This window comes from Cricetulus griseus (assembly GCF_003668045.3).
Source record: "Cricetulus griseus strain 17A/GY chromosome 1 unlocalized genomic scaffold, alternate assembly CriGri-PICRH-1.0 chr1_1, whole genome shotgun sequence".
Lineage (NCBI taxonomy): Eukaryota > Metazoa > Chordata > Mammalia > Rodentia > Cricetidae > Cricetulus > Cricetulus griseus.
Window position 1 is genome coordinate 86,203,961 of NW_023276807.1, and position 144,179 is coordinate 86,348,139.

The following is a 144,179-nucleotide window of genomic DNA, read 5'->3' on the forward strand; positions in this document are numbered from 1 at the left end:
ACCTCCCTGGGTTTTACTGTCGCAGTTTCTAGCTGCGTGCATGGGACCGTCTCCGACTGTGGCCTACCTGCGCCCAGAGGCCTCCTGCCCTTGAGCCGAGTAGGCCTCTGGAGTAGACCTCGGCTTTCAACAGGGTCTGTGGCTTCCCTTGGCCGCAGTGGCCATAAAGCCACAAGCTTTTCAGTGGTTTCGGCCACAAGGCTGTACATTTCCTGCTAAAGCACAGACGCCTGTGTGACCTCAGCTCCACTGCCGCTGCCACCATCTTGCCTAACTAACCTCTGCTAAAGGCCTGGGGACTAACTGTACACCTGTGCCACCTGCTGGTCAAAGATATTTACTGCATCTTGAGTAGAAATCAGGTAAAATCATGGCTGAATATTTATCAAATACTAAAATTAGTAATATTTTTGCTTATTACATGAATTCAATGTTTGAGGAGGACGCTGATCTGCCTATTACTGGCCTATATGCAGTACTGGCAGTTAGCTTGCTGGTACAAATAACATTACTAGCCAGATACCTCAGGAACAGGGACAAAGATAACTTCACCACCTGCTTACAGGAAATAACAGCTTTACGCAATGAGGTTTTGGAGAACAGATTTGGTCAGGGCACAATTGTGCAGCAAATGGAACAGAAATTGGGTGATAAGCTTGGCTCTGTGTCCAATATGCTAAAGACAGAGATGTCTGTTACCCAAAATGAGATGCAGTGTATTTATGATAAGATAAACACAGAGAGATCCTCCATGTCTGAGGCATTAGAGGCTAGGCTGTCAGAGGACCATGACGAACAAAAGAATATCTGTAGCCAGCTAGAAACTCAGATAGGCTCTGTGACCCAGAAACTAGATGCAAAGGTACAAAATACCCAGGATAGGGTTGAAGAATTGGACAATGCCATTCAATCAATTATTGAAGCATCTAAGGTAGCAGATCACAAATTTGAATCTAGGTTTGAATGTTTGGAAGATAATCCACAGAACGGGGCTGACAGATTAGATATGTCCATACAGTCAATTGCTGAGAACTCAAAATCAGCAAATCATTACCTCGAATCTAGAGTCCAATACCTAGAAGGCAGTTTCCATGCCATCCAGATGTCCATATTAAAGACCTAGAAAAACGTGTAGAGGAGCAGTTAAAGCAATTTACAGATTCACTAACATGCTTAGAATCTTTTATGATGCAGGAAATTGAAACTTTCATGAGAATATCATTGCTAGGCTTAAAGATCATTAGGATGCCTCAGAGACAGTATCATTCCAATCTGAGGCACCTACTCCATCCACGTATCATGACTATTCCTCTAAGGTCGTTACTCATACACCATTAGTCTACCCAGCTACCATGGTAGAAAAGCCACCTTCTAAGAAACACCCTCAGGGACAGAAAGCTTATGTATGGCAACCTATACTGCTGAAGGATCTTAAGAATATTAAAGAATCAGTTGTCTCATATGGTCTCCATAGCACATATGTAAAACAGCTATTACATTCATGGGCAACCTTTAACAGGGTGACACCCACAGATTGGGAACGATTGGTGGCAGCTGCACTTGAGAATTCATGCCAAATCCAATGGAGGGTGTTGGTCAGGTAGGAAGAGAAGCTCCTTGAGCATCAAGGCATAAAGGGAGGTTATAAAGCCCTCCTAGATAAGATTCTTGGTGAGGGTATTTATGCTAACCCACAGGTTCAGGCTGAACATGACGACCATATACTGTCCCTATGCAGGAAAGCAGCATTAAATGCCTGGGATAAGGTTTGTGAGCCAGAATGCCTAGAAGCTTATACCAGAATAGAACAGGGACCCACAGAACAGTTCCAGGACTTCTTACAAAGGTTAACTAGGGCAGTAGAATTACAGGTCGAGAAACAAGACAATCAGTTATATATACACTAACTTATGAAATATATACAATATATACAATAACTTATGAAAATGCAAACCCAATATGTAAAAGAATACTTTTGCCTTTAAAGATCAGATCAGCTCAGCTAGAAGAATGGGTTTTGCATGCAGCCAACATTGACTATAATGTGCAACATACTGGAGCTTGGGTAAGAGAAGCCATCTCGAAAGGTTTAAAAAGGCAACAGGAGGTTAAAACTTCTAGAGGTGAGGACGCAAGGGCTTGGCAAGGAGAAGCACCTTACAGAGGTCAATATAGGTACAAAGAGGCCATAGGTTATTACTACTATGAACCAGAACCTTGGGTAGGATGAGCCTTCCCCAGGAGACCATGAAGGCACCAGTAACCTAGATGTTTCAGCTGTGGTAGAATGGGACATATCAAGAGAAATTGTAGACAAAGGAATTCTAACAATGCCTCATACAGAAGGCCACTGCCTTCTGGATTGTGTAGAAGTTGTGGTAAGGGCAGACACTGGACCAATGAATGTAGATCGACCAGGGACATGCAAGGAAATCTGTTAAGGCCGGGAAACCCTGAGGGGGGACTCAAGAAGTCCCCCACATTGAGAAAGGTCCAGTCGTCCCCAGTAGCAGCGGAAGACAATCTCTCACAGGACAAATAGATAGTTCTTTGCCTTTTGTGAAAAATAATACTGTTCTAGATGGTAGTTTGGCTAGCGATGAATAATCAAATGTGAGTGGACAAAATGAGAAACACATATTTTGGCAAACTTCTATTAATAATAAAAGGCCTCAGTTGAAAGTGAAAATTAATAATAAAGTTATTACTGGCTTAGTAGACACTGGGACAGATGTGACTATTATTACCCAAAAGTCTTGGCCTCAGAAATGCCGTCTTAGAGAGGCAAATGTACAATTTTTAGGAATTGGAACTCTATCTAGAGTTCGACAGAATGTCCACTCGGTGGTCTGCCTTGGACCGGAAAAACAGAAAGGAAGACTGAAGCCATACATGGCAGATATAGCTACAAATCTCTGAGGTCGTTATCTCTTACAGCAATGAAATACTCAGATTAATATTTCTCCAGTGTTGGATACAAATTTGTACAATCTTTAGATAGTAGAAAAGATCTGGTAAGACCTTATGGGAAACAGTTACAAACCATCCAGGCTGTACTAAAACTAGGTACAAATGATAGACCTTCAGAGGAGCCAAAGGCCCTACCATTGAAGTGGCTTACAGATGAACCTGTTTGGGTAGGACAATGACCTATGACCTCTGAGAAGCTAGAGGCTTTGGAAAGACTAGTTCAGAAACAGCTAGATGCTGGACATATAGAGGAATCTACCAGCCCTTGGAATTCTCCTGTATTTATTATCAAAAAGAAATCAGGGAAATGGAGAATAGTTACAGACCTGAGAGCCATTAATAAAGTCATTCAACCTATGGGCTCTCTACAGTGTGGAATGCCGTTGCCTTCCTTGATACCTAAAGGATAGCCAATCATAGACATCGATCTGAAAGGCTGGTTTTTCACAATACCATTACAAGAAAATGATAGAGAAAAATTCACATTTACTGTACCAGCTCTCAATAATTCACAGCCAGTTAGGAGATATCAGTGGAGGGTTTTGCCACAAGGAATGCTAAATAGTCCTACTTTGTGTCAGCACTTTGTACAGCAACCTTTGGAAATAATTTGTAAGAAATTTTCACAATCTCTTGTTTATCATTACATGAATGATATTCTTTTATCAGATTCTAATAAGGAAACTCTGGAACGTATGTTTGAAATGGTGAAGGAAGGTCTGCCTCACTGGGGGTTACAGGTTGCCCCAGAAAAGATACAAAGAGGAGATTCTATCAACTATTTAGGTTGCAAGATAGACTTACAAAGAATCAGGCCATAGAAGGTACAAATTAGGAGAGATTGTTATCAAACTCTTGATTCTCTTCAGAAATTATTAGGGGAAATTTCTCAACTACAGACGATTATTGGTGTGGAAAGACATGACTTAAAGCATTTAAAAATGGCCCTTAAAGGTGATAAGGACCTCAACAGTCCTCGAATATTACCTGCTGAGGCAGAAAAAGAATTACAATGAGTAGAAAACAGAATATTGGATGTGCATGTAGATCAGATAAACCTTGATTTAGACTGTATTCTTTATCTTGCCATCCGGAGAATACAATTCTGGGATTCTGATGCAGAGGGAAGACACCATATTGGAGTGGATATTTCTGCCACATAAACAGAATAAAAAGTTAAAGACTTATATAGAAAAGATTTCTGATTTGAGTCTAAAGGGTAAATTAAGACTGTCAGCTGACTGGAAAAGATCCAGCAGAAATTATAGTACCTTTAACTAATGAGGAAATTTCCTCCTTGTGGGAGGATAATGAATATTGGCAAATAGCTCTTACTGACATTTTGGGAACAATTAGCAACAATTATCCCAAAACTGACAGAATTAAATTCATTTTAAAAAAAAAGACAATCTGGATTCTTCCACATATTGTAAGACAAACTCCCATTTCTGGAGTTCTTATCTTTTACACTGCCAAAACATCAGGTAAGGCAGGTTATAAATCAGGAGAAGTAAGTAAAGTAGTTCAAAGTCCATATACATCTGTACAGAAGGCAGAATTATATGCAATTCTCATGTTACTCATGGATTTTCAGAGCCTCTTAATATAGTTACTGATTCTCAATATGCAGAGAGAGTCATGTTACACATTGAGACTGCAGAATTTGTTCCTGATAATACAGAATTAACTTCACTGTTTATACATTTACAGGAAACAATCATAAACAGAATTAATCCTATATATATTACACATATCAGATCCCATATGGGTCTGCCAGGCCCACTATCACAAGACAATGATGAGATTGATTGTTTATTAATTGGAAGTGTGCTAGAAGCCTCAGAATTTCATAAGAAACACCATGTAAATAGCAAAGGTTTGAAAAAGGACGTCTCCATCACTTGGCAACAAGCCAAGGAGATAGTGAGAAACTGTCTTACTTGTTCCTTTTAAACCAAACTGTATTGCCAGCAGGCTGTAATCCTAAGGGCATTGAGAGAAATGAAGTTTGGCAGATGGATGTCTTTCACTTTGCAGAATTTGGAATTCAAAATATGTGCATCATACTATAGACACATTCTCAGGGTTCCAATGGGCTACTGCTTTTAACTCTGAAAAAGCTGATTCTGTTATTACACACCTGCTAGAGGTGATGGCAGTTATGGGTATACCTGCACAAATAAAAACTGACAATGCTCCAACATATGTCTCCACTAAATTGGAACATTTTTTCAAATATTATAACATAAAGCACCAGTATACCACACAATCCTACAGGATAAGCAGTGGTTGAGATATCTAGTAGAACACTTAAGGAGATGCTCCATAAACAGGTTGGGAAAACAAAACCCCCCAAACATAGGTTGCATAATGCTTTATTAAACTAAATTTTCTTAATGCCAATGAGAAAGGACAAACAGCTGCAGAAAGACACTGGACTACGGAAAAAAACTGCTGAACTGAATCAGCCGTACTTCAAAGATGTACTAACCTCTGTATGGAAACCAGGACATGTGTTACGATGGGAAAGGGGTTTTGCATTGGTTTCCATAGGTGAAGAAAAACTCTGGATACCATCAAAGTTGATCAAGATTCGAGTTGAAAAGGAAAAACCTCTTGACGGGGAGAAATGACAGGTATTCTACTAAGGTATATCTCATAAACTAAATAGAAACTTCCCAAAGGAAAGGCAAGTGTTTTGCTTTTATCTTCACAGGAAAACTCATCTCCAGAAGGCAAAGGACACTGCATGGGTAGATACTTAAGAAGAGAAGATATCTATAACCATCAAACAAAAGTAACATGCCTAACGGTAAACTTTACAGCTGGCTCTCAGAGAACTCTATTTCTCTTTATTCCCTAGTCCCTATTCAATTAAACCAATGCTGGCTTTAGAGGTGGATTTGGCTTTCCTCCTCTAAAATCCAAGCACATTGTTTAACTAAACTTCAGAGTTTCTATATTTTATCAAGAAGCCAATTGATGTCATACAGAATAAGAGAAGAATTTGGGGACTGTCTTTGTCTTTCCTTGGCTCTTTCTCTCAAGGTGTACACCCTCTCATAATTGTTATTCTCCCATGGTTGCCTTTCCCAGTATGTGTACATACACAACCAGACATTTCTCTGCTAACTGTTTATGTTTGAGTCCCATACAGTGTCGTGACCTGGCACTTCTCAGCTCCAAGCCACGACAGCCATGAGGTTCTGCCTAAGTAGGAGATCGTGGGCTTGGAACCTCCTAGCAACCCAGCGGCAATAAAGACCAAACATAGGCATCTTGTCACCTTTAGAGAGCTCTCAGTTCCATGTTGTAAAACTAGAGTCTTTCCTTTATTTACCATCTTTTCAACTGTTTCTTAACCATGCTTCCATGACCATGAGGAGATCACTTCTCTCTTTCTCTTCTCCTCTCTGCTAGATGGCTCCTAACTCTCCATCCTCACATGTTACTTATACTCCTAGCACCTCCGCCCCGGTGCAGGCCTATTCAGATGCTTAGACCCATAGAGATGCAAACTAGAAGGTATTCCATACTGAGGCTATGCTAAACAATAGCAGACTTGCTCGAATTAGCAATACAATAGTGGGTCGGAGCACCAGGTTGTTCCTGTTTAGTGAAACCGGAGGCTGGACCTCAAAACATTCCATAACGGAACTATTTTGGTCTCCCACAATTCAACCAATGAAGACCTGCCTGACAGCAATCCCTGGATGCCCTGAAAAGAAAATGGGCCACACCTCCTGGACTACACTGGATCCAACTTGCTCCATTTCAACTGACACTCCAGCCAGGGGTTCGGGTACTGACTTCAATCAAGTTGAGGATTTCAATCGAGATCTACAATCAAGCAAATCCCATCTAACATGTTCTAGATACAATCCATTCAAGACTTTCACTATACTGTAGGTCACTTCCTACAGGACCCCGCGAGGCTATCGCCGTCCCATTTCAGCAGGAATTAGCTTGGAGGATGCAACACTCCCTTTCCCCCATTGTTGTCAGTAAGGATAATGTACACCTAGTTAGGGATAGCTTCCTATTGTTTATGGTTGATTGGAAGGAGGTGTTCAGGCTTGGACACCTCTTTCAGATGGCTTTAGGGTTTAGTTAAAATAGACATAGTTAGGATGTGACATAAGCAGATTATTGTATCTTCTTATATTTCACCTTTATGATTGTTAATTTTGGATACTTTACACTGTTAAGTTTTAATCCTCTTTTAAACTAAAAGGGGAATTGTAGGGGACACCGTAACCATGCCTGTTAAGGGCTGGCTACAGAGATGCCTGACCATGCCTGCGAGGGCATGGTCAGGGTGATGTAGGGAAGGTTTAAGAGTGAGGAGCATGCACAGGGAGCCCCTTCTTCCGTTTCATTTTCGGCTTGCTGTACTTACTGCTTCCCTGCTGGCTCTTCCCTAATAAATACCCTTATATTTTTACCTGACTCTGTATTGGTAATTCCCACTTTAGGAAACAAATTAGAAAGTCACCTGCAGAGGTCAAGTCTGATTAAGGCACCTTCTGTCTGGACACACAGGAGAGGTCAGATGCAGCAGCTGATCCAGTGTCTGGGATCCACGTGAGACACCCGTGGATCCCTTTGTCTGTCCAACACTGACCAAGGAGACTTTTTTGTTTTTGTTTTTGTTTTTTGAGATTGGGTTTCTCTGTGTAGCGCTGGCTGTCCTGGATCTCACTTTTTAGAGCTGGCCTCGAATGTTGGGCCCAAAAGGGGGACCAACTTCGGGAGACGCACCCCACAGAGTCACTCACAGGACACAAATTCGATGCAAAAGCAAAAGGATTTTATTCCAACAAGTTGCGGTCTTGTATTTATTTTCAAAACTTGGGTGCTCTGGAGCAAGGTAACACACAACAATTTTTAGAAACCTCAACAACTGTTGAGGATAATAACATTTCTTGGAAACTAGTAATAATAGCAATTTCCAGAGACTGGTCATGATGACTGACCATTTCATGTGTTCCTTTTCCTAGAGCTGTGTGTGTGTGGCCAGGGTGATTTTCTAATACATGCTGTTGGGTATCAGGCTGGGTTTGAGTTGGGGTCTTTCATGAACTCACAGAGATCTGCCTGCCTCTGCCTCCCAAGTACTGGCTGTGCTGGCCGATAGGTCCTTTTTAAACGATTAAAGATGGCCAACTGCTAAAAAGATTTCCTTTGCCACCCAGCCAGCCCCAGATATTAGGAAAAGTTATAAAGGTTTAAAAAATTAAAGGTAAAGTGTCAGGGTCCCTGTTCAGGTCCAGCCGGTCACTTCCTGGGACTTCCTGTGGCTGGGATGGTGAGTGGTCACTTCCCAGGGCTGAGCAGGAGCCCCCTCCTAGTCACCGGAGAGAACCAGACTGAGGAGAGAACCACACTGAGTCATAGAGGCCTGTCAAAGCAGAGTCTTGCTTTATTGTAACAGACATGTGCTTATATAGATTTGAGAAAGTGGGTGAGGGCCTCAGGATGGGGTGAGGTGTAAGGACCAATATCTCACCACAGCAGTAGCTAGGCAGAGGCAGTTTTGCTGAGTCAGGCCGCCAAACTCTAGCCAGGCTCAGGAAATTCCACTAGGCCTTATGTCTGGGCCTTTATAGGCCCAACAGTAAAGTATGTCCCAGATGTTGGAGGTAGTTTAAAAGTGTTTAACAACAGAGAACTGCTTGGGACAAGACCTTTTATGTAAACCAAAAGTCACCATCACCTTCTCTGATAATGGGATGCAGTTAGACTTACAGATAGCCAAAAAAAAAAAAAAAAAAAAAATGTTGGTGTCTTGCCCTTTGTCAGTAGAATATCTCCTAGCTGAAAGTTCTGCCTCTAGTCAAAGGATAGAGTTGGCCTGTTCTCAGATTGACAACAAAGATTCCTGGAGATATGGGCAGAAACCAGCCTTCCAAAGGGTCTATAATTGTTCAACTAACCAACCAGTTCAGCTATCTCCATCCAGATTAAACAATACTCAGTGACCCTGGAAACAAAAAAGAAAATAGCAGTTCATATTGCCTGGCTTAAAGAGACAGGTATCCCGAGTGTTAGATTTTTGCTTAAATTAGAAATGAAAGAAGAGGAGGCACAAGATGAGACTATTAGACATATTAACCAGTTTATTATAGGCCCGGCAGAGTAGAGAGAGTAAGAAAGAAGAGAAGCAGGGTTAATGGCTGACCACCATGGCCGGTCACCATAGAAAGAGAGAGCACATAGGTGGGAGAAGAGAAGAGCAGAGAAGGAGAAAGTAGAGAGAGTGTAAATGGGCAGGGGTCTGTCTTTTAAAGGGGTCCTTTGCATCTGCATGCAAACTTAGTTCCCATGGAACCCTGGGCTGACCCGGGTACTGCCTGAGCGGATTCCGCCAGGTAACAGAGGCAGGCCAGCATAATGCCTGAACCTTTCACCAGGTCCTTGTGTCACCCTGGAATACGCCTTTCCTGTTGTGGGATAATCTTTTTGTACACTGCGAAGATGTGTCTCTGTCTAAGACACCTTCTGATTGGTTTAATAAATAGCTGAATGTCCAATAGGTAGGCAATAGAGAATAGGCAGGACTTCAGGGCAGAGAGAGGATCTCGGGATGAATCTAGGCTCAGGAGAGAGACAACAAGACGCTGAAGAAGGTGGACACATATGGTACAGAGGAGAGGTAACCAAGCCATGTGGCAGAACATAGATTAATAAAAACAGGTTAATTTAAATTATAAGAGCTAGTTGGGGAAAAGTCTAAGCTAAGGCCAAACTTTCATAATTAATAATAAGTCTCCGAGTAGTTATTTGTGAGCTGACAACCCAAAAAAGTCCGACTACACTCTCCTGCTTAGGAAGAAACCTGGGACCTGGATTCTCATGAGTCTGACTCTTCCAGAGAAACAGGTGTAAAGATGCCCACATTCCCCAGTCTCCTATTGGCAGAGGTCAGCCAACCCATATTTGTTTTGTTTTGTTTTGTTTTGTTTTCCAACAGAGTTTCTCTGGGTAGTCTCAGCTGTCCAGAAACTTCCTTTGTAGACCATGCTGGCCTTGAACTCATAGAGATCCTCCTGTCTCCCAAGTGCTTGGATTAAAGGTGTGTGCCACCACTGCCAGGTTCATCTTTGCTTTCAAATGGACCCAGTGGGAAGTTACAGCAGGCAACATACCTGGACCAGGTTGCCCCAGAATTTAAAGACAATAAAGGCAGACTTCCTTCCCTTCCATCAGAGGTTTCTGGGATAATAAATTGTAAAAGGGCCACTGAGGGACTGCTGCAGAGTTACAGACCTTGAGCTACAAGATGTTGGCTAAGAAAGCCCAACTTTGTAGAAGGCTACTGATCTTGGTACCAGATGAAGGGAGGCAAAAGAAGTCTATCTCAGAGTAAGATTGCTGCATTCATCCTTAAGATCCCAATTGCACAGATTAAGAGACAGGTTCAAGAGTTCCTAGGTGCAGCTGGGTAGTGCTGCCTCTGGATACCAGAGTTTGGGAAAATAACAAGGCCTCTATACACCAGCACGAAAGGGGCACTAAGCCCCTATCTGGACTGAGACTAGACAAAAGGCATTACAAAAGGGATTTTAACCCAAACTTTGGGGTCATTGATATACTCTGTGACATACTCTTCCAAAGATTGGACCCTGTAGCCATAGGATGGCCCACCTATCTAAGAGCTCTGGCAGTTACTACTAGTTTAATGAAGAAGAAGAAAAAGCAAACAACTTTAAGATCATATACTTGTGGGGCCCAGGGTAACTTGGTATACACCTGCCACCTGGCTGCACTTCGGCCAGGCCAAGGCTCAGTGGATACCAACCAAAAAGTAGTCCTAAAGTTTCAGTTTACACTGGGACAACACTTGAATCCAGGAGAGGGGCCACCTGGGCACCACCCAGGATGGACCACCCAAGGGGAAAGTACCTAAAGTTCCAAAGTTCCTTTGGGGGGACTTCATGCTCTATGCATAGTACCCCACAGCATGGTTGAAGCCCACCTCTGAAGAACACCAGAGCACTGCTCTCTAATGTATGTGTGATCCAGTACCAGGCCCTACTCCTGGCTCACATTTAAGTCCCGTTTAAGAAACTCACTACAATCAATTCTGCTACCTCTCACCTGATGACACAGGTGCTCATCCATGACTGCCAGGAGATGAAAGATGAAACCAGGTACGTGGGAGCTGCAGTAATTACTTTAACCAAAATGATTTGGGCCCAAGCCAGCTACCTCAGCCTGGAGAGCAGAACTGATCTGACCCAGGCTCTCAGATGGGGAATCCACCAGAATATACATTGGCCATCAGTTGGTATGCTTTTTACTACCAGGCATGTCCATGGCATGATCTATAGAAAAAGAGGGTCTCTCATTGCTGGGGAAAAGGGCATTAAGAAACTCTGCCCTCCTAGAGGCTATTTGGCTTCCCCTAGAAATCACTGTTCTCCACTGCTGACCTGGCTGCCCAACAAATGTCCCTAAAAGCAGAAGGGCCTATTAATATTCTAATGACACACCATGACCCAAGACTCCCTGGTAAAGAAGAAATGGGCAGCTCAAACCCACAGGTTGATAGAGGACACCAGAGGTAAAGATCATTTCCCAAGAAACAACTGGCAGAATTCTGGTAACTGACCTCCAGACTTCTCATCTGGGGTCCACAAAACTATCTGAGTTGCTCAGACCAACATATGCTATACCTAGGCTGGACAATGTAGTGCAGGATATCTCAGCCTGATGCCAGGTTTGTGTTCAAGTGAATCTAAAACAGAGCCTTTGTCCAGGAAGGGGTCCAAATAAGAAACCAACACCCTGGTGAACTCTGGGAAAACTGTCTTTACCAAGATTCGGCCTGCTGGGGTAGGATAAAAGTACTTGCTAGTTTTTGTAGATAGCTTTTCCTGGTGGGTAGAAGCATTTTCCACCTGGACTGAAACTGCTTAAATAGCAGCTTAAAAGCTCCTCCTGGAACTAGTTCTCTGATTTGGCTGCCCTCTAGCAATGGGGTTGGACAAAGGACTGGCTTTCATAGCCAAAACCTGTCAATTAATAGCTAAAGTTTTAGACATAGATTTAAAAATTCACCAGGGCCAGGCAGTGGTGGTGCACACCTTTAATCCCAGCACTCAGGAGGCAGAGGCCAGCAGATCTCTGTGAGTTTGAGGCCAGCCTTGTCTACAGAGTGAGTTCCAGGACATAGAGAAACCATATCAAAAAGCAAACAAAAAAAAAACCCCAAAAAACAAAAACTTCATTATGCATATAGACCCCAGAGTTCTGGCCAGGTAAAAAGAATAAACAGGGAATTAAATAACAACAAAAACTCTAACAAAACTCATTACAGTCCAGCAGGATGGACAGACCTCCTTCTTTTGCTTTGCTTCTGCCTGCTGCACCCCATATAGGGAGGGAGTTACCCACTATGAGATAGTGTTTGGAAGACCTCCCCCACTGCTTCCAAGGCTCAGAGACCAGCAACTGGCAGAACTCTCTAACCATTCTTTTCTCAAGACACTACAGACCTCCATATGGACTATACATTGGACTATCCGAGAGAGCCAGCTAACCTCCAAGTCACCACCAGTTTCAGGTTGTTCAAGTCTGGTGATACTTTCTGGGTCAAGCAGGTAGTCAAAGGGGCACTGGGACCAACTTGGAAAGCCCCCTACATGGTGATTCTCTCCACACCTATGGCTGTGAAGGTGGCTGGCATCACAACATGGATCTACCACACCCAGGTCAAGAAAACAGAAGCCAAATGGACTGTCTCTGGACCACAGACCTATTGAAATTAAGATTTCACTGGGCTCCGGCCCCTTCCACTGCCCGAACCTCTGCCTCTTCCTGAGTCTTGTGTTTTGCTCAGGCCTGCACCAAAAACTGAGAAAGACGGAACAAAGGAAGGTATTAGCTAGTATGACTACAGATTAGCAACCATATTCCATCTTGACTTTTACTTTAAGTGTCTGGTTATATGAAAGAAAAAGATAGCAGAATGTATCTTTTTTAAAAAAAATATTTTATTTATTTATTATATATACAACATTCTGCCTCCACGTATGTCTGCATGACAGAAGAGGGCACCAGATCTCCTTACGGATGGTTGTGAGCCACCATGTGGTTGCTGGGAATTGAACTCAGGACCTCTGGAAGAGCAGCCAGTGCTCTTAAGCTCTGAGCCATCTCTCCAGCCCAGGAATGTATCTTTTGAAATAAAAATGCAAACTTTACAGCTGGACACCCTTGCCAGAAACAAGGGAGTTTCCATGACAAGAATTGGGGTTGTAAAACTGAGGTTTCCTGAAAAAGTCCTTTAAACGATTCTGGACTTTGGGAAACAAGAAAAACTTGGGGAATCAGACTCTATGCCACAGGCAGGGACCCTGGGGATAGAGTTAGTCACTCACAGCCAAAAATCAACCAAGATTGCTGATTATGCTTAGATACCTAGCCCCCACACTACATGGGGTAGGAACGAACCAGACTGGCAGCCCATTGAATGTCAAAACTCACTGTGACTGGGGGCATCCTAAATTAACATGAGAGGACTTACAAAGAGCTAAACCTTGTTTAATATCCAAAACCTTTAGCCGAGGCACTTCTCTTGGTGTGATGCCTGATATTCTGCCTATGTGCTAATTCATCTGGACAATAATATTACCGAGCTCCTGCGACTACTTGGTGGGCATGTATTAATGGTTTGACTAAACATGCCTCTTCTGATGTTCTCCAGACTAAGTCAGAACCCAGAGGTATTAAAAATGACAGGAAGTGTGTGATCCCCAGTAGTGAACGATTGCCCATACCCAGGATCAGAAATTTAGGGTCATCGTTGGCTGGATCTAGCGAGGAGAGCCCAGCAAAGTGGAGACAAGGTCAGCCCGCGCGGTCGCCTGGCAAAAAAAAAAAAGAAAGAAAGAAAGAAAAAAAAGCGCGTGGGGCGGGGCGTATGCAGATGAGTCTCAGCGCAGGGCCTGCCGGTCCCGCCGGGCTCGGAGGGCCGCGTCCCGCGTGTGAATACCCGTGTGTTATGCGTGTAATTTACATGAGAAACGTGGAGGATAACAGCGTTCTCGACGGCGTGAAAGTGAGGCGGTCTCTCAAGAGCGGTGACCGTGTGTTAGAAGTGAGTGCTCCGTGAAGGAGGCCGTAGGCGCAGCAACTGCAACTCATACTTACCTGGCAGGGGAGATACCATGATCATGAAGGTGGTTTTCCCAGGGCGAGGCTTATCCATTGCACTCCGGATGTGCTGACCCCTGCGATTTCCCCAAATGCGGGAAACTCGACTGCATAATTTGTGGTAGTGGGGGACTGCGTTCGCGCTCTCCCCTGACTTTAGCGGTTTAAAAATAGACGTTTCTCCTTTAGAGCCTCCAGTAGGCGCTGCGTAAGCGCTATATATTTGGTTTAGTATAGACATAAGTTGACTACTTTTTGTTTGTCAAGTCTCCAGTCCTGACTGCATGCACACGCTGTAAATGACGATAAACCTAAAGGTAACCTTGGGGTCTGTGGTCTTTTTTGTGTTTTCTTGGATGGAATTCTCAATTAGGGAAGCTGTTTCCAGAGTGTTTTCTCAGTGATCGGTGTCAGAGAACTCTGCCCGTTGTAATTGTGTAAGCTTTCTTTTGTGTCAGCTCCTACAGTGTACTCCGTTGGTGTTTCTGCTCTGATTTATTTTTTTTTTAAGTAGTGTAATACGAGGTGGAAATGTAGGTCAATTAAGCCTTTTTCTCCCCAACTTGCTTTTGACAATGTTTTACATCGCAGCAGTAAAAACCCTGAGACAGTATGGAAAAGGAAACAATACATCAATTGTCTGTGTATGGTGTTGCTGCAATGCTCTCAGGGGCCAGGAAGAGGGTAGAGTTTTGGAAATCAAACCCTGGCCCCCTACAAATAGCCAGTGCTCTTAGTAACTGACTCGTATATCCAGTACCTTCTCTACTTTAATGACTTATTTTGTTTGGGGTTTTCGCTTTTGCATTTGCTTACGATCTTGATAATGTAGACTAGTTGTTTTAGTAAGGGTTTCTTTTGCTGTGACCAAAGCAATGTGGGGAGGAAAGAGTTTATTCGGCTTATGCTTCCACCTCTAAGGAACTCAGGACAGGAACTCACGCAGGGCAAGAGCTGATGCACTGATGCGGAGGCCATGGAGGAGAGGGCTGGGCCCCTCATCGATCACTAATTAAGAAAATGGCTTACAGCCAGACGGTGGTGTCGCACACCTTTAATCCCAGCGCTCGGGAGGCAGAGGAATATGTACCTCTGTGAATCCAAGGCCAGTGGGTCTACAGAGCTCCAGGACAGCCAGCTAGGGATATACAGAGAAACTCTCTAGGAAAAGAAGGGAGGGAGGCTGGAAAGATGGTTCAGGGGTTAAGAGCGCTGGCTTCTCTTCCAGAGGTCTTGAGTTCAATTCCCTGCAACCACATGGTGGCTCATAACCATCTGTAATGAGATCTGTTGCCCTTTTCTGGCATGAAGGCAGAACACTGTACACGTAATAAATCTTAAAAAAAAAAAAAAGAAAGAAAATGCCTTATAGTGGGATCTAATAGAGGTATTTTCTCAAAGTTCCCTCACTTTTGGCGACTCTAGCTTGTGTCAAGCTGACTTAAATCTAGCCAGCACATCAGGCCAGCCTTGAACTCTTGGTGATCTCCCCGCAGCCCGGGGGTGCTGCTAGGATTAAAGCCAGCCAGCTTTATATCAACTTGACACAGTTTGTGTCATCTGAGAGGAGGGAACCTCGGTTGGAGAAACTGCTTCTATAAGATTGGTGGTCATCAGGGACGCCTGTAGGGCATTTTTAAAATCAGTGGTGAATGTGGGAAGGCCCAGCCACCAGGAGGCCAGTGGCACCCCTGGACTGGTGGTCCTAGGGCTATTAGAAGGTAGGTTAAGCAAACCAGGAGGGCCAAGCAAGCCAGTAAAAGCAGCACTTCTCCATGGCCTCTGTTTTGGCTTCTGCCTTGAGGCCTGACTTCCCTCAGTGAGGATGGACTGTGATGTAGAACTGTAGGCTGCAATAAACCCTTTCTTCCAACCCCTGTTCTCCCACACACACATATAGAGCCCCCTGCAGCAGTAGGGAGAGACGGCCCTCACCTGGGCAAAACAGTAGAACTGGCTCTGATGGTATGAGCGTGAGTGGGCCAGATCTGGAGACCTGAGAGCAGGAGAACCTGCTGCAGGCTGCATTGGGTGAGCTAGCTGAGACCGTGCTGGTAGTGATGATAAGGGAAAGCTGGCTGACCAACCCAGCTACCACTAAGGCCCAGAACCAGGCCCATGAGTGGGCCCACCCCAACATCCATGAACTATTGGAGCATGAGAGGGGATAAACCTACTACAGATTCAAAACTGCAGGATCTCCATGACACAGACAACAACAGGATATCCAAGAGGAGACCCAGAGAGAGACCATTATAGATGATAGTATAGCAGAAGCCAAAGGCCTTGAACCAGATCAATGACTCATAGCAAGTTAAGATGACTGGACTAAAGAGTAAACTGTGTGACTCAGTGGGCCACACTACAGCTTCTGTGATGAAATTCTTTTGTTGTTGTTGTTGTTTTGATTTTCCTTTTCACTTTTGTGGGGGAGGTTGCATGGACAGAGGGCAGAATCAAGGAATTGGGAGGTAAGTGGGATCAGATGTTCGAGATAAAATCCACAAAGAATAAAAGTTGAGAAAAAAAATAAGTTTCCCTTACAGGAATGATACTACAAATTTGGAGAAGCTTAGATGTACTTCTCTTGAGATAATAAAACAAAACAAATACATAAAAACCAACTTGTTGGCGAATACCTTTAATCCTGGCACTCTGGAGGCAGAGGCAGGCAGATCTGTGAATCCCAGGCCAACCTGATCTATAGAGCAAGGACCAGGACAGCCAATGCTACTCAGAGAAACTCTGTCTTGGAAAAAACAAACAAAAAACTATTTCTGGCTTTGGAGAAAACCTGTTGTTTCTATACTAATTGATCAAGAATATTTTTTAAAAACTTTTGCCATGGTTAGGAAAATAATTGGTACCAGTCTCTGTTCTCTGATCTCTCTGGCTAACTACTCTGTTACTCGCACTTACTAGGCCTTTGGTTCTCATTCTGAATAGAATAATATAAAACCCTGCATCTTAAACTAAAACGAGCCCGTGATTTGAAAAGTCATTCACAAAGACCATTGGGAAATGTAACAGGGCACCAGACCATCAGGGCTGTAAAAGTCAGTATGCAGACAGCATCACCAGCTTCTACAGAAGTTCTACTTCTTCTACAGTTCTACTTCTGGCTAACTGTTCTCGCTAACTGAAGTGTGTCAATCCTGAACATGGATTTTGTACTTAAAAGCTCACCCTGAGAAAGGCTCAGGGCTACACTGGGATCCCAAACACCCAGTGTAATTGCTGGCTTAAACCCATGTCTGAGCCGTCTTCTCTGGGGAATATCCCCACAACATTCTGGAAGGCTGAATGTAATGCAGAGAATCTCTGCGGCCCAGGTATTTTGCACTCCTGTACTGATAGGAGTTTCCTATGTAAGCTCTTTAGGGTATAATGGACTCCATCTTGTGGTCATATTGTAGGACTGCATCACTGCCTATTATGATCACATATCCCAAAGAGCAGCAGGTTCTAGATGCCCTATTTGCTAGTCCTTCAGACCTAAAAAGATAAAGCCTATTTCATGGGGTTACATGCACTTTCAACACAATTGACCCAGATCCAAATGTGTATACACGTAGATGGATGGATGGATGGATGGATGGATGGATGGACGGACGGTTGTGCTGTATATCCCAGGCTAGCCACAAATTCTTGGCAATCTTCATGCCTCAGCCTCCTTGGTGTAGGGATTATAGGCATCTACCCCATTCTAAGCTCTATACATCTTTTTTTAAATTTATTTTATGATGTTTATTTATTTATTATGTATACAGTCTTCTGCCTGCATGGCAGCAGATCTCATTCAAGGTGGTTGTGAGCCACTATGTGGTTGCCAGGAATTGAACTCAGGACCTCTGGAAGGGCAGTCAGTGCTCTTAACCACTGAGACACCTCTCCAGCCTGCTCTATACATCTTCTAATATTACATTTTCATTAATTTCTTCAACACCATATGGACCACTGCCTGTTAAGGCCCATATAGAGGGGTCCATTTCATCTTGCCTCAAGATCAGAGAGTTCAAAACTGTTCTTAGACCTAAAGGTCTAAACACTTGGCTAAGGCAGGATGTTTCTGCCTTGATGGCAGATATTTTATCTAAATAACAACAGACTTGGGCTCAAATGTGTTTACTCTTGACCTTGAAGGCTGGATGACAGGTGTGACTACCAAATACCTGGAGGATTAAGGGAAGTAAGTCATTTGCCCCTTATACATGGTAACAGAAGTCTTCTTCCATTGTCTCCACTTTTGTTTGTGTACTTAAGAATGTTAAATAATAAACTTGAGGTGTTCAATATTGAGTGGATTTGCCCTCCTGACTATCCTGTGTCTCTGTCTTTCTCTTAATGTCTTTACCTAGCCTTTCTCAACCCACAGTCCCCCTCTCAGGTACAAACTGGGCAAGTCGGCTGGCTCTGACTGCAGCCCCGCAAAGACAGCTTCCTACAACTGCCCTAGTTTGGTTCTCTGTTTCTGTGATAAACACCATGACCAAAAGCAACTTGTGAAGGTAAGGACTTGTCTGGGCTCATGGGCTACAGTCTATCTCTGAGGAAAGCCAGGACAAGAAACCTGGAGGTAGGAACAGAAGCAGGGGAGTTCTGTTTACTGGCTTGCTCAGAGACCTTTATTATACAACCAAGGACCACCTGACCAGAGGTGGCACTGCCCACAGTGGGCTGGACCTTCCTACAGTCAATTATTAATCAAGAAAATTCCCCATAGACATCTCCACAGGCCAGTCGGATGGAGGCAAGTCCCCCATACAAGTTCCTTCTTCCCAGATGACTCTAATTGGTGTCAAGTGCACCAAAGCCAACCAGCACAGCCAGTTTCTTAAACACATTTTCAACTTAATCCTATGTGTAACCAGATGGAGACATTACTATCCTTACTTCCGGAAAAAGGATGTGTGCACCCATCTCAGGGTTTTGGCATCAGGCTCACAGCCACAGGTCCATTTAGTGGGGAGGCTGCAATCCGAATATGGTCAGTATTTTTAAACTATATTCATTTATGTAGGAGGCGGGGCTACCTATTTGTGTGACGTGGTACTCATGTGGTAGTCAAGGACAACTTTGAGGAGTCTGTTCTCTCCTTCCACCATTTAAGTTCCTACAATAGAACTCAGGTCATCAGGCATGATATCAAGTGCCTTTACCTGCTGAGCCGTCTCACTGGCCCAAAGCTCTCTATCAATTAGAGCCATAAAATAGGCTCCACCAAACAACACTGCCTCTTAGTTAATAGGATTTTCTTCTACTCTGATTTACACATGGGAAATGCCTGTTTCATCCATCTGCAGAGAAAAATAGCTTCTTGGTGTCCTCTCCTGGAGGACAGAGGAATGTCCCTCTTCCCCCACAGCCATAATCCCACTTTGCCCCTGCCTCCTGTCTCATACAAAATGGGGGGGGGGTCGGTGTGAACTTTTTAATTTAAAAATTACATTAACTTTATTGTTTGTATTTGTGTATATGTGTGAGTATAGGCCAGAGGACAACTTGTGGGAAGTGAGTTCTCTAGCTCTCCCATGTGGTTCCTGGAGATTCTTGGGGTCAGTTTTAATGTCACTGGCCACAAATTAGAATCATGAATAGTGACTGTCACCTGAAGAACTGTCTGATTGCCTTAATTGACATAGGAAGACCCACCCTGTAGTGGGCAGCATGCCTGGATCAGAAGAGGGCATTTCAGAGAGAAGTTTATTCTCGACTTTTACTGGTTTGGTCTTTCTCCTGCTGCCTGATTCCATTCACCCTGTTGTCGATGCCACCACTGATCCCTGTGTTGACAGCAGAAGCAGCATTTCCAAGTTTTCATTGTGGAACAGGGAGCAGTTGCTCTCCAGGTGCTGTGTGGGATTTCAGCACCTGGTTGGGATTACTAAAGCCTTGTGGATTAAGTGACTCCTGGCTGTTGCCACTTGCTCCCCTGGACTACTCAGGAGTGTTGAGGCACCCAACCTCAAGAATTGAGTATCAGTTTCTCAGCATTCCAGGTGTGATTATGATTTTAAAGTTTTCTTTTTCTTTTTCCTTTTTTTTTTTTTTTTTTTTTTTTTTTTTTTTGGTTTTTCGAGACAGGGTTTCTCTGTAAAACAGTCCTGGCTGTTCTGGAACTCACTTTGTAGACCTGGATGGCCTTGAATTCAAGATATCCGACTGCCTCTGCTTCCTGATTAAAGCCTTGAGCCACCACTGCCCAGCTCTATTTTTAACTTCTTAAGAATGTAGGTTTGGCGGGGCATTGGTGGTGCACGCCTTTAATCCCAGCACTCGGGAGGCAGAGGCAGGCGGATCTCTGTGAGTTCGAGGCCAGCCTGGTCTCCAGAGCGAGTATCAGGATAGGCTCCAAAGCTACACAGAGAAACCCTATCTCGAAAAACCAAAAATAAATAAATAAATAAATAAATAAATAAAGAATGTAGGTTTGTGGGTTGTACTCAGGTCCTCATGTGTACACAGAATGCACTTTACTGAGCCTACACTGGTCAATCTTTATTATAAACCTGGCTGGCTTTAGAATCACAGACCTACCTCTAGGGGTGTCTGTGAGGGATTTCCCCAGGTGATTAACTGAGGGGAAAGACCCGCCCTGAATGTGGGTGGCACTGTCCCATGGGCTGGGGGCTCCTGCTGAATACAAGGGAGAAAGTAGAAAGCCACTGGGCACCACCATTCCCTTTCTTCTTCCTGGCTGCCAGGATGGCAGCTGTCCTGCTCTGACACGCCCTTCACACCATGGACTGACATTTCTAAAACCAAGAGCCAAAATAAACCAGAAAGGAAGGGAAGGAAGAAACAAAGGGAGGGAGGTGTTTTGCAGGTGCCCTTACCTTTTAGCTTACCATAAAGATCCCTCAAGGAAAGTAAAACAAACCTGCTACTGCTTGAGAAGAAGGAAGGGAGAAACTTCAGAATGGGAGAATTCCACATTTGTAGCTCAAAAACATCACCCAACCTCAAGAAGCTTAATAACATGGCACTGTGAAACATGGACGTTAAGGCATGTAGTCTGTGGCCTGTACATGAATTCCGGCAGCCTGACAGCACACACTTGGAAAAAAACCTATTTGTTCCAGACTTAAATTTCTCATTATTACTTTTAAAAAATGGTTGAATTCAATGGGTAAAGGTGCTTACTGTCTGATGACTGGAGTTCAGTCCTTGGATCCACATGATAAGAGGGAGCCAACTTTTTTTTTTTTTTTTTTTTTTTTTTATTATGTATACAGTCTTCTGCCTGCATGCCAGCAGAGGGCACCAGATCTATTCAAGGTGGTTGTGAGCCACCATGTGGTTGCAGGGAATTGAACTCAGGACCTCTGGAAGAGCAGTCAGTGCTCTTAACCGCTGAGCCATCTCTCCAGCCCCAGGAGCCAACTCTATACATGTCATGGCACAACTCTGTTTAGAATATTATTTTAAGGTGTGTTACATCTGTTTATGCTCTGGAAAATTTGTTTAATGATGTAAAGATGTGCTACCTTTTCCTTTTTTTTTTTTTTTTTGGTTTTTTGAGACAGGGTTTCTCTGTATTGCTTTGGAGGCTGTCTTGGAACTAGCTCCGTAGACCAGGCTGGCCTTGGACTCACAGAGATCCACCTGCCTATGCCTCCTGAGTGCCACTAATGCCCAGCGATATGCTCCTTTTTTTAATGCTGCATTTGTTTAACTCTGTGAAGCTGTGGTTCTTTGCCTGTCTAAAATACCTGATGGTCTAATAAAGAGCTGAACAGCCAAATAGTGAGGCAGGAGAAAGGATAGGCAGGGCTGGCAGGCAGAGAGAATAAATAGGAGAAATCTGAGGAGGGAGAAGGAGCAAGACAGAACAAGGAGAGGGGGATGACAGGGACCTGCCTCCCAGCCACCCATGGAGTAAGAATGAAAGATATCCAGAAGTAAGAAAAGGAAATAGTCTAGAGGTACTTGTAGTAATTAGTTAAGAAAACCTGGCAAGAAACAAGCCAAGCTAAAACCGGGCATAAATAAGAATAAGCATTTGGCCGGGCGTTGGTGGCGCAAGCCTTTAATCCCAGCACTTGGGAGGCAGAGGCAGGCGGATCTGTGAGTTTGAGGCCAGCCTGGTCTCCAGAGCTAGTGCCAGGATAGGCTCCAAAGCTACACAGAGAAACCCTGTCTCGAAAAACCAAAAAAAAAAAAAAAAAGAATAAAAAGTATAAGAATTTGTGTGGATTGATTTGGGAGCTGGATGGCAGGCCCCCCTAAAGAGCAAAGAGCCAGAAGAGTAAAAATACATCCAAACAACAGAACTCTCTCTCTTCCTCACACACACACACAGTAATATGTGATAAAATTTTAGAAAACAAGATGGCTGAACAGACATTACATACAGCACCTGCTCTTGGCTTTACATTCTTTTCTACACCTATAGAATCCCTTCCTGTCTACAGTTCTATGGTATGTATATGACAGACCACTCGATCTTCTAACTTCACCTTTGTGTGTAGAAGTCACAAGACAGTGCTGTCTGAGCATCTCACTGTCACTTTGTATCCTAAACCATCACTCACTCAGCTTTCTCCATGCACATTTCCTTGTCAGTGAGACAGCAGAGTGAAGTGCCTGCCAGTGTACTCCTCTACACTGTCCTCCTTTAGAGGCTTTGTGATATCTGCAAAAGTTCCTAACATGGGTTGCTTTGCAGAGGTTAAATCTATTGAAGAGAGCACTAATTCCAATGGTATCCAAGTTGATGGCCAACTTTCCAGGTTGGTGGAGGAGAAAGCATAGTGAATACAGATGTCTCTCTTTTCCTTCCCTTCTTTTTTTTATCTTTCATTTATTTACTTAGTTTGTGGGTGTTTTTCCCAGTGTTTGAAGAATGCCCCTGTTCGAGTGCAATGCCACTTCATGAATCTTGGCAGATTGCAGGGCCACAACTCCTATCGTGGAAGATCAGACGGCCAGGTACTTCATGTCTGTCTCCACACCCTGTAGGCTTGAGCACATGCTGATCTGAGAGTCAGAGTCAAGAAAGATGTCATTCACTCTGGCAGCATCGAATGTCGGCAGTGGCAGCACACAGTGTCCAGCACATGGTGCCAACAGCTGTGACAAGCCAGACAATCCCAAAGTAAGAAAAAAGCTGCAAATTTATGAGGTCAGTTCAACTTTAAGGAAGTAAGTGATTTTTCTAAAATTAGATTGGAATCAATGAAATAATACTTTATAAATAATTCTTAATTCTCTGACATTTCATTCACAAAGTTGCTGGAGTATGTGATTTAATACACATGTCCTGGTCAAATGATAAAATAACTGTCCAGTTTGGTATACAGTGAGTTCCAGCCAGCCAGGGCTACACAGTGAGACCCTGTCTCAACAACCAAACAACAAAGACAAACACAATTAAAAATAGTGATTGTGGGATTAAGACTTGGGAAGTTAGGACCAACAAGGTGGTTCAGAGAATGAAGGCCATTGCTCCAATCCTGGTGACGACCCACATGATGCCCTCTGACATCTACACTCACCCTGTGGTGTGTGTGCCCCCCCCCACAAATAAAACTTTAAAAGACTCAAAAAAAAATTAAAAGACTCATAAGATAATGCAAAATATCATTTGCACCTATGTTCAGAAAGTACCAATGAATAAATAGAAGAGATCAACACAAATGTAGCATAGGAATAAACATTTCACTAGAAATTGAGAATTTCTGTTTTGGAGAATGTTAAAATTTTCAATCATTGGCTCACTTTATTGTTTTGGTTGTGATCATCTGTAAATCCTGATAATTGTTAACACTCTCCACATTAATGTCTGAAAAGCTCAGAAAATCAACTTACCTGAGATTAAGACAACCAATGAAACTATAATAGGTTCTTTTTATACCAAGGATTAAAAAGAAGAGAGTCTGGTTGAGTACTTGCTGAGTATATATGAGGCCGTGGGCTCACTGCCCACCAGCACATCAACCAGGTGTGGTGGCACAAATCTCCAATCCCAGCACTGGGGACATAGTGGCAGGAGCTCAGAAACTCAATGTCATCCTTGGCTACAAAGTGATTCCAGATTAGCCTAGGATATATGAAACCTTGTCTCAATAATAATGAGGATAAGGAAGGAAGGAAGGGAGGGAGGGAGGGAGGGAGGGAGGGAGGGAGGGAGGGAGGGAGGGAGGGAGGGAGGAAGGAAGGAAGGAAGGAAGCATACTGGAGAGAAGATAAAAAGAAGGGCCATGGGCAAAGGAGGGAATAGAACACATCTGGTTGAAGCTATCCTGATGCTCAATCACATTTACTCTATTTACTGCTAAATGATTTCATAGGCCCTTTATTTATTTATTTATTTATTTATTTTAATTAGGGAAAGGGATCATAAAAAGGGAAAAGGGGAGGGGGGGAGACCAACCTCTGGAGACAGAAGCAGCAGGAGAGAGGAGAGAGGAAAGGAGAGGAGAGATGGGAGGCAGACGGGGCGGGGGGTGGGGTGGGGTGGAGAGAGAGTCCCTTTATTTTTTCCTTTAAATAAGTAGCTGGATACACGCTGTTAAATGCTAACTACCCATGACATATTTCTCTTCTGAATTCCTTTTCACTTTTTTTCATTCTGGGCTGAGGAGAGAACTCAAGGCCTTGCATATGGCAATGCACTTTTACTTTAAAACATCCAGTACTTGGGAGACAGACACAAAGGATCAGGAATTCAAAATCAGCCTGGGCCACAATAAAATTTAACTCTCACAAAAACCAAAGCCAATAAAAAGCTGGGTGTGCAGGAATGGGAAGTGGCATGAACTCCTGAGCTAATTGGGAGCATGAGGGTAGGGGAGAGGGAGCTGCCACAATAAGAGCATGAGGAGCAGAGAGGAAATGGAGGAGCAGAAATATTGAGTTGGGAGAAGAATAGAGGAGACAGCGCAGGATGAAAGATACCATATCAGAGGGAGCCATTATAGGTCCGAGAAGAGATCTGGAACTAGGGAGATCTCCAGAGACCTACAAGGATGACACGATCTGACAATCCAGGCAATGGTGGAGAGGATAACCTAAAAGCCCTTCCCCTAAAATGAGATTGATGACTTCTCTTTATGCCATCCTAGAGCCCTCATCCAGTGGCTGAAGGAAGCAGAGACAGACATCCACAGATATACACTGAGCTGAAATCTGGAATTTAGTTGAAGAGAGGAAGGAATGAAGATCGAAGGGGTCTGTACCAGGTTGGAGAAACCCACAGGAACAGTTGGCCTGAACAAGAAAGAGCACATCGACCCCAGATGCTGTCTGGGAGGCCAGTACAAGACTGATCCAGACCCCTGAACATGGATGTCAATAAGGAGGCCTCAGCCCTCCAAGGAGCCTCTGGTAGTGGATTAGTATTTTTCCCTGGTGCAAGAAGGGACTTTGAGAGCCCATCCCACATGAAGGGATACACTCTGGCCCTGGACACAAGGGGAAGGGCCCAGGCCCAGCAAAGGAAGATTTGATGGACTTTGCAGAGCCCCAATTGAGGGCCCTACCCTGCCTGGGGAGTGGTGGGTGGATGGGGTGGGGGGTAGGTTGGGTGTGGGGGAGAAGGGATGGGGTGAGGGGAGGGAGAGGGAGAAGGGACTTACATGTGAAACAAGCTTGTTCCCTAACTTGAACTAATAAAAAAAATTAAAAAAAAATAAAGAAGCTGGGTGTGATGGGAGCGTGCCTGTACTTCCAGTACTGGGGAGACTGAGGCAGGAGAAAATATTGTAAGTTCAAGGCCACCAAGCTGTCAAGTTTGTGACCCTTAGGTTGGACAAAGTCTCTGAGCTGTCATGGCAGGATAGGCCCGACTCCTTCTCTAACCGCACAAGTCCACGTGCCCTGCACAGACCCCTGTGCAGGACATCCACGGACCATTTTGGGAACCGGCAGGGCACTGTGGAAGCCGACCATGGAAGCTCTTCTCCAACCTCTGGTGTGACAGGCTGAGCCTCTCTCTAAGCCTCAGGGTGTCCGAACGACGGCAACTTGCAGCGGGACGCACGACTCACACCTCGTCCTCGACGGAATTCCGCACGCCGCTCCGGGGCCTCCGCCTCCCGCTCGGGCTGCGGCCACGCCCCCGCGGCTTCCTGGCGAAGGTAAGGGAGCACGAGGCCCGGCACCGCCCTCCCTGCCTTCGTGCGCACGTCGGTCCAAGCGCGCGACTGCACCCACGGCGCCCTCCGCGGCCCGCCGGCCACCCGCGTGGGTGCCGCGACCGCGAACCACCTCGCTGGCGCGAGCGTCGCAGCGGCGGCGAAAAAAGGTCCGACCTCCCATAGGCCAGGCCCACTCAGGGGGCGGGCTCTCGTAGCAGAAGCTGGCTGAGGATTGGTGGAGTCTCCTCGCCGACGGTTCGGATTGGCGGCGTCCCCCGCGGAGGGGCGGTGCGGGCGGAGGGCGTGGCGGGCGCTCGGTCCTCCCTCCCGCTAGAGTGCGGGCGCCCGCGGGAGGCTGGCAGTTGCCGCTTGGGACCCCGGCCCAGCTCCTCGGGCCGCTCGGGACGTGCGACGCTTCGGTTCGAAGTGAGGTAAATAGGCGGTAGCCGGCGCTAGTGTCGCGGCGCGGAGACCCGAGACCCAGGCAGTTCCCGCGTGCCTGGGACTCGGCGTGGGGCCTTGTGCGAGGCCCGCGGCCTGGAGGGCACAAAGGCTGGCCGGGGTGGGGGCGCCTCGTGCCCTCGCCTCCATCTTGCGGACGGTGCGGGGCGCAGGCGAGCGGCGGGGCAGGCAGTGGAGGGCCGGCGCGCCCTGCACACAGCGGGGCCGCACATCTGGCAGCCGCGCAGCTGTGCGCGCGTCGACCTTGGTGGCGGGGAATCGGCAGGTCACAGGCGCTCGCAGTCGGGCGGCCACTGCTTCCCTGGCACAGTGAATGCAGCCTAGGAGAAAAGCAAGGCGTCTACCCTTGTCAGTTGTCACCTGCAAACCAGTCTCTGCTGCCCGGGGGCACACGCTCCAAACCTAGTAGAAGCCTTTTATAATTATAAGCCCAGGTTTATTTAACTCAGTGTGTTGTTTATAATAAAAACGAGCGGAAAACGTCCAGTGTCAGAGTAGAGTAGACCTCACTGGGAATTGATGGGGTTGGAGACGCGAAAGAAGATAGCTCCTGACTGCTTGGGACACTTTGGTTCGGTTAAAATAAATACAAGTCACTTCTCATTTTATTCTTTCCAGTGGTCTGGGATAAATTCTGGATCACTTAGGTATAGTGGGAGGAATTCAGCTTCACATCAGATCTTTTAAAAAGTTTTTCCCTACCTTCACAACTAAAAGCATCCCTTTCTCTGGGCTGCCTAATGGGCTGCCTTTATGCGTCTCTGTTTCGACACATGGCATTGTATTGTGGTTACCCCAGGCCCTGGCAGGATGAAAGGTCTGTAAGGGAAGGAAGCCAAAAACAAAACAAACAAACAAACAAAAGGACAGCAAGTGAAGCCAAAAGTTGAGAAAACAGGAACTTTTTAAAGCCTTTAAGTTGTTGGATTATTTTACAGGTTAGGGAAGCAGTTGAGCTCCTTGAATCGAATCAGACTTCAATCCCTTCCTTGCTACTAATTCTGGAAAGGTTAACCTATCTGTTCCCTGGTTTCCTCATCTATAAAGTAGAATTCAGGCCCCAGCACGACCAAAAACAAAAAGGTAGGTAGAATAATAGTATCAATCCCATGGGTTATAAAATACTAACATAAATACTAAGATAGCCGGGCGTTGGTGGCACACGCCTTTAATCCCAGCACTTGGGAGGCAGAGGCAGGTGGATCTCTGTGAGTTCGAGGCCAGCCTGGTCTCTAGAGCGAGTGCCAGGACAGGCTCCAAAGCTACACAGAGAAACCCTGTCTCGAAACCCCCCCTCCAAAAAAAAAAAAAACCACTAAGATGAAAAGAGGTATTTGAAGAGAGTATCAAAGCACTCAGGAGGCAGAGGCAGTGAGTCTCTTGAGTTCGAGGCCAGCCTGGTATACATAGTGAGTCCAGGATAGCCAGGGCTACATAACACAGAGACCCTGTCTCAAAATTACAACCCCACCACCCAAAAAGTACCAACCTGCCAAAGTATTCATAGATTTATGCTTTTGAAGTCTTAACATCCATTCAGGATCAGTTAAGTGGGACAAAATTGGGTTAAATTTTACAGTAGTGTTATGAGAATCACTCAAAAAAATTTAGAAACAACATAGGAAATTGAGCTGTAGGTAGCTTCTTGCCTTAACATGTTCTTTTGGAGAAACTGCCGTATTGTCTTCAAAGTTTCTCACAGACAACATGACAAGTGGAGGAAACCTTTTTGCTTGCTAGGCACACAGATGTGGACCATCACCCCTGGGGAATACTGCCTCACTTTGGTTCTCTCGTGTCACAGGAAACAAACTAAAACATGTATTTCCCTCTAGTTGTAATTCCCTTTGGCATGCTTGTTTCTCTTTAAATTATCTTTCCCTTCCTTACTTGTAACTCAAAAGAAAAATTCAAGTATGCAATTCTGGTTTTTCTGTTCCAAAATTTATCTTGAATCCTTCTAAGGACTCTTACTCTTCTTTCTGGAGATTCCCTTTGACTTTGACATTCTGTGGTTAGCCATTAAGGGGTGCTTTTTCAGGTGTCTGTTGCACGGGGCATAAATATCTTTGTATGTTCTGTTCTGTGCTAGGAGTACAGTCAGCGGTCGTAAAGCCATTGTAGTTGATCCTTCCTAGAAGGCTGAAACAGTCCTACTCACTACCCTGGTGTTTGAGAAACAGCTGTGATTAGCAGTTTATCTGAAGACTCTGCTGTGTGGTTCTGAGTCCAGGCCCTGAGGACTTAAGACCATATTCTCAGTAAACTCTGAAGTGATGTGGATAACTGGTCCTAGATCACTCTTTTCGTTTTGTTTTTCTTTTTACAGCTGAGTCTGTCCTCAAACTCGCAGTGGTCCTCCTACCTCAGCCTTCAGATGCCAGAATTATAAACAGGAGCCACATGTCTGACTGTAGGTCACACTTGAACAGGAGATACTAACCTAAGGGTCTGCATTTGCTTTGTTTTATTTATTTATTTATTTATTTCATTTAAAGCCATGGATTGGTTTTATTTTACAATTCTGGGATTGAATAGTGCTTCATTCCATAAAATATATTCCTTTTGTGTGGCCAGTACTTTTACTTGCTGAGCTATTTCTCTGGCCTGTTAATGTATTTTTATTGTAATAAGACTCCTTTGTGTGTGTGTGTGTGTGTGTGTGTGTGTGTGTTCGCCTGTACGGACACTATGTGGGTTCAGGTGCCCACTGAGGTCACAGAGGGCATCAGATTCTCTGGAACTGGAATTACAAGTCACTATATGATGCCCAAGGTGGGTGCTGGAAACCAAACCAAGGTCCTCTTGAAAGAGCATCAAATTCTCTCAACAGCTGAGCCACCTCTCCAGATTCCATTTAGAAGATTTTATGTGTATAAGTGTTTTGCCTTCATGTTTGTAAGTTTGCCATGAATATACAGTGTGCCCATGGAGGCCAGAAGAGGGCATTGGATCTCCTGGAACTGGTTCCAGTCCACAATTGGATGGTTGTGAGCTAGTAGGTGCTGAGAACTGAACTGAGTTCTCAGAAAGGGAGGAAAGGGGTAATATAATCTCAAAAAATAAAAGAAATTTTAAAAGGAATTGGGACTAAAGAGATGACCCAGAGGTTAAGAGCACTGACTGTGCTAGAGGACCCAGATTCTGAGCACCCTTGGGTGCTCACACCATCTGTAACTCCAGTTCGAGTGCAGCTGATGCTCTCTTTTGACTATGTGGTACCACTTACACAGACATACATTCACGCAGAACACCAATATACTTAAAACGAAAACAAACCTTTAAAAAAAAATAGGAAGTGACTGCTGCTCAGGAGAAACAAGTGCTCCTGTTGACACTCTCTTGTAGAGTCTGCAAAACGGGATGTGAGATACTTGGTGTCATTTGGTGGTTTTGATTTTTTTTTTTAGGTTTTATTTTTGATGTTTTACCTGCATACTTATCTGTGTGAGGGTGCCAGATCCCTTGGAACTGGCTTTATAATCATGAGCTGCCATGTAGGTGCTGGGAATTAAACCCAGGTCCTCTGGAAGAGCAGCCAGTGCTCTAAACCGCTGAGCAATCTCTCTAGCCCATGAGTGCCTTTTTTTTTTTTTTACAGTTTTTCAAGACAGGGTTTCTCTGTGGCTTTGGAGGCTGTCCTGGAACTAGCTCTTGTAGACCAGGCTGGCCTCGAATTCACAGAGATCCATCCACCTGCCTCTGCCTCCTGAGTGCTGGCACTAAAGGCATGTGCCACCACCACCTGGCTGCCATTCTTAATAGTATTGCTTGAGAATTTTTATTTTTCTGCTTCAAAGGCATTTCTTAGATTTATTAGAAAGCGCATGCCTTTAATCCCAGCAGGCAGAGGCAGGTGGATCTCTATTCAAGACCAGCCTGATCTACATAGTGAGTTCTAGGCCATCTTAGGCTCTATAGTGAGACCCTGTCTTGAAAAACAAGGGGTGAGGGATAATGCCACTGAGTCAATATGAAAATTAAAAGCCCTATCCTTTTAATAACCTTTTTAAAAAGGAAAACTTTCAAAGGAGTCAAGTGAAAGGACATGGGAAGCCCTGCTTATGGTTAGGTCCTGCCACAGGGTCCCCAATATTGCTTCTACAATGAGATTGTTGTGGCAGGAGTTGTCCTGTGGGAGCCACTGGTCGCCTGGGTCAGGACCCTTCTGAATGTGCTCTGTTATCAGTTCTTGCATGCCCCAGATCTTGTCTAATAGGCCTAAATGAAAATGAAGGCCTCAGTAGGTTTTCAACAGCCACAGCTCCATGACCCTGGCAGACTATCACTCATCCACACCAGCCTCCAGCTCTAGGATATCCTCTCGTGGCAGTAGTAAGGGCATGAGAACTGTTGCAACCTTCAGTCCTGCAAACGCATACTTCTATAGTGATTGCACCTCATCATCACCTTCGCTTGCCATCTTACCCTGCACTTTCCTTGTATGTTGCCCAGGCCCTTTTTGGGGGCCCTCTGTTACAGCATGAAGAGGCTCTGAAAGTATGTACCAGGCCCTGCATCGCCACTACCTGCCCATGTATCAGGGCACCACCAATGCACCACCATCCACTCACAGAGTCACAGGTTGAAGCTTTTTTAAGTTTTCAATTTTTTGGAAATTTCATATAGGGGCTAGAGAGAGATGACTTAGTAGCTACATGCTCTGGCTGCTCTTCTAAAGGACCCAGGGTTAATTCCCAAAACCCACATGGTTTCTCACAACTGTCTACAGCTCCAGGCCCAGGGGATCCAACCCTCTTCTGGCTTCCGTAGGTAATACATACATGTGACGCATAGACATGCATGCCAGCAAATACTCATAAAACAAAAGTAAAACCTCTAAAGTAATTTTTTTTAGTTTTTTGAGACAGGGTTTCTCTGTGTAGCTTTGGAGCCTATCCTGGCACTCGCTCTGGAGAACAGGCTGGCCTCGAACTCACAGAGATCCGCTTGCCTCTGCCTCCTGAGTCCTGGGATTAAAGGCATGTGCCACCAACGCCCAGCTCTAAAGTAAATTTTAAAAAGGAAAATTTCATGTGTGTATACAATGTATGTTGATTATATTCATCCCTCACTCCAGCTCTCCCCAGGAATCACCATTACATCAACCATTTATTTTGTGTGGAGGTTGGAGTTGGCACACATGCATATGGTGGTAAGAGGACAAATTGTGAGAGCATTTCTCCTGCCATTTGGGTCCTGGGTACTGAACTTAGGTCATCAGGATTGGTGACAGGTGCCTTTACCAGTTGAATAATCCTGCCTCACCCTCTTTGCTGGCCTTTAACTTAGTGCTGTGATTACAGACCTGATGGGGTAGGAGCAGGTCCTGTGAAACTACAACCCCATGGCCTGTGGGAACAACTTCAGCTAACAGTAGAAGCAACTTGTTTTCTAGGACAGCAGTTTTTCTGCTCCGTTCCAGTGGCAGAACTTGTTGTTCAGATGGTTAGCCCTCACTATCCGTGTGTTTGAGCCTTGCTGGAAAGGGACAATTGTTGAGGCTGAAAAGTTTAGGCTTAAGGGGTAGTCCCGAGCTCAGCTAAGGTCCTTACAGATTGGCATTTTTATATCTCCAAATCCATCTGCTGAGTCCTAATAAGATAGGACAGTGGCCTTGCTATGCAACTCTTTGATTATTCTAGTCTGGCAGCCAACAGGCAAGTAAGTGTCTGAGAAAGTGAGGACAAGCACTCAAGTAACCTGACCCCTGGCCTCCCCACACAGTGATGTGGAGAGACCCAACAGGTTCCTCTAGGATGGAAACTCTTCAATTCCATCCTCTTTAATGAAAATGTAAAGATGCAGTTGCAGCAGGAAGAGGAAGGGTCCTGGAGAGGATGTGATCCATTGATATGCCACAGGAGTTGCCATAATCATGCTTTGAATTTATCTGCAGGGTCCCAGATCACTTACTCCTTGGGGAATGAGAGCCAACCTAGAGGCCTGGAAGTTCTAGGACCTGCAGCCAGGGAGGGAACAGCTGGAATAGCAACTGCTTTTGACCACTGGTCAACTGCCTCTCTTTTTTTTTTTTTTTTTTTTTTTTTTTTTTTTTTTTTTTAATTAAATCTGTGGTCACAATTTTCCTGGTATCCACCCTGCATGCAGCCAGCCTTGGGGCCACCTCAAGCCTGTCTACTGCTTTGTCATCTCAGATTTACCCTCTTTCATGTTGCCATCCTGCCTAGCTTGGCCTCTTATTTGACCCTTACAGAAATCTTGAAGCCGTGTACACTGCCAAGTTCAATTTTCCCACTTACTCCTTTCCTCTTTCTTGCTTGTTATAGATGGTTGGCAGATCAGTATTTGTGGCATTTCTCTCTATACCTGTGAGTCCTGTGAAATTTCATTGTTGAGGCCCCAGACTGAAAGGGGTGTGTGTGCTAGCACAGATGGCTGTCAGTGACTGTGTACAGGGACAGCACTTACCAGAATGGAACTGCTCACAGAATAAATGCAATTGTTTCCAAGGGAATTGTGATTTAAAGAATCATTGCAGGAAATTTTTTGTTGCCGTTGCTTAGAAAATTGCTCTTGGTGAATCATTCTATTTGAATGAGTCAGACAGAAGTGAAACAGTGCCCCTTCCCCCACTTGCCAGTTCTCTCCTATGTGCTCTAAACAGGAATTTGTGGGAAGAAGCCAGACAGCTGGGACAAGCTTGCTTGAGTATGATGCAACAGATACCAGGACCGATCAGGTGTCCCCTGGTGTCAACATGTATATGGTGCTGAACATAGTTTTACTGTGGGACAAGAGAAAGCCATTTGGTCACTCCTAATGATATCTGGTGGATCATATAGCCTCTGTAGGTTCTGGGAACTAATTGAGAGGTTTAATAGTGATTTATTTATTTATTTATTTATTTATTTATTTTGTGGACCCTGGAAGATTCTAAAGCATGGGTGGTCCTTCAGTTGACAGTTCTGTGTTATATAGCCCTTTCTCAGAAAGGGGCAGATTTTAGCCAGGCGATGGTGGCGCACTCCTTTAATCCCAGCACTTGGGAGGCAGAGGCAGGCGGATCTCTGTGAGTTCGAGGCCAGCCTGTTCTACAAGAGCTAATTCCAGGACAGCCTCCAAAGCCACAGAGAAACCCTGTCTCAAAAAGAAAGGAAGGAAGGAAGGAAGGAGGGGGGGGAGGGAGGGAGGGAGGCAGATTTCATTGGCCAAGATCATGGTACATCTGCAAAGGAAAGCTGCATGTATGAACTGGAGCCTGCTCAAGAGAGAGAGGCTGTGCGGGCATCTGGAGGGACAGAGCTACCCAAGCCATGGGTCCCAGATGCTAGCTCCCATGGAGCTGCAAGGGTTGGTGTTTGTCCTGCTGTGTTTGCTCTTGCTTTGATCTAATTCCTCTCTATCCCCCAAGGCTTCCCTTTGAGAATGGGAATACATATTCTGTATCATTGTACCTGGAAGTATATAACTTTGTTTTTTGTTGTACAGGAGCTCACAGTTGAGAGATTTGCTGAGTTTCAGAAGAGAATCAATGGTTACACATTTTTTTAATATGTGTGGGTGTTTTGCCTGCATAATGTCTGTGTACCACATGCATGTGTGATGCGTGTGGAGGCCAAAAGAGATAATCACATCCCTAGACTACAGATGGTTGTGAGCCATCATGTAGATGCTAGCGTCCTCAGGAAGAGTAGTCAGTGCTCTTCACCACAGAGCTATCCCTCTAGCCCCAAGCAATTAAATGTTTAAACAATATTGGAATTGTTAAAAAATGTGAATTTTTTATGTTGGACTGAATGTATTTTGCATGAGATGGCTATGAACCTATTGGGGGTGAGAGACAAGGGAAGAAAGGCTATGGCTTTACAGTTGTTAAGTGTGTTTATGAGTTAGGATGGTTGCTGTTGTCAGCTTGACAGGATGTGGAATCATGTAGGAAACAGTCTTCTGGGTGTGCCATAATGGGTCATTAGATTAGGTTAATCAAGGTGGGAGCCCCCCCTTAACCGTGACAAGGGTCCCAGACGGATGAAACAGAAGAGTACTGAGCACTGTCACTCCTCTCTCTGCTTCCTACTGCACATGCAGTATAAGCAACAGTCCCAGGTTTCTACTACAGAGACTGCCCTGCTGTGACAGACCATACTCTTGTACTCTAAGCCAAAATAAGCCCTAGCTGCCTAGGTTACTGTTGTCAGATATTTTGTCACAGCAGCAAAACAAGTGGCTAATGCCGAAGAGAACATGGTTTATTATGTAGATTATAAATCAGGTTGTAAAGGATTTGAGTACTCAAACTGGGAGAATAAATAGTCACCTGTAAAGTACAGTTCAGTGAAAAATCATTGAGTATCAGGTCCTTTTTTTTTTTTGTAGATTTTTTATTTGAATTAGAAACAAGATTGTTTTACATGTCAATCCCAGTTCCCTCTCCCTCCCCTCCTCTCCTATCACCCCCCCCAACTAAAACTCTAGCTATCCCATATCCTTTCTGCTCCCCAGAGAGGGTGAGGCCTTCCATAAGGGGGTCATCAGAGTCTGTCATATCCTTTGGGATAGGGCCTAGACCCACCCCCATGTGTCTTGGCTCAGGGAGTATCCCTCTATGTGGAATGGGCTCCCAAAGTCCACACCTATGCTATGGATAGGTACTGATCTACTACAGGAGGTCCCATAGATTTCTGAGGTTTCCTCACTGAAACCCACGTTCCTAGGGTCTGGATCAGTCCCATGCTGGTTTCCCAGCTATCAGTCTGGGGACCAAGAGCTCCCCGTTGTTCAGGTCTGCTGTTTCTGTGGGTTTCACCAGCCTGGTCTGGACCCCTTTGCTCATCACTTGTCCTTCTCTGCAACTGGATTCCAGTTCAGTTCAGTGACTAGTTGTGGGTGTCTGCTTCTACTTCCAGCTGCTGGATGAAGGCTATAGGATGGCATATAAGTCAGTCATCAATCTCATTATCAGGGGAGGGCATTTAAGGTAGCCTCTCCTCTGTTGCTTAGATTGTTAGCTGTTGTCATCTTTGTAGATCTCCAGACATTTCTCTAGTGCCTGATTTCTCTTTAAACCTAAAATGTCTCCCTCTATTATGTTATCTCCTTTCTTGTTTTCTTCTATTCTTCCCCTGACTAACCTTTCTGCTCCCTCATGTCCTCCTCACCCCTCCTCTTATCCCCTTCTCAGTCTCCTAGCTCCTTCCACCCTCTTCCCATGCTCCCAATTTGCTCAAGAGATCTTGTCCCTTTCCCCTTCTCCAGGGGACCATGTATGTCTCTCTTAGGTTCCTCCTTGTTTACTAGCTTCTCTGGCAGTGTGGATTGTAGGCTGGTAATCCTTTACTCTATGTCTGAAATCCACATATGAGTGAGTACATACCATGTTTGTCTTTTTGTGACTGGGTTACCTCACTCAGACTGGTTTCTTCTAGTTCCATCCATTTTCTTGCAAGAGTATCAGGTCTTTTTAAAAAGAAAAACTTTATTACATTAATTTTTCTGCAGCCAGATCACTCTCACACCCTGAATCTAGAATCTTATGCATGCTATGGAGTCAGGTTCAGAGCTTTGTGCCTCTAGAACCTAAGCTCTTGACAAACCAAATGAGGATCAAGAAAGAAAAAATATGCTGGGCGTTGGTGGCGCACGCCTTTAATCCCAGCACTCGGGAAGCAGAGGCAGGCGGATCTCTTGTGAGTTCGAGGCCAGCCTGGTTTCCGGAGCGAGTGCCAGGATAGTCTCCAAAGCTACACAGAGAAACCCTGTCTCAAAAAAACAAAAAAAGAAAAGGAAAAGAAAGAAAGAAAGAAAGAAAGAATACCGAAAGGCACCCAAAGCAACAGAGTGTGGAGAATGGGGTGGGGGGTAGTCAAGTTCAGATGAGATATTTTCATAGAGCCACATCCTCATCTTGTGGCTCTTTAAAAAACTGCACATAAAACTTATTTATGTGTATGTATATGTGCATGTATTACTTGTTTTTGTATGTATATGTGTATGTACAAATGTGGGCCCATAGAAGCCAGAAGAAACCAGATCTCCTGGAACTAGAGTTACAGATAGTTGTGAGCTGCTTGACATAGGTAATGGGAATAGAATTTGGGTCCTCTGGAAGATCAGACAGCACTGTTGAAGTAGGTATATGTGTATTGTGAGTGTGTGCACTCACCATGCCATGGTGTGTGTGTGTAGGTCAGAGGACAGTTTGCAGTTGGTACTTTTCCTTCTACCATGTACTTAGGGCTTGAACGCAGCTCCGAATTTCAGACTTTACCTGGTGTCTTCGTTACCATTGTATTGCTATGAAGAGACACTATGACCAAGGCAACTTATAAAAAAAAGCATCTAATTGGTGACTTATTTACTGTTTCAGAAGGTGCATCCATGACTATCATGGTGGGAAGCATGGTAGCAGGCATGACACTGAAGCTTACATTTTTTTGAACCACAAATTGGAGGCAGAGAAAGAGTGGGCCTGGACTTTTGAAACCTCAAATCCACCTCCAGTGACACTCTTCCTCCTTAGCACCGGCACACCTCCTAATCCTTCCCCAAACAGTTAACACCAACTAGGGACCAAGCATTCAAATACTGAGGGCCATTCTTATTCAAACCACCACACCTAGATAAAGAAGGGCCTCTAGCCACTTAGTTAACCTAGTTCAGGATACTGCCTCCTTGCAGGCTATTTAGGGGGGTCACTCTGCAGCCTTTGAGAGCTACAATAGTTATCTATGCTGCCCTCCCTAGGACAAGTTTGAAACATTTTGTGAATGACCTCCAGGCAAGACAGAATTTAAAACTTGTCTTTAAAACAAAGTAGGGCCTTTGAGATGTCTCTTCAGGTAAAGAAAGATGCTTGATCCCTGGAAGCCCACGTGGTAGAAGGAGAGAACAGACACTTAGAAGTTGTCCTCTGACTTCCATATATGGCATGGCATGGTATATGCATCTGCATACATCCATACATGCAAAAATGAGTAAATAATGCTGCTGCTGCTGCTTCTTCTTCTTCTTCTTCTTCTTCTTCTTCTTCTTCTTCTTCTTCTTCTTCTTCTTCTTCTTCTTCTTCTTCTTTCTTCTTCTCCCTCTCTCCCTCTCTCCCTCTCCCTTTCCTCCCTCCTCCTCCTCCTCCTCCTCCTCCTCTTCTTCTTCTTCTTCTTCTTCTTCTTCTTCTTCTTCTTCTTCTTCTTCTTCTTTGGTATTTGATGCTTACTTTGCTCAATTTCATTTTACTGCAGGACCAAGTCTTAACACCATTCTTGTTAGGGGCATAAGGGAGCTGTAACCATTGACAGTGTCTAGAAATGGAGGAAGAAGTAGCAACCAGAAAGTGATAGATAGGTTGTCCTCACCCTAAATTCTCCAGCTGATAGGGTCAGCTGTAGTTATCAAAAGCTGGTGCAGGGGCTGGAGAGATGGTTGAACGGTTAGTGCATGCTGCTCTTCCAGAGGACCCAACTTCTGTCCCTAGTACTCTTGTCAAGCAACCTTCAACTCCAGCTCCAGGAGATCTGATGTCTTCTGGCTTCTGTGGGCCCATATATGTTTACACACACAGATAGACATGCACATACACAAAAATATGTGCAGTTTTTAAAAGAGCCACAAGGTGAGGATGTGGCTCCATGAAAATATCTCATTTGACCATAAAATGGAAAGATTGCCCATGCTCTTGGATAAGTAGGATCAACATAGGGAAAACTGGCAAAGCAATCCCCATCAAAATACTGGCACAATTCTTCACAGATCTTGAAAAAACAATACTCAACTTTATATGGAAAAAGAAAAGACCTAGGATAGTCAAAACAACCCTGTACAATAAAAACAACCCTGTACAATAAAGAAACTTCTAGAGGCATCACCATCCCTGACTTTAAGCTCTATTATAGAGCTATAGTCCTGAAAACAGCTTGGTATTGGCACAAAAATAGACAGGTAGACCAATGGAATCAAATTGAAAACCCTGATATTAACCCACATACTTACAAATACTGGATTTTTGACAAAGAAGCTAAAATTACACAGTGGAAAAAAGAAAGCATCTTCAACAAATGATGCTGGCATAACTGGATGCTGGCGTGTAGAAGACTGCAGATAAATCCATGTCTATCACCATGCACAAAACTTAAGTTCAAATGGATCAAAGACCTCAACATAAATCCAGCCACACTGAACCTCTTAGAAGAGAAAGTGGGAGGTACCCTCAAACGAATTGGTACAGGAGACCGTTTCCTGAACATAACACCAGTAGCACAGACACTGAGGTCAACAATTAATAAATGGGACCTCCTGAAACTGAGAAGCTCTGTAAGGCAAAAGACACAGTCAACAAGAAAAATGGCAGCCCACAGAATGGGAAAAAATCTTCACCAACCCCACATCTGACAGAGGGCTGATCTCCAAAATATACAGAGAACTCAAGAAGCTAGTCACCAAAACAACAAACAATCCAATTAAAAAGTGGGGTACAGAACTAATTAGAGACTTCTCAATAGAGGAATCCAAAATAGCTGAAAGACACTTAAGAAAGTGCTCAACATCCTTAGCCATCAGGGAAATGCAAATCAAAACAACTCTGAGATACCATCTTACTCCTGTCAGAATGGCCAAAATCAAAATCACCAAGGACAGTTTATGCTGGAGAGGATGTAGAGAAAGGGAAACACTCCTCCACTGCTGGTGGAAGTGCAAACTACAGCCACTTTGGAAATCAGTATGGTGGTTCCTCAGGAAATTGGGAATCAGTTACCTCAAAATTCAACAATTCCACTCTTGGGCATATACCCAAAGAATGCACATTCATACAACCAGGACATCTGTTCAGCTATGTTCATAGCAGCATTATTTGTAATAGCCAGAAACTCGAAGCAACCTAGATGCTCTTCAACTGAAGAATGGATAAAGAAAATGGTGGTACATTTACACAATGGAGTGTTATTCAGCGGGGAAAAAACAATGGAATCTTGAAATTTGCAGGCAAATCAATGGAACTAGAAGAAACCATCCTGAGTGAGGTAACCCAGTCACAAAAAGACAAACATGGTATGTACTCACTTATATATGGATATTAGACATAGAGCAAAAGATTACCAGCCTACAATCCATACCTCCAAAGAAGCTAGGAAACAAGGAGGACCTTAAGAGAGACATAGATGGTCTCCCGGAGAAGGGGAATGGGACAAGAACTCCTGAGCAAATTGGGGGGGGGGAGGTTAGGAGAAAGAGAAAGGAAGAAGAGGAGAGAGGAGGAAGACATGAGGGACCAGAAGATTGAGTTGGGGGAAAAATAGAGGAGAGCAAGAAAAGAGATAACCTTAATAGAGGGAGCCATTAAAAGAGAAATCTGGCACTAGGGAAATGTCCTGAGATCTACAAGGATGACACCAAGTAAGAATCTAAGCTGTAGGGAAGAGGCTATCTTAAATGCCCTTCCCCAATAATGAGATTGATGGAAACAGAAGCAGAGACCCACAGCTAAACACTGAGCCAAATTCCTGGAATCCAGTTGTAGAGTGGGAGGAGTGATGAGCAAAGGGATCAAGACCATGCTGGGGAAACCCACAGAAACAGTTGACCTGGGGGGCTGCAGGGATGGCTCAAAGGTTCAGAGCACTGACTGCTTTTCCAGAGGTCATGAGTTCAATTCCCAGCAACCACATGGTGCCTCACAGCCATCTATAATGGGATTTGGTGCCCTCTTCTAGCCTGCACACATACATGCTGGCACAATGTTGTTAACACATAATCAGTAAATAAATCTTTAAAAAAAAAAAAAAGGAAGAAAGAAACAGCTGATCTGAACAAGGGGGAGCTCATGGACCCTAGACTGACAGCTTGGAAACCAGACCCCCTGTATGTCCAGTTAGGATGCCTGGACAGTCTCTCTCTCTCTCTCTCTCTTTTATTTTTATTTTTTTTTTTGAGACAGGGTTTCTTTGTGGCTTTGGAGGCTGTCCTGGAATTAGCTCTTGTAGACCAGGCTGGTCTCAAACTCACAGAGATCCACCTGCCTCTGCCTCCCATGTGCTGGGATTAAAGGCTTGCGCCACCAACGCCTGGCGCCTGGGCAGTCTTATGAGGCATCTGGTAATGGAACAGCATTTATACCTAGTATATGAATGGGCATTGGGAACCCATTCCCCATAGAGGAATACTCTCTCAACCTAGACACACAGAGGGCGGCCTAGGCCCTGCCCCAAATGATGTGACAGACTTTGATGATCCCCCATAGAAGGCCTCATGCTTTCTATGGAGCAGAAGAGGGATGGGATGGGGTAGGTGGAGGGCATGGGAGAATACAAGGGAGAGGGAACTGGGATTGATATATAAAATAAGATTGTTTCTAATTTAAATAAAAAGGAGAAGAAAAAAGAAAAAATATCTCACCTGAACTTGACCATTCTCCCCCATTCTCCCCCATTCTCCACCTTCTGCTGCTTTGGGTGCTTTTGGGTTTGTTTTTTTACTTGATCCTTGTTTGGAGGCAGGGCTCTCCTTCGTTCTTCACTGCCCATGTGTATTCATTGTGGTTGAAGAGGATGACTTTCCTCTAACAGAACTGTTCTTTGATCAGGGATATACCAGTAGCTATTGGGCTGCCCTTAGATCTCCAGGACTGCCCTAGGATTCTAGGTCTAATCCCTAGTACTGGTCTCTCTATTTTTTTTTTTTTTTTTGGTGGGGGAGGGATGGACAAGGTTTTGAATGGTATGTCCTGCCCTGTTCAGCACTTTTATAATAAAGGTGTATGTGTGGGAATATTTGTGTTTGCATATATATCATGTGATAGGAGTCATACACAAAAACTAACAGCACTGCTTACCCAAGTTTGTGGAACTGTTCAGTGGAACTACTTTGCTTGTTACGTGAAAGGTTAGGTTTCTACCAGAAAAAGAAAAAAGGGCAGGGTCTGATTAACCCCCGAAGGATCCATTGCTTACAAGAGTGATGCCAGCCTGGTAGCCCTCTGTTGTACTGGTGTTTCTGTAGATCCAGTTGGTTCTTTCCTTTTTTCCCCCAGCAGTGCCCTCACCATGACTCTGTCTGGGGTGCTCTCCTTTTCCTCACATCAGCTCACCCATTATCACCCAGCTTTCCATGGCTTCTTGAGGCTACCAAGGCAGCCTGAGAAGGGATGCTGATCTGTTTGGAGGTCATTGGTCAACATTGGATCAGAAGCTCCACCTGGTCCACAGTCTGGGTGTGGTTCCTATTCCCACAGTCTCCTCCCACGAAGAATAGTTAGAAACATCCTCTCAAGCCCCGTGGAAGCCCAGGCATACCTGAACTTGCTCTCCTCTAGGGTAGAAGGGACAAGACTCAAGTTGCTAACCTACAAGCCATTGACATAAGAGAACTACTGTGAGGCTGTGCATGACAAAGGCCCAGCTGGACATCTCAATGAGGTTGGGGGTAGAGGCAACATACACAGGCCCAAGTCCTGTCTCTGAATTGCATCTGTGCTGCACACTGACTGAGGCAAGGCCTTGTGCTCAAGCCTGTTTCACTTCATCTGAGTGAGTTTGGTAGTCACAAAAGGTCTTTGTGTAGCTGCCCTTCCCTCCAGTCTGTCCATGTGTAATGTCCAGAACAGTATATGGGAAACTAATCAGTGAGAAGAATGGTCCTAGGAAATAATGACCTGTTGTGAGATTGGAGATGACCTGTTGCAGAACTGAAAAACATCCCATGAGCAGGCAGTTAGGACCAGATGTGTCTCTAATGACAATCCTACACCTGTGAGAGGGCTCCTGCTAGCCTGCACTCACCCTTCTCCTAGGTAGACCTCTTCCGTCAGCTTCCGGACAAGGAAAATGGCCTTAGAATGTGTGTCTTCCACCCAGATCAGCTGGCTTATAATACTTTTTTTTTTTCTTCTGTTGCCTGTTTTTTGACCTTTGCAATAGGCTGGCCAAGCCTTTTGCTTGGTCACACTGTCCTGACTTTTAAGGAAACAATACCACAATGACAGAGGACAAAGTCATATACTAAGGCATCCCCTTTGAAAGGATCTGGGCTGAGGAAAAGCCAGACCCTGGTACTCCCCCAAGAAAGTGGTCACTGTCCCTTTTGCCAGAAAAATTTGTCTTCACTTAAAATCAAGGTTTTTCTGAACACACGAAGAAAATAAAATTTTCTTTCTCCTTCCCTTGTTCTGTAGGTTCCTGAAGGCTTCAAGGGAAACCCAATTTAGGGAAGGCTCAATGGCTCTGGGTGAAGATGTTGCTGAGGCAAACACATCTGTCAACACAAAGGTCCAGTCCTGTGGCAGGTGGAACTCTGTGGAACAGGAACTGCTGCCCCCAGGGCTTGATCCACAACAGCCCCCGCATCTGGAAGTCAAGAGAGGGCCACGGTGCAGGGCTGAGGCTGACCCTGGCTGCATCTCTAGAGTTTTCGAGTCACAGGCCCACACTGCCAGCGGAGAACCGGTAGCAGATGGATCTAAGTCTACCCTCAGTGGCCCACTTCCTTCTGTCAGCATGGGGACTGGGGACCTTCACTCTGTGGGAAACCATGTAAGTACTGAAGAGTTGAGGCTGGAGCTGAGCCAGGGCATCCTTTGGGTGTGCACTGCATCTCCTTGACTGTTACTCCCTGACCAACACTGTAAGGTGGGAGTTGTAGGCTCCTGGGTACAAACTGTTTTATAGGTTCCCTTGGAGAGCTGGACTGTGAAGTCAGCAGGGGGTTCAAATCAGTATCTCCTGTTCCCAGAGTCACTGGGGACCTCTTAAGGACAGTGAATTTCATCAGCAGTCTACTGTCCAGAGGACTAGGATCAGGGGTCTCTTAATGAGGGGGCCACTATCCAGCTTCTGATTTGTGATCTGAAAGCTTCTAGGGGACCCTGTGAGTTCCCAGACCAAATGTTCTTGAGACTAGTCAGAAACCTGAAGCTGCTTTCATGGGCAGCAGTGTCTCTGACCTCCATGACTGGAGACCACAAGGCATTTGTCTCTCCAGCGAGAGCCACATGGGGCAGGAAATCCTCCCATGTTCTAAGGCCAAAGGCAAGTTTCTGAATCTTTTAGGACCTGTAGTGGGAGAATGACCAGTGATTGCTCCTCCTGGCTCTGGCAACATCATGTTCAGGCTACCAAGGTCTAGGGGCAGCTCTGATTTGTGCATTGTGGCTTTGGCTTCTGCTTGCTCTCTCCTTGGAGCCCGTCCTGTGAGAATGCTCTGAGCGTGATTGGGAGGGAATAGTACCTGGGCCCACTTGTTGAAGGCAAGGGTCAAGGAGGGCTCTGGCACTATATGTCCTGTTTGTTGGGTCAAGAAGCAAATCAGCAAGCCCAGAAGTGGTTGTCTCTTCAAAGAAAGGCTGTGGGTTATGTTTTTATGCCTGCTAGGGAGGGGCTCTTAGTGTTTTCTTAATGAGTCCTTGGGGAGGCAGTGCTGGTGTTATGTCCACTCCACAGGGCAGGGAAGGGAGGCTCTCAGTTGTGCTTCTTGAAGCTGGTATAAATAGGAGTTCATTGATATCAGGTCAGTCTGGTTCCGAAGCCCTTATGTTAGTTATTATCTTCCTCTGGGGTGAGTTATTCACCAAGATTAAAAGTCCAGAGTAAAGAAGCTGAGGGAGTCATTTTGTCAGAGTGTACTGGCATGTGAACTGAACAGGGTACCCCTGGTGGAGCCTGCTGCATCTCCTGTCAGTGGTGATGATGACTGAGGGCTTATTTCACTTGCTGGGGGACCGTCATCAGAGGAAAGGCATTGGTCTCCAGCTTCTGTGTACAGAACTGTCTTGGGTTCTGCTCTCACAAAGTGAGTGACTAACTTGAAAAGGTGGGTTCGGGATCAATTGCAGGCGACTTCCCAGGGTAGGATGAGTTTTGGTACTAACTAGCAGCAGGAAACTTGAGATCTTGCCTGAATACTATTCTGGGAACACAAACAATCTATGTTCCCCATCTATCTTCTTGTCTTTCCTTTTTGTTTATTTTGTTTTCTTAGGTAAATATATTAAGTAGTAGGTTTTATCATAGGATCCTAAGACCTACTTTGTTTTTATTGACAACCCTCCCACTTTCCTCCCTCAACCTTAAAGAAGAAAGCTGTTTTTTAAAAAAAGAAGAAATAAAGAAAAAGTTTGTTTCTTTTCACCTCAGTGCCTTTCCCGCCTTTTTATTGTAGATGGAGGAAAAAAAGCTTCCTGCCTCCCACGACTTATGTCAGAGGGTTAAAGTCATTGGAACTGTAACTGTTTGCTCAGGACATGATGCTGCCAGTGAAGACAACCAGTCCCCAGTTGATTGTCATCAGGTGCTAGGCCTCAGCCAACAGCCTCACATCTCAGGTTTCCCTCTCCTGTCCCAGTGGAAGTCCACGGTGAGCCCAGGTGCTCCTCAGCTCTCCTCTGCCTCCTCCATGGGCAGCAGTCTCCAGGATCACCAAGAAAAGGCAGAGCCTCAAAGTAGCTCATTTGCCAAGGTCTCCTCTCAGGAGTTGATTGTACCCCAGGGAGCCCCCTCAGTGGTGGGGACAGGGCCTCAGCCCCTGTGGTCATCACAGCCTGTGGCCCCTGGGAGTGATGCTACTAGCCTGGGTAAGAGACAACTCTCCTTTCAGGCAGAGTACTGGGCCTGTGTGCTGCCAAATTCTCTGCCTCCCTCGCCTGACCGCCACTCCCCACTCTGGAACCCAAATAAAGAATATGAAGATTTGCTTGACTACACTTACCCACTGAGGCCTGGGCCTCAGCTCCCAAAGCAGTTTGAGAGTCTTGTGCTGACTGATCCTGTCATGCAGGATTCAGGTGTAGATCTGGACAGTTTCTCTGTCTCCCCAGCAAGTACTCTCAAGTCACCCACTAATGTCTCCCACAATTGCTTAGCAGCAGAAGTACCTACCCTGCCATTTTCTGGAGCCAGGGAGCCATGCCTTAAGAATTGGCCCTTGGGAGTATCCCAGAAACAGGATGGCATAAGCCTGCCATCTTGGAACCAGCTTACATCAACCCCTAGAACCTTAGGCACTGAGGATGCTTCTTGCAAAAACAGAGAGGCAGCCCTGAGGGACACAAAGAACTATCTGCCTATAGGCAAGAACCTCAGTGTAGGCTCCCCGCAGCTAAGGATGAAGGAGAGGGCACCACCCTTTCCCAGACTAGAGAAGGAGAAGAGAGCCTACCAGACCGTTGGGCATCCCGCCTGTGTGAAGCCTGCATGGACATCAGAAGAAGAGATGGAAAGTGATGATGAGTACCTTGCCCTGCCCACGAGGCTGACTCCAGTTTCTAGTCTGATGTCCTACTTAGGTGTCATTCCCACCTTTGTGAATCTACCCACTGGGGCTGCTGAGGAGTGCAGTTCACTGATTGTCTCAGACAGTGATGGGCCAGTTTCCTCCACATTGGACTCTAGCCAAAGGCAGCATCCTTCTGGTGCTGCCTTCCAAGGGCCTGTGGTCCAGAACTCCTGCTTTGTGGACTCTATACATCCCAAGGACTCCACAGGCAAAAGTAGTAAAGTGAGCAGCCAGGCCCTTGGGGTCTCTTCTGGACTGCTGCACGCTCACCCCTCCTTGCAAGCTGCATCAGACAGGTGGCCGTTCTCAGAGCCAGTTGCTGGAGAGAATCTTCCCAGGAACAGAGGGCAGGAGAAAGCGTCGCTGGTGCAATGTGTGCAGGTAAAGATGCTCAACAAGGAGAAGCTTCTGGAATAAGTGTTCTTTCCCCAGCCTAGCAACAGCATATCTCAGCACCCCAAACACACATACCCCCCAAATATAGAAAATACATGTGTTTTTCTCCTTTAATGGTTGTAAGAAAATGGCAAGAGAAGTTAGGTAACATGTAGTACCAGTGTTGTGTGCCTTGGTGATACGAAGTTGGTACACTGTTTTACCATGGCTCAGGTAGTTATAATTCGCTCATTCATCACATAACAGCTTTTTTGAATAGAAAGTTTAGATCCAAGAAGTGGCTGGTGTAGCAAGCCTGCTCTTCTGGGCTGCTCCTTGTCCCTGTTCCTCCATAGTTCCATTCTCACCGTCAGGACTGTATATTCTGAGTCTGTTGTTTTTGATGTCACATCTGACTGAGGGAAGACACAACCAGTATGGCATTCATTGTCCTGGCAGGGGGAATTTTGGAGTCATGGGGTAGAGGTGGAGACAAATAACCCTGTGAGAGAAAACTCTAGAAGGATTATCTGTATGCCAAAATGCTGATACTTTTAGCCTTTGGACAAGGTAAGCAGTGCACTCGGGTGCCCCATGTGGACTTTGTTTTTGTGGTACTGGGCCCTGAGCATGATAGGCAGACTTCATCACTGAGCTCTGTCCAGTGCCCATGTATTCTTGTCTCCACAGACATTTTGCTGTCAGCTGGAAGAGCTGATCTGCTGGTTGTATAATGTCACAGACGTTGCTGACCTCAGTACTCCACCCAGGTCCACTCTTACAGGTCTCAAGTCTTCTCTGCAGCTTTACCGGGTAATGTGTGGTCCTGGCTCCTGGCTTGCTCACTCACAAGATTGGTGGTTAAGTCACTTACAAAATAAAATTCCAAGTAACTGGAATCTTGTAGCTCAGACTATTTTATCTGAATAAATCTAATTAAGACACCTTTTTCAAATTCTAAATTTTGAACTCCCAGGCCAGATAGAGGAAAATTTGTCTTGAACAATAAATACTTTTGAGGGATTTGCATGGTACTTTGGCAGGTGTCTCAGGGTTAGAACCATAGGCCTGGGGTTTACAGACGGTAGTCATGTATGACAGTTAAGTCTGATATGTACCACTGCTATGCAGTGGCTGCCACACAGGGCAGTGCAAACACAGACACGTCACCAGAGTTCTTCTGAACTGTATTTGTGTTTATGGAACTCAGCTGAAGCTGTGTAATAGGACAGATTTAAGTCATATTTAACCCCAAATCTGACACCAGTTTGTATCTATGTTTGGGACTTAGGATTTTATTTTATGTCTGCTTATTTTTAAGGGCTGTTATTTCACACCTATGAATTTTAGTTAATGATACGAGATAAAAAGCATATTGAAATGGAGGGTAATTCCTGTAACTGCTACCTCAGGTAAACCTGGCTGACTTTGATCACATGGTGGCAGTGTTTGTGGCCCAGGCCTGCTGCTAACCTGGCAGGGAAATGGGGAACCCAGATCTAATCATGTAACCTAACACTGAGTCAGCAGAAGAGGGTGAGATTAACCACCAAGCTCTGACTCAGCTCATCTGGATGGAAGGCCTTTGTTTTCTGTCTTGCAATCTACTAAAATCTAGCCTGGGCTAGCCAGCTGTCCTGCCATGGCAGGAATGCTGTTAGATACAGTGTAGAGATAGAGAGAAACTAGAGGAAGGCTGTACCTGAAGGTTCTTTCTGTTCAGCGTGTCTGTGCCTGGAGAGTGCCCCGGGGAGTCCCAGGGAAAGGAATTGCTCTATCAGACTTATCTCAGTAGCCTTTCCTGGCCTGGCTGAACAAGTGTAAATAGGTTTACTCCATTCTTCATTTGAGCCCTCATAACCCCCTCTATAACTCAACTTCCAGCTGCAACCATCTTGCATTGTAGACAGCTAGGAATTGAGTCAGAAGTTATTCCTGCATATTAGTCAAGCTTAGGCCTCTTGTATGTACACAGCTGTGTCAGTGAGATGACACTGCTGACACCCTCCCCAGAATGGAACATGACTTACAAATGAGCTCTCTTGGCTCTTGCTTAGACGGAGAATGAGTGCTAGGATTTATGTATGCTCATATTTTAACTGACACTCATCCTCTCCTGTACTTGTCCCCAGTCATCCTCTCTTGTACTTGTATTTCTTCTTGATGCAGTGGGGCTGAGGCAGCATCTAAACTCCCTAGAGCACAGGAGGATAAAAACAGTTTGGGGGCAAAGGAATACTGAGGGCAAGAGAACAAATCCAAGAGTAAGATTAGCACCCTTAAAATACTAAGCAGTGAGGTCTGTCCCATGGCATGGGTTTAATTTTATATGATTCTTACTGGCTAAAGAAAGATTTTAGCTAGGTGGTGGTGGCACACCCCTTTAGTCCCAGCACTCAGGAGGCAGACGCAGGTGGATCTCTGTGAGTTTGAAACCAGCCTGGTCTACAAGAGCTAGTTCCAGGACAGCCTCCAAAGCCACAGAGAAACCCTGTCTCAAAAAAAAAAAAAAAAAAAAAAAAAAGATTTTAAAAAATTAACTAGAGCTGACTATGGTGGTACATGCCTTTAATCTGAGCACTCAGGAGACAGAAGCAAGCATAACTCAATGAGTTTGTGGCCAGCCCAATTTACATAGTGAGTTTAGGGCAGCCAGGACTGCCTTTAATGAAAATAAAAATCAGCAACGATGCTTTGTAGCTGTGAGGGATAACCTGCTTGGGAAAATAACCTATTTTTGGGAAAATAGCAGCTTCCCTGATGTCAAGGTGTTATTATAGAGGCCTCAGAGAAGGGGTATAAAGATGGGGGAGGGGAGCACGGGTCAGCGTGGTTAGTGTAGTAACAAACTTCTGCTTGTAGTTTTGTTTGTTTGTTTGTTTGTTTTTCGAGACAGGGGTTCTCTGTGTAGCTTTGGAGCCTATCCTGGCACTTGCTCTGGAGACCAGGCTGGCCTCGAACTCACAGAGATCGGCCTGCCTCTGCCTCCCGAGTGCTGGGATTAAACGCCCGGCTGTTTGTAGTTCTTACCTACCATGTTCATTCTAAGGGTCAATCACATACCTGAGTTAGAGACCACCATAAAGGAGTGTACAAAATGGAATCCCTACGCCTGTCCAAGAGCGAGCCAGCTTCTTCTGGGGAAAACTCTTCTGTTGATCTGGACTCGATGGCACAGGGTTATAATCCTAGCACTGGGGAAGATAAAGAGGACTCTGTAGACCAGCCTGAGCTAAATTAAGACTCTGTCTCAACAACAAACAAAATCAGTGAATATATGTCCATGAACTCAAAGAAGCTGCCACAAGATAAGTCTACTGAGGGATTCTTGACTGCGTGGTGGCTATCTTCCATTTAGAGAAGTCAGGTGTTGGATAGTGTTCATTCTAGATGTCTTTTACAAGCAATAGTATTGAAACTTTTTTCTTTTCTGATGTCTTAAGCAATTTAAGAAAGATATAGACAAACATCAGTCCCTGACAGAGAATGTCTTGGAGAAGGGGGAGATTCTTCTTCAGTGCCTGATGGATAACACCCCAGGTGGGTAACCAAGAGCTTTGTTTGGTTGTTTATTGACACATGATATACTTATCTATGGGTCTGGTGTGACACACATGTCCACTGTATGTGGCTATAAATTGGAACATGCCTTTTCACTGAGTGTGTTAGAGTTGCCCTTAGGAATTCAACCCATTTATCTGCTAGTGAATTTTAATACGAAAGTCTGAATTAGTCAATATAAAATTAAAGATGAAGAGTCAGGCATGGTGGTGCATGCCTTTAATCCCAATCTCCTCTGGGAGGCAGAGGAGCATCTTAAATTTCTGGCTAGCCTGGTTTGATAGTTCAGGACAGGCTGGGCTACATAGTGAGATTCTATCAGAGAGGGGGAGGGGAAGAGATTAAAAATAAAATACAGGTGACAACCAGAAAGAAAGAACTAGCCAGGAAGTGGAAAGTCAGCTTAGGTATTGTAAGCACTGTAACTCCAGCTCCAGGGCATCCAGTGTCCTCTTCTAGACTCACATGTACACCTACCCACACACACGGATCTACACATGTACACATAATTGTTTTGAAAACCAGCCAGTATTATATATAGCAATTGAATTTAGACTGCGGTGGCACTCTTATTTTCTCAATGTAGAATTCTCATCAGCTTCAACTGACAGCCATTTTCAGGTTGTTCCCATTTCCCATACCAGTTCCATCTCCGATGTCTCTAGAACACAGTAAAGAGGAGAGTGTAGCTTCTGTTCTCCTGGATGTACAGTAGTCAGTAGTGGGATTCCCAGATCCTGCTGCCCTATCTAGTCTTGTGAAGACCTCCATACTGCTTCCCACCAGCAATGAGTTCCTTTTCTGTCATATCAATGTAGTTTTCTTTCCCTCTGATTAATAATACTGAACCTGTTTCACAGGTTTGTTGGTCTTTCCTAATATCCTCTTCTGAAGTATCTAGGTTATTCATCCATTTTTTTTTATCAAATGACTATTAATAGTAACACTAATAGTTCTTGTGTTTTATTTGTTGTTGCTTAGTTTTTGAGTTTCTCCATGTAGCTCTGACTAGTCAGGAACTCACTATATAGGTCAGGCCAACCTTGAACCTGCACAGATTCTCTTGCCTCTGCCTTGAGTCCTGGGATTACAGGTTTGAGTCTGCAATTTGATTTTGTGAGACAAGGTCTCCCAATGCCTGGTCACATTGCTGTGTGTTTATTTGAATTCCTATGTATTATGTGGGTTCCAGAGATCAGAGTCAGGTCACCAGGCTCAGCGATGCCTGACCTACTGTGCTCTGCTGTCTCGATGGCCCTGTAGTGCTTCTTGCATGTTTGATTTTTGAGACATGGTCTCACTATGTAGCCCTGGCTCTTCTGGTATTCACTAGGTAGACCAGGCTGGCCTCAAACTCACAGAGATCTTCCTAGCTCTGCCTCCTGAGTGCTGGGATTAAAGGTAAAAAGATTGATTTTGTTTTTTAATTACGTATGTATCTGGTGAGGGTAATAAATATGAGTACAGGTGCTTTTAGAGGCCAGGACATTAGATGCCCTCGCACTACAGCTGGATGTGAGCAGTCTAACATAAGGAACTCAAGTCCTCTGAAGAGCCAGCCATATGTAATCCTAATCACTGAGCACCTCCAGCCCCTGTGTACACCTGTGTATATTTGTTTGAGGTGTTTTGTTTTTAAATGTGTATGTACACCATATGTATGCAAGAACATGTGGAGGTCAGAAGAGAGTGTTGGATCCCCTGGAACTGGAGTTAAAAGGTTGTGAGCTTCCTAGTGGGTGTTAGGAACCAAACCTAGGCATTCTCCAAGAGCAGTAAGAGTTCAGGTGTGTGTGCATGGCATGGATGTAGAACTGGTTCTCTCAAAATCAGGTCCTCAGATTTGCTCACAAATAGGTGTTTAAAAAGCCCAGTAATGTTATACTGCAGTTTCAGAGAGAGGTAGTATTTACAGGAGAATCAAATGGCATACACATAGCCATGATGAGCCTTGTATGAAGTGATGGCCAGGTTACTGGACAAGGGTTACAAAACAAGTTTTCAGGCTTGGTGCCACTGCCATAGAGAGCTGCCTAACTCTTTGTTGTAAGGGTTTACATGCATTGCAAGATGTTTTGCAGCACAAAAGCCCTTACATCCCCTCAGTGCCCCTAAAACATTTCCATTGTCAGTTGTACCCTGGGGAAAGTGAACACACAGAGAGGTTTTGATGGAAAGCAATCACTAACAAGTCTCCAGCAGTGTGACCTGGTGAGCCTTTTGCCTCCCCTGCTTCTCTGAAGGCCTGTATTAATGCTCCTATGTTGTCTGCAGGATCGTTAGGTGTTTTAGTTGCTAACCCTGAACGGTTTGTTTTATTGCATGTATGAATGGTGTTTCTGTGCCCTTACACAGATTCTAAAGACTGGACTCGAGTTGCCAGGCTTGTGTGTTAAATGCCTCAACTCACTGAGCCATCTCACCAGCCCTAAGTTTTAGGTTTTATACTGGGGCAGGAACTTGGTGCAGCAAACTTTATTGCTTCTGCCTCTGCTGGTGTTTTACCAAACACACTTAGCATGGGGCTGAAGAAGCTTCCAGCTGCTGTCCTAGGGTCTGAAGATAAAGGGCCCAAGCAGGGAGAGCTCAGTACAGGTCTTCTCTTCATGGAGGCCATGGAGTTTAATAGAAGGTCTCCTAAAACTGTTCTGACTTTCACTTGGAAATAAATCCATTAACACTTACTTTCTCCTACTCTGAGAAAACACTCGGATGTTTTACCAGCCAGAGAGGCTCCTTCAGATTAGTACTCTAACTTCCCGGTCCTCTGCCTGGAATAACTGGAGCACTGAGCTATTTTGTTCAGGTCTCGAGTTCCCTTGACACTTCCTACTCCCTCCTAGAAGCAGCCTCCTGTCCGTGTACTCCCCCACCTCCCACCCCCATACCCACTGCTTTTTCAGAGCCTGCTTTCTTAGGAGTGTGACTGTGGTTTAACTCTGCCACCAAGAGGCCCCTTTGTCAGGACCCCACCAAAGGCATTTTGACCTAGTTACATAAATACAGGCTGACATTTTGTCTTAAACTGCATGAGTCACATGACTAGAACCCATGGGAATTAAGCCAAATGAGGCCCAATATGTGTATGTTAAATGAAAGCAACACAAAAATCACACCAAGAAAACACACCTGCTTAAGTCTCCCTTTCTAGCCTTTCTTCCATGACCTGTTTACAGTAAAGTTTCAAATAAAGGCCCCTAGAATTTCACTGATGACACACAGGAAAACTGAACAGAGTGTGGTTCAGCCACACTGACAGCTTTCCTCTGGCACAAGCTCTCTTGAGTTGTTAGGACAGCACTTTGCCCTCATGTGGCTTCCTAAGGGGCTGACCTCAACACACCCCAGCCTCCTCTTCCTTCCCTTCCTGCCCCATCTCCTCCACATTGTGTGCAGAACAAAGGCTTCCCCTTTCTTATCCTCTGCTGGCACATGTTGCCCTGTGGCAGGAAGCTAGGGAGCATTTAACACAGCTGATAAAGCACAGGAAGCAAGCAGCTTTTGTGCTTAACAAAAAACAGCCTGCCATTTGCGTACTCTGACCCTAGCGTATCCCTCTTCTCATTCTGACATGTAAGAGGGAATTGAACCTATTCTCACACCATTGCTCCAGTTTTGGTCACTGATTCCCTATGCCCCCCCCCCAAATCAATAAGCTTCCCTAATATGTGACCTAAGCTCTTGCAGCATCACTGTTTAAAAGAAGAGGGAAGGTGGGCTGGGAATGTGTCTCAGTTGGCAGTGCTTGACTAGCTTGCATGAAATCTTAGATTCAGTCCCCAGAACTGCATAAATTAGTGTAATGGTGTATAAAAAGTTCAAGATCATATTCAGCTAGAAAGCAGGTTGGGGTCAGCCTGAGGTACACGAGACCCTATTGGGGTAGGGGAGGAGGCACTGTGAACTATATAATCCTGTCTGAGCAAATTGCTATACCTTTTTATGACTTGACCATTAGTTTTAAAGGATGTTCTTGGGAAGATCGCAAAGCAGTCTGGTGAGCTGGAGAGCCACGCCGATCACCTTTATGACTCTATCTTGGCCTCTCTGGACATGTTGGCTGGCTGCACCCTCATCCCTGACAATAGGCCAGCAGCAGCTAAAGAACACCCACGTGAAGGACTTTAACTGAGTAAGTAGAATAACCTAAGAAGAGAACCTGTTGTCCAACTACTGCTCAATAGGACACAGGGCTATCCTAGTAAATAATTACTTCTTAGAAGCTCAGTTGGGGTGATAGTCATTGAAACAAATGTAGTGCTGAAGGAGTCACTACCCTTGCCAGGAATGTGGGTCTTTCTATGGTGGAACTCACTTTGGTTCCACTATGTTTTCATGTGCTTCAACACCCCACATTCCCATTTCCATGTGTTCTCTTCACCACTATTCACCCTCTGAGAGTAAGAGCAGGAACCCTTACCAGTGCCGTTTTCCCATGAGTACACTTCTCCAGTTTGGGGCTGTGATCAGATTGCCCCTGCCCTGTAGGCTCTTCTCACCCAGTTCATTTAGCACTTGTCTCCAAGTATCTTTGATAACACAAACATCTACAAAAATCCAGGTTAACTGCCCGCTCTCTACCCTACCTTCCCACAAAGGATCTTTGCAAATCTCTCATACCACATCCTCCCCCAAAGACTGCGGGGATGGCATATCCTAGACTTAAATACTGCTCATTAAGTACAACTTTCGTCTTCCCTCTTAGAAAGACAAACTGGGAATGAATGATAGGAAAGAGACCAAGAGAAAAGGAGGGCACACCTAGTGCCTGTCCTAGGATCTGTACTACCTAGGCACTTCAGAATCCCACAATTCTACTGTACTTTTTCTGGAACTTCCCATTTTACAAAATGGTTGTCAAAGAAGGTGTCTCAGTGAGCACATGCTGGAAACATGTAAACAACCGAGACTCCAGTGGGGGGGGGGCAGGAGCATAGACCTGGAATCTCAGCCCTTTGGAGGCTGAAGCAAGAAGATTCAAAGATAGAAGCCAGCCTGGGCTACATACCAAGACATCCTTAAAAAATAACGAGTAAATGGGGGCTCTTATCTGCATCAAAGCAATGTGAGCAGATGTGGCAGTGTTGACTTTTCTTCCTTGGCAGCATGCCTGTAACGCTTGATGCTTTCTCTTCCAGGTGTCATCCTAGCAGAGATGGAGTCATCACCATTTAGTTGGCTCTGGGGAAAACTCAAGAACTTAGAAGAGCCATTTAACAGTTAAGGCTGGGAGACTGAACCCTATTGCTTTAAGATGCCTTTGCCATCTCTGAAGGGTTCTTGACTTGCTGTTCTCATCACAGCGAATCCCTCCAAACTGAGGCTTTTCCTTTTGGTGCTTCTCTACCAGAAATATGTGGCTTTACAATTTTGATAAAATACTAGGATTTCAAAAAATACTGGGATTATATAATACTAGGGTCTCATGTTCCCTTAAAAACCAGCAGATAAACATATTGAGGCCATTTACAGGAAGCTGCTCAAGAAAGGTTCCAAATACTTGGGATTTTCAGGTATACAGGGGGGATGGGCTCTAGAGTGAAGAAGTAAGTGGCCAAAACTGGGTCTTTTCATAAAGTTGAGACTTGAATTGTAAACTCTGAAGATTCTCAGATAGCAGACCTGTTAGCCCTTAGCCTGCCACAGGAAACAAGGTGTAGACCTTCTACAGAGTCCTTTGGACAGCATGACGTCAGTTGCCATCTTTAGTGGTTGGTCTCCAGCTTCTTCCTTAATTTTTATGCATCAGGGAGTCAGAGGCTTGTGTCATGCTTCTGAAAGGGAATGATGCCAATTTTCAAGCTTTTGCTTACCTCTGGGGCACTCTTTCCCCTGGAAGACTAGTCAAAGAAAGGGAATGGGTACAGTCATACAATCTGGTCCTTACAGAAACTAAAGCACCCTGTGCTGATGAAAAAAGGGACATTCTTTGTTTCATGGGAGTCAACAGGTAGTGTCTTATCAGGAAGAAAAAAAGAAAACTTCATGGATCAGTTGTTCAGAGTATCAGTTACAGCTTTGGAAGCAAAGTGATTGTAAGCTGGTTACCACAAAGTATCAAAGATGGGGATTTCATCTTAAAAAGCAACAACAAAACATTTAAACAATTAGCTACTTAGACAAACATGGTGGTATACTTTAATCCTAGCACTTGAGAGGATGTTTTTGAGTTTGAGGCCAACTTGGTCTGTATTAATTAGAGTTCCAGGCTAGCCAGGGCTGTAGAGTGAGAAAAGGATTAGCTACTTCGGTAAGCTACACATAAAGTGCAGTATTTTCGAATGCCTGCTGCTACACAGTATGGTGTACCATAATGTTTATGGGTGTGATCCTTGTTAATTGTTAAACTTTTGAGTCTTCCATCTCTAAGTCAAGCTTATTTCTTACATTGTACATGGTGAATAATGTGCTTTCAGAGGGCAAAAGAAAATGCTTTTCTAGCAAATGAGAATTGGCTAAAAATCACTATACTTTTATCTCTTTGATGTGGCTTTAAATTGCCCTCCCATCAATGTTAGATCAGCCCTCAGAAATTAAACCCATTTGACAGGCATGAAAGTCATACAGCATAAAAACTGAAGGTGGCAGAACCTTAGAGAAGAGAGCTAGCCTGTTGCACCAATTGAATGTTCTCTTAAAGTGTAATTACAATCAGCTTCAATTGATAATGTCTAGTTTGGAATATACTGTTTCCCAACAAAGTACTACTTGCCTGAAGATGGTCTATGCTTTTGTTCATCCTCTTTGTAACAAAAAGATACTTTTTTTATAACTAAAGGGTGTAAACTGTGACCTTGGCTGTGAATGCCACTTAGGAATGGCAACACAAATGTTAATTATATTTTCTGCTGTGTGTTAAGAACTTTGAGCTGAAATTGTCTTCAGCCTAGTATGATGACACCTTTCCATGTGCAGATGCGATCAGGGTAGATTCACATGGACATGCTAAAATTTATACATGGTAGCCAAGCTTTGGTGGCGCACACCTTTAATCCCAACACTCAGGAAGCAGAGGCAGGTGGATCTCTGTGAATCCGAGGCCAGCCTGGTCTCCACAGCGAGTGCCAGTATAGGCTTCAAAGCTACACAGAGAAACCCTGTCTTGAAAAAAACAACAACAAAAAAAATTTATACATGGTTCCTCAAAAGTTCATTTGAGTTCACAATAAAGTAGCATCTCAATCATGTTCATGTCAGTGCTAAGCTCTAGCACAAAACAAAGAGGCTTCGAAGATAGGGCTGTTAACACAAAAGAGTGGTGGTACAAGGTATGCTGTATAGTCAAAAATGTGCTTGAGGGAACTTCTGCCCACATAAGCACAGGAAGTTAGCATGAGCCCAATTCAATAAAGATTCCCAGTGACGGCCACGGAGTAGAATGCTCTTCATATGATTCAAGTTACCGTGTACTTTTTGTTTTTAATATAATGTGGTATTTCTTTATTATGTGAACAAATTAGAGCTCCCAATAGTCTTGAAATGTTTATATTTGAAAAATGGGATGTTTCCCCTCAAAACTGCATTTATTGGCACATAGATAAAAGCAAATAGTGAATTGAAGTATGCTGAAATGGTGTTGTAAGCGCTCTAATCTTGCTGCTAGTAGAGAAAGAACACTACAATTCTACAAAGTATAAATATGTTTATATTATAAATAAATGTTTTCTGCTGACAAAGAATAAGCCAACAGTTTGAACAACTTTTGCTGTAAATTAAAGTGCATGGTGTCACTTTGTCTTATCTTGTTCTTGTATCATTTAGTTATTATAGAAAAGCTTATGAACTTTTTCCCTTTGTATTGACAAGAATAAAACCCAACAGTGACTTACATAAATTACTGGTGACTTCAGGAATTTGCAGTTGCCTTATCTTATGTAAGGACGAATAGACCCAACAAGCACATCTATAATACAAAGTAAACTATGATTTTATTGTGAAATTCTCATAGATGGAAAATTAAATTGAATAGTCTGTCCATTTTCATTTTACAATAATCTTACCACTTATTTTTGTACCATGTATTTCAATCGTCTGTTTAGTGAAAAATAAACCTGTAATTTTTGGCTTACTTTTAGTTTAATATTTTATCATTAAAGACCCCATAATAAAATGTGTTGTCAGCAGCAACATCCTAAGCCCCCAATTAAAAGAATGTTTGCCTGCTTGTTTAAACCAAAGGAAACAACCTCTGACCTCTGTCACCTTAAATGCTAGCGTCTGAAAGAGACTTGGTTTCCCACAGTGAGACAAAAGCAAAGTCTAGGACCTTGAAGGTCCCAGTCAACAAAACTTCACACATGCAAAAATTTCACCGAAATAAATATATTATTTCTCTCATCATTCCCATCTAGCATCCATGTTTTCAGTTAATTTGGGGGGATTTAATTTCTACAATTAGGGCAATCAACATTTCCTGCTTTCTATTCTAAAGTTTAACCTCTCCTCCAACATGAGTTATACAATTGGAAAGAATAAAAAGTTGACACCTAGAAGTGGAGTCAGGAGGATCAGGAATTCAAGGCCATCCTTGGTTACAAGTGAATTTGAGGCCTCTTGAACTACATGAGACATTGTCTCAAAAAAACATTGCAGTCTCAGTATTGTGGTACATGCCTTTAATCCCACCACTTGGGAGGAAAAGGCAGGTGGATCTCTGTTAGGGGCCAGCCTGCTGCACATACTAAGTTGCAGGCCAGCCAGGGTTACATAGTGAGACTCTATCTCAAAAAAGAAAAGAAAAAAGATAAAGCAGGCATGGTGGTGCATGCCTTTAATCCTAGCACTTGGAGGCAGAGACAGGTGGATCCCTGAGTTCGAGGCCAGTCTGGTCCACGGAGCAAGTTCCAGGACAGCCAGAACTACACAGAGAAACCCTGTCTCTAAAAGCAAAAAATAAAAATCCCAAAAACTGGGGTAGGTGAGGTGGGGTGGGGTGGGTGTGTGGCATCTGCCAGAGCATGGAGGAAGCACCAGCACATGTTACTAGATCACTGCCTGGGAGTAAAGCATGTGCTGCTCTCCATCTCTACCACAGATGCATGAAGAAAGTTTGAGTGAAGCCACTTCAGACAACGGTTTTAGAGCTGGAGATGAAGCACTAGAAAGCACACATTCTAAACTTGTTTTCCATACACTCTGAGCTCCTTGAACCAATGAATTTGGTTCAGTCTACACAGCACAGAAGCTTCTCTAGGTCACTTAGCAGGTCTATTACTAGAAAGCAAATACTGGATGCTGTGCTATTATTAGATAGGTCTACAGTGCCCTTGTTGCACACACAAATTGGCTGTTGAGTATAATGCAAATCCCTATTTCCCTTTAACCATAAGAATTAAAACAATACTTATCACCATACAGTTTGATATTACTTCCAATAAGTACAATATTTATTAAACATATCTTCAGTTTTGTTACATAGTGTGCAACAAATTACAATATTCTGCAGCCACAAATTATATGCAGAGTATGAAGAAACTATTAATCAGATAGTGTAATCTTTCCATTTATAACTCTACAAGGAAGAACTAGCAAATCAGATCTTACATATAACGTCTCACTAAACTTTATGCATGGAAATTGACAGACACTGGTTGTGCTGTTTGATACAAAATGGCTGAACTTCATCTTCAGAAGACTAAACCCAACATCTAAACATGCCAATATAAACATCAAAACAAAATATATTCTAACCAACCACGGGAAACAATCTGGTATCAGGAAAGCAACAAGGATTACACACATTATTTTATAAACCAGCACACAAAGGTTTAAAACAGTTCTGAAAATGAAGTTAGCTGTCTTTGAGTCAAGGGAATAAAAAAAAAAGTCAGTATTGACCATTTACAATCTCTGACCTTGTGGAAACGGTAAGAATCTGTTGTAGTGCAGCTACATACAGTACAATTCAGGCAATTTTGTTTTTTCACTTGGGTTCAGATTGCGAATTCATTGCTGTGAGAAAAGGACGGAGGCAAATTTTAGCAGCAACCTCCACCTGACTGCTTGACTGGAGTGCTCTGGATTTTAACATTGGACTTCTCTGCACCACCAGCTGTTGCTCCAGGGCCCATTCGCTTTTTAATCTCGGCTGCCATCGTCATGAAAGACTGTTCTACATTCGTTGCATTCTTAGCACTGGTTTCCAAAAATGGAATTCCAAGGGAATCTGCAAATTCCTGAGAGAGTAATAAGGAACAATCAACACTGGAAAACCTTTCTAACTTGCTGTTAATGCTTTCTGAAATGGGAATGAAGGACTAAATTCACTGGCTTTTAAAAGTTTAGCCACTGTATGACTCCCGTCCCCATAATTAAAATTCAACTTGAAAATCAAACCTCGACAGGTGGTGGTGGCACATGCCCTTAATCCCAGCACTTGGGAGGCAGAGGCAGAAGGATCTCTGTGAGTTCGAAAACAGCCTGGTCTACAGAGTGAGTTCCAGGACAGCCAGGGCTGTTATACAGAGAAACCCTGTCCCAAAATTAATTAAGTAATTAGAAAATCAGACCTCATACATACCTTCGCTGTTGTGTAATCTACTACTTTCTTTGTGGTCAGGTCACATTTGTTCCCTACCAACAACTTGTTGACATTTTCACTGGCATAGCGATCTATCTCTTGCAGCCACTGTTTAACATTATTGAAGGACTCCTAAAGACAAGAATGATGATACAGTTTTGGATGCAACCAATGATCAACTGATAACAGCTCATTTTGTGGCAACTCTAGCTATAACTATAATGCAAGAAAAGAAATGAACTAATATATTACAATGACAATGTTCATCTAATGAATGATAAGGAGGACTGGCAGGCTTGAAGTGAAAATAGCTTATTTGGGAAGGGAAACAGTTTAATATTTAATGACAGGCAAACCAATTTTTTCTTTAAAGATTTTATTTATTATGTATACAGTCTTCTGCCTGCATGCAGATCTCATTCAAGGTGGCTGTGAGCCACCATGTGGTTGCTGGGAATTGAACTCAGGACCTCTGGAAGAACAGTCAGTGCTCTTAACCGCTGAGCCATCTCTCCAGCCCCCAGGCAAACCCAATTTTAAGTTGAAATTTAGATATTAACAAAACCTAGTTTCTGAAATTTAGTAGAATTCTGGTTTTTAAACTGAGTAGTGACACAGCTTTTATCCCAGAACTAGGGAGGCAGAGGCAGGTGGATCTCTGAGTTCTAGGCCTGCCCATTCTACAAAATCAGTTAGTTGCACGTCAGCCAGGACTACCTTAAGGGAGATCCTGTCTCAAAATAAACCAAACAAAAATTAACAACAAAAACTGGTCATGAATAACAGCAGTGTTACTACTATCAAAAAGATAACTGTTTGGCCCGAGGGTACAGTTCAGGGACTGACTACTTCCTGGCATGCAGAAATCTCTGAGCTTAAATGCCACTACAAGATAGTGAGTGGATGGGGAGGAGAAAACTAGTTTAAAAAAAAAAAAAAAAAAAAAAAAAACTTTTGGTGAGACCTTTTCCTTTTTCTTTTCTCAAAAATATTTTATGGTAGACTGGGAGTGATTGCACATGCTTTTGATCCCAGTGCTTAGAGGGCAGAGGCAGGCAGATCTCTGAGTTCTACAGAGTTCTAGGACTGCCAGGACTACTCAGAGAAACTCTGTCTCAAAACACAACAAAATAATGGTGATAGACTGGACGTTTAAAAGTAACATGTTCTGGGCTGAAGAGATGGCTCAGTGGTTAAGAGCACTGACTGCTCTTCTAGAGGACCGGGGTTCAATTCCCAGCACCCACATGGCAGCTCACAGCTGTCTGTAATTCCAGTTCCAGGGGACCCAACACCCATGGCAAAACACCAATGTATATAAAATAAAAATAAAATTTTAAAAAAGTAACATGTTCTGTCTGCTCTGGGTGTTGGCCTTTTTGAGATGTGATCTGCTGTGTTGTGCTGCCTAGACTGGTCTCAGTCTTCTGAGAGCCTATCTCAGCCTCCCAAGTAGCAAGAACCCAGGCACACGACATCATGTTAATGTAGCATTTTCTTTTCCTGCCCACATTCACCCATCTTTTGCTCCTAAATGTCTTCAGTTATTTCCAAATTGCCCATAAGTCACAAAGAGTTGATTTAACATTTGCTACAAGAAAAATGAGTGCTAATTTTTATTTTTTTTTTTAATTTCTCAAATGGTAAAAATAACTTTCAGATCAAAAGTATTCAAGGACATTCTGTCTACATAATAATTTCCAGGTCAATCAGAACTACACAGTGTGTCGAAAATCTACACACATACAATAGTCTCTAGGAACTCACCTGATCTGTCACATCATACACAACTATGATGCCATGGGCTCCTCTGTAGTAACTGGAGGTGATTGTTCGAAATCTTTCCTGGCCTGCTGTGTCCCACTATTAGAAAAGAATCAGGAAAGGCAAAACAATTTCATTACAACAGACTTGGGAAGTACAAGAGGAAACTGTAGATTATTAGGATCAGACACAACAGATCCTAATTCAATGCTTACATTATTAAACTGCACTGCAAGTATCAAATATGTTAAAATCCAGAAGCAAAGACATTGCCTACAATTTGGCTGGTGGTACTGACACCAAATTCTAAATTCTTTTATGCTAGGCAGTTGGCAAAAATAAGAATCCAGAGTCCACAGCGTACTCCTTCCTGGCTGCAGCCATTCATCCCAAATCAGGTTGTTCTGCCATGCCCTAGTGGGAAAAGGAGGTGTACTTCACCAAGTGAAAGTACTTCACCTCAATGAGCACGGTATTGACAGAACCAACGCTGGCTTTGTTCCTTTCTTTCTGGCTAAAACTAGACTGAGACTCAAAAGACTATGAATATGAAGATCTACGATTCCAACCTGACTCTTATCAATGTGCCCCTCTTGCTCCATGGTATAATAACTAATTTTAATGAAGATCTGGCCATCACCACTAAACATAAAAAGTGAAAGGAAAAGACTTACAACACCTGGAAGTAACAAACAAAGCCCAGCAAGTTGAAATACAATGGCTTAAAAGCACAATTTGTATTTAAAATTTTAAAACAATTCACAGAAGACTCACTCACTCACTCACACATGCATGCACACATGTGCACCTTTTCTTTTTTTGTGTGTGTATGATACATGCATGTGGAGATCTGAGGCTGAAGTAAAGTCTTCCTGGATTACTACTTGCCTTATTCATTGAGGCAAGACCTCTCAGTTGAACCCAGAGCTCACTGATATGACTCATAAAGCTTCAGTGATCCAGCGTCTTTGCCTTCCATGGACTGGAATTAGAGGTGGGCCCCACGCCTACATGCATTTTGATGGGTGAATTCTGATCCTCACATTTATAAGTACTTTATCTTCTGAACCATCTCCGGAGCTCATATGTACCCTTTACACACATCCCCAAAATTAAAAACACGCTAGCCACAATCTTAATACATACACTGCTAGGTAATGTGGTTACTGCAACAGCAAATGTGAACTCATGCTTTGTTTTTGTGTTCTTCAGTGAATTAACAATAAGCAACAATTCCTGAAGTCCAAGGGAGAAATTTTATTTTATGTTTATGTGTATGAGTGTTTTGCCTGCACATATGCCTGTGCTACACGCATGCCTGCTGGCCATAGAGATAAGAAGGTGGCACTGGATCTCATGGGGCTGAAACTACAGAGAGCTGTGTGAGGCATGGGAGTTGGGAACTGAGCCCCCATCTGCACTGAGCCATCTCCCGAAACCCAAAGGGAGAAAAATTTTAAGAAATTAATTCCAAAGTTTATCTCATACCCTGTATGATATTTTATTTTAGGAATCCCATTTTAGAAAATGCACCTTAAAATGCAGAAGTAACCCAAATTCAAAAGGTTCTAAAAAACAACTCCAAAAAAGATCAACTGAGCAGAAAGAAGGGTATGATCACATTAATCTGAAGGGCAGATGCCATTGGAAAGGAATTAATCTGATCCACACAGCTTCAAAATGCAGAGGAATTCCAGAGAAGGGACACTGACTCCAGCTCAGTATAAAGAATGGCTAGAGCCACTGTAAATGGAAGCAGCTACTTTTGAAATTGGTGAGTTCCCCAAATATGTTTACATAACAGCATCAGATATGGAAAGAAAATTCCTATTGAAAATGAAGGCCAACCCAGAGCAATTTGCAAGATCCTTTCCAGACAAAGGAAGTGACAAAATTAAAATGTTTCAAATATCTAAATCCTGTAAAGAATAATCATCACCTATGCAACTGGTACCCAGGCTGCAGGCTTGAGTGGGTCTTTTCACAACAGTGTTTACTTCTTGCCTGCATAGGACATATCACAGAACCCACTGACACCAAGGTTATAAAGGGAAACACACACAGCAAAGAGCCATGTGATCCTCAAAACCACCTCATAAGCTAGTAAACCAGGCAACAGTGCTGGGGCTGAGCAACCCTGTTATTCTTCTAAGTGAACATCAAAAGGCTCAATTTTCTTATAGGTATATTTCTGTTCTTGTTTAGATAATTGTTTAAACATTTAAAAATATAATATATAATTGAATACAGATTATAGTCACCTATAATAGCCAAAACTTATAGTTATGTTAGATTTTCTAGATATACAAAGCTATATTTCAAATGGAAGATAGTCTTCAAACCTTTCAAAGACCTTCAGAATATGGCATTTAAAATGGTTTAGGGTTTTTCAAGACAGTGAAACACAATTGTTCCTGGCAACACCAATTACATCAGAGAGGAAGATGAGCATTGAAGAAACTCGATACGGAGTTGCTTTCAATATGGGGCCACTAGCCATTTGTGCAAGAAACTAATCTTGCCTGGACTGTTTGACTGTATGCTATATAAACTGGACATGCAGGACCCACAGGAAAGTGACTGCTGAACTTGCCAAAACAAGATGGGATAGTCCTTCAGGGTTCCTGTTTCAAGGAAGAGTCTGCCAGACATTCTGCAGGACACAGAGAAAAATGACTGATAAACTGCCAATACATGTGAACAGTTTAAAATTTCCTGTTTCACTGAGAAGTCTGCCAGACACTCTAGGCCTATGGGCTGAAGATGGATGACCCATTACAGAGGAACTTTGGGTGACTGTCCAGGCAGTGAGATGACTATCAATTCTATAGTTCATATATTATCCTTCTGGGGTCTTTGAGGAGTTGAAGACAGACAGTTATAGTTATGCTTTTACTTAGTTATGATAAAAGAGAAGTTATACATAAAACTTTAGACTCACAAAGATAGGATAGATGATGGAGTATTTTCTTTAAATTTTGCTAGATGTTAGTTATTGTTAACTATATTTCTTACTTGATAACTGTTTTGTTATATATAATTTTACTATGTTAAAGTTAAAAACCTTTCTTTTTATTTGGACAGAAAAGTGGAGATGATAAGGGATGTTTTTTATTGGTTGATGAATAAAACACTGATTGGCCAGTGACCAGACAGAAGTATAGGCGGGGCTAGGAGATGAAGAGAATGCTGGGGAGAGACAGAGAGAGGCCACAAGGAGATGGCATGTAGCTATGGGGAAGATAGGATGCATTGGACGTTCTCAGGCAAGGCCATGTAGAAATAAACAGATTAATAGTTATGGGTGCCAGGCGGTGGTAGCCCACCCCTTTAATCCCAGCACTCGGGAGGCAGAGGCAGGCGGGGCTCTGTGAGTTCAAGACCAGCCTGGTCTACAAGAGCTAGTTCCAGGACAGCCTCCAAAGCCACAGAAAAACCCTGTCTGGAAAAACCAAAATGTTAAGAAGCCTGAGCCACCGGCCAAACATTTTTGTTGTTGTTGTTGCTTTTTTTCCAAGGCAGGGTTCCTCTATGGCTTTGGAGGCTGTCCTGGAACTAGCTCTTGTAGACTAGACTGGCCTCGAACTCAGAGATCCGCCTGCCTCTGCCTCCCGAGTGCTGGGATTAAAGGCGTGCGCCACGAACGCCCAGCTGGGGCCAAACATTTTATAATTATTAAATATTTATTTGGGGCTAAACAGGATCAGGCAGAAAAGAAACTCCATCTACAATCTGTCTACAACCTGTAACCCCAGCACTTGGGAGGCAGAGGCAGGTGGATCTCTGAGTTCACAGCCAAGGCCAGCCTGGTCTATAGAACGAGTTCCAGAACAGCCAGGGATACATAGAAAAATCCTGCCTCAAAAAAGAAAGAAAAAAAAGGAAGAAAGAAGAGAAAAAGAAAAAAAAATACCAGAATCAAAATAGTAATTTTGACTCAAAATTCAGGACTTTAGCTCAGAGCAACATCCAATTCCATGAAAAAAGCAATGACTAGTCTTTAGTGTTATTTCATTCTAAGCCTCCTCTACAACATACTGATTTTTAAAAACTAAAATCCAACTCAAAAAAAAAAAAACTATTTACTTACTTTCTCTTTCCCCTTTTCTCTCTCCTCTCTCTCTCCTCTCTCTCTCTCTCTCTTGCGCGCGCGCGCGTGCGTGCGTGCGTGCGTGCGTGTGTGTGTGTGTGTGTGTGTGTGTGTCACTCACACTGAGGACACCCTTGTCATGGCACATGCATGGAGGTCAGAGAACAACTTGCAAGAGTTAGTTCTCTCCTACCACCTGGAGGGTCCTGGAGATCAAATTTAGGTCATCAGGCCTGAGTGACATTAAGCACCTTTACCTGCTGGGCTATCTTGCTGACTCCATGATGACTTTTTTTTTTTTTAAGATCACATAAAGCTGGGCGTTGGTGGCACATGTTGGGAGGCAGAGACAATGTGTTCAAGGCCAGCCTGGTCTACAAAGGGTCCAGGACAGGTTCCAAAGCTATAGGAAAACCCTGTCTTGAAAAACCAAAACGAAAACCAAACCAAACAAACAAACAAACAAAAAACCCACAGACAAGCTGACAGTACCCAGACCCATAATAAAGAGATAAACATTTAATTTGAGGTGGGGGTAAAGGATGGATAAGGTAGTTAAGATAACACAAGACACATGTCAAAGATGGAGAGTGATTATTACTTGGTTCTGCCAGTAACTTTAGACAAATCAATTCTTTCCAATAAAATTCTGTTTCTACAGAGTTGAAATAAATGGTCTTAAAGGAAAAATACCCAGAGAACTAAGTAAATAGTTGTCTTTATTTAATGTATGTGTAAAGAGCCTATCCTAGGTTCCTTCTAACAAATCATATCACTTAGCATAGTAAAAGGCAGACAAGATGCCAAGTAAATAGCCATTGTGATGCAAGGAATCTCAAAACTTCCGACTTCCACGGGAGAAACCAGGTCCAAGGCTGACTATGATTATCTCTGCTTTATAAGTAGAGGACCTGGGATGTAGCTCCATGTAAATAGTACAGACTTAGCATATGGGAGACCTTGGGTTCAATCCTCAATATAGGTGGCAAACAAGATGAAGGAGGAGGGGGCTATGAGAGGTGGCTCAGAGGTTAAGAGCACTGGCTGCTCTTCCAGAGTACCCAGGTTCAATTCCCAGAACCCACATGGCAACTCATAAATAACTGTCTGTAAATCCAGTTCTAGGGGATCTGACACCCTCACAGACAAACATGCAGGCAAAACACCAAAGCACATAAAATAAAAATAACTTTAAAGAAAGAAGAAGGCAGGCATTTCAGAGAAAAGTGAATCTAGGAAATGCCTTCTGGCCTAAAAAACTATCATCATACTCTTAAACTTCACACTCAACTTTGTTAGCATACTAAATATATATATAAATGCACTGTGCATTGACTACTTACTATCTGAAGCTTGATTGTCTTCCCGTCTAACTCTATAGTTCGGATCTTGAAATCCACACCAATCGTGCTGATGTAGCTTTCCGTGTACGTGTCATCCTGAGGTGGAGAGTTAATGACGTCAACAGAGTGTTTCAAGTTTACTTGCATTATAGTCAAAGTTTATAAACCAAGGTTTTAATATCTGACTCCATCTTGCTTTGTGTTCTAAAGCAAAAAAGTTTCTTTTTTCTTGAGCTATTATTCAAGTGTCCTTTATTTTTTGTATACATCTCTTCGTAAATTCTTTACATATGTCAGGAAGATTGTGTAACTGTCAGAGCTCCCCTATCCAGATATGTGAGTTTCCTAATTGCCAATCTATAAAACTCCTGCTCCTCGAACACCCAATCCATTACCACCAAACAATGCTCACTTCATTTTCCTCTTAGGGATGTATTCCAAAGTCTGTTTTACACCCTGGTTGAATCCCTCTTTCAGTGTGGATCACAGTGGGGTTTTTTGTTGTTGTTGTTGTTTTTTTTTTTGGTTTTTCAAGACAGGGTTTCTTTGTAGCTTTGGAGGCTGTCCTGGAACTAGCTCTTGTAGACCAGGCTGGTCTTGAACTCACAGAGATCCGCCTGCCTCTGCCTCCCCACCACCGCCTGCCACACAGTGGTTTTTAGTAAACATAGAAGGCCATACAACTATCACCACTACTTAATTCCAGAATGTTTCATTACCCCAAAGGAACTTGCAGTTGCTACTTCCTTTTCTCCTTCAGATCATGGCAACCATCAATCTAGTTACTCTCCCTGGAGCTTTTCATATGGGAATGTTTCATAGACATAAAGTCATTACAAGTGGCCTCTCTCACTTATGTTTTCAATGCTCATCCACAATGGAGCATGTATGAGCACTTAATTCTTTTCTTTTAGACAGGGTCTTGCGTTGTGGCTCAGGCTGGCCTCAAACATGAGCCTCAAACATGTGGAAGGCAGGGATTATAGGCAGGCCCTTACTCAGATCAATACTTTTTTAAAAAATTACTTTATTAGGTTGGGCATGGCAGCACACACCTTTAATCCTAGCCCTCGGCAGGTGGATCTCTGTGAGTTCCAGGCCAGCCTGGTCTACAGAGAGAGTTCCAGGACAGGCTCCAAAGCCACAGAGAAAAACCCTGTCTCAAAAAAAAAAAAAAAAAAAAAAAAAAAAAAAAAAAAAACACAACAACAAAAAAGGGATGGACTCATGAGAGCTCTTAAGATGGCTCAGAGAATAAAAGTGCCTGTCACCAAGCCTAATGACTTGAGTCCACCTCTGGGATCCACATGGTAAAAGGAGGGAAACAAGTCAAGCACTTTGTCCTCTGCCCTATCTGCTGTTGTGCTTCAGTGCACGCCCACCGCATGTATCCAAGCACACAGAAACAAGCAACTGTTTTAAAAGAAGCTTTCATGAAAAAACACAGGAATGGAGACTAACCCCCTCTGAACTGCAAAGCCACACCTGGGAAGTCCTCTGCCAAAAAGGTGGACCTCGGATAAGTTGAGGAGAATCTAAGAGCAGCACTGACAAAATCAACTTTCTGTAGCATAAACTGCTAGCCCAAGTGACTTGTGAAATGAGGAATTAACATGTAAAGATCTTTCTCAAATTTCAATTAATTTAAAGAAAAAAAAATCAAAAAAAAAAAAAAAACAAAAAACTAGAGAACTAGGTTACCACAGCTGTAGAGCTTGGTCTGAGTTACAGAATGAACATGTGACCATCAGCACATATGACACCACACACTTTGTGACTGGTGATGTTTCTCTATTCTATTAAAATGTGGCTTGAGGCTTTCTTTTGATGTCACTGTCAGTAAGGCCAAGTAACTCACATTACCTCTCCACCTCTATCAGAATCCATCAGAATTCTACAAACATTAAACACTAACTTTATCATCCCACTTCATTGCTTCACTGAATTTCTTTTTTTTCTTTTATTACTTTTTTCTTATTTTTTGGACTGACTGACTTCAAGCCCAGAGTGATCCCCTCTTTCACAAGTATGCACTACCATACCCAGCCTTCTCATGATTTTCTTTTACAAACAACATTTATTTAACAGTCCAAGAAACCACTGGGGGTGGGGCTTAGGAGCCCATAAATGCATAAATTCTGAAAGAGTTAACTCATTCTACATAAAATTGTTTGATTTTCTAAAAAAATATATTTATTTATTTATTTATTATGCATGCAGTGTTCTGTTTGCATGTGTCCCTGCATGATAGAAGAGCTCACCAGATCTCATTACAGATGGTTGTGAGCCACCATCCAGTTGCTAGGAATTGAACTCAGGTCCTCTGGAAAAGTAGCCAGTGCTCTTAACCACTGAACCATCTCTCCAGTCCAATTGTTTGATTTTTGTCTAACTAGAAAACACACTGAACTAACTGTAAGTGCATCATTGAAAAAAAAAAAAGTATTTTGATTTTAACTTACTGCAAACCTGAGGAGGAGGCAAGACTTTCCAACCCCAGAATCGCCAATCAGAAGTAACTTGAATAAATAATCACTGCAAAAAGAGAAGGAAAATCACATTAGTAAAAAGCATGTTGTTCTGTTAAGTTCTACAAGAAACAGCTAACAGCAAACAGCATGTTATGAAGACTACAGCTGCTGAAAAGGCGTGGCTTAGAAGAGCCAAAACTAGATCCAGCAGCAGCCCTTGGATGCATAGTGGTACATGTGAATTACCCACTCAAGTAAGGCAGGCTGTGCCAACCAAGAGCTCTCGAGCGTGAACTTCCTCTTCTGAGGAAAGAGTGACAGCAAATGTGATTCCTATACTGAGGGCTGAGGAGACTTACACTAATTAAATCCTAGTTCTCTACCCTATGAGACTAGAGAAGGTTATGTTCCAGCCAGTGAAATTAGCCTCTCCTGGCTTAGTGGCCCATGCCTGTAATCTCAGCAAGCTCTTGAGAGGTAGAGGCAAGAAAATCTTGAGTTTAAGGCAAGACTCAGCTACATGATAGGGCCAGCCTGGAATATATGAGACCCTCTCTCAACAACAGCAAAAGCCTCTCCTTCAGATTCAAAGACCAAATTATTCACTGTGCAGAGCAATCCTCCAGGGAAATAATTTCTATGATTTTTCCCCTAGAATCTAGGCCTAATGTCCCCTCTTTTTATTTTAAATTATTATTATTATTATTATTATTATTATTATTATTATTATTATTATTATTATTATTTTGGTTTTTCCAGACAGGGTTTCTCTGTGGCTTTGGAGGCTGTCCTGGAACTAGCTCTTGTAGACCAGGCTGGTCTGGAACTCACAGAGATCCATCCGCCGCCTCTGCCTCCTGAGTGCTGGGATTAAAGGTGTGTGCCACCACCGCCCGGCCACGTCCCCTCTTTCTATAAAACAAAAAAGCATTGTGGGCTGGAAAGATGGCTCAAAGGTGAAAAGCACTGGCTTCTCAGGCAGAGGACCCAGGTTTGATTCCCAACATTCCCAAGAGGCTCACAACCATCTGTACTCCATTTGGTCCCAGGAGATCTGTGCCCTCTGCTGGCCTCTCAGGGCATTGCATCACATGGTACACATCCGGCATCTGAAAGTGTTGCTGGATCTCTGTCCCTCTTTCAAATGTGGTCACATTGAATAAATGTCTCCCTTTGTGTTTATGCTATTAATTTGGCTCTTTTAACTGGCTTACCAAAGATGAATGGCTGAACCTGGCTTGTTGGATCTACCCAGGGCAGATTCTGACTCTGATTCCAGCAACACCACTCCTAGGACAAACTCAAAACCCATCACTAAAAGATGTCTTCAACGGCCTGAAGACAACAGATCTGACCACTGTCTCCTAAAGGACTCTCTCAGTCCTGAATATTCTGACTACTTTCATAATCTAAGCACTGTCAGAAAGAGACCTCCCATCAAGACTTTTACATATATTTCTAGAAGGTACAACTGATTTTTAGCTTAGTAATTTAATTTCAAAAGCAAATATCTACTAATCTATTAAAATTTAAAAATTTTTTATAGAAGGTATAATTTCAATATAAGCAAGACATACAACTTTTAGAAATAATTATCTTCATGACTATTCATAATTTGTTACCTATCTCTATTTGCAGTTGTATGTATTACTTAAACACTCTTTTTGTTTTAACAAATTAGCACTGAATACTTACTCCTAAATGTATCTGAACAAAAGAATTAAAAGATAAATCCAGACAGGCAGTGGTGGTGCACGTCTTTAATCGCAGCACTCGGGAAGCAGAGGCAGGCAGATCTCTATGAGTTCCAGCCAACCTGGTCTACAGAGTGAGCTCTAGGACAGCTAGGGCTACACAGAGAAACCCTGTCTGGAAAAGCCAATAAATAAATAATGAAATAATGAAATAAATAGAATTCCAAACTGCTAGTCAGCATTAGAAGAGTCACAAAATGAAACAGTTTTTTAAACAAATAAATAGGGACTTCGGGCATTATAGTTCAGTTGGCAGAGCACATGTCTAGCACACATATTACCCTGTGTTCAACCCCCAGCACTGCATACACAGTTGCACACGCCTATAATCCCTGCACTTGGGAAGTGGAGGCAAGATTTGAAAAAAAAAAAAAAAAAAAAAAAAAAAGTCAAAAACCCAGGGCTGGAGATGGCTCAGTGGTTAAGAGCACGAGTTGCTGCTACAGAGGACCTACAGTGAGGTTCCCAGCACCCACAAGGCAGCTCACAACTGTCTGTAACTCCAGTTCCAGGGGATCTGACATTCTCACATAAGCATACATATAGGCAAAACCCCAATGCACATAAAATAAAAATAAATTATTTTTAAAAGAAATTAAAAGTCAACTTTTAAAGAAATTTAACATATTCTAAATGTTATTTTTGAGCATGGAGTTTCAAGCAATTCAAAGTCATTACAGAAGCCAGGGTTGGTGGTACACCCTATAATCTTGCTATCTGAAGGCTGAGGTAGCAAGACTGTCATCAATTTAAGGCCAGCTTGAGTTACCTCGGAGACTGCTGTCTCAAGACAACAAAACAAAAAACAATCAGCCAACCAACCAAAACTGGAGGTAATATTAAAGAGCCCAGCTCCTGTGCAATCAGCTTTACTAACAAAACAGTGGCAATGAGTAAGAAAATTTATAATTATCCTTACTCTGGTTTAAAAGGGGGAAAGGGGAAAGGGGAAAAAGAAGAAACAAAAAAACTCAAGAGTCAAGGTAAGTCTCTTTTAAAGGCAAAGCCAGAAAATTTGAGCCACAAAGTATATATAACCACATTTTGGATTTATAACTCAAATAATAAATATAAAAGTTGTTCCATTCTGGTATAGATGGTTAGGTAAATTAGAGAAATAATTCTTCATTATAGTATTTCCATGTACATACAGAAGAAAAACAGAAAATGTGTAGATCACCAAGTGAGGAAAAACTGCAGATGAAGTTAAAATTCGAACTTAAAGAGAAAAATAAGCTCTCTGTGTGGCTTCAAGTTATATTTCCCAAGTATTTATTGCACTGGTAGGTTTTGTTGTTGTTTAGGAGGAACTTATATGAAACAGAGTCTCATGTAGCCCAGGCTGGTCTCTCACTCACTATGTAGCAAAAGGCTGCCAAGTGTTAGGTTACAGCCATGCACCAGACCTGGCATTACATTGGTGGTTTTAAAATACCCAGTAATTGTTTTAAGTCCATCTTCCCCTGAGAGTTGGAGCTTAAACTTCCATCTTGCCCTTGAGTATTGGCTGAACATTAAGAATCTGGTGGTTAGTGTCTAATAAGGTAGAGGAGGAAGGAAAAGGCAACTTCAGAAAGACACTAGTGTTAAAAGGCACTAGTAATTCTCACACCACCAGAATGGCCAGTTACAGATCCAGCAACAACCAAGGAGGTGGTGGTACACACCTTTGATCCCAGCACCTGACAGAGGCAGGAAGGTCTCTGAGTTTGAGGTCAGCCTGGTCTATTGATGGAGTACCAGGAAAGGCTCCAAAGCCACACAGAGAAACCAGTAATAACATCACCAGAATAGGAGGCTGGATAAATGGCTCAGTGGTTAAGAGTATTTAGGCTACTCTTCCAGAGGTCCGGAGTTCAATTCCCAGCAACCACATGGTGGCTCATACCTATCTGTAATGAGATTTGGTGTTCTCTTCTGGCCTGCAGGCATATATGCAGGCAGAACATTGTTTACATAATAAATAAATCTTTAAAAAGCAAACGAACCAAAAAAACCAAACAACAAACAAGCATCACCAGAATGATGAGTAAAATGTCATATTGGCATTACATGCCTTCTGATACAAAGCAATGAATAGACCAATGGCTTCTGTGGTATCTGTGACATTTTTCCCAATCTTCTATCACCCTAACCTAATGATGTACACATGTACTTCTAGCACTTAGCACTTGAGAGGCAGAGACAAAGATCAGTGTGTTAAAGGCAACCTGATCTACAAAATTAGCTCCAGATCAGCAAGGGCTACACAATAAGACCCTGTCTCAAAAAAAAAAAAAAAAAAAAAAAAAAAAAAAAAAGGAGGGGGCTGGAGGGTGGAGCAGCAGTTAAGAGCACTGACTGCTCTTTTGGAGGACTGAGATGCTCTCTCTAGCACCCATGGCACAGCTCAAAACATCTGTAACTTGACTTCCTCTAGAGGATCCAACACTCTCTGTTGGCCTGTGCTGACATCAGGAACACACATGGTGCACAAACATACATGAAGGCAAAAAATACATACACATAAAATAAAAATAAAACTTTAGAGAAGAAAAGTAAAGTATCAGACAAATGTAGAGAACAGTCTAAGCACACTTCAAAGATATCCAATTCAGGGTTGAGGATAGCTCAGCAGACAAAATGCTTGCCTAGCACACATGAAGCCCTGGGTTTAATACCAGTACCACATAAAGCCAGCCTAAAGGCACATGCCCATACTGTAATCCTAGCCTGCAGAAGGTGGAGAATAGAGGACCATAAATTCAAAGTCACACCCAGCTCCACAGTGAGCTTGAGGCCAGCCCTAGATACAAGAGACCACTTTGGGGGCTAGAGAGATGCTCAGGGATTTGAGTTTGGATCTCAGCTCATATCAAGTGGTTCAAGGCCAGGCAGTGGTAGTGCACACCTTTAATCCTAGCACTCAGGAGGCAGAGGCAGGTATGATCTCTGTGAGTTCAAGGCCAGCCTGGTCTACAGATCAAGTTCCAGGACAGGTAGGATCACACAGAGAGATCTGTCTCAAAAAAACAAAAAACGAAGCAAAAAAAAAGCCAAAGTCTAAACCAAAAAAAAAAAAAAAAAAAGGTTTAACAAAAACTAACGAGGAAGAAATCAGCAAAATGTAAGAGATCAGTCCTTTTTTAAAAAAGGCACCCAGGACAGTCAAAACTACACATAAAAATAATAATAAAGCATCATTTCAGGAGAGATGGCTCAGAAATTTTTTGTTTTGTTTTTTTTTGTTGTTGTTTTGCAAGACAGGGTTTCTCTGTGGCTTTGGAGGCTGTTCTGTAATTAGCTCTGTAGACCAGGCTGGTCTCCAACTCACCGAGATTCCTCTGCCTCTGTCTCCCGAGTGCTGGGACTAAAGCTGTGCGCCACCACCGCCCGGTGGCTCCAGAATTAAAAAGCACTAGTTGTTTCTTCCAAAGGACCATCTACATGACAGCTCACACCATCTGTAATTCTAGTTCCAAGAGATCTGATGCCCTCCTCTGGCCTCCGCAGGCCCAGATGCACATACATACATACACCCAAGCAAAACACCCACACACATAAAAATGTTTTGTTTTTCATAAAAATGTTTTTTAAAAAAAGAACTAAATCCTAATTGTGTATAGTAGCACACAATTATAATCCAGCATCCAGGAAGCTAAGGCAGGAGAATCAAGCATTTAAGGCTATCTGAGGGGAGGACAGAGAGGGAGGGAAGGGGAATAGCTGGAGTTCCAGGTGGTGGGTTGTAAATTGCCATATGGGTGCTAGGAACTGAAAAAGTCCTCTGTAAGAGCAGCAAGCACTCTTAACTTCTGAGCCACCAGAGGGGAAAGAAAAAAAAAAGCCAAGGATGGGGCTATTGCTTAAGGGTACATTGCCTAACACACTGGAGTCAACCCTGAGTATGCCAGAAAACAGTGACTTAAGCTTGATGGCTCAGTCAGTAAAGTGCTTGCTGTGCAAACATGGGAAGCTGAGTTCAGGGATTCCCAGCACCTCACATAAAAAGCTGGGCACAAAACAAAACCAACCCAATGGTATTTTTGTAGATTTTGTCTCAAAGTGCTTTGTTTGGGCATTTTCTGTCTTATTGGTCTTTTGTTTCTATGTTTTGGTTTCCTACAGGGAAGGGGGGGCAGAAAGAATGGGAACAGGGGGTTTCTTGGGGTTTTTTGTTTGCTTTTTAAAGAGAAAGAGAGAAAGGACATGGAGTTGGGTAGGTGGAAAGGCAGGAAGACCTGAGAGTTGGGAGGAGGGAAAATTAGTAATCAGAATGTATTTTATGAATTTTTTTTTCAATTTTAAAAAACAGAAATAGCCAGGTGGTGGTGGCATATACCTTTAGTTCCAGCACTTGGGAGGCAGAGGCAGGCCTGGTCTCCTGGAGTGAATTCCAGGATAGCCAGGGCTACACACAGATAAACCCCATCTTAAAAAAAACAAGAAACAAAGCAAACAAATAAAAAGCTGGGCACAGCACAAGAATTTTGTAATCTCAGCACTGGGGAGACAGACAAGAGGATTCTGGCGCTTCTTGCCAGCCAATCTAACCAAATCATTCTTTTCTTTACAAGAAACTCTACGAATACAAATTTGACACTAGGTCTGTGAAACTGAAACTGGGTTTTAACATAGCATTTCCTACATGAATGTACTATGGTCACACATTGCCCTCTCTTGTCCTATTCCCAACCATCACCCATCTCTTTCCTCTTCAAGAGATTCCCCTTCTACCTGCATGAGAGGACAGGGTGAGATAAGCCCCTCCCTAATCCATGGCAGGACATCCATGGGCTCATCTTGTGAAGGCCTTGTGCAAGTGCACACAGCTGCTCTGAGCTCAAGACTCTAACAGCTTTCTTCACTGGCTTCTCATTCTCAGAAAGATGTTCACAACTTCTAAAGCCCCAACAATAAATATCCAAGAATAGGCAAAAAAGAGAAAAACAGAATAGATGTACTTAATTTCAATATTTGGGAAACTTTTAAAGACCAACCCAATAAAGTACTTAAAATAGGAGTCAAAGGCCACTAAGACTTAACAATATATATAATAGTTTGTTGCTGCTACTATTGTTGTCATAAAGAAGAGTGTTTCTAAATTTTAAGAATTAGAACTGAAACTTTTGATTCTCCTGCCTCAGCCTTCTGAGTTGGGAGAATAACAGGCATGGACCACCATACAAACCTCATTAACACTTCTTGTTAAGAACTCACTGTGTAGGTGAGACTAGCCTCAACTCCCAAACTTGCTGTGCCTTCTCTAAGAAGAGTACAGGAACATGTTATTATTCCCTGCTCAACACACCCACTTTCCTGTTTCTAAGTCTCTCCACTGGAGCCTGGAGGCAGACCTTTAATCTCAAATCACTTAGAAAGTTGAAACAGGATGACCACAAGTTCAAGGCATACCCAGATTCTGAGGGAGTTCAAGGCCAGCCTCAACTCCCCTTTTAATCCTGTGTCAAAATAAAAAATAAAAGGAACTACAGATAAAGCTCAGTGGTATAGAGTATATGCCTAGCATGAAAAATAACCTAGATATACCCCCAGTACAAAAAGTGTGTGAGTGTGTGTGTGTGTGTGTGTAGTGTGTGTATGCGCACACACATTCATGCAAAATAAAAGCCTCTCCATGAATATAGAATTATATCATCCAGTCATTCCATTCGTATTCCAGTAATCTCAAACAGGTATACAAAAAAAAGTAGCGAGGATTCATAGCAATATAGTTCTAATTATCAAAAAGTAAAAATGTCAACTATTTTATCAGATGATGATGATCAGATAAAGTGGATTTTTATTAAGGGTGTGGTTCCTGGCAAACATACTCTCTCAAGAGGGTCCCATATTCCTAATTGGCCTCTACTAATTAAAAAAATTGTATGCTAAGTTGGGTAGGTAGAGATACTGGGGTATATCTAGGAGGAGCTGAGAAAGGTGTGTGAGTATGATTAAAACATACTGCATGAAATTCTCAAAGAATTAATAAAATATTCTTAGGGAAGAAAAAAAAAAACTCGCCATGAATGTTTAAGTTAGCCAAATGTTATCTGGCTTAAATTTAAAACTTAAATTTTAAATTTTGAGGGGGATGCACCTGGAAGTCATAAATTCAATCCCAGGTGGCACAAAAAATCAGTAACCACATATAGAAAGTGGTAACATACCTGGGAGGTCAAAATACAAGTCCTGGCCCAGCCACATGGCTTACCAGGTAAAGCACTGGCTTCATAAGCCTAAGGACCTGAGTTTGATCCCTGGAACCCATGGAAAAGTGCAAAGAGAAAACAGTTGCCCTCGACCTCCATACATGTGCTTGCATGTGTGCCCACAAACATGAATAATCTCTCTCTCACACACACACCCCATACAAACACAATAATTCTTTTTTTTTAAAGAGATAGCCAGCAAGATGGCTCAGCACTAAACCCTTGCTGCCAAACCTGAAGAGTTGAGTTCAATGCCCAGGAACAAGGTGAAAAACACTGACCCCTCCCTGTGACCTCTCTGAGCTCCACATGTGCATGGTGGTATGCAGGTGTATACCCATATACACTTACACATTTAATTTAATAAAAATTAAATTTAAAAAGTGAATAAAAATCAGAAGTCCTTACTCTAAACACCCTGTGCAAGCCATTTAACTCTTCCCCGTGTGTTGGCTTTAACCAAGACCTTCCATGCTGGGAGTGAGGCCCTGAGTTCAACCCCCAGCAGCCAAACAAACGTAAACAAAACTAGGATCCTTTCTTCATAGGATTACTAGAAAGATTAAAGGAATTATAAATGTCTGTGCATTAATTTTAGGGCAGGTGGTACAAATCTGAATTATCCATTATTGATCTCATCCCAAGATCAGCACCAAAGTTCTAAAGTGTGTTCCTCAATGTTCTAGTTCTCTCCAGTTAATAATCTGTAAAAGCCAAGTCAGGGCCATGTAGGCAGTTGGGTTGTTTCTCCTGGGTGAGGGGCTGGGAGAGACTTAGCAACTAAATGCTAACTGCCTTCCAGAGATCAGGAATTTAGTTCCCAGAACTCAAGCCAAGAGCCTTTCAAATCCCTGTAACTCCAGCTCCAGGGGATCCAACACCCTCTATAGACCTCTATGCACTCCCTGTACACATGAGATACAGGTACACAATGTATGTGAGATCATGTATCAAAAACAAGAAAAAATAGCTGCCCTAAGTAAAAAAAAATAATAATAATAATATAATTATATTCAGAGTAGAAATGACAGGTAATAATTTTACTTAAGAACTACAGTTATGCTGGGTGTTGGTGGCGCATGCCTTTAATCCCAGCACTCGGGAGGCAGAGGCAGGTGGATCTCTGTGAGTTTGAGGCCAGCCTGGTCTCCAGAGTGAGTGCCAGGACAGGCTCCAAAGCTGCACAGAGAAACCCTGTCTAAAAAAAGACAAAAAAAAAAAAAAAAAAAAAAAGAACTACAGTCATATACAAGAAACTCAATCAGAAGTTACATCTATCACTGTTCTTGAAAAGATTCAATTATGGACTTCACCATTTCATTAAAAAAAACTCACTAATCTGAGGCAATAAGAAGGCTCAGCAGGTAAAAGGGCAAAAACTTGAAAATATAAGTTAAAAGTCAAAACCCACATAAAAATGGAAGAAAAGTTCACATACACAATAACAAGTTAAAACACCACGAACAAGTTTCCTTGCCTACTTCAGCATTGTATCTCTGACATGTTTAAGTCAGCAAACAACACAGCCTACATGTTCTCTGGCTCCTCTGGACCTCAGAGTTTGCTTTGTTGCCATTATTGTTTTGCTTGTTATCAGTCCCTCACTTCCAAATTAACAGAATCTAGGCTGGTTGCAAAGGAAAAATAAGATTTTTAAGTTTTCTTCCTTCAATTCTATTCTAACAGGCTGGAGAGACAGACCAGCCAGTTAACAACACTGGTGCAGAATGTTCCAGAAGATCCAGGTTCAGTTACCGTTAACTACAGTTCCAGAGAACTCAGATCCCTCTCTTCTGGCTTCCTCTGGCACCAGGCATGCACCAGGTACACAGACATACATGAAGGCAAAACACTCATAAACATAAAACACCAATTTTAAAAATTTTAGTCACATCCTAGCTATCAAAGGAGCAATTTCAGCCTCAACTTCTACAGCAAACAGAAATAAGTTGACCACTCCCTTCTCAAAAGGGAGAGGGGGCAATCTGCCAGTATCTCTTACAAAAACTAGAAAGTAAAAATTCAGACAGAGAGTAATAAAAAGCTATGTCAAACCTAAAGTAGCTCATGTAATGGCACAAGGTGTTTGTTAAGTCCCCTCTCCCTTCCTCCCTTCTACCCTTTCTCTGAGACAAGTCTGTAGGCCAGGCTGCCTGGAGCCAAGACTGGCCTTAACTCCTGGTGCTCCTGCTTCCACTTCCTGGGTACTGGGATTTGCAAGCCTAATCATTTTGCGGTGATTCTACACAGCTACCTTCTACCTGACAATTACAGGTTTGATTCTCTAGACACTTAAAAATAATATTCTACACATTAAGAAACTAATTCTTTTTCTTCCTCCAATTTTTCTAAGTGGTTAGAGTATAGAGTGACAGAGGACTTCCACCTGGCACGTGCCAAGTCCTGGATTTGATTACCAGCAACACACGCACCAAAAATTCTAATGGCAAACTAGATGAAAGCCAAGAATGATATTAAAAATATACTGTCAGACAACTGATTAACTCCATTTTAGTTTTAAACACTTCAGCTGGGGGAGGGAGCACTTACTTTAAACAGCTCTGACCATTAGAGAAAAGCAAAGCATGAAAGACTGCTAACATGTTCAGAGATTCTAGAGTCTGTTTTAACGAGAAGGAGGGAGGGAGGGAAAGAAGAACATTACTGAACTGCTCTGCAGAAGCCAGGAAAGATGCTGCTCATTTGTAATCTGAGCATCTAGGAAATGGAAGCTGGAAGATCAAGAATTCAATCACCCCATCTACACAGTGAGGTTTGGTTTGCTTTAGCTTTTTGAAACAAAGCCTTATGTAGCCCAGGCTGGTCTGGAATTCACTATGTAGCCCAGGGTGGCCTTAAACCTCTGGCAGTCCTACCTCCACCTCCCAAGTGCTGGGATTACATGCATGAGCCACCATGCTTTGCTATTTCTTCACTTTAATAACTAAACAAGCTGATGACTTCAGTTCAATCCCTGGGACCCACATGGTAAAAGGAAAGAACTTACTCTCACAGGCTGCCCTCCACAAACCACATACTATCACACACACACACACACACACACACTCTCTCTCTCTCTCTCTCTCTCTCTCTCTCTCTCTCTCTCTCTCTCTCTCACACACACACACACACACACACACACACACACGTTTCTCTCTCTCTCTCTCTCCCTCTCACACACACACATCCATGTGTTCTCTGACACACACACACACATGCACACGCATACAATATAATTTATTAAAAATTTTTAAAGGTTGGTGGTTTATTGCTAAAGTGCTTACCTGACAATCATGGGAACCAGAGTTAGATCCCAAGAATCCACCTAAAAGCAAAAATCAAAACAAAACAACCAAAAAGCCAACAAAAACAAAATTGGTGTCCTGTTCCATACTTGTAATCTCAGCACCATGGAAGTAGAGCTAGAAAGATCCCTGGGGTAGCTGGCCAGCAACTTAGCTGTTTCTGTGAACCCCAGGTCCCAGTAAGAAGCCCTGTCTCAAAAAGAATAAATAGGGACTCGAGAGGAGGCTCGGTGGGTAGTTAAGAGCACGGACAGCCCTCAACCATCTGTAATGCAGAGAGACTCTTCTGACTTTTGAGATCACTGCATGCAACATGAACATGGTGCACAGGCACAATACAGGCAAACACACACATCAAATCAAGCTAAAAATAAAAACAAATAAAAAGGTGGACAGCTCCCAAGGAATGAAACCCGAGGTTGACCTTTGGCCACCAAACTCATGCACACACATGTGCACGTAGACCCAATACTCACACATGTAACACCTTCACGCACTCAAGAAGTTCAAGGCTAGTGATAGAGCTCAGCTGGTAGCAAGCTATGGGTTCAATCCCCAGCACCTCACATCTTTGCACTCAGCAGGCAGAGACAGAAGCACGGAAAGCTGAAGGTCATCCTTGGTTATAATGTGAACTTGAGGCCAGCTTGGGATCTTTGAGACCCTGTCTCAAAATAAAAAAGCTAATAGGTTATGACAACTATTTCTTGTATGGGGATAATGTTAATTGTGTGTGTCTGTGTGTGGGGGGATACACACACACACACACACACACACACACACACACACACACACACACACACACACACACACACACACACACACACGGTCCCTATGTAGCCCTAGATAGCCTGGAATTCACTAATGTAGGCCAAGGCGGTCTAGAACCTTCAGTGACCCTCCTGCCTCTACCTCAAGTGCTCAGAGTACAGGCCCCTCCATATCACTACTGTTTAGTATTTTCAATCAGTGTATTGGAATAATCACTGCCTGCTTCACTACCTAGCTCTGAATCAAATCTTGGCCATAACTCAGTACTTACAGCCAAAACTAAAGACAGTTTGGTCTTCAGGTAGGAGAGAACTGATTCCTGCAGGTTGCTCTGACCTCCATATGTACACTGTAGCATTCATGTGCCCCTCTCCATACACAAAATAAATGCAACAAAGTCAAATCTTTCTTCAGATCTCCAGAATAAAGGAAGCTTTGACCCTTTCCATCTAGGATTTCTATGTCAGGATTACACTTTCAGTGGTTTATGTCATTACCCTTAATTTCTGTCTTAAAGATAACAGGTTTTTGTTTCTCCCAAATCAGCCTAATAACTGATTTTTATGTAGATCATAAACACACACACAGAGCAATGAAAGACAGAGTATAACTTAATCATTATTGGTATATTGGTTACACTTGTGATATTCACTAACAAAATATCTCTCATCTTAAAATTTCGTAAATCCTTTCCCCAAACTCCTGAACTAGTTTATTATACAATCTAGAATGCAAATATAGGCCAGATATTGGCATACTTGAGACCTCAAAAGAATGAATGAATAAATAATTGTCCATGCAGGGCCATGGTAACTCGAATCTGTAACGTCAGCACTTGGGAGGCAGAAACAGGAAGACTGGGACAAATACAAGGCCAGCCTCACCTACACAGTGTGTTTCAGGATAGCCAGGATTACATCACAGTGAAATCTTGTCTTAAAACTAAGAAAAAGGATTTAAAAAATTATTTTCCTTGCCATTTACTAGTCATTCCTCTTCTCCCTCTTGAAGTCTTCCCTAGCTCTCTTCTGTGCTAATAATTCTTTCTCTTTTTTATAATATTTACTTAGATTCTTGGGAGAGGGTGACACATAGAGACCAGAGAATATGCAGGTCCCAGGGATGGAACTCATCATCAAGGTAGCAGCTGAGCTATCTATCTCACTGGTGCACTGGTCATTTTCTTATATGTCTCTTCTATAGTAGTATTCCAAAAGAGCCAACAACAACAAATGACACTCCCCTGAAATCGTACTTCTCTGATCCATGCAGCTGTGTGTGTGTGTGTGTGTGTGTGTGTGTGTGTGTGTGTGTGTGTGTGTGTGTGTGTCTTGTGTATTATATCACAGGCTCTTGAGGTTAAGGCTTACATCCCTAAGTCCCAGCATAACTAAAATGCTTACTTAAAAATGATTTACAACACCTGCAATGTGCTTTGGTTAGCTGTCCAAATTTTTTACATACTTAGCCACACTACTACCTTAATACGTAGTAAAAATGACCTTTTTATACTACTTTACAAAAGGAGAAACAAATTAAAAGTCTGAATAACATCAAATTTTTGTCATCTAGTTCATCTTCAAGATCTTCTTACAGTATTAAAAAAATATAAGTAACACAGGCTGAAGAGACTGATTAGTTAAGAACATGTACTGTTTCTAGCAGAAAACTGGAGTTCAATTCCCAGCACCACATCAGAGGCTCACAACTTTTTGTAACTCCAACTCCAAGGAATGGCTCTACCCCAGTGGTTCCCAATCTAGGGGTCGAGACCCTACCATTTATAACAGTAGTACAGTTATGAAGAGACAACAAAAATAATTTTATGGCTGGGGGCCACCACAAGATGAAGAATTGTATTAAAGGGTCATAGCATTAGGAAGGTTAAGAACCACTGCTCTAACCTCAAACACACACATACAAATAAATAATATTTAAATATATGTAACAAAGCCGGACGTTGGTGGTGCACACCTTAATCCCAGCACTCTGGAAGCAGAGTCAGGCAGATCTCTGTGAGTTCGAGGCCAGCCTGGTCTACAGAAGGAGTGCCAGGATAGGCTCCAAAGCTACACAGAGAATGTTGTGGAATTTGGGGAGGCCCGTAGAGGGCCCTACCCTCTATGGGGAGTGGAGGGAGGAGGGGGCTGGGGGAGAAGTTGGGGGGGGAGAAGGGACTGACATGTGAAATTATAATTTTGTAAAAAGAAAAAATTGCCGAGCGTTGGTGGTGCACGCCTTTAATCCCAGCACTCGGGAGGCAGAGACAGGCGGATCTCTGTGAGTTGGAGGCCAGCCTGGTCTCCAGAGCCAGTGCCAGGATCGGCTCCAAAGCTACACAGAGAAACCCTGTCTCGAAAAACGAAAAACCAAATACATACATACATACATACATACATACATACATACAAAACAAATATAGGAAACTCCTCAAATAGTACAGGTTTACAAACCTCCCTAGTCTAGTAAATCCATGGGGGGGGTTGTTGTTTTGGTTTTGGTTTTTTGGTTTTTCGAGACAAGGTTTCTCTGTAGCTTTAGAGGCTGTCCTGGAACTCACTCTGTAGGCCAGGCTGGTCTCAAACTAACAGAGATCCACCTGCCTCTGCCTCCAGAGTGCTCGCCGCCTACGCCACCGTCCAACACCAGGCTGATTAAATCCAAGTTCTTTACGGATGCCAGGAAAACTAACTAGGAACCCAATTCAACTTTGCTCTACTAAACCAATTTTGTCCTGCAGAGTCGGTGACTTGGGGAAGGGGCTGCCAACACAGCAAGTATGAACTGTTCCCAACTTCTTAAAGAAGTACAAAAGTCTGGACCAGTAAGATGGCTCTATGATTAGACTGCTCGTCTGAGTTCAGTCTTCAGAAACCACAAAGGAAGATGGAACCAACTCTTAAAATTTGTTCCCTGACCTTTTTCACGCAAGTACTGTGGCACCTGTGCACCTGCAATCACATGCATTACACACACACAATAAAATTAATGTAAAATTCTACCAAGATACTATGACTTCTGCTTAGCACAAATGAAAAAGAACATCTCAGCATAAAACCACAGTCTTACAAAACTTGGAACTTAGAATGCATTTTGCAAGAGCCATGTGACACACACATGATGACAAGTCAGCTAAACTGATGGATAGACCTTTCATGGGGAAACACTTAGCGGTAATTGATCAAGCAACAAATTCAGCTTTAAGGCTATGCTGGCTTCTCTTATCAAAAAAAAAAAAAAAAAATCCACTCCCTTAAAGATTTCTGACACTAAAGAGAACAAAAATGCCATCTCTTCAAGTTAACTTTCATATATAAAAGTATAGGAGGATTTTAGGTGCAGTTCAAAAGAGCCCAACAATGTCTACTCAAGAAAAGAGATCACCAGTTCCCATGAAAGGTGCCAGGTGTGTCACATCTGCTATAGTGACTTCTTGAGTAAGCAAGAAAAAGGAATGCATTAACTTTTCATGACACGTCATGGAACCTCATTCCCTATCTACAGGCTTTCAACTAGGTAATCTAAAACCTACAGCTCTATCAAAGCTCTTTTCCAATTTGTGAGCAAACTCGTACTTTAAGTTGGCGGTGCCAGGAAGACATTTTTAATTTTAGTTGTTGTTATTGTTGACCTACTGAAAACAAAAGGTGACTTGGAGACTTAGGTGTCCTCTAAAACAAAAATTTCACAAATGCCCAGGATTGTAGAAGGACCATGGCTCACACTCTTTAAAGAACTCCTCAGGAGACAAGCCCAAAAGGAAACTAAACATTGTAAATACCTTCTCACCATCTCCTCAACCCACGCAGTCCCGAGAAACATCCATATTACCTGAAACCCGCCGGGGAGAGAGCTGTAACAAGCTGAGGATTTACAAGGAAAGCTGGTTTCCTCGCTGCCGAGGCTGACAGCTCCGCAGAGCCGGCGCAGGGTCTGACAGTGCCCTCTAGCAGAGCTCTCCCACCTACCTCCCTTAAAAACAAGTCCTCCTCCAGCCGTCACTGCCTCCCAGAGACGCGCCCCTCCTGGCCGCTGTCCGAGGCCGATTCCCCAACGCCCGGCCGCGGCACACAGCTCCCCGCCGGCTCCCCGGCCCCTGCCCCGGAGGCCCGACCCCTCCCCGCCGCGGCCCTCGGCCGTCAGACAATGGGGCCCTGGGGCCGCTCCGCCTCGCTCGCCCGGCCGACCTTCCCGCTGCCGCGCAGCGAGCCTCCCGGTGGCCTTCACCCCCCGGCCGGACGCCCTCACCCCCAGCCCGCCCCGGCTCTCCTGCACTCACTATTCGGGATTCATGCTGGACATGTCACTGCAGCTGCCGCCGCCGCCACCGCCCTTGCTGACGCAGCCGCCGCCCCGACTCTCCGCGCCACGGGTAATGGAAGGGAAGGAATGAGCTAAGCTGTTCCGGTAGAGCAAACGTCGACCCCACTCCGACCCTTAGAACACAATCAGCAGCCGCCGCCACTCAGTGATCGCTTCCACCCAAAATGGCCGCCGGCGAACCAGGAACTAGGGAAGCCTAGGCCAAGGGGCCTGTCGCGGCCCAGAGGGCGGCCGCGTCGCGCGGCACGCCGGGAAATAGAGTCGTGAGCGCACCGCACGCTGGCCAGCCTGACGGGGCCGAGGACAGCTTGCACTCAGCTTCCCACCAGGCCCCGCGCCCCGCACGCGTGCGCACCTGCGAGCTTGTCGTCCGCCCCGTCCCGATTCCCTCACCCCACACCCCGCCCTTCCTGCTCCCCTCCCCTCTGGCTTGCTGGCTAGGACTTCGCTCGGACTCCCCCTAGCGGATTGGCTAAGGCCGAGCGGGCTGTGTTGATGTCATCAGTGAGACGTGGCAGCTGGGCGAGTCGGCGCCCCACGGGAAGGGGAGGGGAAGGAACCCGGCGGAGGGCGGTGCCGCATCCGAGGGGGTGGGGGCTCCTGGGGACTCCAGGACAGAGTGAGGAGGGGCCATTGGGGCTGGAAGGGAGGTATGAGGACCACCTCCCTGCTCTGGCGCGACCCTGGGGGCCATCCACACGAGCCTCCGGACAGCTCTAAGAACAGAAGGAAAGTCAAGCCGCCTCTGTGGATCTTGCGCTTCTTATTCACCCGATCCGTTCTTTTCTCATTTTTTAAAAACCATTTTACTTTAGCAACCTGACATTGCAGTAGCTGCAAATGGACCCTGCTTTTGTCTCTTTTCTGCCGCCCCCCACCCCAGTCCACTTGCACATACAGCCAGATTTATCTTTCTGAAACTGCGACTCCATCATGACCTCCCAACCTTCAAAGGCTCCGCATTGTGTGGTTGAGACACAGGCTAGAGTCAGCCTAAACCAGTCTGCCTACTTGAGGCCTAGACTTATAAAGTTGAATTGTTGGGGGTTTTGTTTTTGTTTTTTCAGGTCTGCTGTTGTTTTTGTTTGTTTTATTAGTTAGTACTTAATTCTGTATCGTTCTGCAAAATTGGGCAGTAACAAGTAATTTTTTTCTTTCTTTTTGTTTTTTTGGTTTTTCGAGACAGGGTTTCTCTGCGTAGCTTTGGAGCTTATCCTGGGACTCGCTCTGGAGACCACGCTGGCCTCGAACTCACAGAGATCCTCCTGTCTCTGCTTTCCTAGTGCTGGGATTAAAGGCGTGCGCTACCAAAGCCCGACAACAAGTGATTTTTTTTTTCAAGCCATGCAATTCTTCACTACAGACTCCAGAACTAATATTAATACATTTTTAGACCTTATGCTCTTAACTTTAATCAGCTCAGGAATTTAAATGTTGACTAAACTTTAACACATTATCTTCGGTTATTTATTACAAAGGGCATAGTATAATACACTGTCCAAAGTTTATCTTCCAACTTGTTCTAAGCAAGAATATTATCTCCTGAGACCGACTGCAGAATTACTTTAAATTTCTGTGACATCAAAATAAGCAAAAGAGGCTGTTGTCATTTCTAACCAGATACTCAGTACCTCTTTACATGCCCCACCACCACCACCACCCTTCATGTGCCTTGATTGACAGCCTCATCAGATTATATATAGGTTTTGGGATTAGGGGTTTTTTTGTTTTTATTGTTGGTTTTGGGTTTTTTTTGAGACGGGTTTCTCTGTGTAGCCCAGGCTGTCCTGGAGCTCACTCTGTAGACCTCAAATTCAGTAATCCTCCCTCCTCTGTGATAGAATCAAAGGCCTGTGACATCCCCAGCGCCATCACGATGTCCCATAAGGGTTCTTTTACATGTTAACTTCTCAAATGGACTTGGTCACCACCCAAAAATTACCCTAGATGAAAAATGAAGCACCACAAGTGTGTAGCCCTGGACCCTGAAGCCTATAATATTTCCTGCTCATTGTCATTTTACAAAATAAAACCTCAGAAGTAGCCCCAAACTCAATTTTTCAAGCAAAATTTTATTTTGGTTTTTGTTTTGCTTTTTTTTTGTTGGTTTTTTTTTGGGGGGGGAGGGGTGGATTTGCCATTTAAACCCAGTGTGGCAGAGCATATCTTTAATCCCAGCACTTGAAGGCAGAGACAATTGAGTTTGAAGCCATCCTGGTCTACATAGTAAATTCCAGGAGAGCCAGGACTACATAGTGAGAGTGGTCTCAACCACCCCCCCTAAATAATCTGTCATTTAATTTTAATTTTATGTATATGAATGCTTTCCTGTATGTGTATGTATGTGCATGTTGTGGTGTGTGTGCCTGGTGCCCTCAGAGATCAGAAGAGAGTATTCGATCCCTGAAACTGGAGTTACAGATTGTTGTGAGTCATCATGTGGGTGCTGGGAACTCAACATGAGTCCCCAGCAAGAACAAAAAGTGCCCTTCGTGGATGAACCATCTATCCAGCCCAAGCTGGGTTTTTATTGATGATATTTTAATATAAACTCAAGCATAAATGTTAAGGGAGACTGCAGACTCTCAGAAAGAAAAGCACACTACAGAGCATGAATGTTGGCTTCTCTAAGAGATACTACCACCAAAACTCCATTTTTTTATCTGTCTGTCTCCTTGGAAGTTAATTTCCTCAACTTTCTTTCATTAACTATTTCGTTTCCTAACAAATTATCTAGTAACATAACCTAAGTGGCAAACAAAACAGTGTGAAGTATATAGCACAATTCCTCCTTGACACCCCTAAAGCTTAACTGTACCTGCTGTATAAAGAGGACAGGAAACTTCATGTCTTAGTTACTGTTATAACATGTAAATGGATTAGAAACAGTCATGGCTATAGAGTGGTGAGTGCCAGCTTCCTAGATCCTACTGCAACACAGGTGTCACTTATATTAAGATTCCTTCCCACAGGGTAGGAATCCCAGCACTTTAATCCTAACACTCTGGAGATAGAGGCAGGCCTCTGTGAGTTCCAGAACAGCCTAATCAACAAAGTGAGTTGCAGGACAGCCAGAGCTACACAATGAAACCCTGTCTCAACCCCCACTCCCCCCCACACACACCTAAAAAAGATTCCTTCCCATGGAACTGAAGAGATGGCTCAGAAGTTGTAAACAATTACTGCCCTTGTAGAGGACCCAGGTTTGGCTCCCAGACCCCACATGGTAACTCATAGCCATCTATAACTAGTTCCATACAACAACACAAAGCCTTCTTCTGGCCTCTTCAGGGACTGCATTCAGGTGATGTACATACATACATACATACATACATACATACATACATACATACATACAGTCAAAACACTCATATAAAAAAAGTAAATAGCTGGGTGGTGGTGGCTCGACTCAGGAAACAGAAACTCACAGGCAGATCTGTGAGTTTGAGGACAGCCTGATCTATAGAGCTAGGGCTACACAGAGAAGTAGCCTAGAAGAGCCATCTTGTCTGGAAAGACCAAAAATAAACAAAATAATAATTAAGTACTTCCTTTACAAACTTAGATGTGTGTTTTTCTCTCCTCACCCCGCCGCACCCCAGACAAGGTCTCACTTTGTAGCTCTGGCTGTCTTGAAACTCACTCTGTAGACTAGACTGCCCTTGAACTCACAGAGGTCTGCCTGCCTCTGCCTCCCAAGTGCTGGGATTGAAGATGTGCACTACTATGTCCATCTCTTAGATGTTTCTTAAAATAATTTCCCTCTCCCTTCTTCCCTCCCTTCTGCCCTCCCTTCTCCTCCCCCCTCCTCCCCCTCACTCTCCCAGATGTATGTGTGTATGTGCATAGTGCTTAACCATGTATCTCCATATAAAGGCTAGAGATCAACCTCAAATGTCTTCCCTGGAGCTCACTCACCAGTTGGCTAGACTAGTTGGCCAGTGAGATCCTGGATCCTTCTGTCTGTAGTGCTGTGAGATGCTATGGATGTGCATCACCTGCCTTTACATGGTTTTTTAGCTATCTCCCCAGCCCTGAAACCATACCTTTAACAAGTTTTGCTGGATCAAACTTTAATATAGTTCATGTTTAAGTTTTTGCCAATGATTCAGATTAATAACTCAAAATAACCAAGCATTGGTGGCTCCCTCTTGTAACTCTAGCACGGAAAAGGCTGAGACAGGTAGATTGGTGGAAATGTGAGGGTAGTCTGAGCTACATAGTGAGTTCTAACTTAGGCTACATATGAAACTGACTCAAAAACAGAATAATTCATTAAAATGCCATGTCCTCTGCTAGTTGCCCTGCTGTTGAATCAGAACCTTTCTAGAGGGTGGGGGTATAATCAGTAGCAGAGCACAGACACATTGTGAGTGAGGCTTGGGGTTATTCTCAGCTAGAGACAACAGAATGGCTCTTCTAGGCTGTTAGCTTTTTCTTTTTAAAAACAAAAGGAAAAAAAAAGACTTATTTTTACATATGTGTGTCTGTGTGTGGGTATTTGCACATGTGTGCAGGAACCTGGAGGAAACCAGAAGAGGACATTAAATCCTCTGAGCTGGAGATACAGAGGGTTGTGAGCTGCCTGACAAGAATTCGAGGCCCTCTTCAAGGGCAAGGATTACTTTTAATCACTGAACTGTCTCTCCAGCTCCCCCTTCTCCTGGTCCTCCTTCACGTGTTTATTTTGTGTGTGGGTGAATGGGGGTGGTACATGTCAGGGCACACACATGAGGGGAGAGATAGGTAAGTGTATGGGGTACATGTCAGGGCACACGAGAAGGCAGAGAACAAGTTTCAGGACTCGGTTATCTCACCAAGTGGGTTCTGGGATTCAACTCAGGTGCCAGGCTTAGCAGCAGGCCCCTTTACCTGCTGAGTCCCCAGCCCCCCCCTTATTATTTCCTTTCTTTCTTTTTTCCCTCCCTTCCTTTCCATTCTCTTTTTCAGATACATATGACCTGGCACTTAATAAATGTGTGTGCAACTTGTTCTGGGTTTGCGGGAGGAGTAGGTGTGTTTTGTTGTTTTGAGACAGAGTCTCATATAGCCCTGGCTGGGCTCAAGTTCACTATATATTTGAGGATGGCTTTGAATTCCTCAGATCCTCCTTCCTCAGTTTCCCTTTGCTGTGATTTCTAGCATACTCTACCATGCCCAGCCACACTTGGAACTTAAGGTTAAGCAATACAAAATTGAATGAAAAAAGACAATTTTTTTCTTCAAGATTACCATTCTGTTGGAAATATCTGAGAATATAGACAAGGCCCACAGGGGAAAATATAAAAGTATATTTCAAGGGTGTGACCTGTACACTGATTGAAACCAGGGATGGGAGGAAGGGATTGTCTGAAAAGAGACACAATGGATGAGTCTCTTTGATTCAGTGGAAATATCCTGAATCTTCATTGTAATGATGGCCAGTTACTTGATCATACATGTTGTCAAAACCCAGGTCTCTTGGGTTTGAGTCCTAACATTACCAAAAGACTCACAGTCTTATACATCCAAAAGACATATATTAGGACCAGCAAGATGGCTCAGGGTAAAGGCACTTGCCTTGAAAGCCTGATGTCCTGAGTTTGTTGTCCCAAACCATCTAAAGCTAGGAAGAAAGATCTGGCTCCTCAGAGTTATCCTGACTGCCATAGGTGTGCTGTGACATGTACACACAGACACACAGACACACACACACACACACACACACACACACACACACACACACACACACCACCACCACCACCACCACAGCAAAACCAAAATTTAATTAAATTAAAATCATAATTTATTCCAGGCAATGATGGTGCACTCAGGAAGCAGAGGCAGGCGCATCTCTGTGAGTTCGAGACCAGCCTGGTCTACAAGAGCTAGTTCCAGGAACAGTCTCCAAAGCCACAGAGAAACCCTGCCTCCATACCACCACCACCCCCAAAAGAAAAAAATCATAATTTATATATAAATTATATGATATTGTATAACACTAACCTCAAAGCCAAATAGCAGCCATCTCCATGGGTTCTGCTGTGCCTGTTTGCAAAAATCATCATAGCTGGACTAGTTGACTGACATTCCTTTATAGAAGGAGTGGGTGGAGAGAATCATGGGACTCTAGCCTAAGTATCTAGACACTTTTCAGCTACTTGTATGCAATTGCACATGACCTGGGTGATCTCAGAGAGGGCCTAAAGAGTATAAGCTGTGGAAGACTAAAGTAGGGGGCTCCATCCATGTGGCTAGTGGAGAGCCATCATCCATGCTAGCTGAAGACCTTACAGTGTAGCTTTGCATCTACTCTCCAGTCAATAACCACTCACCCACGCTCAGTAAGTCAGTCCAGGAAATAGAACCGAACTTCTGTTTGTCACTGGGACCTTAGAGGAAGAGTAGAGGTGGACATTGCCTAGTTTGCCCACAGGAAGAATTCAGTTATAATTTAGAAAATGGTGAGAGGTGAGTGAAGGTACAGAAGAAAACAGTTGCAGTATTTTCAGCTAGGTCACTGTTATGAACCAGGTCGGGCAGATAAAAGACTGACATTTTGAACACTGACAGAAATTGGAGAGAAGCCACTTGGCAGAGAATGTGCACACCAATTGGAAGATTACTGGTCATGGGCTCTTTGGAAGCTAAAGTGGGGTCTGAGCTTAGGTGAGATCATGGGGAACCAGACTAGTCAGTAGGCAGCAACAAGCAATGCCAAGCGGTGAGGAATGTGAGGTGGTGAGCTCAGCACTTAGCTGTGTGGAGCCTGCAGGTAGGAAGATCAGTTTAACTGTTAAAAAGTAATTAGACTCCTTAAAGTAAGGGCTTGTGTGTCCAGTCAAAGGGCAATCTCCCAGGGATTGAAAGGACAGGCGATTACTAAGATAGACTCTGCAAGTTTGGAGGGAAGGGAGGAACTGAAGATAACAGAAACAGCCAGCATACCTGCCAACAGGGAATCAAGGCCCCAGCAAAGAAAGAAATGAAGTAGAGAAGGAAAGCTATGTGTGCTTTGTGTTCTGAGCTCAGACTTAGAGCTGGCTGCTTTGGAACACCAGGACTACTACCAACCTCATTCGGCATGAAAGCAAGCAAACAAAAAAAGCCTGGGTGCTAGAGATGTGATTCAATGGGAGAGAAAACTCTTTTTTTGTTTTGTTTTGTTTTGTTTTGTTGTTTGAGACAGGGTTTCCCTGTGGCTTTGGAGGCTGTCCTGGAACTAGCTCTTGTAGACCAGGCTGGTCTCAAACTCACAGAGATCCGCCTGCCTCTGCCTCCTGAGTGCTGGGACTAAAGGCGTGCACCACCATTGCCCGGAAAGAAAACTCTTACTAGCATGTGCAAGGCCCTGTTCAATACCACCTCCACCCGGCACCACCCCAAAATCAAAGAGAAGTCTGTCAAAGGGGAACAAAGCTGTACTTGGGTGGAAGCATGAGGTAGGAAATGATTTCACGCTAACTTAGGGTAGAAAGCTAGGGTCGGCTGGTCTAATGAGGCTGACTGAGTTTGTTCATCTGGGTTTATTTGAAGGAGAAGCAAACTTTTTATTACTAATGATTTTCTTTTTAATTTCCTGTATGTGTTTGTGAATGTATGATTCATGTATTCAGGTGCTACAGAGGCCAGAAGGGAGTAATGGATTCCCTGGAGGTAGAGCTATAGGCAGTTATAAGCTACTGATCATGGGTGGTAGGAGGCAAACTTAAGTCCCCTGGAAGAGCAGCAAGTGCTCTTAACTGCTGGCTGAGCCACCTCTCCACCCCCAAAACAAACTCTTTGAATCTCCACAACTTAAGCCAGTGATAGAAGTTAAACCACACACTGGGCTGGGAATGAGAGCAAGAGTTAATTCCTGAATTCTTGAATGTCTAGTTGTGTTTCAGAGAAGCACTCAGGCTGAGGCTGTAGCACAGTGGTGAAGTGCTTGCCTCGCTTGGGAGAAGCATTTGAATTCAGTCCTCAGTATGGTAGGATTGATAGCTCAGCAAGAAGGCTTGATAGCTGGCTAGTAAGTCTGTAAATCTCCCAACCTGAGAGGTGATTCAGGAGGATCAGGCTTGCTTTGGCAGCACATAAACTAAAATTACAGAGATTAGCAAGGTCCTTGCACAAGGATGACATGCAAATCTGCGAAGCGTTCCATATATTTTTGTCTGTACAGTTTTGCACGGATAACTGCAAAACCTGGAAAAGCTGTTGCTGATGTCAACTCAGAACACAATTCTGTTATTAGTCCTGCATATATTTATATGTACATATGTAAATGCATACCACAGTACCCATTCCCACCACTTCAGTTATTTCTGCCACCATGAAAAACTGTATGTCCATGAGCTGGAGAGATGGCTCACTGTTTAAGAACACATGTTGCTCTTGCAAAGGGCCAGTTTGATTCCCAGCACCCACAAGGTAGTTCACAGCCATTCATAACTCCAGTTCCAGGAGATCTGATGCCTTCTTCTGACCTCCATGGGCATTAGGCACACATGTTACACATACATGCATATAAACAAAACTTCACATAAAATAGAATATATAAATTTAATTTTAAAAATAAAAAAAATGTGTCCAGAAAAAAGTGTCATTTGAGGAGAGGCAAGCCCTTCCTCTTCTAGTTCATAATGATTGCAAATCAAATTATTTTATGTCAATAACTCTAAGATTCAATATTTGATTTGTGACTAGTAAATAATAGGGATAAAACATCTCAGGGCATTGAAGTTGAAAATGTTGTCAGGACTCAAATGTCCTAGTCACCACCACCCAGTTTCTCCACATAGTTCTTCCCCATCCTCAGCCTTACCCCAACCACATGCTCTCAACCATCTTTTATACTTCCCACTTCCTTTTAACATGTTCTCCACCACTGGACTGCCTTTCACCTCCTCTCCAAACTTGCAGACACTCTTCTATTGCCCTGGGGAGGTGAAGTATGCTCCACCTTTGCTTCCTAAAGACGGGAAGGTAGAGCCCTTGTGGCTCTGACATCCCTGTATCCCTTCAGCTGAGACCTCTTCACATGGAGCAAGGTGGGGCTGCCCCAGCCTGTATCCTCAAATGCTGAAGAGAGGACAGAACACTGGTGCAGCACAGTAACTTGGAAAACATCCAGCACAGAACCATTGCTTCTTTTTAGGCAGGAAACGGATCCCAGTGGGAGTTAACGGTCTTGTGTCCAGACTCCCATGCTCTTCCCATTGCTTTATAAAGGAAGTATCCCAAGGCACTAAGGAGAGAGAATTTGCCAGATGTGGTGGCCATGCCTGGGATCAATACCCGGGAGACTGAGATAGGTGTATCACTGCAAGTTTGAGGTCAGCATGGACCACAAAGAGTTCCAGGCCAGTCAAGGCTACATCTTGAGACCTTGTCTCACACAAACAAAAACAACCAGGGAATGAGTAGATATCTCAGTGGTTAAGGTGTGTGCTGAACAAGTGTGAGTACAAACAACAACCATATCTCAGTGGTTAAAGTGTGTGCTGAGCAAGTGTGAGTACTAAATGTGAATCGCCAGAACCCATGGAAAGCGAGGCCCTGAAGCTTGTGCCTGTAACCCCAGCACCACTATGGGCAGATAGGCAGAGACAGGAAACTTTCAAAGCTCATGGGCCAGCTACCCCAGCACAATCAACAGGAACAACCAAGAGATCTGTCTCAAGGTGGAAGACAAGGACCCAAGGTAGTTCTCTAGCCTATGTATATGTGCCACAGAACATACACGCATCGCATCATGTCCACTTTCCCTTACACTCACAAACATACATATACACCATCATGTACATACTCATATCTCTCTCTCTCTCTCTCTCTCTCTCTCTCTCACACACACACACACACACACACACACACACACACACACACACACCAAAACAAAACAACTAGAAGCTATATGGTAACATAAGGCCACTCACTATAAGCACTCCATAGAAACTCCTTTAGTAGCCAGGTGTGATGGCTCATATAATTCTAGAATTTTGGGAGGTGGAAGGAGGAGGGTCAGGAATTCAAGGCCAGACTGGCTTACATCAAACCCTGTCTCAAAGGGAAAAAGAAAAAGAATTCTCTAGAGGTATGTGAAAATGTAGCTCAGTGATAGAATACTTTCTAAGCATGTTTGCTTCCCAGCATCACAAAAGAAGAACAAAATAAAAAATTTTGGAAACCTAAAACATCTAACACAGTTGCATCAGCAATGACTGATGTCCAGACTTAGTATTTCCAGGTTGTTTGTCTCTTAGTCAAAGAATTACAGTAAAGGTTTACAGAGACTGCAACATTGCAAGAAAATGTTATCAAAAGCAAAGCCATACTGCAGATCATACACATGCTGTCTGTCAAGAGTGACAGCAGTCTACAGGAATAAAAGAGGACCCATGGGCCCCATGGGGCTTCTTTTATTCAGTCTAAAAGAAGCAGAGGCTTGCTTGGGCAGGCCTCTGCTTTGATTGACAGATTTGAGTTATATAACCCTTTCTTTACTGTGCTTAGCCCCTCCCATGATGTCTCTAATTTTAATCACATGCAAAACCAATTATGCATAGGCATAGGATGGCAAATGCGGATTCTTCTTAAAAGTTCACTCAGGGGACACAGTTTGTTCTAGTTTATGTGTACCCAGAACTAGTTAGGCCAGACTGGCCCCCTTACACTCAAAGGGTTGAATAGAAACCATCTACGTAAGATGTTGTCCAGGGAAGGAAAACTCCACTATTTGGAGGGTGTGTGTAGCTTCCTGCAGATTAGAGTCACAGATTATTAGGTGCCTTGTGAGGAAATGGGTATGTGTTCAGCCCAAACAGGTTGCTAAATCTTTCCCTACGATTGCCTGCCTCAGTGAGGAGATATTCCTAGAACTGGGAAGGAATGGAAGGACAAGAAAATGGGGGAAGGGGTGGTTAGTAAGCCAGGTTTAGTAACACATTCCTGTGATTCTAGCACTTGTGACTCAGAGGCAGAAGGATCAGAATAGCTACAAAGTGAGTTCAAGGCCAGTCTGGACTACCTGAAAATTTAAGCAAAACAAAACAAGACAAACAAAATTGCTATTTTGTTGTTGTTGTTAAGACAAGATCTCAGCCGGCATTGGTGGCACATGCCTTTAATCCCAGCACTCCGGAGGCAGAGGCAGGCGGATCTCTGTGAGTTCAAGGCCAGCCTGATCTCCAGAATAAGTGCCAGGATAGGCTCCAAAGCTACACAGAGAAACCCTGTCTCGAATCACCCCTTGCCCCACCCCCCCCCCCCCACCCCTGCCTCGAGTTCGCAAAAAAAAAAAAAAAAAGACAAGATCTCACTAAGTAGCCCTGATTGACCTGGAACTCACTAAGTAGACCAGGCTGGACTCAGAGCTTTGCCTGCCTCTGGCTCCTAAATGCTGGGATTAATGCCCTACCTCTCTGCTTTGCTTCAAGAGCCTCAGCCAGAAAGCATTATCAGGAAGAGTTGCATCCATCGCCCAGGAACTTGGTGCTCATGTGTTCATTGATCCACCCCACCATCTATCAATTAGGTAGTAAGCATCTGTTCTTCCCAGACATTCACATGTATCAGTGATCAAAGTTGACCAGGTCACCAGGCGTTGGTGGTGCACACCTTTAATCCCAGCACTGGGGAGGCAGAGGCAGGTGGATCTCTGTGAGTTCAAGACCAGCCTGGTCTACAACAGCTAATTCCAGGACAGCCTCCAAAGACACAGAGAAACCCTGTCTCGAAAGAAACAAAACAAAAAAAGTTGACTAGGTCTATGAACATAAATTGATGACAAAGAATTGTATATCAGTTTCAATTATTTCCTCAAATCCAGAGTATCACTGATTTCCACCATGGGTTCAATTACAACTTTCCAGGAAGGGCAAAAAAGTGGAGGAGGGAGAGGAGGAACACTAAATATGTATAGTGGTTAGATGTTAGTAGTAAAAAAATCTTCCCTTATGGGCTAGGTGTGATGGTATGTGCCTTAATCCTAGTACTTGGGAGGCAGAGGCAAGTGAATATCTGAGTTCAAGGCCAGTCTGGTATACAGAGTGAGTTCCAGGACAGCCGGGGAAACCTCTTTAGACAGTGCATCAAAAGAGAAAGAAAGAAAGTTAGCTAGTTCCTTAGACTTCACCAAAGAAGCTTGTTGGATAGGATTCAGTTTGTTGCTTATGTGTCAAGACAGAACATTGTCTAGACAGTCTTTGCAGCAGCTCAGAACAGGTAAAGGCAAGCTTGTACTATTCTTCAAGACTAGAGTTTAAGGTTAAGTGTTCTAATGAGGGTAGAGAAAATAGGCCTGGTGGTGCATGCTTCTAATCTCAGCACTTAGAAAGCGGAGTTAGAAGGGTCATGATGAGTTAAAGACCAGCCTGGCCTCAAAGTCAGTGTAAGTGTAAGGCTGGCCTGTGCTACAAGGGAAAAATATCTCTGTCTCTGTCTCTGTCTCTTTCTCTCTCTCTCTTGTGCATGTGTGTGCGCACACGTGCGTGTGAACACACACACACACACACACACACACACACACACACACAAAGAGGCCAGAGAAGCCTTGGTTAAGGATTGCTTATGGACAGGTAGGACTGCACAGAAGTTAAATGAGGAGATTCCAAGAATCTTGGTAAGCAAATTGTCATCTTGATGCCTTATTTTGAAGAGTTGGTAGGTCTTCCTGTAAGTCCCTGGAATCAACAATAAAGTTATTCACAACTTTTATTTTCCTGGGTCAGAGTTTCCTAGAATAGTGTTTATCTTGATGAAAGCAACAGTTAATAGATCTGTGTTAAACTAACCATGAAGATGGCCTCATGAGCACATGAAAAATGCTCTCCTTGAGAGAAATGAAGTAACTGCCCAACTGAAGGTATGTAATTATGATTACAAAGTATGCTATGAAGAAAATAAGGAGCTATGGAAATATACAACTGGAACATCTCATATCCTCGGCAGAGGCCAACAAAAACATCCGTGAAGAGCTTGTGTTAGAACTGAGGCAAAAACAATGTTTGCTTAGATGAAGGAATGGAGCGGTGGGAGGACGAGAGAGCATGTGCAAAGGTCCTGAGACAGAAAGGATCTCATTAGAATGTTTGAGAACTTGTTGAAGATCAGCAAGATAGGAAAGGGAGGCTAGGCATTGGTGGCACACCCCTTTAATCCCAACACTCGGGAGGCAGAGGCAGAGGCAGGCAGATCTCTGTGAGTTCGAGACCAGCCTGATCTACAAGAGCTAGTTCCAGGACAGCCTCCAAAGACACAGAGAAACCCTGTCTGGAAAAACCAAAAAAAAAAAAAAAAAAAAAAAAAAAAAAAAAAAAAAGGAGGGAACAGACAGTCTATGAGGGTTAATAGAGGGTAGAGGGCAGAGCCCTCCCTTAGTCCCTCCATGCCTCCCTGTCTTCCTTCTTTTCTTTCTTTCTTGACAGGTTCTCATGTAGCTGAAGCTAGACTTGAACTCCTGATCCTCCTGCCTCTGCCTCTTGAATATTGGCATTACAAGTGTGCACCACCAGGCCTGAGGCAGGACTACCCACAGGTTCACAGGCTCAAAGCAAGCTAGGACCACTTAGCAAGACTTGGTCTCAAAAACAAAAACAAAGAAAAAGCACTCTAGCAACAATAACAATAATAATAACAACCACACACACACACACACACACACACACACACACACACACACACACACAAACCCTACATGTTCTCTAAGATCTAAATATTTCATTCCAAGAATCATACTAAACCCCTAAAAATTGGTAATAGACAGACAGTATTCCTGCTATAAACCTGTTTTCTTCTTAAACAAATAAAAATTTAAAAATCAGATGAATAAGCATCCATTCCCAGCTGCCTTTACAACATCAGATTAAAATTCTTGCCTAACAACAGCAAAACCAGTTCTAGAATATCTTCCTGCCTGAACTCAGCTGTAGTCAAACAGGTTATCTGGATTCTGACTGTGCCCAGGAAGAAACAAAAAGAAGCCATAGCAACTCTTTATCTGGAAAAGGGCAAGGCAGAGATTTAACTGTTTGGGTTTAAGATGTGCTTTGCATTGATGAGTTTGATGTATAGTCATTCATTAGCTCCTGCAAGCGAGCACCTCCCCGACGCCTCTGAGGTTCAAGCTGCTCTGATGGAACTTGGGTAAAACTGTGTCTAAGGCTGTGATTACAACTAAGTTTATCTAAGTTATCTGGATGCGTTCTCAGATAAGGAGCTCCAATTGGAAACAGGCACTATAACTTCAAGGATACTACTTGGACTTTCTGAATCAGTTAAAACCTAGTACAGGATTTAGCCCAAATAACAGTCTCCTGTAATTTTTATTTAACATTTGTTTCCTTTCTTGAAATAGTCTAAACAGAAGAAGATGGGGTTAGTACTGTGTGATCAAGTGAAATGCTTCATTCAAAGACCTCTTAAATTTATTACTATTAATTTACTTTGACAAAGCCATGGAACTGGATATATAGACAGGCCAGGCTGGACTTAAAAACACAGAGATCTGTAATACTTCAGTTGTGCCCAAATTCTGAACCCCAAAATCACCAAGAGACCAATTCTGATGCAAACGCAGAGTCTTTTACTATTAACAAGTTAACTGTATTAACTGGGGCCCTTCATCCACCCAACAAGGTGGCTGGCATGAGAAGGACCCCACAAGGAGCCGCCAGGAGGGGAATACGTTGGGTAGAGCAATGGGAGTATCTAGGGGTACCCAACAGTCTCAGGATTGGTGTGCTTCTGGGCTTGGACGACCTGTCCTGTGTTGATTGGTCCACTGGTTGTTATGGCCTATAGGCCCTCCCAGGGCAGTTGCTATGCTCTGCATATCACTGTTATGCCACTTGCACTGTAAAGTACCTTAAAGCACGCCCAAAGCCCACCAACTAACTTCTGATTGGTGGAGAGTATCTGACTTCCTAGTGACTGGGAGGAGGGGCAAGATCAGGTAAGCACATGCTGCTGAGTCTTTTCTGCAGCCTTTTATGGCTGCTAAACCAGGGGGCTGGGTGAGGGTCTGGTCCCTTCACTTTTGCCTCCTGAATGAAAATGAGCACATGACTGTTCTGAGGTGTGGTTGAGGAGAAGATTTTTATTATAGATATAATAGAGAATCTAACCAGAGGTATTTAGAATAGTCTACAGTAGAGAAAGTGGCAAATTGAACATGACCAGCTGAAAAGACCATGATCAGCAGAAAAGACAGGGCAGAAGTAGGGGGAAGGAAGAGAGAAGGGACCAGGAGCTAACAGCAAAGGACACGAAAGGACAAAGAGAAGAACCAAGAGAGCCCAGGCTGAAAAGGCAGGGTTCTATAGGAAAGAGAAGCTGGGGGAAGGAGAGGGAAGCCCCTGGGCTGGAGAGGTTTTGGAGGGAGGTGGTGAGAAGTGATGAGAGAATCCTTAGGTACTGAGTGAGCCTAGGAACCGAGCATGTTCTGTAGGCAGGGTTTCTTGTTGGTACTGCGATCAGGTCCGTTCACCAGCAGAATCCCAAATAACCACTCGGAGACTTACTATTTTTTAAAATAATTATATTTTATGTGCATTGGTCTTTTGACTGCATGTATGTCTGTGTAAGCTTGTTAGATCTTGGAGTTACAGACAGTTGTGAGCTACCATGTGGATACTGGGAATTGAACCCAGGTCCACTGGAAGAACATCAGTGCTCTCAACCACAGAGCCATCTCTCTAACCCAAGACTTGCTATTAATTATAAAAGCTCAGCTGATGGCTCAGGCTTGTTACTAGCTAACTCTTACATTTTAAATTAACCCATATCTCTTATCTACTCTCTGCCATGTGGCGGTACCTTTGGTACCTTCTTTCAACACATCAGATTCATCTTGTTTCTCTGCATCTGCTCTTAACTCTTGAGACTCCTCCCTTCTTCCTCCCAGCATTCTCTCTGCTCCGAAAATCCTGGTACCCATTGGCCAATCAGCTTTTTATTAACAGTGAAAGCAATACATTTTGATGGTATACAAAGATTGTTCCACAGCAATGGTCTTTGATATACTAATAGATACCACAGTTAGCCATTTGTCCTGGGTTTCTTTGGGACTTGACATTCCAGCCTTTGTGTTCATAAGGGGCAACTAATCCCTTCTGTAACCACTTCTTAGCTGAAATTAGGGCACCATTGTGTGTGAGGGGGATGGGACAGGAAGGCTGGAATGTTGACCAAAGGCTGGGAAGGGAGGGAGAAGTGCAGGCTGAGGGTTGTCTGTTTTGCTCATTGTCCAAGTTCTGAAGGACCACCTGGGGCTAAATGAAGAACAGGCTGCTTTGGAACAAACTGGGATGCAGATTCTGAAGGTACTTGGGGCTGTCATGTTACAGGCACCTACTGGGACAGAATAGACTAGGAACAGGGGAAAATCTTTATCTTGGGTGTACACTTGGAACTTCTTGGCTGATGGTCTTGGTAAATGGGGGAGAAGAAGAGTCCCAAGACTGGGAAAGGTGGAGCCCACACAGCAGGGGTAGGCAGCAGGGTAAAAGATTAAGCTGTTGCTCGACAGAAGTACTTATCTGGAGTCTCTTTGAACTGTGAGAGGTGGATACAAGTTGAAACTCCCCGAAGCTTACATGATTTTTTTTTTAAGTTTACAAAAAGATAAAAGTTTTAGATACTTGTTTGTAATCTACACTGAAATCCACACTGTAGAAAAAGCAGTAGACTCATGTCTTAGAGTCACAGCAAAAGCTATGGTGTGGGGTTTAAAGCATGAGCACTTCTTCCTCTATCCAGAGGGCTGTGAAGGGGCCAGCTCCCCATTTCGGCAGCCATAACAGCCTAACACGTGCTTGCCATAACCTTGCCTTGGTCACTTAGAGGACAGATGCCTGCCTCGTGGCAAGGAACCAATCAGAAGTTAGCTGGTGGTGCTATGCTTTATGGCTCTGGGTGTGCTTTACGGACAAGCACACAGCAATAACACAGAGAGCATAGCAACCATCCTGGAAGGGCCTATGGGCCATAACAACCAGTTGACCAATCAACACAGGGTAAACCCTCCAAGCCTGGAGGCACACCAATCCTGAACCTGTGCATACCCCTAGACACTCCCCTTACGCTGCCCTATAAAGATCTGTACGCAGCGGTTTTTAACTGTCTTTGCTAGCCATCCGACATGGCGGGTGGATCAAAGACCCTAGTTAACATGGGGTTAGCTTGTTAAACTACAATAAAGCCTCATGCAATTTGCATCAAGCTTTCGCCTCCATCTGTGATTGGGGTGGCCGAGGTCCTGGGCTAAGATCCTGGAAGCCTGAGCTTTCCAAGGGTCTTACAGCTGGATATATAGGTAGGTTGGATGGGAAGGTTTCAGCATGATGAGAAGCAATTTTAAGTCTATACTTACAAGACTACCAAAGGAAATAAAAAAAAAAAAAAAAAACTCAACAGTGTGTGACTAAGATAATAGTAGTCAGTGCTTTACCAGACTATCAGAACTCCATTGATTGGTTTTAAAACTCTAAACTTTTGAAACCTTACTATAATAGTATATATAGAGAGAAAGAGACCTGAAACATTGAGACACCATTTAAATAAAGGAATAGTAAAAAGTTGCATTGAAACCTGTTTTGTGATTTTTATCTCTTTCAGTGTGAAGTCAGTCGGCAAGGTAAACTGTGGCTGCCTTTCTCAGCTGACCTAGTAGCTCTAGAAAAGTGAAGCCTGATTTTACATATGAAATGAACTGACAAGGCAGCTGCAGACCTGGGAGGAGAGGCTGGGTATCTGCCACTTGCTAGACTGACAAAGCTACAGTTACCCATTAACACCATCAGAGATCTTAGAAGGATAAATGGTATCAGGAAGCATAATCCAAAAGGCCTATGTATGAATTAATATGACAGAGACTTACTGCAACCTGGACAGTTACCCTAGGCTCTTAGATTATTTCACTGAGGGCAGAGATTGGTCTTCAGCTATCACAGGACAGCATTACATGTTTAGCTGCTGCCCAAGGCAGCACAGGCCTCTGACTGCCAGACCTAGAAGGTATGAGAGATTTTCCTGTGAATAAGGAAAACTGACCTGCTGTGGCAAGGCAGACTAGAGCAGTCAACCCAATAGTGTCCATGGCTTGGGCAAGGCTGTGGCATCAGGTGAGGCATGGGGCAGGTTTTCTCAGTGGTTAGTGAAAAGTTTCTGCACCCCATAAGCCTCTCCACCGACGGCAGCAATCCAAATCAAACCAAATTAGAAAAAGCCCAGGCTTAATGGGTACAACACTCCCGATGGCCTTCCAGTCCCCCAGGGAGGATAGGGGAAAGAGAGACTGGAAAACCACACGTTTATTTTCTGGGGGCAGTTTAAATACCCTGTGGGAGTGGTCTTGAGCATCTTTGGGGAAGGGGTCATCATGTGGTGGACTTTCTGAGATGCTGCAGGGTTTGGAGAGATAAGGGAGGGGGCTTGGGTGGAACTTCCACCATAACATTCCAGACTCTTTGGGTATATGGATGCCAGGGGCTGGGGTGAAGCTTCCACCATAACAGTTAGTGTCATGTTAGTGACTTGCCTTTAATTCCAGCACTCACTCAGGAACCAGAGGCAGGAGGGTCTCTGTGAGTTCAAGGCCAACCTGGTCTATAGAGAGAGTTCCAGGATAGGCTCCAAAGATACAGAGAAACCCTGTCTGGAAAAATCAAATAGAAAATTTTTTTTTGAGTTGAAAATTTAATTGAAGATCATTTAGCATTGAAATAAAACAGTAAACTATAAATACAGTCCATAAAGAGACCAACAACTTCATGTTCCTGGTCCATTCATCATGTGCCATTACAGAATATCACAGTTTTTGTATGATTCAATTTAACCACATAGCTAAAGCTTATTAAAGTTTTCAAGGACAGAGAGGCTAGACATAATTCTCTAAGTCAGTTTCTGTTTACCTGAGTAAGCCTTAGCAACTTATAAACCTTGTTTTCAAATATATATTTTTATTAAACATATGTTGTTTTTATTTAAATTTTTAGAAGCCTTCTGTTGAACACAGTTAGCAAAAACATAAGTAGTTAGACATATACCTCTAAGTCAGTTTTTGTTAACCTGGTATACTTTTATAACCTTACAAATTTATAAACCTTATTTATTAAACATACCTTAATTATCAAACATATATTTTCCTTATTTAAATGTCCTAGAAGCCTACTGTTGAACAGAGTTAGCAAAGACATAAGAAGTTAGACATACATCTCCAAATTTCTGTTTATCTGAGTATACCTTTATAACCTTAGGAATTTATCAAAACTCCATCCTAATCCAAGATATTTTGGAGTCCTGCTTTTGCCTTCTTAGTAAAAAATGTAGACACAATGATAAGCAGAGGGCTCAGTGTTGTGGAAGCTTCACCCCAGCCCCTGGCATCTACATACCCAAAGAATCTGGAATGTTACTGTGGAAGTTCCACCCAAGCACCCTCCCCTATCTCTCTCCAAACCCTGCTGCATCTCAGAAAGTCCACCAAATGATGACCCCTCCCCCAGAGATGCTCAGGACCACTCCCACAGGGTATTTAAACTGCCTCCCAGAAAATGGAATTGTGGTTTTTCCGGTCTCCCTTTCCTGTATCCTCCCTGGGGCACTGGAAGGCCATCTGGGAGGCATATCGGGGTGGAGAAGCTTTCACTCAGCAAGACTAAGAAGTGTGATAGGTGCTGCCTTAGTTAGTTTATTCTACATAGTCTCTTAATCAATATGGGGTGAGGTTACATGGCATGTACCTTTAACCTTAGTAAAGATGCCTGACAGTCACATAGTTCCTTCCATCTTGATGAGGTCCTCAGCCGACATGGAAGCAAACCATGTGGTTACTGTTTTAAAACATCTGCTTTTCTAAATAAGAGTTGAATCCAAGTTACACATACAGTAAGTAGATCTATTTTTTTTGAACAAGAGTTTAATCCAAGTAACATATACATGTATATAGTATGATATGTAACAGAGTAAATTACCTACATATAGATTCCAACGATAAGCCTTTTGTTAGGAGTTTTAAACTAACTTGTTGTTGTTTTGTTTTTTCAAGACAGGGTTCCTCCTGGGCAGTAGTGGCATATGCCTTTAATCCTAGCATATTTGGGAGGCAGAGGCAGATGGATCTCAGGCTGGCCTCAAACTCAGAGATCTGCCTGCCTCTGCCTCCTGAGTACTGAGACTAAAGGCATGCATCACCACAGCCCAGCTAAGTTAAATTTTTCTTATAGATTTTTAACCATTCTGAATGAATTTACAAATCCTGAGACAGCCTAGTTGACAGAGAGTTCCAGGACAGGCTCTAAAGCTACAGGAAGACACGGTCTGAAAAAACAAAACAAACAACAACAACAACCAAACAAAATCAAATTGCCAAGTGGTAGCAATGCCTGTAGTCCTAGCACTCAGGAGGCAGAGTCAGTCCTATCTGTGAGTTCAAGACCAGCTGTTGTGCCCAAATTCTGAAACTCCCAAATCACCAAGAAGCCCATTTCGATGCAAAAGCAAAGAGTCTTTTATTGCTGTTGTTTAACAAGCTAACCCCATTAGCTTCTTCCATCCACCAGGGTGGATGGTTGGAGAAAGACCCTGAGAAACCATGAGGCAGGGATCTTATAGGGCAGCATAAGGGGAGTGTCTAGGGGTACACAACAGTCTCAGGATTGGTACGCTCCCAGGCTTGGACAACCAGACCTGTGTTGATTGGTCAACTGGTTGTTATGGCTCATAGGCCTCCCAGGGCAGTTGCTATGCTCTGCACATCACTGTTGTGCACTTGTAAATAAAGCACACACAGATCCATAAAGCACAGTCCACCAGCTAACTTCTAATTGATTCCTTGCCACGAGGAGGACATCTGACCTCCTAGTGACCAGGGCAGGCCCAGCAAGGTCAGGCGAACACATGTTAGCCTGTCATGACTGCCAAAATGTAGGGTGGGGGTGGTGGGTAGTCCCTTCACAGCCTGGTCTACAGAGCTACTTCCAGGACAGCTAGGGATACACAGAGAAACCCTGTCTTGAAAAAAAAAAAAAAAAACCTGAGGCAGATTATTGCATAGTCTTAAGAGATTTTTTTTTTTTTAGATCAGAGAGCAAAGACATAGTAGAGATAAAAGTTTTTTTTTTTTAAATGAAAACAAACATTTATAAACAATATTTGGGGATCTGGGCGTTGTTCCTTCTAAACTGCTTCCTGCTGATTGGGGGTGATGTTCATGCCATATGGATCATGATAAAACATAGAAATCTGACCAAGTCCTTGTTTTCGTAGTCTGAAAGGCTGTATCGTCTTAGCTTTAGGGGGTCTTGCTTGACCAAACCATATTAGTCTGGAAGGAATTCATAGCTTTTTATTTTCTGTGGAAACACAAATAGAAATTCTTTTTCCAAGTAGCCTGTCCTTAGACTTAAATTTTGAATTCAAAGCATTTTTTTTAAAGATTTTATTTATTTAATATGTATACAACATTCTGCTGCCATGTATATTTGCACACCAGAAGAGGGCACCAGATCTCATAATGGATGGTTGTGAGCCACCATGTGGTTGCTGGGAATTGAGCTCAGGACCGCTGGAAGAGCAGTCAGTGCTCTTAACCTCTGAGCCATCTCTCCAGCCCCAAAGCATTTTTAAAATGTATAAGTTGGATTAATTTAGCAGCATTTATAATCAAATGTATTTTAGCAGCAGTAAGTCTTTCCTCGGCAATCAAACAATTTAAAGACAACAATATGGTATATAGTATCCAGATTCTCTATGTAGTTTTCATCTTTATGTGGCTTTTTTATTATTTTATTTTTACTTTCTTTTGTTATTTTTTTTTCCCCAGACAGGGTTTCTCTGTGGAAATCTGCCTGCCTCTGCTTCCTTCAGCAAATCCTACTGGCGTGCACCACCACAACCAGCTACTCTATTTCCTCCTGTTATTTTTTCTCTCACAAGTCTACATATATTTTTAAACACAGTGTAAATCTTTAGAGATTTTTCTTTATCTGGATCTGTCTTTATCATCTCAGAAGTGCCACATCCAACGCCCAAGAGCGCTAGGACGGCGCGAGCATATGGAAGCTGCTCCAATCCCACTAGCGGCCCTACAGGGCAGGCTTTGTCTGCAAGTTTCCCTCTTTCTCTGGGAACCTTGGGGCATGGGGTCATCCTGCTCACTGACACCATTCTGTTACGAAAAATCTTTCCGCCAAAAGCCTCTGAGCCCCACCGCCACGTGTGTGCTCTATGCCAACTGCCCACCCAAGTTAGGGCCCCAATTAATACACAGAGAGACTTGTATTAGGTTCAAAGCTGCTTGGACAATGACTAGGACTTCTCATCTGCTAGCTCAGTCTTAATTATCATAAATCTATATATGTTATAAGACTTATTTTTATAGAAGATGCCTTTTGCTGGCACCCTCTCTTGCCGGTGGCTTACATCCTGCTGCTGTAGGAGGAAGGGGAAAAAAAAAAAGAGATAAAAGATTTTTAAGAGTGGAGATAAGACTTTTGGAAACATAGAGCAGAGAAAGTTTAGATATAAGAGATTTGGGGATCATTTGTTTGTGCAGTGGCAGAAGTTGTGTTGTACCCAAATTCTGAACCCCCAAACCACCAAGAGAATCAATCCAATGCAAAAACCAGAGTCTTTAATTAATTAACAAGTTAACTGTATTAACTTGGGTTCAACATGGTGGGTTCAACATGGTGGGTGGAGTGAGAAGGACCTGGAGGGACCTTCTGGAGGGACGAGGCAGGGAATTTATTGGGGTAGAACACAGGGAGTGTCTGGGGTCTGCAACAGTCTCAGGATTGGTGTACTTCCAGGCTTGGGCAACCTGTTCTGTGTTGATCGGTCAACTGGTTGCTATGGCCTATAGGCCCTCCCAGGTTGTTTACTATGCTCTGTAAGCCACTGTTACCATAAAGCACATCCAGAGCCTGCCCGCTAACTTCTGATTGGTTTCTTGCCACATGGAAGGTATCTGGTTTCCTAGTGTCTGAGGCAACGTCAGGCAAGGGTTGGAAGCTCAGCACATGTTGCTGAGTCAGAGTCCTACATCCTTCTGGGTCTTTTCTGTAGCCTGTCATGGCTGCCAAAGCAGGGGGCTGGGTGAAGGTCTGGTCCCTTCAGTTGTACAGTATGAGAGAATTTGGCCATTGAGCTTAACTGAAGCCAAGCCATTTGCAGTAAGACACCAAGGCTTTAATAAAGTCTAGGGAGGAAGAGAGAAAGGGTCATAGAAGGCCCAGGAGAGGGTAAGCAAGCAGTGGGGCTTCCAGGAGGGACCTGAGAGACAGAAGGGACAGGGTCACTGCCTGAGGGAGGATTCCAATATCAAAGAGGCCCAGAAGGGGTTAAGGAAGCTGTGGGGCTTAGGAGGCAGCTACTAGAGGGAGGTGAGGAGAGTCCAGGAAGCAGCTGAGGACATGTGGAAAGGGAAAGGATGGAAAAGAGAAGGAGTAAGTACCCTGGTGACAAGAATTTCAATCTGGGGCATCCCCAAGGAACTGAGAGACTTGTCAGAGAGAAATGTCCCAAATCTCAGAGCAGAGGCACCCATTTCCACATGATGGGGCCCAGGAGGGCAAAAGGAGCGTTCTGGCTCACCGGTTGTGGCTTTTGTATGCAGTAAAGTAAAGGCAGTTCCAAGGCGACCCTTACCCAATAGAGGAGGAGGGAGGAGTGGCTAATGCAGGTAGAGGAGAAAACAGCCCAAGAGGTGGGTTGAGAGAGGCTTCTGGGAAAAGAGAGGGTTCCAATAAAGGCAGAGAGATGACCATGTGGAGGGCATAGTAGGCCAGAGAGATGGAGAGATGCTGGGATGACAGGTGCCCCAGGAGTTTATAGCAGGCTCCAGGAGTCTGAGAGGCACTTATAGAGTAGACAAGGAGAGATGAATGGTTAGAGCGGGTGGAAGGAGGAAGTGACTGAAGAGGCAGACTCTGGAATTTGGAGTCAAATTTGGTGGATGGCAAAAACACACGATCCACACACCTTAGCAGAGTCAGATCAGCAGCTTGGTTCAGATCCCTTGGAAGGGGTTCATATATGCCTCTCCTAGGTTTTAGCACCAGATGAATGAAAATGAGGGCATGACAGCTTCTAGGTATGGTTGAGGGAAAGTTCTTACTGTAGATAAGAGAGAGAATTCAGCCAGAGGCACCTGGAAGGGTCCAGAGCAGAGAGAGAAAGTAGTGAACATGGCCAGCAGAAAAGATCAGTCAATGGGGGTAGGGGGTCAAGAGAGGAGCAGGAGAGAGACAAGGGAGGGGACCAGAAGCCAAGAGTAGAGGACATATAGAAGAGAATAACCAAGAGATCATATGGCGAAAATGGCAGGTTTATACAGGAAAGAGGCTAGGGGAAGAGAATGGAAGCCCCTGACCTGGAGAGATTTAGGGTAAGGGGCAGGGTAAGAAGTGAAGGGACCAGCTCCCCATTTCGGCAGCCATAACAGCCAAACACGTGCTTGTCTGACCTTGTCTTAGTCACTAAGAGGTCAGATACCTGCCTCGTGGCAAGGAACCAATCAGAAGTTAGCTGGTGGTGCTATGCTTTACGGCTCTGGATGTGCTTTACGGACAAGTGCACAGCAATGACACGCAGAGCATAACAAGCACCCTGGGAGGGCCTATGGGCCATAACAACCAGTTGACCAATAAACACAGGGCAAGCCCTCCAAGCCTGGAGGCACACCAATCCTGAGCCTGTGCGTACCCCTAGACACTCCCCTTATGCTGCCCTATAAGATCTCTATGCAGACGCTTCTAGCTGTCTTTCCTAGCCATCCGCCATGGTGGGTGGATGAAAGACCCAAGCTAACTTGGGGTTAGCTCATTAAACAATAACTCTAATAAAGCCTCATGCAGTTTGCATCAAGCTTTCGAATCCGCCTGGTGATTGGGGTGACTGAGGTCCTGGGAAAAGATCCTGGAGGCCTGAGCTTCCGGGAGTGTTACAGAAGAACTGAGAGGAGCCACAGGTACTGAGTGAGCCTAGAGGCCAAACATGTGCTATGGTATGCTAATGGACACCAGTTAGCAATTTGTGCTGGGTTTCTTGGGACTTGACAACTTCCAAGTGCTGGAATTTGTTAGACCCCCCCCCCCAGAAAACTCAGGTATCCAGGGTCCCAGGCCATGACCGAGGTCACCCCAATCACCAGGCAGATTCGAGAGCTTGATGCAAACTGCATGAGGCTTATTGTAATTTAACGAGCTAACCCCATGTTAGCTCGGGTCTTTCACCCATCCGCCATGGCGGATGGCTAGCAAAGACAGCTCCTAGGGCCTCCTGAGAGATCTTATAGGACAGCGTAAGGGGAGTGTCTAGGGGTACGCACAGGCTCACTATTGGTGTGCCTCCAGGTTTGGAGGGCTTGCCCTGTGTTGATTGGCCAATTGGTTGTTATGGCCCATAGGCCCTCCCAGGGTGGTTGCTATGCTTTGCGTCATTGCTGTGTGCTTGTCCGTAAAGTACACCCAGAGCCATAAAGCATAGCACCACCAGCTAACTTCTGATTGGTTCCTTATCACGAGGCAGGCATCTGACTTTCTAGTGACTAGGACAAGGTCATAGAGCATGTGTTCGGCTGTTATGGCTGCCAAAAGGGAAGCTGGTCCCTTTAAATTAAAGTTGTGCACCATCATGACTGGCTATTTGTTTACTCTGTGAGTGTGTGTGTGTGTGTGAGTGTGTGTGTGTGTGTGTGTGTGTGTGTGTGTGTGTGTGTGTGTGTGAATGCCACGCATGTGCAGGTACCTGAGGAGGTTAGAAGAGGGTGTCAGGCCCTCTGGACCTGGAGTTACAACCAGTCATGTCCTACTTGTCATGGGTGCTGGGAACAGAGCTCTGGTCCTCTCAAAGTGGCAAGTGCTCTTATCCACCAAGCCATCTCTCCAGCCCCATTCATGAGCCTCTTTATACAGATTGTCTCTAATCACATAAAAAGTCACCCCAAAATACCGTCATGTAAAACAATACTTTATTAGTTCTCATGTCTCTATGGGCTTCCTGGAATCAACTGGAGGCTCTTGCTTAGCACGTGTAACGCAACCTCAGTTATATGCTAGGTAGGACTGTAGTTAACTGAAGGCTCAGCTGAGTCAGACATCAAAGAAGCCCTGCCGAGCCCTACAGTGCATGCTGAATGTGAGTCAAGGGTACATACTAGGGCTTGGCATCATCTATGCACTCTGGGCTTTTCCACAGGCAAACTGAATTTGGAGAGGAAGCGTCCAGAAGTGAGCATTCCAAGACATAGGAAAGGAAGGTGCCCAGTCAGCAAGAGGGTCAGGAGTAGCTTCCACTGTTCCATTGGTCAGAGCCGTCACAGGGTTTTCCCAGACTGAAGAGAAAGAGAAACGGACTACATATACTTATTTTCAATTGAGGTGGGGTCACATGTAGCCCAGGATGGCCTTAAATTCCTGATCCTCCTACCTCCACCTCCCCAAATGCTGGGATTACAGACTGTAAGACCCTCGTAAAGCTCAGGTTTCCAGAATCTTAGCCCAGGACCGAGGCCACCCCAATCACAGAATGGAGGCAAAAGCTTGATGCAAATTGCATGAGGCTTTATTGTGGTTTAATGAGCTAACCCCATGTTAGCTCGGGTCTTTGATCCACCCGTCATGTCGGATGGCTAGCAAAGACAGTTCGAAGCCACTGCGTACAGATCTTATATGGCAGCATAAGGGGAGTGTCTAGGGGTATGCACAGGTTCAGGATTGGTGTGCCTCCAGGCTTGGAGGGTTTGCCCTGTGTTGATTTGGTCAACTGGTTGTTATGGTCCATAGGCCCTCCCAGGGTGGTTGCTATGCTCTCTGTGTCATTGCTGTGTGCTTGTCCGTAAGCACACCCACAGTCATAAAGCATAGCACCACCAGCTAACTTCTGATTGGTCCCTTGCTACGAGGTCAAGGTTATGGCAAGCATGTGTTCGGCTGTTATGGCTGCCGAAATGGGGAGCTGGCCCCTTCAAGACAAGGGTCACTAAACCTGACTTTATGCATGCTGGGGGGTACTCTAAGGCTGAGCTACACCCCAGCTCTAAGTACTATTAAGATGAAAACACTGCCAATTACAGTAAAGGACCTGAGAAGTCTCACAGCAGAGGCCATTTAAGATGGGGTATTGCTTGCTCGTTTTGTGATACTGGAGATTAAAACTAGGTCCTCAAACACACAAGGCCAGTGCTGTACCACTGAGTTACATTTTTAGTCCAAGTGAAGGGCAGCCATGACAGTAACACGTGCTCTATGACCTTGTCTTAGTCACTAGAAGTTAGGTGCCTGCCTCGTGACAAGGAACCAATCAGAAGTTAGCTGGTGGCGCTATGCTTTACGACCCTGGGTGTGCTTTACAGACAAGTGCAAGGCAATGACGAGCAGAGCATAACAACTACCCTGGGAGGGCCTATGGGCCATAACAAACAGTTGACCAATCAACACAGGGCAAGCCCTCCAAGGCTGGAGGCACACCAATAGTGAGCCTGTGCTTACCCCTAGACACTCCCCTTATGCTGCCCTACAAGATCTTTTGGGAGGCCCTAGGAGTTGTCTTTTGCAAGCCATCCGCCATGGCATCGAGTGGGTGAAAGACCCGAGCTAACATGGGGTTAGCTCGTTAAATTACAATAAAGCCTCGTGCAGTTTGCATCAAGCTCTCAAATCTGCCTGGTGATTGGGGCGACCGAGGTTGTGGCTTGGGACCTTGGATACCTGAGTTTTCTGGGGGTCTAACACAAGTGCCAATTCTTTCCATTTATATAGCTATTGGAGGAAACAAAGAGATAAAGTCAGCGTTTGTAGATTATGGCCTTGAATTTTTGTTTCGTTTTGAGACAGGTTTTCATGCTATAGCCCAAGTTGACCTTGAATTCATTGTATAGTCCAGGTTGACCTCAAATGCTCAGAGATCTTCTGTTCCACTCAATCTCCAGAGAGTTAGGATTAAAGGCATTTGTTATTATGTCTGGCCTGGGCTTGAAATTTTGTAAATAATACCCCCAAATGGACAAATGTCTTTAATCAAAGGGACTCTAAACCAATCAATTATTCAGTCCTATGCCTCTGGTTAGAGGGGCCCTGGAGGAGTGAGAGGCACTCCTGCGTGTTTGTCAGGATGAAGGAGGGCCTGAGGACCAAAGGTATTATCCAAGAGGTCAGGAAGGTGTCCAGGTTCGTGCTCTGCCTTACTGTGGAGCAGGAAGGTCACCTCCTATCATACCTCAACTAAGCTGACTCACGTCTGATGCAAGAATGATAATAGTACACCGTGGCCTGGAATGGGAGACAGGAATGTGGGAGCACCAGAGAAGGAAGATACTGCTTAGTCCCCTTCTAAATGCAGGGACGGGCCAGAGTGTGACTGACACTGCAACAGTGCAGGGATCTGCTCTGTCCCTTTTTTTTTTTTTTTTTGGTTTTTTTGAGACAGGGTTTCTCTGTGGCTTTGGAGGCTGTCCTGGAACTCACTCTGTAGACCAGGCTGGTCTTGAACTCACAGAGATCTGCCTGCCTCTGCCTCCCAAGTGCTGGGATTAAAGGCTTTCCGCCACCACCACCACCCGTAGTTCAGGGATCTGAATGGACATGGAAAAAAAGGAGGACACTGGCAGGGCGGAAGGAAGTCAGGCAGAGCAACTCCTGGTGTCTTGACAATGGGAAGCAGAGCAACTGAGCACAGCATCACCATCTATTGTTCAAAACATTTGCCAGGACAGCTGAACTAGAAGACAGGATGCTGTGGCTGTCACCACAGCAGCCCAACTCAAACTAGCTCAGCCAAGGGCAGCATCTTTCACTTCCAATTCAACAGAAACTATCAACTTTTGCTGAGTGAAATGTAAAGAAAGTGCTAGAAAAAGTAATCATGCCGGGCATTGGTGGCCCATGCCTTTAATCCCAGCACTTGGGAGGCAGAGGCAGGTGGATCTCTGTGAGTTCAAGGCCAGCCTGGTCTACAGAGAGAGTTCCAGGACAGCCTCCCAAAGCTACAGAGAAACCCTGTCTCAAAAATCCAAAAACAAAACAAAACAAACAAAATCACATGGTGAATTGCCATAGAGCTTCCCAGAAGGGTACTGTCAATTTCCAGGTCTTTGTGGTCAGGGTCCCTTTACAGCTTGTTGAGTAGGGGTAGTTAGTGGATTCACCTTGAGAAGTGCTGTCCTGTGAGGCTCTGAGGGCAACAAACATCTTAAAACTTGGGTATTTTGTATATGTCAGCAACAGAAAGGACAGAAAGGCGGGAATTCCTTATTGAATGACAATGAGGACTTGACTGCTCCTGGGTGTGGTTGAGGAGGAAGTTTCCATTGTAGACATGAGGGAGAGAGTCAGAGGCATCTGGAGGAGTCCAGACTGAACATAGCCCACAGAATACATCTGGCCACGAGAGAAGAGAGAGAGGAGGAGAAAAGGGAAAGAAAAGGAGAGAGGGTGAGTGAACCAAGAGAGAAAAGGAACTGAGAGACTGCATGGCCACAATGGCTGGGTTGTATGGGGATCAGAAGCCAGGGGAAGAGCCAGGACTCTAACAGGTATTTGTAATGCTGAGAGAGCCCTGTGGCCAGAGTCCACTGTGATATGTTAATAGACACCACAGTTAATCATTTGTTCTGAGTTCCTCTGGGACCCAACGCTTAATCCATTATTTAGTATTAAAAGAAAAGCCATCTGTCTCCTGTGATTCATTTACTATTACTCATCAGAAAGGATTGGCTCGTCTTTTTTTTTTTTTTTTTTTTTTTTGGTTTTTCGAGACAGGGTTTCTCTGTGGCTTGGAGGCTGTCCTGGAATTAGCTCTTGTAGACCAGGCTGGTCTTGAACTCACAGAGATCCACCTGCCTCTGCCTCCCGAGTGCTGGGATTAAAGGCAAGAGCCACCACCGCATGGCTTTTTCCCCTTTATAATTAAAAGGTTTTATTGTTTTTTTGTCTTTCTTTCCATTTTTTGTCCAATTCTTTGTTTACTCATCTGGCCAGGCACATCTTTTCATTCATTCCTGTTTCTCAGCAACATGCTGCATATTCTTTTTTTTTTATTTGAATTACAAACAAGGTTGAATTACATGACAATCCCAGTTCCCTTCTCCCTCCCTTCTTCCCCTACCACCCCCCAACTAAAACCCTACCTATCACATATCCTTTCTTCTAATCTAACCTGACTCAACCTTTCTGCTCCCTCATGACCTCTGCATCCTTCCTTTTCTTCCCTTCTCATTCTCATAGCTCCCTCCCCCCTCTTCCCATGTTCTCAATTTGTTCAGGGGATGGTGACCCTTTCCCCTTCTCCAGGGGACAAAGTTTGTCTCTTTTAGGGTCCTCCTTGTTTACTAGTTTCTCTGGCTGACTGGCTCATTTTAAGTCAATATACTTCCTTGGTTTTGGTGGGATAAATTATAATGGTCAGGTGTCTTATATAGAGAGTAAAATGGACTGTCTCAAAACTTGTAAGCCAAGCTCTTTTTCCAATGGGGTGATTTTTATTAATTGATCAATTAGGTCATATAGTTAGTCTAGAGCATGGATTAGCAAAATTACATGAGCAGACAACGGCACTGCTCTAGAGATCTGGCACCAGCTGAACATTGAGCCAGGTGTGCCTGTTGCCCAAGACAAAACTCCAAAGACAAATATGTAGTTAGACTGGCAAAAGAAAAAATCAGTTTCATGTGGCATTTGGGGTTTAATGAGGCACGAAGGATCTCGATGTATAACACTATAAACAGGCAGTCTATGAAGTCATTAAATCTTGTCCCAAAAGATTTCACATGGATCCCAGTGAAGAAGATGATCCAATTATTTAGATATTTTTCATTGCCATCATAATCTGCTCTCCAGTGACTACAAAAGGATTTAACTGTGAAAGACCCCCCGAAGAGGCACTTTCGTAGAGGGAAACCCCACACCCAGGAATCAGCGAGGCCACGAACTGGATGCAAAAAAACAAGAGGCTTTATTGGAGACTCGGGCACCCGGGGCGACTCAGCCTTTGTGTGGCTAAGCGCCCCGAGCCAAGGGAAAGGGGTCCTTATATAGGGAAAAAGGCGCAAGCTAGGAGCAGGGATTCTATTGGATAATTCTAATGAGGCATTATACAGAGCTATTCCCATTGGTCAATGTATATGAGGCGCTATACAGGGTTATTCAAATGAGGCAAAGTACAGAGTTATTCAAATGAGGTGAAACACAGAGTCTTTCAAATGAGGCGAAATACAGAATCATTTCCATTGGATGGTTCAAATGAGACACAGAGCCATTCCAGATCAGCATATTCTCAAGGTCTGGTGTCTGGTACAGCAGACTCAATTCCCCCCCCCTTCCTGATGGCTGACCTTGGGGGCGGAGACCTTGGGACGGAGTGTTTCTCTTCGGGCGGGGCGGGGGCTCAGGGGCAGGGCTCCAGGCCGGCTCACTCGGTGTTTGTTCTCGTGCCGACCCACCTGGTGCTCGCCCTCGTGCCGGCCCACCCGGTGCTCGTTCTCGGGCTGGCCCACCTGGTGCTCATTCTCGGGCCGGCCCACCCGGTGCTCGTTCTCGGGCCTGCCCACCTGGTGCTCGTTGCTCGGCCCCAGCCCCGAGGCGCGATGCCAGGCGGGGCGGGCTGGGGGCGCGAGCCCTGCCGGGGTGAAGGCTTGGGAGGCTCCGGCAGCTTCGGGGCAGGGGGCTCAGGGGCATTTCGAGCGGGTCTTTCAACTGCTTAGACATAAAATTCAAGAACATAATGGGCTTTGTTCCCCTCTTCCTTCCCTCCAATTACCTAGTACCACAAACAAATATTTGGCTTGGAAATAGAGCCTGTTATGGTAGTCCACACCTCTAATACCAGCACTGGGAAAGCAGTCCAGCCAGGGCTGTGTAATGAGAACCAACAATTTGACCAGGGTACCAACCAGTCCAAATGCAACAATGAGCAGTGACTGATCACCAATAAATGGGAGCAGAGTCCATGATGAAAACTGCCCCTGTGGGACTTCTTGGCCTTTGGTCAATATTCTCTACTACAAAGGTGGCAGTACTGGTTCCTGGCTGCCTAACCTTTACACACTTTAAAATATGATGTTGCCGGGCAGTGGTGGCACACGCCTTTAATCCCAGCACTTGGGAGGCAGAGGCAGGTGGATCTCTGTGAGTTTGAGACCAGCCTGGTCTACAAGAGCTAGTTCCAGGACAGCCTCCAAAGCCACAGAGAAACCCTGTCTCAAAAAACCAAAAAAAAAAAAAAAAAAAAAAAAGATGTAACTCCAAACAGGCAGTCGTGGCGCACACCTTGATCCCAGCACTCAGGAGGCAGAGGCAGGTGGATCTCTGTGTTCAAGACCAGCCTGGTCTACAGAGCAAGTTCCAGGAACGCCAGGACTACACAGAAAATTCTTGCCTTGAAAAGCAAAAACAAAAAAAAGATGCAACTCCAGAATGAGAAGTTTCTTTCATATTAAAACAAAAAGGAAAGAAAGGAAAAAGGGATGAAGTTGAGGAAGAAACCCATTGTCAGCACCATTGTCATCAGCTGTTTTCAAATTCCATTTCTGGTTATTTTGTGTTTATTTGTTCCAGACAGGTTCTCAGTCTATAGCCCAGGTTGACCTTGAACTCATGGCAATCCTACCTTCAAGAGTGCTGGAACTACAAGCATGAGCTGCTGTGCCTGGCTTCAAATACCAACAATTTTTAGGCAGAAGCCGGTGAGTCTCTGTGAGTTCAAGGCCAGTCTGATCCATATGTCTGGAGTCAGGGCAGCAAAGGCTACACAGAGAAATGCTGTCTCAAAATAAATAAATAAATCAGAAATGCCGATATTTTTCTGGGTTGAATACATTTGAAAGACCCTTGGAGGCTCAGGCCCCTTGGATCTTGGCCCAGGACCTCGGCCACCCCAATCACTGGGCAGATTCGAAAGCTTGATACAAACAGCAAGAGGCTTTATTGTAGTTGTTTAACGAGCTAACCCCATGTTAGCTCAGGTCTTTCATCCACCCACCATGGTGGATGGCTAGGAAAGACCCTGCGAAGGGTCTGCATAGAGATCTTATAGGGCAGCGTAAGGGGAGTGTCTAGGAGTACGCACAGGCTCAGAATTGGTGTGCCTCCAGGCTTGGAGGGTTTGCCCTGTGTTGATTGGTCAACTGGTTGTTATAGCCCATAGGCCCTCCCAGGGTGCTTGCTATGCTTTGCTCGTCATTGCTGTGTACTTGTCTGTAAAGCACACCCAGAGCCGTAAAGCATAGCACCACCAGCTAACTTCTGATTGGTTCCTTGCCATGAGGCAGGCGTCTGACCTCCTAGTGACCAAGACAAGATCAAGCAAGCATGTGTTCAGCTGTTATGGTGAAGGGACCAGCCCCCCATTTCGGGTCATGGGACCCGAGTCCCATGAAAAAAACTGATTTTCAAAAGTTGTCCTTTGACTTCCACACCCAGAAAGGGGAACAGGCACACCTGCATTCATATACAGATGTGTAGGGAGAAAACCTGATTAGAAGTACCGCTGACCATGCCAGCTTGGTTTTAAGAAGCAGGGAGCCTAGCATGACACTCTCAATTGCTCACTCACTAAGCTACCCGGACTGGAAGTGTTTCTGGGCCTGTCCTTGTGTGAGTACCTTTCCTAAATAAACTACCATTATAAACCTATCTCTGGCTATACCTTATATTCGTCAATACAGATAGATGGTCAATCAGATATACCACAAATAGTTAAAACTTTAAGTCATCCAGATCACAAACAAGGCATTTATTCATGTATTCATTTATTTTTGGAGATACGTTTTCATGTATCTCAGGTTGTCTTCTATACTGGCTAGTTTTTTTCTCAACTTGACACAAGTTAGAGTTATCTGAGAAAGGGAACCACAACTTAGGAACTGCCTCCATCAGATAGCCCTGTAGGCAAGCTTTGATTAACAGTTGATGTGGGAGGCCCCAGCCCACTATGGACAATGACAACTATACTATGCAACCAAATTAAAGACAAGCCATACAAATGTAATGAAATACAAGCAATGCAAATGAACAAGAGCAATTTGCTGTCTGGTTGCTATGGATAGTTCAGAAACCCTTCTGGCACCATTCAAGCTAAAACCAGACCAGAATGCATCAGCATGGACTCATCTGTACATTTATATTGCAACTGAGATAGAAGAGAGGATCATTTGGGGAAAAGAGAATTAGCTGGGGCTAAGGACTTAGAAAATGGAATGAGATGGAAGGGACCCCAGTACTCTTCTCATTCATCAAGCTGTTTGAGCTCATCGGCATGAGTTAGAAGCAGAACTTGATGGATTGTTGAAGGTTGAAGGGGAGCTTTGAGATAGCTGCCAACTGAAGAGCCGGAAGCCAAGGCTCCCTTCCTCTGCTTCTGTTCTTGTGAGATCTGGAGTCAATGGGAGTACCCAGAGACCACAGCTGGATAGCTGGGGAGCAACGGGGTTAGGCCACAGACAGCAGTTGTGTTCCAAAGGGAGCCAATTTAGAGAAGATGCCATGTTGGGCACTTGCAACACCTTCCTTTTGTTGCTCCCAATAGTGACACAGGCTCACTCTGGAAGAAGGGCGTGACTCTTTTTATGAGTATAATGGTTCACAAAAAACAGTTGTTACTTCAAAAAAACCAAACAACAACAACAACAAAAAAACAGTTGTTACTGTATACATTACTTATTTGAGCTTGTGACCAAAATACATGACAGAAACAACTTGAAGAAAAACTTGTCTTGGCCCATGTCTCAAAGGGTTCTTCTGGCAGAGAGGAGTAGCTTATGTAATCGGGTGGAGCTCAGAAGCAAGGAGGAAACCTGCTCTCTCTTTACTTTGCTCTTTTTGCCTCTTTTACTCCACCTAGTCTCTCAGTCCATAGGGTGGTGCTACCAACACTCACGGTCAGTCCCTCCAACCCTACCTCTTCCACCCCAATTAAAGTCCTTTGTGAAAGCTTCACATATACACCTGAAGATACTGCCTTGGTCTCCTAGGCCATTCTAAATCTGGTCAAGTTAATGATGAAGATAAACCCTTACACTGAAGGACTGTTACTTTGACTCGTATAATAACCCCTATCACAATTACTAACCTAGTTATCTCCCAGCTCCTCATTTTTTTTTTCTGCTATGTCATTTTTTTTTCTTTAGCTGTTAATATCACCTGCCCCAATGGTGGGGTGAAACAGTCTAAATATTGTGTCTATACTGGCTGCCATGTTCTAGAATCACTAATAAGATCCGAAAGCCATGCTTGCTATTATTTTGTCTTTTCATACCAGATAATATAAATGGAAAGAGGTGTTCTGGATTGTCTTAGTTAGGGTTTCTATTGCTGGGAAGAGATACCATGACCACAGCAACTCTTAAAAAGGGAAACATTTAACTGGGGCTAGCTTTCAGTTCAGAGGTTTTGTCCATTATTTGTCATGTCAGAAAGCATGAAGGAGGGCAGGCAGACCTGGTGCTGGAGAGGTAGCTGAGAGTTCTACATTTGGATCTGTAGGCAGCAAGAAGAGAGCACGACACTGGAACTGGCTTGAACTTCTGAAACCTCAGAACCCATCCCCAGCGATACACTTCCTCCAACAACTCCACACCTACTCCAACAAGGGCACACTCCAAAAATGCTGCTCCTTATGAGTCTATGGGGCCATTTTCACTCAAACATCACATGGACATATACAAAACAGAATTAAAGATCCTACACAGGCCCTCTGGCAGTTACAGGGCCTGCCTTTGGAGTCTGGCCTGGATTTAATGCAGACTCCTGATTTCATTAACCCAGTTAGTTACCATGATCTCCTATGTCCTTCCATCTAGTATTTTGAAGCCTGACCTAGGGATGGGCTCTCTTTAATCAGAAACCTACTGTGGGGTCCTCCACATCCTCACAGAAGTTCTTTAGAGAGGCTGAGGGAAGAGGATGGTCAGATTACCTGGAAGGTTTGCTGGGTGATTTAGAAACTGGTTGGCAGGCCTCTTGTTGACCCTCTAGTGTCATTCCTGGTCCACTGACACTGCCACCATCTGACTGAGTCGGAATGCACCCTACACCAGCACAGTAAGTGTTGCAAACAGAGTTATTCCCAGATTCTGTCATATTCCCTGTTTTCAGTTTTTTACCTTGGTAACACAATTTTAAAGCTATTTCGTTTATTTAAAGTTTTTAGTTACTTTTTTGCATTTTATTTTATGTGTAAATATTTTGAGTGCATGAATGTATATGCACCACGTGTGTGCTTAGTGTCTTTGAGGTGAGAAGAGAGCGTCAGATCCCCTAGGTCTGGAGTTACCTATAGTTGTAAACTACCTTGTGGCCACTGGGAATCAAACCCAGGTCTCCTGCAAAAGCAACAAGGGCTCTTAAACACTAGCCATCTCTCCAGCCCCCTCATTAATTAAAAAAAAATCTGTTTTTAATTTTTACTTTTGAAATAGAGTTTTACTATGTAGCCCTGGATTGTCTGGATCTTACTATGTAGATAGACCAGGCTGGCCTTGAACTCTCAAGATATGTCTCCCAAGCACCCACATTAAAGGTGTGCACCACCATATGCTGCAATTTTGTCTTTCTTTTTTTTTTTTTTTTTTTTTTTTCTTTTTTTCCCCGAGACAGGGTTTCTCTGTGGCTTTGGAAGCTGTCCTGGAACTAGCTCTTGTAGACCAGGCTGGTCTGGAACTCACAGAGATCCACCTGCCTCTGCCTCCCGAGTGCTGGGATTAAAGGTGTTCACCAACAACACCTGGCTTGTTTGTTTTTTGGAGACAGGTTTTCTCTGTGTAACAGCCCTAGCTGTCCCGGAACTTGCTCTGTAGACCAAGCTGGCATCAAACTCACAGAGATTCGACTGTCTCTGCCTCTGGAGTGCTGGGATTAAAGATGTGTGCCTACACTGGCCTGTCTCAAAAAAAAATTTTTTTTAGTTAAATTCAGTTTATGGTCTGTCATGTTCATATTATAGGACTAGGCTATAGATGACCTGGTAGAGTGCTTTCCCAGCACGAATAAATCCTGAATTCCACTCCCAGTGTTACTTAAACCAGGCAAGGTAGTACACCTCTGTAATCCCATCATTCAGGAAGTAGAGGCAGGAGGATTAAGAACTCAAGGTCATCATTTGATACAAAATGAGTTTACCCAGCATTCATGAGGAAGAGGCAGGTGGATCTCCGAGACTTCGAGGCCAGCCTGGTCTACAGAGTGAGTTCTAAGACGGTCAGTACTGTTACACAGAGAAATCCTGTCTTGGAAAAACAGCAACAACAACAAGAAGGAAGGAAGGAAGGAAGGAAGGAAGGAAGGAAGGAAGGAAGGAAGGAAGGAAGGAAGGAAGGAGGACAGGGAGACAGAGACAGAGACTCAGAGAGAGAGAGAAAGAAAAATAAAAAAGAAAAGTTTGGGGCAGGCCAGATGGTTCAGCAGATAAAGTTACTACCAAGCCTGACAGCCTGAGTTTATCCCTGAATCCCTTATGATAGGAGAGGTCTGATGCCTGAAATTTGTCCTCTGACCTCCATGTGTGTTGAAGCACAATTGTGCCCACACACACTAACACCACACCCCAATAAATAAGTGACAATGTAAACAATGATGTCTTATTTATTTTATGTCATGTTTTTTGTTTGTTTATTTGGATTGTGTTTGTTTGTCTTTTGAGACAGGGTCTTACTATGTAGATTGACTGTCCTGGAACTCTCTATCCCGACTGGGCTAGGCTTGAACTCAAGAGAGATCTGCCTGCCTCTACCTCCCAAATGCTAAGATTAATGGTATTACCATGTCCAGCTAATTTTTTAATAATAAGAATATAAAGGTTCAGCTGGGCGTTGGTGGCGCATGCCTTTAATCCCAGCACTCGGGAGGCAGAGGCAGGCAGATCTCTGTGACTTCGAGGCCAGTCTGGTCTCCAGAGCCAGTGCCAGGATAGGCTCCAAAGCTACACAAAGAAACCCTGTCTCGAAAAGCCAAAAAAGAAAGAAAGAAAGAAAAAAGAACACAAAGGTTCACATCATAGATCATTTTTGCTAAGGAAGCACCACTTCGTCTGGCCTGGTTTGGAAGCCTGGAATGTCAGCTACTTAGGAGGTTGAGGCAGAGGGATAGCAAGTTCTTTACAGCTTGGCTACAAAGTAAGTTCAAAGCCAGCCTGGGCAACTTAATAAACTCTTGTCTCAAAATAAGTATTCAGGCAGTTCTGTTGCTGACATCTGCATGCTCATTGGCATGTACTAAATAAATAAGTCAGTAATTAAAAAAGTCATAGCTAGCCAAAAGAAGCTGAGGGCTAGAGTACTTGCCTAGCATATGTGAGGTTGTACATTCAATCCTCAGTGCTGCAGCAAAAAAATGGGGGAAAAGTGGAACTAAAGTGTCACCATTCAATTCATCCATCCATCCATCCATCCATCCATCCATCCATCCATCCATCCATTCATTCATTCCACAAATATGTATTGTCCCAGCGAGGTGCAGGTGTAAGCCCAGAGCACATAACAGGAAGTAGAAGATCCCATCGTCCTTGTTGATGCTCAGGTAAGGATGACAGCAGACAAACTCATGAAACTCATGTGTAAGGAAATTAGATCGTGTGTTAGATGAGATAGGAACATTCAGAAGAAAGAATATGGCTAGGAGGAGCAGGTATGTGACGAAAGTTTCAATCTCTAGGGAAGGCTTTACTGAGAAGTAACTTCCAGACTTGACACCAGGCACAGTGACACAAGGAGGATCACTTGAGCATAGGAGTTTGAGATCAGCTGAAACAACATAGCAAGTCCCCATCTCAAAAATAAATAATAGGGGCTGGAGAGGTGGCTCTGAAGTTGAGAGCACCTGTTAGCTCTCTCAGAGGACCCAGGTTCAATTCCCAGCACCAACATGGTGGCTACCAATCATTTGTGACTCCAGTTCCAAGGGCACCCTCTTCTAACTGCCATGAGCATGGGGCACACATGAGGTACACATATGTATATGCAGGCAAAACACTCATACACATAATAGAAAAGAAGTAAGTCTAAAAATTTTTAAATTTAAGTTAATTAATGTTTTAAAATTCTAGAGAGCAAGAGACTGAGAGGAGATTTGAAAAAATATGCAAATATTTAGGCACATATGAAGGTGCAGGGCTGTAATACCAGCACCCCCGAGGTGGTGGCAGAGGAATTTACGGTCTTCAGTTTGAGGCCATATGACAGTATCTAAAAAAAAAAATATATATATATATATTTTTGAGAAGAGCATTCCAGGAAGAGGTAGCACTTGGTACCGAGTCCCAAGAAAACAGGAACAGCTTAGCTTATTCCAGAAATACAGAAATACAGAGTGAATGGAGGGCTGAGCCAGGCAGGAAGGGAAGAGGGGTTGGAGCAAGGTGGGAGGGGGTGGATATGTAGGAGAGAGAATGGGGGTTGTGGCTGTAGAAGGGTTTCTGCTTCTTTTTTCCCTTCTTACCTGAGAGTCTTGTTTTGGAATTTACTTCACCACTTTTTTTTTTTCTTTTTAAAGACTGGGTCATTGGGCAGTGGTGGTGCTCTCCTTTAACCCTTTAATCCTTTAACCCAGCACTCAGGGGGCAGAGGCAGGTAGATCTCAGTGACTTCGAGGCCAGCCTGGTCTACAGCCAGCCTGAGCTAGTTTCAGGACAGGCTCCAAAGCTACACAGAGAAACCCTGTCTCAAAAAACAAACAAGCAAACAAGCAAAAAAGACAGGGTTTGTTGGTATAGTCGTGGCTGCAGGAACTCGCTCTGTTGACCAGGCAGGCCTTGATTTCACAGATCCTCCTGCCTCTGCTTCCCGGTGCTGGGATGGTGCGAGTCTCCACCGTCCCACCTCATTTTACGTGTTAAGAGTCTCTCTTGCTTCTTTACTGAGAAAAACCGGAAGGGACAATGCAGAAATGAAACACAGGAAGAGCGGTGGGGAGAGATCACTGCCACACTCCAAGAAAGTTTAATGTAGGGGGCGTTGTGAGAAGAGCTGGGAGGAGCCATAGGCACTTCGGTATGCTAATAGGCACCGCAGTTAGCCATTTATCCTGGGGTTTCCATAGGACCTGACATACTAAAGTACAGAAATAGGAGCCAGGTCTGGTGACACAACCTATAATCAAAACTGCTCAGGAATCTGAGGCAGGGAGATTGCATATTCAAAGTTTGTCTGAGTTACAGAGTTCAACAGCAACCTAGGTAACTTAGTAAGACCTAGAGCAATGACCTTAAAAAATTAAAATAAGTAAATATTATCCATATAATCAAAACTCCCAAACCATGTCTCCTGCTCCTGACCCATCTTCTTTTATTTATTTAATTATTTTTCATAAAATTTTATTTTTATTTATGCATATGATTTGTTAAATCAGGTGTTCCCTGCAACCTGCCTCCAGACATTCAGTGCCAGCAGTCACTGGCATCACCCGCTGCCACACATTTTCAGTCCCCAGGAATCCCATAGTTTCCCTATGCACATGCTCTATCCCCATTTAAAAGTTTCCCACCCTTCACCTCTCTGTCTCTCTATCTCCCTCTGTTTCTCTGTCTCTGTCTCACTCTCTCCCTCACTCACTCCTGGCTCCAAGACAGGCCTCCTCCCCCATAAATCTTTTGCAGGAGACCTGTTGTGTGGGGTGATCTTTTCAGTAGTCCTTGGCCCCTGACCAATCTGCCAAGGTACTCTTCTTCCTGCCTCAAAACCCTAACATGAGTATTTGCCTGCTTGTATGTTATAGTCACAATGTGTATGACTAGTGCCCACGAAAACTAGTTACAGATGGTTGTGAGCCACCATGTACGTGCTAGGAACCAAACACATATCCTCTGTTAAGAGCAGCAAGCACTCTTGACTGTTACAGAGTTAGAGACCATTAAGAAAAGACCCTCAGACTCAGATTATAATTAGCCAAATTTATTAAAGCTTCTGGCAGGGCCACAGTCTCTAACCTGAATGAGAGACGTGTCACCTAGAGGTGAGTAAAGGAAGGGTTTTTAAAGGCAAAAACCACAAGTCCTGTTCTGCTCTGCTAAGATTAGACGGTCAAGTTGACCTCAACAAAGTTCTCAAATGTCTGCATAAGCAAGTTACAGAAGCCAAAATCAGCAGTTAGTCATAGCATAATGGTCACAGCTGCACATTTCTGGGTGGGAATCAAGGAGTCACGGTTGCCAGGGACTTATCTTCCAGGAACTTGAGTCAGAGACAAATGAATACTAGGTACCCAGTTGATCGCCTAGCACAAAATGACCTTTCTTTAGCTATCATATTAGCCTCTGAGCCATCTTCAGTGCTCTTCTTTTCTCTATCATTCTTGTAGTTGTGTGTGTGATGTGGACCATTAACCATTTATAATCAACTCCCTTTAAATGAAAACAAACAGCTGGGCGCTGGTGGCACACACCTTGAGTCCCAGTAGGCAGAAGCAGGCAAATCTCTGTAAGTTCAAGGCCAGTCTAGTCTACAGAGCCAGCTCTAGGACAGCCTCCAAAGCTACAGATAAACCCTGTCTCGAAAAAAAAAAAAAACCCAAACAAAAAAGCAAACATTTGTAAACAATATTTGGTAATTTGGCCCATTATCAGTGATGTGGAAGAAACCAGAGGCCTGGAACCAGGCCAGTGACTCATAGCATCGAACACTTGCAAGTAAAGATGAATGAACAGTAAAATATACTGTGTGACTCAAGGAGCCACACTACAGCTTCCATGTAGTTGGATGTCTTCTGTTCCACCTGCCAGTTCACCAGTAACTACACAGAGACTTAATATTAATTATAATTGTTTGACCAATGGCTCAGGCATATTATTGACTAGCTCTTACAACGAAATTAACTCATTTTTATTAATCTGTGTATCACCACATGGCCATGGCTTACTAGTAATGTTCTGGCATCTTACCCCTTGGGTGACTACATGACATCTCCTGACTCCACCTTCTTTCTTACTGCATCTTTGTTTGGATTTCCCACTTGGCTCTATTCTGCCTGGCCATTGGTCAAAACAGTTTTATTCATCAACCAATAAAAGCAACACATTCACAGCATACAGAATGACATCCCATATCATCTCCTCTTTTCTGTCTAATTAAAAAGGAAGATTTTAATTTAACATAGTAAAAGTACATATACCAAAACAGGTATCAAAGAAGAATTATAGTTATAATATTTAGCCCATTTGCATTTTGCAAAATTAAAGAAAATACTCTATCACCTATGAATGCTACCTTTGTGAGTCTAAAGTTTTGGATTTTTTTTTCTTTTGTTTTTTTGAGACAGGGTTTCTCTGTGTAGCTTTGGAGCCTATCCTGGCACTTGCTCTGTAGACAAGGCTGACCTGGAACTCACTGAGATCTGCCTGCCTCTGCCTCCCGAGTGCTGGGATCAAAGGCGTGTGCCACCACTGCCTGGCTGAGTCTAAATTTTATATCTATCTTTTATCATAACTAAGGAAAACTATAATTATAATTATCTGTCTTCAACTCCATCAAAGACCCCAGAAGGATATAATATTACCTAAGTAAACTGGAAGTGCATTGTAAGCAACTTCTAAAACTCTAGAGATGACAGAGATATCTGGCTGCCTGCACAGACACTCAAAGTTCTTCCTTAACATTGGGGCATCCATCTTCAACCTATAGGGCCATAGTAACTGACAGACTTTTCAATGAAGCAGGAATTTTTTTTGGGGGGGGGTGGGTTTTAAGGCAGGGTTTCTCTGTGGCTTTGGAGGCTGACCTGGAACTAGCTCTTGTAGACCAGGCTGGTCTTGAACTCACAGAGATCCTCCTGCCTCTGCCTCCAGAGTGTTGGGACTAAAGGTGTGCGCCACCACCACCTGGCAAAGCAGGAAATTTGAAGATCTGTTCTGCCCTGTACTGGCAAAGTTCATCAGTTGCTTTCTACTGTGTCCTGTATAATGTCTGGCAGACTCTTTTATGAAGCAGGAATCCTAAAGGACTGTCATTTTGGCAAGTTTAGCAGCCATTTTCCTGTGGGTTCTGTATGTTCAGTTTATATAGCATACAGTCAAGCAAGAGCTCTTGCTCAAATGGCTAGTCTTGCCACATTAAAAGTAAACTCCATAAGAAGTTTCTTCTATTCCCATCATCCTCTTGAAATAATTGGTGATGCCAGGAGCAGACATGTCTCACTGTCGAGAAAAGTCTAAGTTTTTAAAATATTTTAAATGCCATTTTATGTAGCTCTTTGAAGTGTTTGATGATTACCCATTCAACTGAAATATATCTCTGCATCTCTAGAAAACCTAACTAACATCACTGTAAGTTTGACTATTATAGATGAATATCTCTTAATCTGTATTCCCCTATTATACCTTACATTTTTATTTTTATTTTTTATTGGAATTACAAACAAGATTGAATTACATGACAATCCCAATTCCCCTCTCCCTCCCTTCCTCCCCTACCACCCCCCAACTAAAAACCCTACCTATCACATATCCTTTCTTCTAATCTACACCTGACTCAACCTTTCTGCTCCCTCATGACCTCTGCATCCTTCTTTTTACCTTACTTTTTTAAATGAGCTACATAAACATATTACCTTAAACAAGAGTAGGAATATATGTACATATGTATATATAATAACAAAATTGACCTTAAATCTGTATCAGTAAAACAAAAGCCATGCCAATGTATTCATATATCATATCCCCTTTTTTCTTTAGAAACAGATTGACTGTGACCATTGACCATTTATAATCAGTCCCCTTTAAATGAAAACAAATATTTACAAACAGTATTTGGGAATTTGGGCATTGCTTTCTAGACTACTTCCTGCTGATTGTTGAGCACAGTGATCTTATGGGGACCCTGAGAAAATTTAGAATTATGTTAAACTTGGCTGTAGTAGTCTGTGAGGCTGCATCTTCTTGGCCAGTTGCCTTGAAGCTGTTGTGGATGTTGGATCACCTGGGTCATCACTTCAGGGGTCCTGTTTGATCAAACCATATTAGCCTGGAAGGAATCCATAGCTTCTCATCTTCTGTGGAAACAAAAGCAGAACCTCTTTTCCAAAGCAATAAATATATCTTTAGACCCAAATTTTGAAGTCAAGATATCTTTAAAATATATATGTTGGTTTAGCATAGTAGTCCCCACAGTCAAATGTCTCTCTGTAGTTAGTTCATTAACAGTCAAACAATTTAAAGAAAACACAATAATATAGATAATCCAGACTCTGTGTATTTTCCATCTTTACATGGCCCATTATAATTTTTTTTACTCTATTTCTCCTTTAAGGACCTAGTTTATTATCCTTAATTTTTTTTGATCTATGTATGACTCTGTCTATCTTCTTTTCTCTTTCTCTCAAGCCTGTGCACAGTTAAGAAACACACTATGACCTGTTTAGAGGCCTCTTTTTGTCTGAATCTGCCCTTATTGTGTGTCTGTAATTCAATTCTTTTCTGACCAGGAGACTTCTTAAAATGCTAAGTGGGCATGGCTAAGACTAAAGTGGCCGTTTTGGCTACTGGCTCCACCCCGTTTAGCTTTCCAAGACAGGGTAGGACAGTCTTTCGAATTTTCCTGCTTCTGAAAATGATCTGTCAGATACTCTAGGCCTACAGCCAGATCTGGTTGCCCCAATGTTGCAGAGAGACTTTGGGTGACTGTCCAGGTAGACAACTGTTTCTGCCATTTCTTGCATCTTTTGAAAGTCACTTGTTTGCACTTCCTGCTTACTCAGGTAATACTATTTCCCTTCTCAGGTCTTTGATGGGATTGAAGACTAGATCGTCAGAGTTACTATTCTCTCTTATCTTAACTAAGGTATATTGGCTACAAGACTTAGACTCTTCAGGATAGGACAGCTATTGGATTAATCTGTTATTTGCCAATTACCTATAGCCTGGACATTTAGTTTTTGTGTTTCTTGCTTGACATTGTTCTTGTTGGTTGTAGTTCTATTTTTGTGTATGTTATTACACATTTTTTCTCCTGAACAATACTTGGTAATTGTTCTTATTGTATATAGCTTTGTATTAGTTTTAGAGCCTTCTTATTTAGACAAAAGGGGGAAGGATAGTGGGTATTCGCTCTGCCCACGACCTTGGGCTGTCTGGTCTGATAGGGGTGGTGCTTCTCATCTGTGGATTCTTAAAAGGACCTCTTAAAAGGAAAGAGAGGGGCAGTTGTTTGCTCTCTCATGTGGTGGTCAGAGATCAGGCTGCTGGTTCCATTCACCCCTGGACAGAATTGAAGACCACAGTGGCAATCTGCCTTGTGTATTTGTGAGTGTATCAAGGCATAAATCCTTGATACTCCTTTATCGGGCTCTCGTAGATTCACCTACACTTCTATGATAAGATTGTTTTCTCTTTGTTGCTGTTTTTGTTTTGTTTGGCCTTTGGTTTTTCTTTTAAATTTGGTTTTGTTTGGGGGGCTGCAAGGGCAAAGTGAGGACAAGACTGGACAGGGAGATAAGTGGGATCAGAAGGCATGATGTGAAATCCACAAAGAATCAATAAAAGTAAAATTAAAAAAACCCCAACACACAGAGTCTCATACTATAGCCTAGACAGCCTAGAATTTACTATGTAGCAGAGACTAGCCTTAAACAGCTGGTGGTCTTCCTGTGTTCTGGGATTTCAAGTGTGTGCCACCTACCCACAAATTTCGTTTGGTTTGGTTTAGTGTGTGTGTGTGTGTGTGTGTGTTGTGTGTACACTTCACTGATGGGGAATGTACTGTGTATGTTCATCTTATTGATTATTGAATAAAATACTGTTTGGCCAATGAGACAGCAAGTTAGACAGGACTAGGAGTCAAAGACGATTCTGGGAAATGTAGTAGAGAAGTGGTGACCCAGGCAGGAAAGTGACATAGCAAGGAGACTCATATTTAAGAATGGAGAAACAGGAAGTGTCCCCTTATTCCCTTTCCTCCTCCAGCAGCGCCATGTGAGCCACCGGCAAGAGAGGGTGCCAGTGAAAGGCATCCTCTATAAGGTAAGTCTTATAAAATATGTAGATTTATGATAATTAGGACTGAGCTAACAGATGAGAAATCCTAGTCATTGGCCAAGCAGCATTTGAACCTAATACAAGTTTCTGTGTATTAATTTTGTCCCTAACTCGGGCGGGTGGCTGGTGTAAAGTGCACATGTGTTGGTGGGGCTCAGGCGGCTTTTGGCAGAAAGATTTATTTTAACACTTCACCTTCTGCTTTTGAGACAAGGTCTTTTACTTGGCTTAGTACTCACTGATTTGTCTAGATTAGCTGCCAGTTATCCCCAGAGAGCTGACTGTATCCACCTTCCACCTCCATAGCCCTGGGATTAAAGGCATATTTTTATATGGTTCTGGGGATTAAACTCAGGTCTTTACACTTGCATGGCCAACACTATCAATTTATCTCTCTCTTTATCCCTGTTTTTTGTTTTAGTAGTGTCCATGATAGACAAGAATTTTATCACTGATCTATGTCCACTCCACTGCCTCCCCTTCTCCTCCTGGTTCCACCTCTGGAGTGCAGTGATTACGGACAGACATCACTATACCTGGCACCTTTTGTTTGAGATGATTAACCTAGTGAGCCAGAGTCATAAACTCCATAAAGAAGGAAGGGGCCAGAGTCACAGCATTACTGTCTGCATTGGGAAAGAATAAATCAATTCCATTTTTGAGGGGAAGGGGACGGGGGTTGAAACAGGGTTTCTCTGTGGCTTTGGAGGCTGTACTGAACTAGCTCTTGTAGACCAGGTTGGTCTCAAACTCACAGAGCTCCACCTGCCTCTGCCTCTCAAGTGCTGGGACTAAAGGCATGCACCATCACCACCCAGCCTCAATTCCATTTTCCAAACTAAAACAACAGTCAAGCTCCCGGGCTAAATTAGGAAATCAAGAAATTGAATGGCAATATTGATTTTTTTCAAATGTAAAGCTGGACCTTTTTATTTTTTTAAGTGGTATGCATGTCTGCCTACACAAAGTAAACTGTGATTAAAAACTAAAAATATTTCCCTCTTCAAGAAATATTCTTTCAGCCAGGTGGTGGCTTTAGTCCCAGCACTTGGGAGGCAGAGGCAGGCAGATCTCTGAGTTTGAGACCAGGGAGTTCCAGGAGAGACATCAAAGCTACACAGAGAAACTCTATCTCGAAACACACACACATACACACACACACACACTCTAGTCCAGCTGAGTTAAGCTGGGTATCTACATCCTCTGAATAAGTTCCCACCCTGTGCCTAGTTCTTGGACCAAACTCTGAAAGATTAGTTATTGAAAAAGAATCTCACTGGCAGACCAAGCTACTCCTGAACTTTGCATCCTTCTGCCTCCACCTGCAAAGTGCTGGGATTATAGACATGCTCCAACTTCCCCAGTTTGGGACTAATTTTTAAACTGGAGGTTGCTAGGCAGTCAAGCCAGTCTCATCCGTTCTTGGGCTTTCTGAACACTGGGACACCTCCCTTCACACCTCAGGAAATAACACACAGAGCAAAACATGTGTGAAACCAAGTTCAGACAGGCATTTTGCAACAAGTAATAAAACAGCTTGCCCTGACCACAGCCCGATACTGAAAGATGAGAAACTCCAGATAGCAGGCCAGGGAGAAAGGTCTGGTTCATGGAGTGTGCATTTTTTGTTCTGAGCCTGAGAGAAGCTGAGTCTAGCCACTTCTTGGATACTGCAGAGGGGTTGCTCCTGGAAAGAACCTAGTTCTTTCTTAGGTAAGCACCTGTGATCCCAATGCTGGGGAGGCTGAGACAAGAGGCCAACTGAGCTGAGGCCATACAATGAGACTCTTGTCTGAAAAATCAAGAAAAACAAAACACAGTAAGAAACCTAATTAACTTGAGGAATGCCTGTAAGCCTTCTCTACAGTTATCTCCTTATCCCGTGGGGATGGATCTCCTTTCTACCTTGCAGCCAAACATTCGGTTCAAAATTGAAACTACCCCTCCCAGAAGTTATGCCCCTCCCACCCCAGATTTCTACTTTTTTTAAAGACCAGTATCAAGTCCAGGACAGGGTCAGGTCCATTCTGAGACGATATGGAGGAATCTTAAAAATGAGCTGGAAAAGACAATAAAAAGAGAGGAAAAGTGCAGAGAGGAGAGGGGAAGTGGGGCGCTGACTCTGAGGACTGTTTTTCCTTAACATGGTGTACTCTAAGTGTTTCAGGACGGAAGAAAGGAGGGCTGATTTTAAAATGAGCAGCTTCCTCCATTCCAGGAGGGCTGCCAAGGGATGCATCTTGCTGGAAGGACACCAAATGGGCCCTGTTATGCAGGGTGGGTCTACAGCCTGTGCAGAAGTAGGAAGTTGTGGAGAGGCATGACCTCAGAGGCCGGACAAACCTTTGCAGATTTGCTTCCTGTCTTGGGAGACTGCATATGTTGTGTTTTGTTCAGGGACCCGCAGGGCCACCAGGAATAGAGCTGTGGAAGGGCCCGTCCTTGCCCACCAACCATCTTCACTTTTTCTAATCCTGCAGACTGCCTGCTCTAACTCCATCTGGATATTGAAAAAACTCAGCCTGGGAAGAAGCCAACTGCTTGGCATTGCTGTGTTTCATTTGTTTTGCTTTTTTTTTTTTTTTTTTTTTTTTTTTTTTTTGCTTTGGCTTTTAGAGTTAGCCTCACTATGTAGCTCAGACTCGACTCACACTTGTAATCCTCTTGCCTCAGCCCCCCCCCCCCAAGTACTAGGATTAGAGGTATTTACCACCTTGTTGGGAGGTGGAAAATTATCCTTGCAGTTGGAAGGAAGACGTGACAGTAGAAGGCAGAGAATGGCGACACTGAGAACCAAGAGGGCAGAGAGAGATCAAGTCAGAGTAGAACTAGACTTGATGCTTCAGGCCTGTAATTCAGCATCTAGGAGCCTGCAGTAAGAAAATCAAAAGCTCAAGACTGAAACCCTGTCTCAGAAAATCAGGCAGGGGTTATAGCCCAAAGGCACATTTTCTTAGCCTGTACAAAGGCTGCCTCCAGTCTGGAGCACAAAATAAAATAAAATAGTTGGCTGAGGTTATGGCCCAGTGTGTAAAGCATAAGCATCAGAGTTTGGGTATCCACAAATCACAAAAACGGTGACAGCCTACCTATAATCCCACTGTGGGGAGGCTGAGACTAAGACTCCTAGCCAGATTAGCCAAAACAGCAAGCTCCAGGTTCAGTGAGAGACTCTTCCTCAATAAATGAGGTGGAAAGGCTTTGATAAAGACATATGACATCACCGGCCAGTGGTGGCGAACAACTTTAGTCCCAGCACCCAGGAGGCAGAGGCAGGCAGATCTCTGTGAGTTTGAGACCAGCCTGGTCTACAAGAGCTAGTTCTAGGACAGCCTCCAAAGCCACAGAGAAACCCTGCCTTGAACCCCCCCAGCCCCCCCAAAAAGCACATGACATCAACCTCAAAGCCCAAGCCCCGGTGGCACACTTCCTCCAACAAGGCCATACCTACTCTAACAAGGCCACACCTCATAACCCCTCCCAAGTAGTGCCACTTTCAGATGACTAAGCAGTCAAGCATATGAGCCTATAGGGCCATTTTTATTTCAAACCACCACATACATATATGGTGTTTTTCTTGCACTGTATGTCTGTGCACTGTGTGCATGCCTGGTATCCTTGAAGAGCAGAAAAAGGAATCAGATCCCTTGGAACTAGAGTTACAAATTGTTGTAAGTGACCATGTGGGTATTAGGAACTGATCCTGGGTCCTCTAGAAGTCAGTACTCAACAGATAAACCATCTCTCCAGCTCCACCCTCTATGTTTTAATGAAAGAAAGGAAGCCTGGTCTACAGAGTAAGTTCCAGGAAAGTCAGGGCTATACAGAGAAGCCCTGTCTTGAGAAAACAAACAAACAAAACCTGCCCTCACATATTCATCACCTATTCCCCTCAACCACCATGTTTTTGTTTGTTTGTTTGGTTTTTGAGACAGAATCTTGCATAACCCAGGCTGGCTATGAGCTTCAGATCCTCCTGCTCATGTCTTCATAGTGCTAGAATTACAGGCATGTGCCACTGTGCTTGACTTTTATGGTGATTTTCACATCACCATAAAAGGAAAGGAAGAAAGAAAGAAAGAAAGAAAGAAAGAAAGAAAGAAAGAAAGAAAGAAAGAAAGAAAGGAAGGAAGGAAGAAAGAAAGGAAGAAAGAAAGAAAATATTTTTCATGGATCTAACTTGCCTACTTTATACTTTACAACCTGTTTGGGTTTTCTGTTTTGGGTAGAATCTCCCCATCCTCACAGTTATGCATATTCTCTCTGTGTCTCTCTCTCTTGCCATGGTTTCTCTGTGTAACTACCCTGGCTATTCTGGAATTCACTCTGTAGTCCAGGCTGGGCTTGAACTCAAAGAGATCCATCTAGCTCTGCCTCCCAAATGATGGGACTAAAGGCATGCACCACCACCATCCGGCTGGAGACTGTTTTGACTTCAACTTTTTCTATACAGTTGATGAAAAAGAAACATAAATAGTGTTTTGTAACTATTTCCTCTAAATGAGGACATTCCTTCCTGGAGATGGAGGGAGGCTCTCAGACTCAAGGTGCTAACAAACCTGCCGGGCAGGCTCTAGCTCAGAAAGTTACATGCTCCACAAGGCCTATGGGAAGGGTGGGTGAGCAGAGAACAGCTTCTAGGTGGGAGCCTCCAGGGGGACAGCTTTTGTGAGTTGTCGTCTATGCTGGGGTGGGCTTTCTGGTTATATGTTGCTTTGAACTCACTCATGCTTCTGTAAGCAACCACAGGGAAGTGTCCACCCTGCTCGACATGGTATCCTTTCTTTGGTCTTATCTGCAGTGAATAGATGTTTGTTCATGCTTCCCCAGGAAAAGCTGACATAATAGAACTAACAAAGATAAGTTCAGCAGTGAGCCAGTTAGCAAGAAGCAGACATTTAAAAAAAATTTAATATAAAATGGAATGAACTTTTTTTAAGAGCTGGGTATGTAGCACCTGCCTAAGTATATATGAGGTCCTAGGGTCAATCCCCAGCCCAGAATGAACAATACAAAAGACATTTAAGGCTGGGTGTGGTGGCACAGGACTGCAGTCCCAGCATTAAAAGACAGATCATAAGTTCAAGAACATCTTAGCACATGATAAGTTCGAGGCAGCCTGGGCTATTTGAGACCCTGTCTCAAAACCAAACAAAAAAATTAAATCTGTGGTTTATTTTTTCCAATGTTTCTTTAAAAATATAGTTCTCAAAAAATATTCCTATATCTTTCTATGTGATGACGAGGCTTAGAAATCGGTGTGAAGAATAGCTGAGAGCAGCCAGGCACAGTGGCCCAAGCCTATGACATCACACTGGAGTCCGAAGCTGGAATATCACAAGTTCAAGGCTACACTGAGCTGTATAGAAAGTTCCAGGCCATCTTGAGCTACTGAGTAAGACTCTGTTTCAAAATCAACAAACATAAAAACAGGGGCTAGAGCTGTAACTCTGTGGTTAGTTTTTTGTTTGTTTGTTTGTTTGTTTGGGTTTTTGCTTTGTTTTATTTTTTCTAACATGTGTAAGGCCTTAGGGTCCAGAATCAAATCAAACAGAATACAAAAGAAAGTAGTGCTTGGTGTTCAAACTTTCTTACTTCATTCTTCTTAGCACCCCTCCTCCCCAAACAACACCACCAAGCATGCTTTGCAGTGCAATGTACTCTGACTACAGCCAGGAAAGGGGGACAAAAATTGTCACTGCTCCTATGTCCCACTCCTGCAGTTTTCAGAGCCTGATTTCAAAGCTTCCCAGCAAGAACCAATATTGTCATTATCCTTAAGCTGAAAGTCCCTTGAACAAAGCCTGAATTCTTTTTTGTTAAATTAAGAAAAAAAATTTAAGGAAGTGGGGTGGGGGAAAGGTGGGGAGAGCAGGAGGAGGGAGGGAGTGGGAACTGGGATTGGTGTGTAAAATGTGAAAATATTGTTTTAAAAGAAAAAAATTTAAGCTGGGAAGTGGTGGTGCACACCTTTGATCCCAGCCCTTGTTGGGTGGCAGAGGCTGGGGGATCTATGAGTGGTAGGCCAGCCTAACCTACAAAGTGAGTTCCAGTACAGCTAGGGCTACACAGAGAAACCCTGTTCCAAAAAACTAAAAGAGAACATTTAATTAATTTGTTGATTTTGGTGCGTGTGTGTCTGGTGCACACATCATGGCACAAGTGTGGAGGTCAGAGGACAGCTTGCAAGTGTTGGTTTTCTCCTACCATGTTGGTTCTTGGGACCAGGTATTTAGGCTTGGCAGCAAGCACATGAACCCACTGAGTTCATCTACAGACCCTAAACTTACATTCTTGAACAGGGTTTGTACTTAGGGTGGATGTAGCCACAAATGGACTAGAAACAAGATGAAGCTTGTGTTTCTGTCTCAGCTTGCCTGTTTTCAGCTGAAAGCTCTTATGACTAAATTACCCATTTAATTACTCACAGCTGCCCAAAAGCAGACTCAGGCAAAAATTTCTGTCATTGGCCATGGTGGTAGAAAGGGGCACATTTTGAAGAAAGGTAAGACCAAACTTTTTTTTTTTTTTTTTTTTTTTTTTGGTTTTTCGAGACAGGGTTTCTCTGTAGCTTTGGAGCCTGTCCTGGAACTCAGGTTGGCCTCGAACTCAGAGACTAGTCTATGTCTGACCTGAGTGCTAGGATCAAAGGCATGTGCCACCACACCCAGCTCGAGATTGAACCTTCATTAGACTATCTTCACCATTTGGTAGAAGAGTCAACAGCTCATTTCACTGTCCTGAAATGTGCTTATGACTTTATTCAGGGAATAGGGGGAGTTGTTTCTTTTTCTTTCTTTTTCTCTAAGATTTTCTTTTAGTTTTGTGAATATGTGTATGTCTGTGTGTGGGTTTGTGTACATGTGTTTGAGTGCCTGCCAAAGCCAGAAGAGTGTTGGAGTTAGAGATGGTGATGAGCTGCTGATGTGGGTGCTAGGAACTGAACTCCTGTCCTTCAGAAGAGCCTTAGTGCTCTTAACACCTGAGCCGTCTCTCCAGCCTTAGCATCCTTTCTTTTTTTCTATTGGTTTTGTTTTTTTAAGACAGGGTTTCTCTGTGTAACAGTTCTGGCTGTCCTGTAGACACTTTGTAGACCAGGCTGGCCTCAATTAACAGAGATCCACCTGCATCTGCTTTCCAAGTGCTGAGATTAAGGTCGTACACCACCACTGCCCAGCTAAAATCCTTTTTTAAAGGCGCTTTTTTCATGTACAGATTTTTAATGACTAGAACAAAAATCTGGACCAGGAACACAGGACGACTGAAACTTACCACCAAATAATCTCTGTCCTCTGCTCCTCCAGGGACAATGGCAGCCACAGCCTCTGCTTTGTGGCTTCACTTACAAGGTTAGTTAAATACTTTGTACACCATAGTCCCTAGGTTAATAATTGATCTAGCCAGGGTAAAATCCATGTTCCTTTGCCACGATGCATCTTATTTTGTTTTTGCAAAGGACTTAGTTATTGCACACTGATAATATAGCTCAATGCTGTGTCACCAGACCATTCTAGAAAATAAGTATGTTGTTCATAATGCTTTAGGCAACAGCAGATAACCTCCTCTGTGGGGATAACACTATAATCTTTCTGATAGGTCTGACTAGAAAAAAGAAGATAGGCACCCAAAGAGACAAGGTCCCACTCAGGTGATGTTTAGACAGATTATATGTATCTCAAAACTGAGAATTTTCATGTAGGTTTTTTTTTTTTCCCCATGGCTGGGGATTGAACCCAGGCCCTCAAGAATGCTAGGCAAGCAGCTGGGAGTTGGTGGCACACGCCTTTAATCCCAGCACTTGGGAGGCAGAGGCAGGAGGATCTCTGTGGGTTCGAGACCAGCCTGGTCTACAAGAGCTAGTTCCAGGACAGTCTCCAAAACCACAGAGAAACCCTGCCTCGAAAAACAAAACAAACAAACAAACAAAAGAATGCTAGGCAAGCACTGGGGTTGGGTTTGTTTGTTTGGTTTGGTTTTGGTTTTTCGGCTTTGAAGGCTGTCCTGGAACTAGCTCTTGTAGACCAGGCTGGTCTCGAACTCACAGAGATCTGCCTGCCTCTGCCTCCTGAGTGCTGGGACTAAAGGCATGCGCCACCACCGCCTGGCGGGATGGTATTTTAAAGTGAATTTTTATCTAAGGATGTAGATGCTCAAAAGAATACGGTATAGGTTAGGCGTGCTGGTGCATGCATTTAATCCCAGCACTTGGGAGGCAGGCACAGGTAGATCTCAGTGAGTTCTGGGCCAGGCTGGTCTGCATAATGAATGTTAGCCAGAGATACACGGTGAAACCCTGTCTTAAAAAACAAAAACAAGACTCTTCCATTCCGCCGACAGACCCAGGAACTAGAGCCTTCACCCAGTGGCTGATGGAAGCAGAGACAGACATCCACAGATATACACTGAGCTGAAATCGGGAATTTAGTTGAAGGGAGGGAGGAATGAAGATCGAAGGGGTCTGTACCAGGTTGGAGAAACCCACAGGAATAGTTGGCCTGAACAAGGGAGAGCAACATCGACCCCAGATGCTGTCAGGGAGGCTAGTACAAGACTGATCCAGACCCCTGAACATGGATGTCAATAAGGAGGCCTCTGCACTCCAGGGAGCCTCTGGTGGTGGATTAGTATTTTTCCCTGGTGCAAGAAGGGACTTTGAGAGCCCATCCCACGTGAAGGGTTACACTCTGGCCCTGGACACATGGGGAAGGGCCCAGGCCCAGCACAGGAAGATTTGGTGGACTTTGCAGAGCCCCCGTTGAGGGCCCTACTCTGCCTGGGGAGTGGTGGGTGGATGGGTGGGGGGTAGGCTGGGGGTGGGGGAGGAGGGATGGGAGTGAGGGGAGGGAGAGGGAGAAGGGACTTACATGTGAAACAAGCTTGTTCCCTAACTAGAACTAATAAATAAATTTAAAAAAAAAGAGTAAAAAACAAAACAAAACAAAAAAACCCAACAAGCTGGGCATTAGCGGCGCACGCCTTTAATCCCAGCACTCCGGAGGCAGAGGCAGGCGATCTCTGTGAGTTCAAGACCAGCCTGGTCTCCAGAGCGAATGCCAGGATAGGCTTCAAAGCTACACAGAGAAACCCTGTCTCAAAAAACCAACCAAACAAACAAAAACAAAAATAAAAATTCAAAAACAGAGTGAGTTCTAAACTGGTCAGCCAGTGAGAGCTACAGAACAAGGCTATGTCCACCACAAACACACCACTAGTGTTCAGCTTGATGAGTTTCTAAAAGGTATACAGTTCATGTTCAGAGACTGTGAAACAAGATAGGGTCTCTCTAGCTAGCTTTGGCTGTTCAGGAACTCACTATATAGACCAGGTTGGTCTTGAACTCAAGTATCTCCTTGCTTCTGCCTCGTAAATGTTGGAACGAAAGGAGTATGCTGATGGGGGAAGTCCTTCTATATGCTGTGAATATATGTTTCTCTTATTGGTTGATGAATAAAGCTGTTTTGGCCAATGTAGAGGCAGGATGTATAGCAGGGCTACCAGACTAGGAGAGTTCTGGGAAGAGGAACACAGAGAGTAAGTCATGAGAGAAACACCATGTAGCAGCTGAGGAAGCCAGAGGTCTGGGCATCACTGGTAACCCAAAACCATGTGGAAATACATAGATTAATAGAAATGGGTTAATAATTAAGAGAGAGCTAGCCAATAAGAAGACTGAGCCATGGGCCAGTTTATAATTAATAGAAGCCTTCATGTGTTTATTTGGGACTAAAGGGCTGCAGGACCAGGAGGGAGGGAAACTTCCATCAACAGTGTGCCACCATGACTTGTTTATTTTATTTTATGTGTATAAATGTTTTCCCTGCATATATGTGTGTGCACAACATGCTTGCACAAAGAGGTTAGAAGAGGGAATGGGATCCTCTGGGACTAGAGTTATAGTTGTGAGCTGCCAAGTGGGCTCTGGGAATTGAATCTGGGTCCTCTGCAAGAACAACAAGTGCTCTTAACTGTTAAGCCAATTCTCCAGCCCTGGGTTGTTGTGGAATATTACTTTAACTATGTAAAGATGTATTACATTTTTTATGTTGCAGAGTATTACTTTAATTATATAAAGATGTTGCTGTTTTACCTTGCCTGCCTAAGGCACCTGATTGATCTAATAAAAAGCTGAGCGACCAGTTGCTAGGCAGAGGAAAGATGGGCAGGGATGTCAGGAAGACAGAATAAGTAGGAGGAGGAATCTAGGCTTGAGAGAATGAGAGAGAGAAGAGAACCAGAGAGAAAGAGAGGGAGACGACCAGGGCCAGCCAACCAGGCAGCCACCAGCCAGCCAGATATGCAAGAAGTAGGAACATAGGGCATAGAGAATGAAAGAAAGGTAAAAAGCCTTAAGTTAAAACATAGATGAAGAGAAGCAGGTTAAATTAAGTTATAAGAGCTAGAGGGAGCATTCATAACTAATCTCTGTGTCATGATTTGACAGCCGGTTGGTGGCCTAAAGAAAGCCTATTACTCTTGGTTTTTGGTGTTTTTTGTTAGTTTTACTTACTTTAAAAAGATTTTTATTTTATTTATTTATTTATTTATTTATTTATTTATTTATTTATTGGTTTTTCAAGACAGGTATTCTCTGTGTAGCCCTGGCTGTCCTAGAACTTGCTCTTCAGACCAGGCTGACCTAGAACTGGGAGATTCACCTGCCTCTGCCTCCTGAGTGCTAGGATTAAAAGTGTGTGCCACCACTGACCAGCAAATTTTTTATTTTTTAAGTGTGTGTATATGTGTGTGTCTGTGTGTGGGTTTGTGCACTGTCCTTGGAGGTCAGAAGAGGAAATCACATACCCCAAAGCTTGAGTTACTGGCAGTTGTAAGCTGCCCAATGTGGGTCCTGGGAACAAACTTGGGTCCTCTGCAAGAGCAATACACATTCTGAACTGCTAAGCCATGTCTATAGGCCTGTGGTAGTCCAAATGTAATTGGTTCCCATAAACTTATTGGGAGTGGCACTATTAGGAGGTATGGCTTTTTTGGAGTAGGTATGGCCTTGTTGGAGGACATATGTCACTGTGGCGGTAGGCTTTGAGGTCTCATATGTGCTCAAGCCATGCCCAGTGTTTTAGACCACTTCCTGTTGGGTCAAGATGTAGGAATCTCAGCTCCTTCTCCACCACCATGTCTTCCTGCACACTGCCATGTGTCACCATGATGATAATGGACCAGAATTCTGAAAATTTAAGCTACCCTAATTAAATTTTTCCTTTGCAAGACTTGCTGTGGTCATGGTATCTCTTTACAGCAATAGAAGCCATCAGACAAGCCCTAAAATGTTGTGGAATATTCCTTTACATTGTGTGAAGATATGTCTTTGTGATTGGTTTAACAAAAAGTTAGCTAGCCAATAGGCAGACAGAATTTTCAGAGCAGAGAGAACTCTGAGAAGAAGAAGGTTGAGTGGCAAGGAGATGCCAGGGATGTAGAGCAAGCAGCATGGGCATTACAAAGTAAAGGTAACCAAGCCACATGACAGAATGTAGATTGGTATCCGTTAATTTAAGTTATAAAAGCTAGTTAGAAACAAGCCTAAGCTATTGGCCAAGCTTTCATAATTTATAAGTCTCTGTATTGTGATTTTGGAGCTGGCTGATGGGACAGAAAAGACTTGCTACACTAAACGCTTTTTTTAAGTATATTATACACACATGAAAGTATATAAACTGTCAGGTGCAGAGAGCTTGGTGGATTATAATGAAATGAACCATCAGGAATACCCTGTCTACACACAGCACATTAACTGTAGTCTCAAAACTTTCTAATCCCTTTTAGTCACTATTCTCTCCCCCACAGAGTAAACTCTATGTGAATTTCAAACTCACAGATTAGTTTTGATTGATTTTTGTACTTTATACAAATGAAATGATTAAAACGTTGTCTTACTGCTCAACACCAACATCATAG

The 144,179-nt window shown here is 43.8% G+C and overlaps 2 protein-coding genes, 1 non-coding gene and 1 pseudogene across 5 annotated transcripts; 3 read left to right on the forward strand and 1 right to left on the reverse strand.

The window, feature by feature from the left end:
* Positions 1–14,119: 14,119 nt before the first annotated feature.
* Positions 14,120–14,283, forward strand: LOC113832418. Its single transcript, XR_003479692.1, has one exon. It is a non-coding gene; the product is annotated as a U1 spliceosomal RNA (small nuclear RNA).
* A 12,232-nt stretch (positions 14,284–26,515) lies between these two features.
* Cep68 (centrosomal protein 68) lies at positions 26,516–57,891 on the forward strand. 3 transcript variants are annotated; one of them, XM_035453224.1, is made up of 8 exons: positions 26,548–26,641; positions 27,611–27,755; positions 42,793–43,150; positions 44,775–46,268; positions 46,953–47,075; positions 49,706–49,802; positions 53,782–53,955; positions 54,962–57,891. In XM_035453224.1, exons 3-7 carry the CDS (start codon positions 42,836–42,838, stop codon positions 53,949–53,951), a joined length of 2,199 nt encoding a protein of 732 aa, XP_035309115.1. In that variant the 5' UTR covers positions 26,548–26,641; positions 27,611–27,755; positions 42,793–42,835; the 3' UTR covers positions 53,952–53,955; positions 54,962–57,891. The 3 variants fall into 3 exon arrangements, with proteins under 3 accessions (XP_027243865.1, XP_027243867.1, XP_035309115.1); XM_027388064.2 differs by lacking the exon at positions 27,611–27,755 and having other exon boundaries at positions 26,516–26,641; XM_027388066.2 differs by lacking the exons at positions 27,611–27,755; positions 46,953–47,075 and having other exon boundaries at positions 26,516–26,641.
* A 1,289-nt stretch (positions 57,892–59,180) lies between these two features.
* On the reverse strand, positions 59,181–86,545 carry Rab1a (RAB1A, member RAS oncogene family). The gene is made up of 6 exons (XM_027388067.1): positions 86,314–86,545; positions 70,002–70,074; positions 67,540–67,635; positions 62,110–62,205; positions 60,343–60,474; positions 59,181–59,998 (listed from the first exon to the last, which is right to left on the reverse strand). The coding sequence occupies exons 1-6, from the start codon at positions 86,334–86,336 to the stop codon at positions 59,801–59,803; spliced, it is 618 nt and encodes a 205-aa protein (XP_027243868.1). The 5' UTR covers positions 86,337–86,545; the 3' UTR covers positions 59,181–59,800.
* A 7,854-nt stretch (positions 86,546–94,399) lies between these two features.
* On the forward strand, positions 94,400–94,491 carry LOC113832410 (annotated as a pseudogene).
* Positions 94,492–144,179: the final 49,688 nt, after the last annotated feature.

Bases quoted from the DNA above. Each gene is read 5' to 3' on its own strand.
- Rab1a (XM_027388067.1), bottom strand. From the start codon at position 86,336: ATGTCCAGCATGAATCCCGAATA. The intron at 62,206-67,539 runs GTAAGTAGTCAA...CTTTTCTAATAG, and splicing joins AGACAATCAAGCTTCAGATA to TGGGACACAGCAGGCCAGGA. The intron at 60,475-62,109 runs GTGAGTTCCTAG...TCTTGTCTTTAG, and splicing joins TGTATGATGTGACAGATCAG to GAGTCCTTCAATAATGTTAA.
- Cep68 (XM_027388064.2), top strand. From the start codon at position 42,836: ATGGCTCTGGGTGAAGATGTTGCTGAGGCAAACACATCTGTCAACACA. The intron at 43,151-44,774 runs GTAAGTACTGAA...TTTTTATTGTAG, and splicing joins TTCACTCTGTGGGAAACCAT to ATGGAGGAAAAAAAGCTTCC. The intron at 47,076-49,705 runs GTAATGTGTGGT...TGATGTCTTAAG, and splicing joins CTTCTCTGCAGCTTTACCGG to CAATTTAAGAAAGATATAGA.